We start from the raw sequence: 144,179 nt of genomic DNA on the forward strand, positions 1-144,179 counted from the left end.
AAGAAATTCAGATCATCAAATTCAATATTCTAAAATTCAGAACATCAAATTCAATATTCTAAAATTCAGATCATCAAATTCAATATTCTAAAATTCAGAACATCAAATTCAAGATTCTAAAACTCAGATCATCAAATTCAATATTCTAAAACTCAGAACATCAAATTCAAGATTCTAAAACTCAGATCATCAAATTCAAGATTCTAAAACTCAGATCATCAAATTCAAGATTCTAAAACTCAGATCATCAAATTCAAGATTCTAAAACTCAGATCATCAAATTCATTATTCTAAAACTCAGATCATCAAATTCAAGATTCTAAAACTCAGATCATCAAATTCATTATTCTAAAACTCAGATCATCAAATTCAAGATTCTAAAACTCAGATCATCAAATTCATTATTCTAAAACTCAGATCATCAAATTCATTATTCTAAAACTCAGATCATCAAATTCAAGATTCTAAAACTCAGATCATCAAATTCATTATTCTAAAACTCAGATCATCAAATTCAAGATTCTAAAACTCAGATCATCAAATTCAATATTCTAAAACTCAGAACATCAAATTCAAGATTCTAAAACTCAGATCATCAAATTCAAGATTCTAAAACTCAGATCATCAAATTCAAGATTCTAAAACTCAGCTCATCAAATTCAAGATTCTAAAACTCAGATCATCAAATTCATTATTCTAAAACTCAGATCATCAAATTCAAGATTCTAAAACTCAGATCATCAAATTCAAGATTCTAAAACTCAGATCATCAAATTCAAGATTCTAAAACTCAGATCATCAAATTCAAGATTCTAAAACTCAGATCATCAAATTCATTATTCTATAATTCAGATCATCAAATTCAAGATTCTAAAACTCAGAACATCAAATTCAAGATTCTAAAACTCAGATCATCAAATTCAAGATTCTATAATTCAGATCATCAAATTCAAGATTCTAAAACTCAGAACATCAAATTCAAGATTCTAAAACTCAGATCATCAAATTCATTATTCTATAATTCAGATCATCAAATTCAAGATTCTAAAACTCAGAACATCAAATTCAAGATTCTAAAACTCAGATCATCAAATTCAAGATTCTAAAACTCAGATCATCAAATTCATTATTCTATAATTCAGATCATCAAATTCAAGATTCTAAAACTCAGAACATCAAATTCAAGATAAATTCAAGATTCTAAAACTCAGATCATCAAATTCAAGATTCTAAAACTCAGATCATCAAATTCAAGATTCTAAAACTCAGATCATCAAATTCAAGATTCTAAAACTCAGATCATCAAATTCATTATTCTATAATTCAGATCATCAAATTCAAGATTCTATAATTCAGATCATCAAATTCAAGATTCTAAAGCTCAGATCATCAAATTCAAGATTCTAAAACTCAGATCATCAAATTCAAGATTCTATAATTCAGATCATCAAATTCAAGATTCTAAAACTCAGATCATCAAATTCAAGATTCTAAAACTCAGATCATCAAATTCATTATTCTATAATTCAGATCATCAAATTCAAGATTCTAAAACTCAGAACATCAAATTCAAGATTCTAAAACTCAGATCATCAAATTCAAGATTCTAAAACTCAGATCATCAAATTCATTATTCTATAATTCAGATCATCAAATTCAAGATTCTAAAACTCAGAACATCAAATTCAAGATTCTAAAACTCAGAACATCAAATTCAAGATTCTAAAACTCAGATCATCAAATTAAATATTCTAAAACTCAGATCATCAAATTCATTATTCTATAACTCAGAACATCAAATTCAAGATTCTAAAACTCAGAACATCAAATTAAATATTCTAAAACTCAGATCATCAAATTCATTATTCTATAATTCAGATCATCAAATTCATTATTCTATAATTCAGATCATCAAATTCAAGATTCTAAAACTCAGATCATCAAATTCAAGATTCTAAAACTCAGATCATCAAATTCATTATTCTATAATTCAGATCATCAAATTCATTATTCTATAATTCAGATCATCAAATTCAAGATTCTAAAACTCAGATCATCAAATTCAAGATTCTAAAACTCAGATCATCAAATTCAAGATTCTAAAACTCAGAACATCAAATTCAAGATTCTAAAACTCAGAACATCAAATTAAATATTCTAAAACTCAGATCATAAAATTCAAGATTCTAAAACTCAGATCATCAAATTCAAGATTCTAAAACTCAGATCATCAAATTCAAGATTCTAAAACTCAGATCATCAAATTCAAGATTCTATAACTCAGATCATCAAATTCAATATTCTAAAACTCAGAACATCAAATTCAAGATTCTAAAACTCAGATCATCAAATTCAAGATTCTAAATCTCAGATCATCAAATTCAAGATTCTAAAACTCAGATCATCAAATTCAAGATTCTAAAACTCAGAACATCAAATTCAAGATTCTAAAACTCAGATCATCAAATTCAAGATTCTAAAACTCAGATCATCAAATTCATTATTCTATAATTCAGATCATCAAATTCAAGATTCTAAAACTCAGATCATCAAATTCATTATTCTATAATTCAGATCATCAAATTCAAGATTCTAAAACTCAGATCATCAAATTCAAGATTCTAAAACTCAGAACATCAAATTCAAGATTCTAAAACTCAGATCATCAAATTCAAGATTCTAAATCTCAGATCATCAAATTCAAGATTCTTAAACTCAGATCATCAAATTCAAGATTCTAAAACTCAGATCATCAAATTCAAGATTCTAAAACTCAGATCATCAAATTCAAGATTCTAAAACTCAGAACATCAAATTCAAGATTCTAAAACTCAGATCATCAAATTAAATATTCTAAAACTCAGATCATCAAATTCATTATTCTATAACTCAGAACATCAAATTCAAGATTCTAAAACTCAGAACATCAAATTAAATATTCTAAAACTCAGATCATCAAATTCAAGATTCTAAAACTCAGATCATCAAATTCAAGATTCTAAAACTCAGATCATCAAATTCAAGATTCTAAAACTCAGATCATCAAATTCATTATTCTATAATTCAGATCATCAAATTCATTATTCTATAATTCAGATCATCAAATTCAAGATTCTAAAACTCAGATCATCAAATTCAAGATTCTAAAACTCAGATCATCAAATTCAAGATTCTAAAACTCAGATCATCAAATTCAAGATTCTAAAACTCAGATCATCAAATTCAAGATTCTAAAACTCAGATCATCAAATTCAAGATTCTAAAACTCAGATCATCAAATTCAAGATTCTAATAATGGGAAATGCTCTAATGTGGCGTGACCTATTTTTTAACAGTCTATGGCGTGACATTCACAGATCACTAGGGGTGTAACGATTCGTTTTAACTATGATTCGATTCGGTTGAAATAAAAGTCACACTGATTTAAATTTTTGGCTAAAAAGTTACTGAATTGATTTCAAGTTAATGAATCGTTTCGGATCATATCGCTCTAAATGAACCAATATCCTCCTTAAATCATATCAACAACCTCAAATCGTGATACGAATCGAATCGTTGTTAACCGAATCGTTACACCCCTACAGATCACTGTAGCCCTCAGATCAAGCAAACGGCAGTGCTCACGACATGAACCAATCAGCTCCGCTTTACAGCACGAGATAAATCATGAATGAACACCGGGCTTTCTGTAAGGGCTCCACCTTATCTTTTTCTGGGACAAATCAAAGAGGGTTTTACTTTCCCGACAGGACAAATCAAACATTAAAATAACCAGATAATAATTTATTTATTATTATATTCAATGTAAACAGCGACTGATAATGTGTATCTCTGGTAACAAAGTCGTGTTGAGGCTGGCGCTGCCTGTCTCTTTGTGAAAGACATTCGTGGAGAAATCAAAACAAGTGAGCAGCAATATAAACGGAGCGGTTTTGCTGAACATTATCACGATTGCAAATACACTGCAATCGTGAATTGTGTAGCATAATTAATTATTAGGTACTTACATTTTAGACTCAAAAAACTTTTTTTGTTCTATTTCAACTACGATTTTACTACGAAAATAGTTCCAAAGGAACAACACTCAGCGCTGTGTTTTGAACTGAACGATTCAGCGTTTTGAATGAATCATTTGAATGAACGACTCAATGACTCACTCATTAAGACGATCACTTGCTTGATTACTTAATTTGATTGGTAAAAGCCCCAGTGTCTTACTATTATAACTGCATTTATTTAGGGCTGTCCTCGACTAAGGATTTAGACAATCGAATCAGAATTGTCGAATCTCTCTATGGTCGACTGATAGTCGAATCATCTGTGTGTGAATGGGTTGGGAGGGGCACGACACTGTCAGCAGAAGGGTAAACAATTTTTATTTTCCTTTACACACTGCACACAGCAACAACTTTTAATAAAGCGACCAAAACTGCCTGCCAACTGACAGACGAACTGACAATGGCTTTCTTATTTAGGTTTAAATAGCCTAAAGGGTAATGTGGTGGATAAACATTAATAAACCATTTTCTCATAACATGTTAAAGCCGCGATCGAAATACAGAACATCACACAAATATATAAAAGAACATTTTGATAAATAAACCTAAAAAAATACCTGCCTAGAGAGGGAAAGAACACTTTGAGTGCGTTTACAAGCACGTTCTTCAGCCAATTGTGCCTAAAGTGGGTGAAGGACGCGAAGCTCAGCCCCGCGCGCCTCAGGATCTCACTCACACCGCCACCTGACGCGCACATTATACACACGCGAGCTCAATTTTAAATTGATTGACAGATGAGCTGCACGAAAGCGCTCTGTGGTGCTGCAGGATTTTAAACAACTTCCTGAGTGGCCGCGGACAGGCGCTGAATGCTGCCGCCGGTGTGTGTACACTCATTGAACGTGTTCTAATTTTAAAGGCGCGGTGCGAAGCTCAGCGCCCTTAAAGGGGTCGCACACCGTTGCTCAGCTCAGCGCCGCGACACGTCTTTAAAATATTGAGCACCCCCAAATTGCCAAAATGGTATGATCCTCGTTTCATAACACCCGCGAAGATTTGACCGTGAGATTGGTGGTCGAATCAGGCTCCGCATATCGATGCATCGAATCTTCGACTATTCGGGGTCACCCCTACATTTATTAATCAAATGTAAGAATTTAACATGAAATGCATACATTTAATAAGATTTAAAAAATGGCCTTTATAAAATGACATAAAGCCCTGGGGTAAATATCACAAATATGCAGATTTAAGTAGGCCTATGTAAAAGCTGATAGAACACTGATGAGAATATTACTACAGAATCAATATATTTATACCACCAAAAATCCCCCCAATAGCCCCCCACTGTACAGTACATACAATTTGCCATGTCCTCTACCTGATAGGCCGGAAGTTAATCACTATCAAATCAAATTTTGAAACTTGTGACAATGCCCAGCGCTACAGTGTAAATGTTTTTTACTTGAAGCAAATGCTACCTTTACCTTTATTTTCTTGTCAGAGTGCACCAAAATGCTTTGTTTACATATTAAAAACTACTGGGAGGCAATGCCCCAGAGAGCCCCCTAAATGTGTTTAATTCAGAAACGTGTCACCTTTTTTACCTCTTGTCAGTTTGCAGGTGTGTATTTGAGGGTATAGGGGGTGATTTCAGATTCAGCCCAGGTCTGTTCAATAGTAGTCTTATAGCAGTAGAAGACTACCGCTTCTTAAACTGTACAGGGCAGGTCCTAGATCAGGCAACTTTTTTGTGCAACTTAACACGTTTCACAGAAAAAAATGTTTATCTGATATATAAAATATTAATCAGCACCCGGCCTGTCTTATTTAATATTGCGGTAAACCACACGAAAAATGAGGAATCTACCCGAAATCTCTTTTTCCGTGCATTAATCTAAAATAAACAAAAAAGTATAAAAGGGCTGTTTGATCTTTTCTCTTTATTCTATTACAAATAGGAAATGAAATGATCAGATTGTGCTCCGTTGGATTTTTCTGACATCCTTTACTCGTCCCTGATGACCTCTGGCCTACTTTCGGTATGATCTGAATTTCTGCGATCTGAGTTTTAGAATCTTGAATTTGATGTTCTGAGTTTTAGAATCTTGAATTTGATGATCTGAGTTTTAGAATCTTGAATTTGATGATCTGAGTTTTAGAATCTTGAATTTGATGATCTGAGTTTTAGAATCTTGAATTTGATGTTCTGAGTTTTAGAATCTTGAATTTGATGATCTGAGTTTTAGAATCTTGAATTTGATGTTCTGAGTTTTAGAATCTTGAATTTGATGTTCTGAGTTTTAGAATCTTGAATTTGATGATCTGAGTTTTAGAATCTTGAATTTGATGTTCTGAGTTTTAGAATCTTGAATTTGATGTTCTGAGTTATAGAATCTTGAATTTGATGTTCTGAGTTTTAGAATCTTGAATTTGATGATCTGAGTTTTAGAATCTTGAATTTGATGATCTGAGTTTTAGAATCTTGAATTTGATGATCTGAGATTTAGAATCTTGAATTTGATGATCTGAGTTTTAGAATCTTGAATTTGATGTTCTGAGTTTTAGAATCTTGAATTTGATGATCTGAGTTTTAGAATCTTGAATTTGATGTTCTGAGTTTTAGAATCTTGAATTTGATGATCTGAGTTTTAGAATCTTGAATTTGATGATCTGAGTTTTAGAATCTTGAATTTGATGTTCTGAGTTTTAGAATCTTGAATTTGATGATCTGAGTTTTAGAATCTTGAATTTGATGATCTGAATTATAGAATAATGAATTTGATGATCTGAGTTTTAGAATCTTGAATTTGATGTTCTGAGTTTTAGAATCTTGAATTTGATGTTCTGAGTTATAGAATCTTGAATTTGATGATCTGAGTTTTAGAATCTTGAATTTGATGATCTGAGTTATAGAATCTTGAATTTGATGATCTGAGTTTTAGAATCTTGAATTTGATGATCTGAGTTTTAGAATCTTGAATTTGATGATCTGAGTTTTAGAATCTTGAATTTGATGATCTGAGTTTTAGAATCTTGAATTTAATGATCTGAGTTTTAGAATCTTGAATTTGATGATCTGAGTTTTAGAATCTTGAATTTGATGATCTGAATTTTAGAATCTTGAATTTGATGTTCTGAATTTTAGAATCTTGAATTTGATGTTCTGAATTTTAGAATATTGAATTTGATGTTCTGAATTTTAGAATATTGAATTTGATGTTCTGAATTTTAGAATCTTGAATTTGATGTTCTGAATTTTAGAATATTGAATTTGATGTTCTGAATTTTAGAATCTTGAATTTGATGTTCTGAATTTTAGAATCTTGAATTTGATGATCTGAATTTCTTCTTCATCTGAAATCTTGAATCTGTATTTTCAAAAACTGAATATTTACAGTCTATTGATTCAAAACAAACTATCTGCTGTTTGAAAATACATGGCTATACAATTTCGACATAAAAACATTTCAGATGTGTTCAATTTCAAAGGTTCTATATTCAACATTTAAAAAAATTCAAACTCAGTACTATGCAAAATGCAACATAACATCCAATTTTGTTAGATTACACTTGTCAATAATACAGATTTGTACAATTCAAATTCAGATCATTTTGTCATATTTCTAGCTCCATATATGTTAAGTCCCGCACACCGACTCTGAACACGATGTGATTGGCCCGACCAGAGTTTGTTTTCTATAGCTCAGAAGGGTATTGAGAGTTGCTAGACTACACTCGTGGCAGATTAGATTTGCTGCCGCTAGGGTGCGTCTAGATTTCTAGGCTAGGGTTAAATAGTGTTTAAAACAAAATCAGGGCAGCTAATTTATTCATCTTTTTATATTTAGACGCTAAATACGTTATACCTTGAATGGCAAATACTTCGTAGATATGCATTTGACAGAAAGATCTCAGAGACTCTAAAAACGACTTTAAATGACAGATAGTATCTGGATAAAGTAGCTGATGCAGTGCTGCTCATGTTATGTAACTAGATAATCTATTATATAACAAAATACATCAACTCTAACGTGCCTCAGAAAATACATTTTCTATCAATATTCCTAAGCGACCAATAATGCCATACAATTTCTAAATATGCAGTAATTTCATGAGTTTGCCAGCAAGTGTGCTTGAGATAGCCTACACTGAGATGAATGGGTTCAGTGCTGGAGCTATTAGTCGCTTCCTCAGTTCCTATGTTAGTCTATGGGAGTTTCGAAACTATGTTTTTAAACGCCTCTGCCCAAAACGTGATTGGTTGGAGCGAGAACGAGCTACGATTGGTCAGCACAATATTGCCATTATCTGATTGGCTTAAGTAGACGGTGGGTGGAGTCTACCTATTTGTGGATTTGTGTGAGTCTAGATGCTAGAAATGTTTCAAAATCCATGCGCTGTGCTGCGACTTACAAATGTGCAAGAAGAAGTCCACAAATGCAGAGGAAGCGATTCACAAATGAACGTAAGGAAGAGTTGTGTTTGTGACATAAAAACATTTTGTTATTCACAAATGTAATTGTATTTATTTGTGAGTCTAGTTCATTTTTGTGAAACTCTTGCATACAGTTGTGGATCTCATTCTATTTATTTGTGAATTTATTAAATTTTTGTGAATCTCTTTACATTTATTTGTGTATAATAATCTGTTTGTTTGGAATAACACAACAATTCTACCCCCATAAAATCCATCTCTTTATTTCATCCGCAACCCTCAATTCCTGACCCCTTTCCTAAACGGTGTCCCCTTCAAAAATGCAAAAGACACTTGATTCTGTCAACTGTGGCAAGCAGCTTTCAAGCTGGCTCCATTCGGTAGTCCTCATTCTTGAGGCCTGTATTGCCATCGTGGTTGTTTGTAAAGGGTTAGTTAAAGGAGTAAACAGACCAGCAGATACATGGTCATCATAGTTTCAGTTAGAATGTCCAGTAATTCAGAGTATTGTTTAATGAACTATTATTGATTTGATACACATTCACCACATCTCTGTATACCTGTATCTTGTAATAAACAAGTTGGGAATAAAACGAATCAGTCCTTCCTCTTACTTCAGTCAGATATTATTTGCACCTTAGTTTAAATACTAACATACTGTACAGTATTGGGAAGGTGTGTCCAATCTGGTAGACCAATAGTAGCAATTGTTCTACGATCAACTTAATATCAAATAGCCCTGCCAATTTTAGCTTCAACTTGCCTCAACATACCTGCCTAGACTAGAGGTTTCAAGTTTGACTAATAATACCTTGATTAGCAGGTTCAGGTTAGATCTAAACTTTGCTGTACAGAAGGATTGGTTACCCCTAGTATAAGGTCATCATCATGTTTGTAAAACTTCTGTTCTCAGTGTTGTAGTTCTAGTGTGGTAAAAGGACACTTTTTTTTTGCCCAGCAGAAGCAAGTCAGTGACATAAGATGGAGGCTATTAAAGTGCAGCTTCTGGAGACACTGAAGGATCTAAGCAGTGAAAAACTGAATAAGTTTAAATGGCATTTAAAGAATGGAGGTCTTGCTACAACTGCTGCTCCAACGAAGCCAAACATCGATGACACAGGGGCTCAGATGGTGGCGCGTCATGGACCAGATGGAGCTTTGAAGATTACACTTGACATCCTGAGAAAGATGAAAGAAAACCATCTGGCTGAACAGTTAGAGGACAAACTTAAAGGTAACTACTTTTGCCAGCCAAAGACAACAAATTACAATGCAAACAGTCACAGTACAACTTCTGGATTTGAACATGCAGGATGTTGACACACAACCTCTTAATTATCATCTTAGAATGACTGTCGCTTACAGGGTTAGCCTGTTTCACAAGAGTTTAGAGTTATTTTACAAGAAGACTTTCAAAACATCTAGTTGACACGTTTATAATGCTATGAAGCAATATCTCACTTAATATTTATCTTTAACTTCTGTTTATTTCTATCATTTTATAGTCATCTTTTCTTTCTCCTCACAGATCAACAAAAATGTTTGACGACAGCAGTAAAACCAGGTAAACCAGCATTAGCATAACAGTAACACTTAGGCCAGTGCTTTACGAACTGTGGGCCGTAGCAGTATTGCGGCTGTCAATCTTTCAAAATGTTGTTCGAAGAACATTTTCGCCCAACATTGTGAGAACACCAGATCTCTATTTTACAGTCCTGTTCACTTTGCACACACTATGTACTTAAAGTAATTACAATTACTGGGTAATAACTAAGTACTAACCCTGAACCTACCCCCAAACCTAAGCTTAACCCATGTAGTTACTGTCACAGAACAGAAAGCCGGCGGAGATAGGATCCAAAATGCAGGGAGAATTTAATAATGGACAAACAATACAGATCAAAAACCAGGAACAAAATAACAGGTGGAACAGAGAACACCTGCATAACAATAACCATGATATAAAACAACGACTGACAGAACAACTGAAGCACTGGGGTATATATACATAAGGGAATCAAGGTTAACCAGATAACAAGGGGGAGTGGCAAATCGGGAACACTAATCATTAAGAAAAACTACAAAGAACTACGAAATACCACAGGAACAGGACACAGGAACAATGCACAGATAAACTTCAACATAAAAGCCCCCTAGAGTTTTGTTTTTTTAACGCTGCACGATTTGGGAAAAATATCTAATTGCAATTGTCCTGGTTAAAATTGCGATTTAAAATGCGTATATTTTTTTGCAACCTGATGCATTTTTCCGAGTTGATGCAGTCGTTGACTATGTTCGCATGTCTATCCTCAGAATTTGCCATTGAATGCTGCACACTCTCCATGGGTGTGGCCGCATTAGCGAATAATGAGTAGGCTGGCAAACAACTGACATCTCTCTCTTTTTATCAAGCAGTAGTGCAGTTATTCAGCAAACACAATCGCAAATAGTCGAGCAATCCATGTTGTTTACAGTTTTTTTTTATTACAGTTCATCATTGAGAAGGTTTGATGGCAGATTTAGTTGCTAGATTGCAAATTGTAAGTAACACACAGTATATATGTTCTTTTAACAGTTTAACACTTTAAAGCTCTGGGGGATTTAAATGATTGAAATCTGGCAACCACAAGCATAAACACTCCGCTTTTTACCCCCGACAAAGACTTTTTCGTTTTTTCGTATTTAAAAAAAAAACACATTTTAGTCAATGATATTGCATGTTGATACACTCTCAAAAAAAAAAAAAGGTACAGAGGAGGTACAATTTTGTTCTTTGGGGAACAAAACATATAACTGTACCTTTAAAGGTACACAATTGGTCCTTAGGGTACAATTGTACCATTGTTTTCCTCAGTTCAGTCCTAGTGAGCTGTTGTCCTGCAGAGTTTGGCTCCAACCCTGATAGACATCTATAGAAGCTCTTATTTAGTTAACAGGTTTAGATGCTGGTGTTTTATTGAAAACGTTTTATCAAAAGTTGGGCAGTTTGACTTGGTTTTTGTTACAGTGTACAAAAGAAAACCAAAGAAGCCATAAACAAAATGTATCATGAAGAATAATGTTTGACTAAACTCATCACTGAATAAAAATAATAATAAACAATATTCAACAATAATTTCTTGCCACAGATCAGATGTTCTGAATTTAAATTTTTAAAACATTCTAAGGGGGGAACGTTTAGATGCACACCGATATCAAGAATCAGCATATGAATCTCAACAATGGTGACATACTTAATGCTGCAATGCATGCTGGGAGCCATGAATTTTATACTGTGGTGGCTTAGAAGGGTTGGAGCTAAACTTTGGAGGACATCAAATCTCTAGGACTGAACTTGCCTACCCCGATTTAGAAGTACAAAAATGTACCCTTAAGGGTACGACCCCAGTGACAGCCACTTGTACCTTAAAGGACAACTCCGGTGAGAGATGAACCTAGGTGTAATTAACAGATGGTTACCAAGTAGATCGTTCTGTGGGATGCGTTTTCATGAAAATCGAATATAAAGGATTTTATCTCTAAAAACAGATTAGCTTATAACGCTTGTCTATGGGGCACAGGGTAGTAAAATTAAATAGCTAGTTAATACCACTAACAAGGCTCAAAATAACCTCACACTAACACGGCAGCATAATGAGGGTCCCTACATGCAAACCGAAGCATTGAGAACTTTGTAAGTGTACAAACAGTTTAATAAGAAGATACTTTATAAACACAGTACACTACGCAATCAAAAAGGGTTAGTTCACCCAAAAATGAAAATTATTTAATTAATTACTCACCCTCATGTTGTTAGACAACCGTTACACCTTCGTTCATCTTCGGAACACAAATGAAGATATTTAGGTTGAAAGCTGATGGCTGAGAAAGGCTTCAGATAGGCCTCCATTGGCATTCCCACTCATAAGACCCATAAAAGGCACTAAAAATGTTGTTACAAAGTCCATCTCATTGCAGTGGCTGTACAAGAATTTTTCAAATCGACAATAATAGTTTTTGTGTGCAAAAAAATCAAAATAATGACTTTATCTGCCAAGTTATTGTCTTCCGTGTAGGTCTCGGACGTGAACTCACGCGATAGCGGCGCTCCTCCTCGCTTCTGGGTCATGTATCCGAGCATCGGATCTGCAACATATTTGCGCGCATTAGGGGTGTAACGATTCGTTTTAACAACGATTCGATTCGGTTGAAATAAAACAGTCACACTGATTTAAATTTTTGACTAAAAAATTACTGAATTGATTTCAAGTCACTGAATATCGTCCTTAAATCGTATCGACAACCTCAAATCGTGATACGAATCGAATCGTTGTTAAACGAATCGTTACACCCCTATCGAGTTCACGTCAATAACTTGGTGGATAAAGTTGTTATTTTGATTTTTGTGCGTACAATAACTATTTTCGTCGCATTGTAAAATTATTGTACAGCCACTGTAGTGAGATGGACTTTGTATCAATGTGTTTAGTGCCTTTATGGGTCTTGTGAGTGGGAATGCACTGAATGCCAATGGAGGCCTATCTGAAGCCTTTCTCAGCCATCAGCTTTCAACAAAAATATCTTAATTTGTGTTCTGAAGATGAACGAAGGTCTTACGGGTGTCCAGCAACATGAAGGTGAGTAATTAATTAAATAAATTTCATTTTTGGGTGAAATTTTATTTAAATTACCTCTAGGTTCATTTCTCATCGGAGTTGTCCTTTTTTTTATACAATTTTATACTTTTTTATACAGTGTATAGTCACACATTTATCATTTACGGCGGTTTGTATAATCTCATCTTCGTCTTGTCTTAGACATGGGGGAAAAAATGGTCAATTAACATTTTTCATCATATTTTCATTAACAAAATTAACACTAGTCAGTGAAGGGCGATGACATCTGTTGATCAGCATCATGACACACTAGATGAGCTGGAAGAAGACGAGCTGAAGCACAAGAAATCAAGAAACAAATATCAGAAATGTTAAAATTGTAATTTAGCAAATGTAATTAATCTCTGTCTCTGTTTCAGTCGAGATGAGCAGCAGCGTTCACACTGGAGTCTGTGTTGATATTAATGCTCAGACGGGAGCAACTGTAAATGCTCCAGTACTCACTGGAAACATCACATCAGTAATCTTCAACTACAACACTGCAGGAAACGGTACTGTCACTATAGCTGTGCTTCAGTGGTGTAATGTAACAAATAAATAAAACTCAGTTACTTGAGTATTTTTAAGAGAATCTGTACTTTAGATTTTACATTTCCATCAACTTTTACACCGCTACATTTCCTGAATAATATTAATACTTTTACTCCGATACATTTCCCCAAAGCATATTCCTTGATGCCCAGTTTACAATAAATCAATCAGGAAGCACAATAAACAGTACATCAAAACTTGTATTGCATATTGTGAAGTAATATGCATGTGCATTCGTACAATCTCTGTGTTAACTGTTACGGTACAGAAGCTACGGAGACAGAAGGTGAATAAAACAGGTTTTATTTGCTGGATCGTCGAAGGTCTGCCCAGGGCTCGCAGGAGTTGGTGTCTCGTCCCAAACCCTCTTGCTCTCCCGGAACCAGTAGTAGACCGCTGTCACATCCGACGGGTCCCCGGACCAGGGGAACGATGGGGGTTAGTAACCGAGTACGCACTGAAATGGAGTGAGTCCGGTGGTTGCTTGACAAAGAGAGTTCTGGGCGTATTCGGCCAAACCCAGGAACTGGTTCCAGGAGTTCTGGGCGTATTCGGCCAAACCCAGGAACTGGTTCCAGGAGTTCTGGTGGCCATGGCAGAAGGTACGGAGGAAGCGGCCGATATCTTGGATCTTCCTCTCCGTCAGGAGAGGCTGACGGTCACACCTAGGAGGGACAGGAAGGCCTTCCAGACCCAGGAGATTAACTGTGGCCCTCTGTCCGACACAATATCCTCTGAAATTCCGTAGTATCTGAAAATCACATTAAAAATTAATTCAGCAGTTTCCATGGCCTTAGGCAGAGGCCCTTCAGGGGAATTAAATGACAGGACTTGGAAAATCTATCAACAACGACTAGGATACAAGTGTAGCCATCGGACACTGGGAGATTTATTATGAAATCTACTCCTAGGTGTGACCATTGGCGAATAGGAATGTGCAGAGGATGGAGTTTGCCAGAGAGAAGATGCCTGGGATTTTTTGAAATGGCACGCTCCCTGCATCCTCTCATGTACCTTCTGACATTCTGCTGCCATTTTGGGCCACCAGACGTGATTGCGTAGCAGCGAGAGGGTTTCATTGACCCCTGGGTGGCCAGTGCCCAATGAAGTGTGAGCGGAGTGGATCAGTGGGGTGCGCCGTGTCCGTGGGATGTACTGAACCCCTGGTGGGCAACCCGGCGGGGTGTTGGTGGAGACATTGGAGGAGGGCAGAGTTTCCTCAGACCAGGTTATGGGACTCATGAAAATCTTGTCAGGCAGGATTGACTTGTATTTCTCAGGCTGTTCTTCAGAGGTGTTGAGGCGAGAGAGAGCGTCTGCCTTCACATTCTTGGATCCTGGACAGTAGAAGATAGAGAAGTTAAACCTTGTGAAGAAAAGCGCCCAACGGGCTTGGCGAGGGTTGAGTAGTTTAGCATCTCTCAGGTACTCGAGGTTCTTGTGGTCTGTTAGTGCCAGGAATGGATGCTGTGAACCCTCCAAGCAATGCTTCCACTCTTCCTGGGCTAGCTTGATGGCAAGAAGCTCCCTGTTCCCGATGTCGTAGTTCACCTCCGCCTGGTTGAACTTACGGGAGAAGACGGCACATGGATGGAGTTGACTTGGCGTCTGCTGGGACAACACCGCTCCCGCTCCTGTGGTGGTCGCGTCAACCTCAACAACGAAGGGCTTCGTGGGATCCGGGTGTACCAGGAGGGGAGCAGTGGTGAAGGCTCTCTTCAGATCTTTGAATACTTTCGTGGCCGCGGGGTTCCAGGACAGAGACTTGGGCTTACTGTGCAGGAGCTGGGTTAGTAGACAGGAGATGATACTGTAGTTGTAGATGAATCTTCTTTAGAAATTAACGAAACCTAGGAATATCTAGAGCTCTTTGATGGTTGAGGGGGTTGGCCAGGTCTTGATGGCTTCCACCTTCCCCCCATCCATCTGGATGCCACTCCTGTCGATGTTGTATCCAAGGAACTGCACTGAGGGCTTATGGAAGGAACATTTCTCAGCTTTGAGATAGAGCTGGTACTCCCTCAGGCATTGCAGGACCTCAGGTAGACGGATGGAGTACGAGTCGTCTTGAGCTTGAGCTGATGGCAGAGGGCACCTGAGATGAAGTTCCCAGCGGAACTGGAGTAGAGGAGGGCAGAGACTGGCAAAGAGACATGGGCAGTAATGAAGTTCACAACAGTGGTTAGCGGTTGACTCTTGTAGTTAAATGGATAGATCACACTCACCAGAGGACGAGGAGGACGTGTAGAACACTTGGCGATGTAGTGATCCGAAGCGCCACAATATAAACACAGGCCTTGACTAAGCCGTCTCTGCCGTTCCGCTGGGGTTAACCGAGTGTTCCCTTATTGAGGGAAACTAACACTGCGTCGAAACGCTGCGGGAACGCCACTGCGTGATTGCGTCATGAAGCACTCGTGAAATCAGTCCAATGGCGTGCACGAACGTCACGGGCGGATGACGTCATTGACCAGGAAACTAAATATAGCACCCCTGAACAAAACAGTGTCAGCTTCTGTGTCTTCACAAGCGCTCTATGAAATTGTTCACTCTATTTATTGTGTTTGTCTCTCTATATATATAAAAAATTGGAGAATCAGTTCAAGCAGTGTGTTACTCCTTGCCCTCGTTTCATGCTTTGTGTAATGTGCCTGGGACTGGAGCATGCCCAGGTAAAGCCCTGCATTTATGCCCGAGCCCGACGGGCCCCGACTTTTTTACGCCCCTAGGGCCGGGCTTCGGGCCAATTTTCACTTCATACCTAAAACGCGGGCCGGGCTTCGGGCCTTTTTTAGGCATCTCCTTCGTTTTATATTTATTTTATTAATTAAAAGGAACAATGAGATGTTCTGCTGGTGGAAACAACACGAGACCATAATAGCTAACGCGACTGTCAAGATATGGCTCGCACAGTGTTCAGAGCATATAGGTTCAGAGTCCGCGCCAGCCGCAGCAGCGCACGTTTCTTGTGAGCGTAGCGTTTCTATTGCGTGTCATCCGCGGGGCGTCTGCTGCTATTAATGTACAGGGAAGCCCTATACTTCATGTTAAATATAAATATATTGCCTATTGATACAGCAAAGACAACGTCGGCAGTAGCCGGCCCATACCATATCCATGGTATTGACGGCAAAAGGCTACAGAATATTTCGTTCTATATAGACAGGTTTAATATTTCAAAATCGATAATTATGTTGTTTTTTATTGTTACAATTAGGCCTATATCTGCATTTATGTTAACCTACAGACTTTCAAACATGAAAATGTCATTTTTATTAATATGTATTCGTGTCAAATTGGCATATAAACATCTTTTCCTATTATATTTCGCCTGGAAACGCTTCCAACACGCTCGTGTGTCGCGTGAAAATAGGTGTATCTTCTATTTGAAGCATGCACGCGTTTTCCGAGCGGCTCGGACCGACGCAGGCAGTATGCAAGCTCTAACCGGTTAACATGGGAGCCAAAATAAAAACGGACACGCCACGCAGCCGAGACGCTCACGACACGCTTGCAGTGTGTCCCCGGCGTTATGGCCTTTTCACAACTGGTTCCTTCATTCGTTTTCTCTGACCAGGTATTTATCTGATTGCGAAATGACTAAATTATCTTACCAGTGCACTTAGGTCACGCTCTCTCTTATGTGCTCTTTGAATTTGAAATGAGCTGGTGAATAAATTGCATCTAATCTTATGCTTTCGTTGCTGTAAACTCCGTTAAATGAGCATATACCACGGGAATTGAAGATCGGATTTATATTAATTTTGCTTGGTGTAAGGTAGGCTATAAGACAACCTGCATGTTCTTTTTTTATTTTTATTTGTTTAGCTCCGTTTGCGAGAGCCGCGAGCAGATGGATTTTATTACAGGCAAACTTAAAAAAATAAAACTTTAATTTAACAAAAAAAAAATGCTCTAAACATTTTTCTAAATTAACTTAATAAAGAAACGAAACAAAATATAACTACTTTGACATTAAAAACAAAACAGAACTATTTTAATGGCTGCAACAATATAAAAAAAAACAAAAAAACACGGGCTCCAGTCGGACTCGGGCCGAGAATTTTGATAAGCTGTCGGACACGGGCCGGGCTAGGGCCTAGATTTGAGGCCAGTGCAGGGCTCTAGCCCAGGCAGCTCTCAAGGGGGCTGCCTGTGTGCATTGTGAGAGAATGGCAATGAGAACTCTCCGGTCCCGCCGAGCACTCTTTAAGGAGGGTGCTTCAGCTCGCATTCCCCAGGGGGCGGGTCCCGCTGTTGCCGAGGCACAGTGAAGGCGTTCTTCCTGGGGTTCGCAGATGGATCTAGCTGATCTGACGCTTCAGTTCATGAGTCAGAAGTACGCGCTGCGGTTTCTTCTGCTTGCGCTGAAGCGCAGGTGCAGTGACACTCTTGTTCTGAGGAGCTGGATGTCGTGAGCCTGGGTGAAGAGATTGAGGATTTTTCGCCACCTCAGTTACAAAGTACACACGCACAGGAGGAGGTTATTGAGGTTGTTACTCACGCTGTGGCGAGATTAAATCTATATTATCGGCCAGCCGATGAGCAGGAAGCCCGTCAGGCTAAAAGCAAATTAGACGAGCGCTTTCTGCCATCAAGAGTGCAGCCTCAAAAGCGGGGGCTTAGCGTTTTTTCCCGACCTCGACACCTAAACCAGCATCATTTAGAGTTTATAACCCGATAACATTCCAATATTCAAATATTGTGGGTTTAAAGGAAAATGGTTATGCGGCGATTCCTCGGGTGGAAGAGACGCTCGCGAGCTATCTCTTGCCCGAGTCTGCATCGCCGCTTAAAGACCCGCAGCTGCCCACTAAGCCAGTAAAAACGACGTCTGTCTTAGTGGGTAGGGCGTACTTGGCAGCAGGTCTGATGGCCGCCAGTTTACACACTATGGCGGTCTTTTAGGCATATCAGGCTGACTTGCTGAAAGACATAGACGATGAATGAGAAGCGGGGAGAGAAACGATAGCAGAGATTAGGAGGGGAGCTGATTTATCTCTCTGGGCCACCAGGGAGACTGTAAAATCCATTGGCCGCTCTACGGTAGCACTGGTGGCCACGGAGAGGCACCTTTGGTTAAATCTGTTCGACATGAAAGACAGGGGAAAAAAGGTTTTATTAGATGCCCCCATCTCTGCTGCCGGCCTTTTCGGTGACTCGGTTAACTTGGTCATTGAGAAGTTTCAAGACGCAAAAGGCAGGCGGCAGCATTCCAAAAGTTTCTCTCCCGCAAAGTCTATGTTGCTGGGCGTGAGCAGCCCCAGACGAGTGCGTCCTCCTCTCATAGAGCCCAGCAGTGAGTGTGGCTTCCCGAGCTCCCCAACAGAGAGACTGGGGGTCAGGACAGCGCGCTCAGCCGAGGTCTTCCCGAGGCAGAGCAGATCTGAGGACTGTGATCGTCTCTAGGAAGGCCTCGGCGAAGAAGTCCTGACGCCAAAGGTGTCAGACTTCTGATGGCAGTCCCCCCTGTGGAGAGACGGTGTGCTGAGGCACTTGTCTCCTCTCGGTGACATCAGGGGGCCTTCTGCCAACCCCGCCACCGCTGGTGTTTCGGTGCACAGCGGTTCTCAGCGAACACAATTCTCCTTGTCCGCCCGAAAACGTAGCAGCGTGGGGAAGCTCGCAAGGGTTCTTTGTGGGTCAGTTCGGTTGCTTCCTGCCGGTTCGCCGTTTCAGGACACTGGGCTGGCCTAACAAATGACATCAGAGGCCAGCCTCAAGAGGCTGGTTCCCTTAGTAGATTTTCTGGCAGCGTAGAAGCTTCTGTCGAATATCTCAGATTGGGTCCTGCGTACAATAGAAAAAGGGTACAGAATTCAGTTCAGGTCACAACCGCCCAAATTCAACCAAGTTTTACACACAGTAGTGAGCTCCGAGCAGGCTCTGGTATTGGAAAAGGAAGTGCAGACGCTACTGCGAAAAGAGGCTATAGAGAGGGTCCCTCCCCATAGCAGAGAGTCAAGGTTTTACAGCCGGTACTTCATAGTTCCAAAGAAGGATGGAGGACTACGGCCCATTCTAGATCTGCGGCAGTTAAAAGATGATGCTCACACTGAAACAGATTGTGTGTCAGATCAAATCCGAGGACTGTTTTGTCACAATAGACCTAAAAGATGCGTACTTTCACGTCTCCATCCTTCCACAACACAGGAAGTTCCTCAGGGTTTGCTTTGCGTGCGGAATTATATAGACGATTGGCTTATCCTAGCACAATCGGAACAGATGGCGGTTCAGCATCGAGATGCTGTCCTCGCCCATGTGAGAAAGTTGGGGTTAAGGCTAAACGAGAAGAAAAGTGTGTTGTCACCCCTTCAGGTCACCACTTTGCTGGGTGTAGTATGGGATTCGAAAACCATAAGGGCTCGTCTGTCGCCCGCCAGGGTTGATTCGATCCACACGGCCGTAAACAAAGTGAAGCTAGGCCAGTCGCTCACTGTAAAGCAACTCCAGAAACTGCTGGGTTTAATGGCAGCAGCGTCCAACGTGATACCTTTTGGCCTGCTGTACATGATACCCTTACACTGGTGGCTCAAAACCAAGGGTTTTTCCCCGAGGGGGAATCCCTTTCGCACAATCAAGGTCACGCGGCGATGCCTTCGTGCCTTAATGGTGTGGAAGGACCGTTGGTTCCTGTCCCAAGGTCCGGTTTTGGGGGCTTCTTGTCGTCGCGTAACGCTAACGACAGATGCTTCCCTCACCGGTTGGGGGGCGACCATGAGTGCTCGCTCGGTCCGGGGTCTGTGCAGCGGTCACCAGCTTTCCTGGCATATAAACCAGTTAGAACTGATGGCTGTGTTCTTGGCACTCAGAAGCTTTCTTCGAGACCTCAGGAACCGCCATGTGTTGGTCCGTATGGACAACACGACAGTGGTGTCCTATATAAATCGCCAGGGGGGTTTGCGCTCCCGCCAGTTGTGGAAATTGGTACACCGGGTCCTGATATGGGCCCAGGGGAAGTTATTGTCAATTCGTGCAATATGCATTCTGGGGCATCTAAACAAGGCGGCAGACTTCCTGTCGAGGAAAGCTGACTTCCTATTCCTGTGTGAGTTTTCTCTGGGATCGCATTGGGCAAGCTCAGGTGGATCTGTTCGCATCTCGAGAGACGTCACACTGTCCATTGTTTTATTCTCTCACGCATCCAGCTCCCCTGGGGCTGGATGCCATGGTGCAGATGTGGCCGAGGCTGCGTCTGTACGCCTTCCCCCTCTTGCGTGTATTCCAAGAGTTCTAGAGAGAGTTCGCCAGGATGGGGTCAGGCTGTTGTTGTTGATAGCCTGTTGTGGCCGATATTGTGTGTCTCCTGGAGGGTCCTCCTTGGGAAATTCCGGTCAGGGAGGACCTCCTTTCTCAGGCATCGGGGTCAATCCTGCACCCGCGCTCGGAGTTGTGGAAGCTGTGGGCCTGGCCCCTGAGGGGGTTCAGTTCATAGACTCGGGTCTCTCTACTGAGGTAGTTGAGACCATGTTACATTCTAGAGCTCCTTCTATGAGGAGGCTTTATGCCTTAAAGTGGAGAATCTTTGTTGCATGGTGTACAAACCATTCGTTGAATTCTGCTTAACTCTCAAGTCAATTCAGTTCTTGAATTTCTCCTGGAAAAGTTCTCTTCATGGGTTATCCCCGTCCACTCTAAAAGTATATGTGGCGGCTATATCTGCTTACCATGTTCCTTTGGATGTGCGTCGGTGGGTAGACACCCATGGGTAACTCACTTGCTCCGTGGTACTTTGAGGTTGAGGCCATGTTCAAGGGTACTGACCTGGGACTTGGCCATAGTCCTAGAAGGCCTAGCGTTGGTTCCTTTTGAACCGATCGAAGAAGTGCCGGAGAACTTTCTTACACTAAAAACACTTTTTCTTCTGGCTATTTCCTCGTTAAAGAGAGTAGGGGATCTACAAGCATTGTCAGTTGCTCCCTCTTCCTTAGAATTTGCGCCTAGTATGGTGAAGGCGTTCCTTTTCCAGAGGGAAGGTTACGTCCCTAAGGTCCCCACTAATGTGTGATAGTGCTTCAGGCCTCTTCCCAACTTCCATTTCAAAACCTAGACCAGGAGAAACTAAATTTACTCTGTCCAGTAAGATCACTAGATGCTTATGTCCACAGAGCTGCACTGTGGCGCAAGTCTGATCAACTATTTGTCTATTTCGGCTCCTTGTCTATTATTTTGCTTTAAGTGATACAATTGCTCACCCATAGATGCATCCCAGGCAGGCTTTCCGAAGACATCCTTGAAATGAGCAATGACACTCGACATACAATGCACGATTGGATTATTCTGTGCATACAAGGTTTCCGCCCAACACAAAGCCTTGCCATTAAGTTGGGACACGATGAAAGCCACCCGTGAATGATCGTTTGGATATAGGTGTGGTTGCATCTCCAGGACCAGTGAGCACTGCAGAAGGAATCCGTTGCAGTCCTACGCCGAACCAGAGAAGGGCGTTGGCTTGGCCCTGGGACTGGCTTACACAGGTGATGTGGAAGAAGTGCTGGAGGATGCAGAAGTGATTGCTGGTGATAGTGGAGGTGAACTGGATGGTAGTGCTCGGCGGACTGCATCTACTAGTTCTTGGAATGGATCTGGATGACTCATGCTGATGCTAATCGGTTGTGGTCCGGTCTTCTGTTACAGTACAGAAGCTACGGAGACAGGAGGTAAGTGAAACAGGTTTTATTTGTGAGAACCAGCAGAGTGAACTGATGGGCAGGTGAGTGACTTGGCTGAAGTGCAGGTTTGCTGTTGAGGTTTTCCAGGTTGGCATTGTGTTTATACTTGCAGGTGGCTGTCGTAGAGAGCTGGCAGTTGGCAGTGGAGACACAGAACACACACACACACGCTGGACACAGGAAGACGCTGAAGATTAGGAAGCTTTCGCTGGAGACAGGTAAGTAACATCGAAGGAGTCCATGAAGTAAGCAGAAGGGTAAGTAACTTTCACAAAGGAGACCGGACAGAGACTGAGTGTGTGTGTGTGTGCTTTTTGTGATGCTGGTGATTGGGGTGATGATGACTTGTGGGTGTGCGTGATCAGTATTCAGGTGAGAGCATGCACTGTGAATCTGTAATGTGGGAGTCTGAGTAAAAATCAGGGAATAATGATTAAAATGGATGTATGAATGTTTTTGAGAATGAAATGAAGGAGAGGTGTTCTAATTAAGATGGTACATGTATGAAGGCTGTAAACTGTAGGATTTTTTATTTTTATTTCAGACCACTATTGTGGACACACACTGACATAAAAAAACAGCCACCCAGATTCTGAAGGAGAAAAAAAGGAAATTGAAGGAAACACAAACACTTAAATTGTTTAAAAACATTCATAAGGCCACACGTAAACCACATATAACACTTTTAAATCAATGAGAACCCCAAACCAGTCCAGCCCATCTGAGGTGCCGCGTCCGACAACCACCGTCAATTTATTGATGGACTGGAAGCAAAAACAACAAACTCCAAGGAGACGCTTACAAATTATAACCAAATAAACCACAATAAACAAGGAAATAAAGCAAACTAAATCTTCTTAAATCAAAAGAGTTGTTTACAATAGATGCTATGGGATATTTCTTCTCTCTCATACATAGACTATTCTCTTTGTCGACTGTAAATAATGAAGTGAATGGTGACTTATATTAGGGCTGTATGGGGCTGCTAAATCTCACTGTTCGTGTTATGGTCAAATTGTTCATATGCACCCATGCTTTAGCATCCGTATTTTCATATTTGTATCTGTATATTTTCCTTTTTTTTTCTCTCTCTCCTCACAGAGCCACAAAACATCCTAGAGACGTCAGAGAAACTCACAGAAGAGGAAGGTACAGTCTTAACAGTGTTGACCAATACCAATAGACATGAGCGGCAGGTTTTCTTCTGTTTATTTTTACCTACTGAACATGTCAATTAATAATAGAATGGAGTTTAACTCTGAGGGATGATGTACTGTATCACCAGAACTAATCAGATTGAGTGCTCCCAGTGCTCTTTTCAAAAGCCCCATACTCAGTCCTTTGTACTGGGTTGACAAATTAGGCTTTAAAACACCTGGATTAGGGCTGTGCGATATGAACAAAAAAAACTATCACGATTTCTTGATTTTTTTCTCCGATTTCGATTTCTGTGTGAATTTGAAACATATTTCCAAAGGAAACCAATTAGAGCTTTATCGAAAAGTTAACAGGTCTCTAGAACAGATATAGATATCTCATTTGAAACCACGTTTCTTGCATCTGTAAAACTGCATTCTACCATCTTAAAAATATATCTAAATTACGGCACATGCTTTCAATGCAAAATGCTGAACAGTTAGTACATGCGTTCATGAGCTCAAGGCTAGATTATTGTAATGCTCTACTGGGTGGTTGCCCTGCTCGCTTAATAAACAAACTCTATCGGAGTTATTGTGCCAGAGACAGGTTTTTTGAGCATGACGTGCCGGTGAGGCAAATTCGGAGGAGACACCAATTGACACGGCTCAGCAGACACTCCAGGATGCGTTGGTCATGTCCAGGCGCAGGTCCAGCATCCGATCCGGACACGCCCTGGATCTGGGATAAACCTCGGGATAAACAGAGAGACTAACATTAGTGTAGATGCCACTCTTTTTATGATGTAACGAGTACATCAGGTATTATGGGAAGTGTTCCCGGTTCCGGCTGACCTCGTTAATGCAGCCTAACAATCAGTCAATTGATTTGAATAATGAAAGTTAAAAATATTCTATGTGTATGCCATTGTAAAGAAATGCGTTTTTTGTGTCTGCTTCCCAACCAATGCTAGGAAGACTGTTCCAGAGTTTAGGTGCTAAATAGGAAACGGATCGACCGCCTGCAGTTGATTTAGATATTCTAGGTATTATTAACTGGCCAGAGTTTTGAGACCGCAATAGACGTGATGGAGTATAATGTGTTAAGAGCTTGCTTAAGTACTGGGGAGCTAAACCATTTAGTGCTTTGTAAGTAATAAGCAAGATTTTAAAATGTATGAGATGTTTAATAGGGAGCCAGTGAAGTGTTGACAGAACTGGACTAATATGATCATACTTCCTGGTTCTAGTAAGAACTCGAGCTGCTGCATTTTGGACCAGCTGGAGTTTGTTTATTAAGCGAGCAGGGCAACCACCCAGTAGAGCGTTACAATAATCTAGCCTTGAGCTCATGAACGCATGTACTAACTGTTCAGCATTTTGCATTGAAAGCATGTGCCGTCATTTTTATATATATTTTTAAGATGATAGAATGCGGTTTTACACATGCTAGAAACGTGGCTTTCAAATGGGAGATTGGTATCAAAGAACACACCCAGGTTCCTCACTGACGACGAGGGCTTGACAGAGCAGTCATCAAGTGTTAGACAGTATTCTCGGTTACTACTTGTGGAGCTTTTCTGTCCAATGATTAAAAATTCAGTTTTATCTGAATTAAGTTGCAGGAAATTACTATTCATCCAATTTTTTATATCAGCTATGCATTCCGTTAATCTTCTGAATTGGTAGGTTTCGTCAGGGCGTGAGGAAATATAGAGCTGAGTATCGTCAGCATAACAATGAAAACTAATGCCATGCTTCCTAATGATATCTCCCAGTGGTAGCATATACAGGGTAAAGAGCAGCGGTCCTAACCCTTCCTAATGATATCTCCCGGTGGTAGCATATACAGGGTGAAGAGCAACGGTCCTAACACTGAGCCTTGCGGTACTCCATACTGAACTTGTGATCGGTGTGACATCTCTTCATTTATTGCTACAAACTGATAACGGTCAGATAAGTACGATTTAAACCATGCCAATGCAGTTCCACTAACGCCAACATAATTTTCGGGTCTATTCAGAAGAATATTGTGATCGATAGTATCAAATGCAGCGCTAAGATCGGGTAACACTAATAGAGAGATACAACCACGATCAGATGATAAGAGTAAATCATTTGTAACTCTAATTAGAGCAGTCTCAGTACTATGATACAGTCTAAATCCTGACTGGAAATCCTCCCATATACCATTTCTTTCTAAAAAAGGAACATAATTGTGAAGACACGGCCTTTTCTAGTATTTTTGATAGAAACGGTAGATTCGAGATTGGCCTGTAATTGACTAATTCTTTAGGATCAAGTTGCGTTTTTTTAATAAGTGGTTTAATTATAGCCAACTTAAAAGTTTTTGGTACATATCCTAATGTCAAGGATGAATTAATAATATTAAGCAGAGGATCTATGACTCTGAAAGCATCTCTTTTAGTAGCCTAGTTGGTTTCGGGTCAAGCATACATGTTGTTGATTTTGATGATTTAACAGGTTTAGCCAATTCTTCTCCTCCTATAGTAGTGAATGAGTGTAATTTTTCCTCAGTGACACTACAATGCTCTGTCTGAAGTGATACTGTAGTAGACGGCTGCATGGTTATAATTTTATTCCTAATATTATCAATCTAAAGCTGGGCATACACTGTGCGATTTCTATGCGATTTCAGCAAGGTTACCTACTCACACTGTACGAGTAGATCGCATGCAATGTAAAGCCAAAGCTCACGATTGATGTGCTCACACTGTGCGGTCCGACCATCCGATTCCCGATCGTGAGAGGTTTGTCGCCTCTCGTTTCCCCCTGTACACTGCACGAACACCAACACAAATTGCCCCGACCCAAAAAAGAGTCGCACGAGTCAGAATTCGGCTCGAAATTAGACGAAAATCGCACAGTGTATGCCCAGCTTTACTAGTAAAGAAGTTCATAAAGTCATTACGGCTGTGCTGTTTACAAACGTCAGAAGTTGAAGCTTTATTTTTTGTTAATTTAGCCACTGTATCGAATAAATCGTTTAGACACCCTTCTTAATGTTAATTTTGGTGATCTCCGACTGGCGAAGTCGAACATCGTTAGTGCCGATGTGAATTATAATCCTAGAGAATTTAGGTCTAGCCAGCACTTTTAAATTTGCTTTGATGTCAGGTGCTCTGGCTTCCGGTAAATATGTCACCCAGCCCTGCTGCGCGGGCTCAGCCGGAATCAAACAATGAGTGTTCACTAAGCTAGTCGCATCCAAAGCAGTATCTAAAGCTGTTACATTCTCACTACTCTCACATAAAGCTTGGATGCGTGTCTCTAAATCTGAAATCTCCGTCAGCCTGATTAATTCCTTACATTTATCACATGTGAAGCCCTGTTCGCCAACGGAGATAGATATGCTAAACATGTAGCATGCAGTGCAAGTGACAATGACAGGAGAAGAAGACATGGCTTACCGTATTTGTTGATGAATCCCAAACTTACCACAGTTGTTTGATGGAGTCTATTTAATAATCAAACTCACCACAGTTGTCTAAAGAACTCAGAAAACAGGAGAGCCGGGTGTCAGGATGGAAAGCTACCAGGCTAGCGAAAAGCTAACGCGTGGTAGTGATTTAAATTAAAAGCTAGTGATGTCAAATTTAACTTGATAGGCTATATTAAACACTATATGGTGACGAGTAAGTTATATTTAGAAGTGTAGATAACAAAGAAAATATATCAAATAGAGATTCAAACACAGCTATACAGAGCTACAAACGCTGAGGCAGGCAGCAGCAGCAGGCAGACAGGAGCAATCGATCAGGAACAATCCGGAACCAAACTGACTCCACCGTCTCAAGGGCTGTGCCAAGTGTAAGACCGCACAGGGCCTCGGGCAAAGTAAAGTCACAGCTGACTTGATGTAAAAAGGCAATAGTTCAGGCAATGGAGTAGGTTGCAAGATTAGAGAGCTCTGCACAAACTTATATTTTTTATCCTTGTAAATGGTGCTTTAATTGACTGTGTGGTGCAAACAGGCTATCCAAGATTGTCCTGCATCTTTGAAGACAATTTGTTTCCTAATAAATGTAAATGGCGAGCAACTTGCGTAAATACAAATATACGGGCAAGGCCTCTGCTAACAAGACGAGCACCGACACACCTAGCGTTAACAACGGCGCTAACACGACACCTGAGATGGCTGAAAAAGCTCAACAAACTGTAGAAAGGATTGATATGATGACGGAGATGAAGGAAGAGTTATTGTCCTCTATTAAAACGGAGATGACCACGCTTTTCCAAACCGAGTTAAAGTCAATCATGGTTAAAGAGTTTGACGGAGTTAGATCAGAGTTACAAGCAGTTAGGCAGGAGATAGCCAACAAGTGATTAAAACAACTGTGTGGGACATGGAAAGAGGACTCTCAGGATGCTCGGATGACATCATGGAGTTACAAAACTCTGTGCGCAAGCTGGAGGATAATGTTCAAAATCTACAGGAGAAATGTTTGGACATGGAAGGTCGAATGCGGAGGTCAAATATCGTATTAGGAATGTACCTGAGGAAGATGGCTCCAACACTCCTGCTTCTGTTTTAAGGCTGATTAAAAAAGTCCTTAAAGGGGGGGTGAAATGCTGTTTCATGCATACTGATCTTTTTACACTGTTAAAGACTTGGAATCCCATACTAAACATGGACAAAGTTTCAAAAGTTAAGGTGGACGTTTGATGGGAGTATTTCTTTGTCAAAAATACTACTTCCGGTTAGTCATAAGTTTCGGCAAGTTTTTTGCGATCATGCGTCCCCATTGACGTTAGTGGGGGCGGAATTTCCTTGTATGGGCCTTACGGACAATTCTACCGGAAGAGCGTGAGAGAGAGAGAGGGAGAGAGAGAGAGGGAGAGAGAGAGAGGGAGAGAGCGAAAGCAACAGGCTATGCCCATCAAAGCGCTCGTAGGCTGCGCTGCACAGGTAATGTGCACAATTAACAATGACATCAAAAAGTGCGTTTTTTGGTTGCCAGACCAAGACAGTCCTGCACAGATTCCCCCAAAACCCCGCGGTAAGGCAACAGTGGATGTAATTTGCTTTTCCGGATCAGCAACTGAGTTGCGCGAATGTTTATATCTGTTCGCTGCATTTTGGTGCCGACTGTTTCATAAACAAGGCCCAGCATGACGCCGGATTTTCCAATAGCCTAATGCTGAAGGATGGAGCAGTCCCAACGTTAGAACCGCGGGCGGTGAGTTAGACTGCTTCAAATGTCTGTGTCTATGCTCATCAAGTAGCCCAAACATGATCACGTATAGTTACTATATATATTACTATGTATAGAAATTGATCAATGGAGCATGCGATGTGTAGTGCGTGTACATTTGTTTAGCTGGCCACTATATGTGTAACTTTATGTTTGTGTATTGTAAAAGCACTCAACAATACACAAAGAGGGGGGAAATATGTTGAACTAAATAAGCACGCTTCTTCATTCAAATGCGCTACTATTCCGTGTCTTTCTATGTAAACACTAACTTAACCTGTCTACACAAACCACGCGTAAACACACAAACACACGTGCACAACTGCACTTCCCACATGTACACCTTCAAAGACAAAAATACGACGATATAATTCAAGTATAAATATGTAAATAACACAAGTCGCTAAGCATATTATATAGTTAGTGTATATCGTACCACATAGAGACGTCCTGCTCTAGTCGTTTTTGCTGCTGCTCCTGTTCAACTGCAGCCTCTGGGTCTGATTCCGGATCATAGATGTATGGCTGTATCTGATTCAGTGGCGGCTTGTCAATAGAGGGCGCTGGGGCGCCGCCCCCATCACAATTCCAGAAATATACATGTATACAAAAATTATATAAAAATGAAATTAAAATAAAATAGTTTACTCATATGATGTATGAGTGGGTAATTAAGAGCCTCAGCATTTAATAAAAAAAAACTATTTTATATGTTTTTTAATGTTTCATGCGGTTTCATGGGCGAGGGACGCCGGACAAATGGATGTCTATCTCAGTCCATAAATCGTCGGGCAGCATGTGACCTGAAGCTGGTCTCTAATTGGTTTCTTAAAGATTCTCCTCCGGGCGCAGGTCGCTGCGTCCCTGGCGAATCAGAATTGCATACATGTTTTTTGATCCAATCTGATTGGTTCTCGTCAACTGTCATTCAATGTTACGCTCTTGGCCACTACTGCGAGAGAGCGTTGGTGACAACGTCACTCCGACCCCGCCCGCCTAAACATTCGTAGAGATGGCAGCAGTCAAACTAAATTCTGTGATTGATTTACAAAAAAATCCTTTCACAAGGCGTTCGCTGGAAGAAAAAATAAGAATTAAGGATCTCGGACCGGACCAGCCCGATTTACAAATTCAGCAGCAGTCCAGTGACAGAGGACGAAGCTACACTCGGAGCTTCACCTGCTCTCGTTATGAGAAAAGGAGGTGGCTGACTGGATGTGACGGTAGCATTGCCCTTTTTTTGCTTTCACTGTCTCTTATTTCAAAGTGAGTGAGAGGTGCTTTTCGACCTTGGAAAGAATAAAAACTTTTCTCAGAAACACCATGACCCAGGAGAGGCTGAATGCACTTGCATTGCTCTCCATGGAAAAGAGACTTGTCACTGAGATGACTGACTTTAATCAGAGAGTAATTGAGAAATTTACTGGCCAGAAAGAAAGGAGAGCAAAATTTATGTTCAAGTAGTCAACATGCCAGTCTGTTGTTGCTACTTTTGTTTTTTCCTTTCCTTGTTCAATTATATATGGGAAATAAATATGTAAAAAGATAAAAAGTGCAGACACTGTTTTCTCTTTAATGCTTGAATTTAGTCAACATGCTTCTTGGTACTGCTTTGTATTTATTTTACTTATTTGATTTATAAATAAGTAAAATAATTTATAAGTAATTATACTTATATATACATTATTATTATTATTATTATTATTATTATTATTATTATTATTATTATTATTATTATTATAATTTATAAGTAAATTATACTTAAATTAACAATTATACTTAAATATACGCAATTATTCTTAAATATACGTAAATCTCCCCCCCCCCAAAAAAAAAAACCCCCGCGCCCCCCCAAAAAAATATATCACCAGCCGCCACTGATCTGATTAAAAGCCATATTTTTATTTTGAATAAAGTTTTTTCCCCGCTGTTAGGGATGACAGCTTTACGACGCACTCGACGCACTTAACACAATAGCAGCGCGCTGGTGCACACGTCATTATTTAGCTCCGCTCACACGACACGCCCCCACCCGCTCGGCTTTTTTCGGAAAGACTCGGAACAGCGCATCTTTCTTATATAATTATAAAAAAAATAAAGACTTTTCGGAGATATGCAGGATGCAATGCTACTCTATAGGTACTCAAGATTGACATGACACTGACTGAAACTGAGTGTTTCACCCCCCCTTTAAAATGGATAACGACGTGCTGATTTACAGATCCCACCGCACTTTACAGGCGAAACGGATGGATGGCAAACCAAGAGCAATTATAGCAAAATTACACTATCATCAAGACTGTGTCGAAATCCTCCGCATCGCACGGGAATCTGGTGCTCTACAACACAACGGCTCAACCATTATCTTTCCTGATTATCCATAGAGTGTAGCCCGTGCGAGGTCGGCGTTTAACGAGGTCCGTAAACGACTTCGAGGACGAGAGGGGGTCCCCTATGGTCTTCTACAGCCAGCCCGATTTCGGATCACATATAGCGGGACGGATAAACTGTTTCAAGATGCAGCGGAGGCCATGGCTTACGTAAAGGGCAACAAGTATCGGCGTGAGGTGGTTTAGGCTCGCCTATTGATGTGGGACTACAGTTAAGTTAATTTCTTTTAAGGGCCTCAAAAAACAGTTACTGTTATGTTTATATGTGATGTTGTTATTCTTTTCTATTTTTCTTAATTTTTTATATACATGCTACCAGTCTTAAGGCCTGTTAGAAGATAAAAAAGCACTTTTATTTAGTCTTTTATTTTTCTATTTAATTTGGAATATTGGGGTTATTTTAAAATATGTTGGGAACATGTCTGTGCAGAGCAAGCCGCAGAGCTAGAGTTCCTTAAAAAAAGCACTTTATGTGTGTATTTGTTATTTGTGAGGGGTTATTTTTTCACCGTGTTCTAGTTGGTGACTGGGGAGGTTACTGTTACACTAAATTGATTGCTCCTATTTCTTGTTTTTCTAATTCTGGGTTAGTGGAGGGACTCTTCTGTTTACATGGCACAAATGTTACTTAGGCTGGATCCGTACCACTACAACTTATAAGTACTTAACACTAATATAAATGAACGCTCATATTGATGTATCAGGAACTTGCCAGATAAACTTTGTTAGTTGGAATGTTAAATCTCTTTATGCACGATGTTAAATGCACGACTGACCAATCAGAATCAAGTATTTCACAGAGTACACGGCTCTGTGAAATACTTGATTCTGATTGGTCAGTCGTGCATTCCAGCGGTATGTTATTCCCAAATAACAACCGCTCATCCGGGTACTACGAGTTATCTTGACCGGTACTACTTCTATGCTTAACGCTGGCGCCATCTTGTGGCTTAAACAGCCATGGGTTACAATGGAAGACTTCAAGGCAGGTTTCCTTTATAAAGTTTTAAATATAGATATTTTTCTTACACAAACGCATCGATTCGAATCAGAAGGCACTATTAACCCATCGGAGCCGTGTGGAGCACGTTATTTGACGGACAGCTGCATTTTTTAAGGACTTCCAACACAACTACAACTACGCTACTGCTTCGATTAAGGTTAGCCTGGACTTTTTAAATATAACTCCGATTGTATTTGTCTGAAAGAAGAATGTCATATACACCTATGATAACTTGAGGGTGAGTAAATCATAGGCTTGGTTTCATTTTTGGGTGAACTAACCCTTTCAGCATTCATTTTCAACATTTAGCAAGGGCATATGGCAAATCTTCAGCAATAGATCAAGGCTTAAAACAGTTTGGAACTGTTTTTCTTCGCGGAAAAATAAATTTTTTGTGTGTAATTTATTTGAGACTAGTAGCCGTGTATTAAGTGGAATAATGTACACCCAGCCTGTTGTTATCACAGAATAAACCCCTTCAGAGTGATGCAAGACCACTTCAGAGTGGTCCTGATCACTCTGGGTTTATTCTGCGAAAACAACCTGCTGGGTGTACATTATCCCTTACAAATCACCCAGTGAAACGCCGAAAAGTACTCTCACATCTTAAGGAACTGAAGGCAGATATTGCCTTCTTGCAAGAAACCCATTTGAACACACCCAACCACTTTAGACTTAAGCCCTATTCGGACTGAATTAGTTTAACATGGGGACGTGGGGGTAAAGTAATTATTACCAGAGGTTTTCGGTGATTTTAGTCCCGTCCGAATGTGCCATCTCGGTAATCATTACGGACAATGTAAGTAAAGATTACCGAGACTTTTACCTTCTGTAAAAAGGTCTGGAAAAATGACCTCGGGTAATACTAATCCCGTTCGAATATACCGTCTCTAAAAATGTACGGTAAAATTCCGTCATTTCCTGTTTAAAAGTTAAAAAAAGCGCATTTTGCGACCTTGGAGGCGCTTGAAGCATTCGGTTGCGTTGTAGGTGGTGGGACAAATCTGTGGAAAATGTCCAGTATTTTCCGCATATCATTTAAAGCAAAAAGAAGATCAAAAGCACTTATTAGAGGCACAAAACATTTTAGCTCTAGGAAAGTGTCTATTACCAACACAATCCAATCAGAATCGTTAGACTGGACCTAACTGTTTATTAAAACACGCATATATATTGGAGACGGAGTTCAGACTGGCGCTCAGGTTGTGTGTTTGCTCACGTTATAACGGTAACGTCATACGCACATGACGTCGGGGTGTGTAAAGCGAGTTACTCCTCCCACTTCTGCTAGTTTTACTGAGATGTCTTATCCCGTGCGAATTGGCCATTAATATTACAGACGTCCTGAGGTAAAATTACTTTACCCCATGTCCCCATGTTAATCTAATCCCGTCCGAATAGGGCTTTAGAGGAGGATGGGTAGGACAAATTTTTCACTCTATTTTTAATTTCAAATCTAGGGGAACAGCTATTTTGATCAAAAAGACTATCCCGTTTGTAGTGTCAAAAGTTGATGCTGACTCTGCTGGCCATTATATAATAGTAACGGGCAGACTAAATAGTACCCCAGTAGTTCTAGCGAATGTGTACACACCCAACTGGAATGATGTGCATTTTTTACCAGCATCTTTTCCAAAATACCTGATATAGATACACATCAAGTCATATTAGGCGGAGATATTAACTGTGTACTGTCGCCCTCACTGGATCGATGTTCACCCAAGGCCATGCAACTAGCTCGCTCAACGGTAGTACTCAATCAGCTTATTAAAACTTATGGATTGACTAATGTTTGGCGCTTTCAGAATCCTGGGCGCAGATGCTACTCTTTCTATTCACTGGTTCACAAAACATATTGTCGAATTGATTATTTTTTTGTTGATAATAGTTTACTTTCATTAGTCAGTAAATGTAAATACCAGGCAATAGTGATATCAGACCATGCACCGCTGTTAATAACTTTCAACTTGCCTAATGCAAGCAGGGGATATCGACCGTGGGGATTTAATACATTACTACTTTCAGATTCAGAATTTGTTAAATTTATTTATAAGGAAATAAATGAGTTTTTAGAGCATAACTGGACCCCAGGAGTGTCCTACTGTCTAATTTGGGAAACATTAAAAGCTTCTATCAGAGGCCAAATCATATCGTATAGTGCCCATGTAAAGAAAAAAACAACAGGAAAGGCTTAAAAACATAGAAAGTGATATCTTGCAAATTGATGGGATTCTCTCACACTCATCATCCATAGATTTATTTAAGGAACGATTGTCTCTTCAGACAGAATTCAATTTGTTATATACGAAACTTATTGAGAACCTTTTGAATAAATCCAGACATAAGTCTTATGAACAAGGCGAAAAAATAGGAAAAATCTTAGCTCATCAACTACGGCAACAAAGTGTCGACCAGTCTATGCTTGAAATTATTGATGAACACGACAAAAAATTAACTGATCCATTAGAGATTAATAATCGGTTTACGGAGTATTATTCGCAATTATACTCATCTGAATCTAGTAGAAATTAGGCAGTGTTTGACTAATTTTTTAGCAAATTTACTCTACCCACTGTTGATGAACAATATGCCTCAGATTTGGAAAGACCATTTTCAAAGGCTGAAATATTGAAAGCAATTGCCACCATGCAAAGTGGAAAATCGCCAGGGCCAGATGGTCTGTCCGAGTGAATTCTTCAAAAAATTCTCAGAACTTTCCCCTATCTTACTTGCTGTCTATGACGAGTCCTACATCTCAGGGTCATAACCAGAAACCATGAGACAAGCAGTTATTTCTTTAATTCATAAAAAGAGTAAAAGTAAATTAGATTGTAGCTCATATTGACCCATTTCATTGTTAAACGTTGATAGTAAAATATTTGCCAAACTTTTAGCTTGTCGATTAGAGATTGTTATACCTTCAATAGTGTCAGATGATCAGACTGGCTTTATCAAAAATCGATATTCATTCTACAATATACGCAGACTTTTGTATATTCTTCAGTATCCAACTCCACCTGATATAGTTGAGGTGCTTCTGTCACTTGATGCTGAAAAAGCATTTGATCGGGTGGAGTGGGACTACCTCTTCTATACCCTAAAGAAATTAGGAGGACTAGGCAGAGTTGCCCATTATCCCCCTCATTATTTGCACTGATGATTGAGCCCCTAGCAGTGGCAATACGGTCCGATAATACTATTAAAGGCATACTGAGGGGTGAATCTGAACATAAAGTGTCCCTTTATGCGGAAGATACTCTCTTGTATGTGTCTGATCCGCTTAAGACACTGCCTCGTCTACTGTCATTACTTGGTAGTTTTGGGAAAATATCAGGTTATAAAATAAGCATGCAAAATGTACTTATGCCGATTAACACTGCAGCCAGACTTATCACATTTAACTTCTTACCATTTAAATTAAGTAAAGATAAATTTAAGTATTTAGGTACATGGATTACTAATAATTACAAGAACCTCAATAAAACAAATTTTATTCCATTGATAGATTCTATAAAACAAGATTTTGAGCACTGGGGTACACCACAGCTATCACTAGGAGGCAGGATAAACACTGTCAAGATGAACATTCTACCCAGATTTATATATCTGTTCCAGTGTATCCCGATATTTTTAACTAAATCGTTTTCACTACTGATAGACAAGCTGGTATCAGCTTTTATATGGAATTGTAAAAATGCATGCATCATTACCCAATTTTCAATACTATTCCGTGGTGGAATGTAACGAAGTACAAATACTTCGTTACTTTGCTTAAGTAAATTTTTCACGTATCTGTACTTTACTTAAGTAGAATCAATAGTGCATACTTTTTACTTTTACTTCGCTACATTTTGCAGCAAATATTTTACTTTCCACTCCACTACTACTACGGTTTCATTACATTTTCATTACATTTTCTGATCAGTTTCAGGGCTCGAGATTAAGGTTTGTTCGGATAATTAATGGATAATACCTAATGTATGAACTGACGGTTGAGCTGTTGACAATCGTGCAGCCTCTCGAGGAGAAATGAAAAACAAACCAGCGCCGCTCGTACAGAGAAACTCAGTAACATACTGCCGTAAATATTCAAAATATGAAGGTTTTTATATATGATAACGTATAATACAGTTAAAAAACATCACATGACTCGACCAAGAGTGCTGTTTTCTTGAATACCATCATGACTGAAAATGTGACACTGATTTCATGACAGTTCCATAAACAATTAATTAAAATGAGTCACTTACATTTTAGATGCAATATGAACTTTTTTTTTCTATTACAGCAGCGGAAATATTTCCAAGATTAGATCATATTTCCACATCAGAACCACAACGCATCTCACAGCAATAGTGTGTTAATGAATGATTCAGCGTTTTAATGAATCGGTTGAATCAAAGATTCAATGACCTGTTCGTAAACGACTGCCTCATTCATGAACGCATCAGCCGTTTGAACGAACCGACTCAATGACTCCCTCACTAAGACCTGCCGCCACCTACTGGTAGTTTAGTTTCATGTTTAAACATTCTTTCCAACGTTTCTTATTGTATTAAAAATATATATTTAAAACAATCTCATAACATTATTTAGTGCAGTTGTAATTTGTCAGTGTAAATTATTTAATTTAACAACCATATAGGCTAGCGTTAATCTAATTTAATTTATTGATCAAATTTAAGAATATAAAAGGAAAGCTGAAGCATATCCTATATTTAATAGGGGTGTAACGATTCGTTTAACAACGATTCGATTTGTATCACGATTTGAGGTTGTCGATACGATTTAAGGACGATATTGGTTTATTTAGAACGATATGATCCAAAACGATTCAGTGACTTGAAATCAGTTCAGTAACTTTTTAGCCAAAAATTTAAATCAGTGTGAAAGTTTTATTTCAACCGAATCGAATCGTTGTTAAAACGAATAGTTACACCCCTAATATTTAAGATTAATCCTCATAAATATGAAGATTTAAATACATCAAAGCTGATGAAAATGTTCTTCTGAATATAGATGTTTAACTCTGCAGATCGCCCTGATATTGTGAGTCAGAATGTAAACTGGGCAACAGATGATACGCACAATTAGCCTACATTAACCCAAAACTAACTTAATTAAAACGCCACAGCCCATACTGTTTTCTTCTTTTTAATTATTAGAATATAGACATTAATAAAAAAAATGTTATAAAAGTACTTTTACTTTTAATGCTAAAAGTACATTTAAAATCAAGTAATTGTTTACTTTTACTTAAGTAGGGTTGTCGTTGTAGTACTTCTACTTTTACTTAAGTAAATATGGCTCTGGTTATTTGTACTTTTACTTAAGTACTGAGATTCAGTACTTCCTCCACCACTGGTACTATTATTGGGCAGCCAATGCTCGTTCTATGTTATATCGGTTTAAGTCACATGCTGATGGTCCTAAGTGGCTGTCCCTTGAAAATTTGTCATGCCTTCCTGCTTCTCTACATGCACTGCTGCTCATCATTGCCATCACCTCATCCAATATATAAATACTTTTTGAATCAGCTGGGGATATAATTTCCTTCTCTGTTCTCTCTCTCTCTCTCTATTATCATCTGTAACGTCTGATTGATTATTAAACAACTACCACATCGTTTAAAAAAGGGGATGCACCTGAATTTGGGGAAAATTGATGTTGTGACTCTGGGTCCAACACGGTCAGGTTTTGGAGGATGATGTTGTCGAAGGGGAATGCAGTCATCATCTTTGGGGTCACAGCTACATAGAAGTCTCTCACTGCTCTGACACATCATCACATAAAAAAGTATAGGCATTGTATGATGGGACGTCAGTTTGTTAGCTCTTAGGATGTAAGCTGATTTGGATAACACAATAATCATAATGTTTACTTTATCATCATTGGCACAGAAGAGGAAAGTTCATCCATGTTGTCCTCCAAGAAGATTTGTGCAGCTGCTCCAAGAAAGAGTTCTTTGTCTGGAAACTGTAGGCTGGCCTCCTTGAACTTGATGTTCTTCAGTGGGACATCAGCAATAAGGCTGGCAGGGAGAAATCTTCCCATGAATCTTCTCAACCAAGCTGGTCATCTCCTGGTGCAGCCTATGGATCATGACTCCTTCAGCCTACAAACACACGATGGATGATGGGACGTCAGTGGGACGTCAGCAATAAGGCTGGCAGGGAGAAATCTTCTTAAAGTTGAGAAAGGAAAAAAAAAAACACAGGAAAGAAATAGTTAAATAATGAAAAGCCAGGGAACCAAAATGACATCCAATTAATATCAAAATGTGGCACAGAGCCTCTCTTTTAACTTATGTGCAAGTGTAACGGCCGGGTGGAATATCAATATGCGTACCTTATGTCAACGTGAGCATATATGCTGCTGAGGATTTCTTCAATAGGCTGGTGTAGAGCCCTAATGCCAGGTTAAAAAATAATATATATATTTAGAGAGCAATTTTCACTGACAGCAGCCACAAATTACTTACAAGAGAAGTGTAAATACAAAATACATACTTTATCCGTGTTTCTGCTTGTGCTTTCATCACACATCAGACCAAAGGGTTGGTCAAGGCACAGTTTGATCACTTTCCTGTCCAATTCCGGGGCAATAATGGCACCTATAAAAGTACACAGTAATGAAAACAGTTTTTCTACTAACTGTGCTGTACTTGCTGCTTACTTAAGAAAAAAAGAAAGAAAGATTGAATACTCTTTAACAATTCATTCTTAAATACCGGACAAATCCATATTATGAATGGACAAGGTTCAACCCTAACTCTTAGAAAACAGTATTATTTTATGTACACTCACCTTTCACTATTTGAGTAGCCTTTGTTCTTCCGTTTGCGTACTGTTGAGCAATATCTGAATCCGGGAACATATTCTTCACGGATTTGTTGAAAACATCCGCAAATGTGAATGGGATGTTGCTTGTAGCTAACAGCATAGCCATCTTTGTCTCTGCATAAATAACACCATCGAGTCTACCTTTGGAAAGATGGCCCAAAATACTGGGCGGTGACCGGTGCTGCATTGCCACAGCCTTGTGCTTTTCTGACCCTATGTGTGTAATTAAATCCGTTCGGCCAACGTGTTCAATGGAGAAGTCTGATCTACAAAATTTGCAGGCACAATATCCTTTCCCCTTCGAGCTGTCCTGGATGAATGGGAATTCTTTTTTCCATTCAGTTAGGAATTTGCAGGCATATTTTCTCTTTTTATTCGCCATGTCTCATCTTTCTTCCTTTTCCCCTTCTTCTGCTTCTTTTTCCGTTCTGAATTTGCCACGCTTGACTTCGAGGTGTAACCTTTATTATTGTTCGGTCTGAAACAGCGCCCAGTCTGAAACGGCGCCCATCCGTATGGTGTAGCAACATTGTTGTCCGGGTGGAAATCGGGAGAAATTCGGGAGAAAGGTCGGCCTGGGAGATTTTTCGGGAGGGGCTTTGAAATTCGGGAGTCTCCCGGAAAAATCAGGATGGTTGGGATGTATGATAGTACAGCACCATCACGGTAAACATTTTTAGCTATGTCGATGTCTTTTAACTATTATAGTATTTTAAAGGACAAAAACAAACTTGAACTATTGCCTTTTTACATCAAGTCAGCTGTGACTTTACTTTGCGCGAGGACCTGTGCGGTCTTACACTTGGCACAGCCCTTGTGACGGTGGCGTCAGTTTTGATATTGTGGCGGATGCCACAAATAAATCAATATATGGGAAACACTGCAATTATTTAGGGCTGTGTAGAATACAATAGCACCACATACTGTAGTAGTCTGAACAAGGATTCTATTTCAATACCTTTATTACAATTTCACAAGCTATTACAATAACTAAAGATTTTTTTTTAATATTTTATGTTAATTAAATTTTTCACAAACGAAAACAAGCTGAATAAATTATCAGATGACTACTGATTTTCCATTAATACACTAAATTTCATATTTTAAGGGAACCCATATATGTAATGAAACATACCGATTGCAAGATGCAGTCTATGTCCAAAGCATTGTAATCTTGCCCAGTTGTTTAGAGCGACAGCCTTCACAACGTTCGATCCATTGTCAGAGGTGAATTACACTTGCTGCTCCTTGAAGGCTTCTTTAAAGTCCCCAGGAAGCCTTTTTGAACTTTTGTCGTATGGTGCGCAGCTCGCAAATGCCTGCATTATCGATTTTTGTTCCGAATGAGTTTGGGATGTACTTTGGTTCGTGTCCAGGTATTTTTTTGCCATGCATTGGTCATAAAGCTCTTTGTGGCGCTGCCTCAGGTGTGGAAATAGATTTGTTGTTACTCTGATTTGCCGCATTACCCTGTATTGCTGCAATGACAGATTATCAGGTCTTGCAAATCATCTCTCCTGTATCCAAAATAATCCCACACCACAGATGTTGATTTTTTTGGAGGGGAACCAAGTCCTTATCCTGTCCTGAACTCATCTTCCCTGTTTCTTTAGAATATCTGTCATTATGCCCAGTCTGTTCTGTTCTCGCGTTCGCGCTCAATTTAGGCACGCTGCATTCTGATTGGTTCGGATAGCATACTGGGAGGTTGGGGCCAGAAGCGCAGAAGAAATCGCACATGCTCAAAACGCGATTTTATTACAATTTTGATTAATCCCACAGCCCTAATCTGGATGCCTGGATGACAATTCTGATTTGAATGCTCACGGTTGTTCCCTTCCATGAGTGCAATATATTTATCAAGATGTAATTAATTAAATGCAAGATCTAAGGCCTGTAATATGGGACTGTAATAATTACAACAGGGGCTGCAATTTAATTACAATTTATTTATATTTATTATTTACTTACACTTATTTTTTTTTAAACAGAGGATTTGATTCTGAAAAAATTCTTGGGAACTCACAAAAACAATATGAAGAGGAAAGCAGAACGTATTTTTGAGTGCAAAAAAGAAAATGAAGCACATCTCAAGGCTGTTTACACAGAACTGTTCATCACAGAGGGAGATATGAAAGATGTCAATCAGGAACATGAGATTCTGAAGATTGATGATGCTTTCAAGATCAAACCAACACAGGACAAACCAATCAAATGCAATGATATATTTACATTATTAAGGGGAAAGAATGAAGAAAAGATTGTGCTGACCAAGGGAGTCGCTGGCATTGGAAAAACTGTCTCTGTGCACAAATTCATCTTGGACTGGGCAGAAAAAACAACCAATCAGGACATAGACTGCATGTTCCTGCTTCCATTTAGAGAGATTAACAGCATTAAAGACAGAGAATTCAATCTCCATGAGTTTCTGCTGAAAGTTTATCCTCAAATGAAGGACGTGGAAAAATCTGGAGTACTTGTAAAAAAGTTGTATAAGGAATGTAAACTTGCATTTATATTTGATGGACTTGATGAGAGTCGTCTGCCTTTAAATTTTGAAAGTGGGATATTGGACAATGTTGAGGAAAGAACATCTTTAAATGTGCTGTTCACAAGTCTGGTCAAAGGGAAGCTGCTTCCATCAGCTCTCGTCTGGGTGACCTCACGACCTGCAGCAGCCAATCAGATCCCTCCTCAGTATGTGGGTTTGTTCACAGAGGTGCGGGGATTCACTGACCAACAGAAGGAGGAGTACTTTAGAAAGAGATTCACAGATGAGACTCAGGCCTCCATAATCATCTCACACATTAAGATGTCTCGTAGTCTCTACATCATGTGCCACATCCCCGTGTTCTGCTGGATCACGGCCACAGTACTTCAGAATATTCTCATCAAGAACACTACAGAGACCATCAGCACAACTCTCACTGAAATGTACATGCACTTTCTGCTGATACAGATGAACGTGAAGAGCCAGAAGTATGATGGAAAAGAAGAAAGACAACGTACAAAGCTCTTACATTCAAACAGTGAAATGATATTGAAGTTAGCCAAGCTAGCGTTTGAGCAGCTAAAGAAGGAAAACATTGTGTTTTATGAGAAAGATCTGAAAGCATGTGGTATTGATGTGAGTGAAGACACTGAGTTCACAGGAATGATTGCTGAGATCTTTAAGAAGGAAGATGGACTTAATGAAGAAAAGGTCTTCTGCTTTGTGCATCTCAGTGCCCAAGAGTTCCTCGCTGCAGTGTATGTGTTCCTCTGCTACCTGAACAAGAACATGCAGGAGCTTCAGTTTTTCTTTGATGAGCCCAAAGAAAACATCAGATTGTATGAGCTACTACAGAAGGCTGTTGATAAAGCCATGAAGAGTAAGAGAGGACATCTGGACCTGTTCCTGCGGTTTCTGATGGGAATTTCACTGGAATCCAGTCAAAACCTTCTCAAAGGCTTCTTCACGTACACTGAAGATACCACAGAGTGCATCACAAAAACAACTGAATATATTAAACAAGTACAAGACACAAATATCTCAGATGAAGCTTCAGTCAACCTATTCTACTGCTTATTTGAGCTCAAGGATCATTCATTATATGAAGAAGTCCAGAGATATCTCAGTTTAGATGCACATCCAGGAAGGAAACTCTCCTCTTCTATGTGTTCAGTGCTGTCCTATGTACTGCTGATGTCAGAGAAGGTGCTTGATGAGTTCAACCCAGAGAGCTTCACATCATCACAAGCCGGCTACACAAAACTTGTTCCAGCTCTGAGATGCTGCAGAAAAGCTCAGTGAGTAATTTCACTGATAGCTGTTTAATAGGGGTGTAACGATTCGTTTAACAGCGATTCGATTCGTATCACGATTTGAGGTTGCACGTTACACCCCTACTGTTTAATCAAAGGTTTAACTATACATCGCTAAACAACTGAATGTCAAAATACTTAATGAAATATCTGGCTGTCCTGATAATGAAGGGCTATACTATATTATTGCAAAACACTGAACATCAGAAAATAATCTCATTAAATGTTCTATTTTGGCAGATTTAACGACTGTGGTCTTGATGCAACTGAATGCTGTGAAACTGTATCTTCCGTTCTACAATCACCAGACTCCAATCTGAGAGAGTTGGACCTGAGTACCAATCACCTGAAGGATCCAGGAGTGAAGCTGCTCTCTGATGGATTGAAGAGTTCACATTGTCAACTGAACATACTGAGGTTTGACATTCACTCATTTACTATGTCCAAGTATGTGAATGAATAGCTGTTTCATAACTTACATACATGTATTTTTTCAAGTCTATAATGTAGTATGGATGTATCTGTGGCGTTTTTTCCTAAGCACACAAGGCAGACAAGGCAATTTCAGTTTTCACAAAAAGAACATGCATGAATGAGAAAAAAAAAGTGTGGGATAAGCTTGATGTTAAGATCTCAATACATTACTCACACTGTCTGACACAATGCCGAAAACTCGCACAGAAAGATGCCTCTCAGACACCATGAAATCCAAAATGAACTTTAGCAAAATATTCAGCTCAAACGTTAGATCCAAACGCAGAGTGCGATTAGACTTGGTGCAATAGTGTGTTACCAGTGTCACCGGTTAGATCAGGGGTTTTCAAACTTTATGATGCCAAGGACCCCCAAATATGATGAAACTATTATGAGAGACCCCTTCCTAAAATCCAATCCAAGTGTGACATTATAAATACAACATATTGTTTCCAACCATAAATTGGCTATACTCAGTGTTAAACCTGAAGAACAACATTTTTCAATGATGAATAATTTGTACAAGCAACTTTCCCAATACATGTGTGTAAGCAGCTTACATACTGCATACGAATACTGCCTTACAACCCCAATGAGCGAGATAAAGGGGACTATTGTGAGAACAACTCACTAAAGATACAAAGCAAATGCATACAATTCTGGAAAGTATATATACGGTAAGAAATGAAACATTTAGAATGAAAACAGTTAGAATGTTTGGTAGACTTTAACCATTTTTCCTTTGTCTTTTTATTCTCTGAAAATTTCTGGGGACCCCTTAGAAACCTTCTGGAGGACCCCTGGGGGTCCCCGGACCCCAATTTGAAAACCCCTGGGTTAGATCACCCATATGGTCATTTTGTTTTTTATAGTAATAAAAATCATTTAGTGCATTTACAGAACAGACACTTTTTACAATTAAAAACTGAAACTCTGTTCAGTGCAGCATGAGTCAGAATTTACCTCGCTTCGCCCACTCTTCAAGACAATGAAAGCAAAATGTAAAAGCACCGATTTTTTCAATATTTAGGATTTAAACCCAATGCTAATAAGCAACCTGCAAATGATTCGCTTAGTTTTTCTAAATCTTGTGTTTTACATTAACAATAATAATAGATGTGTAACGATACACTCGTGTTACGATTCGATATGTATCTCAATACTGAACTCACGATACAATATGTATCCCAATATTTTGAGCCAAAATAAAGAGTTTTGTTTTATTTTGTACTTTTTTATTATTATATTAGGATATTATTATCAGGACTCAAAAATATTCCCCGATTGCATTATTATACGTTATATTCAACATTATGTATCGTCGTTGTATGATTCTATGTAACAAGATTATTAATATAATGTCACCGAAACCGTAAACTTAAATTTTTTTCCCTCACGCATTACTCGCGCTTTCAATGCAGGCATTCTCTCCCCATGCATGCATGCCCTGCCTCTCCCTCTATTAATGCAGTATGTAAGAATGAACCATCTAAATTGCTTTGAATAATCATACTACTAAAACTAAATGTGATCTGTTGATTTAAATAATGTTTGCAATGAATGTCCGTGTTTTCTACAATATGTGCGTTGTGTTAAATATATTCATCATATAAAGCAGTTGTGTCTCTTCGGAAGATTTGGATTAAACCACTCGATTAGTTATTTTTATAATGCCTTTATGACATATTTTTGCTTTTTTAAGTTTGAGAGGAATGGACTTTACAAATGGAGGAACAGAAATCCCTCAGGTTTCATAAAGAATATCTTCATTTGTGTTTGGAAGTTAAACAAAAAATGACATTATGCTGAGCAGCCTACATGATAACAGTTAACATTTGTGGTAGACTACATTTGTTCATTTGTGTTTGGGTGATTTATACCTTATAAATAGACCAACTACAGCAAGTTGAGCCTTGGATAAAACCACTATGTATCGCAAATCATATCATTTCTGTCAGGAAAACTCTCAGGATTCAAGTGTAAATACCAATCCTTTATTAAAAGTAATAATAGAGAACATTCAACAAGGGAAACACAGACAATGATATGGTGCAATGGTCCTTGGCAGCACAGGGACTACAATGGGCAGATCTTGAACGATGATTCAGATGAGATCTCCACGCTGATATAAACATCCACTTTAGCAGAAGACTGGAGCACAAGCAGGCAACATCCAGCCCAAGAACAACAGGAACTCAGGAAACGGAGGGTAAAAACTGCAAAGAGCAGAGCGTGAGCACCGCAGGACAACAGAACGATCCGACAAAGAATGAACAAACACAGAGACAATAAATACCGGGACCAGGGGTGAACGGGACGGGCGGATTAATGAGTGAACAAAAAACAGGCTTAATTTTGGATACATGACATACTGGAGGAATTCTCCTGTACGCTGGAGAAAGTTGAGGCGGACTGTCACTGGACTAAGCATCTTAGTGACAGTGAATGGGCCAATAAATTTAGGAGCCATTTTATTGCAGATGGTGCAGAGAGAAATGTTCAGAGTAGAAAGCCACACTTTGTCCAACAACGAATTCGGGAGTCTTAGTGTACTCTCGCGTTTGGAGGAGGGGACCGCGTGGGCGGAGGGGACCGCGACTTCGGATTCCAAGCTCGGTAAAACAGATGGCTGGTAACCTATACTACCCTTAAGCGAAGTAAGGCCCATGACCGATACTGGTAACAAGTTATGCACGTACTCAACCCAAGAGAGATCCTGGCTCCAGGAGGAAGGATTCTGAGACACCAAATATCGCAACACTCGTTCCAAATCTTGGTTGGCCCTCTCTGTTTGACAATTGCTCTGAGGATGATGACCAGAGGAAAGACTGACACTCGCCCCAGTAAGCGACAAAATTCCCTTCAAAATTTGGACACGAATTGGGGTCCTCTTTCAGAAACCACATCTTTCGGGAGGCCATGAATACAAAAGACATGATCAATGACAGTGACCGCTGTCTCCATGGCAGAGGGTAATCAGGGCAGGGGAATAAAATGAGCCGCCTTTTAGAACCGGTTCACCACGGTTAAAACCACCGTGTTGCCCTGGGAGGGTGGGAGGGCAGTAATAAAATCTAGCGCAATATGGGACCAGGGTCTCAAAGGGACAGACAGCGGCTGAAGGAGTCCCGCTGGGGGTCGATTTAAAGTCTTATCAACAGCGCAAACTGAGCAGGCCAAAACAAAACTGCGAATGTCTTGAGCCATAGAAGGCCACCAAAACCGTTGACCAAAAACCTGGTGTGATTAACCCCTGGATGACAAGCAATCTTGGAACAGTGACCCCAGCGGATGACGTCTGGCCGCAAGTTCTCAGGCACAAAAAGACGACTCGGTGGTTAACCGGGCGGAGGCGTTACCCCTTGTAAGGCGCTACAGACCTTCTACTCGATCTCCCAGACGACCACAGAAATGACCAGTCTCTCTGGTACGATGGAATCGGGAGAAAAAGGATGATCAGAACGATCAAAAATACGAGACAAGGCATCGTGCTTGATGTTTTTAGAGCCTAGACGGTACGAGATAGAAAAATCTAAACGGCCGAAAAAAAGAGCCCACCGAGCCTGCCTGGAGTTCAAACTTTTCACAGATCTAATGTACTCTAGGTTCTTGTGATCGGTCCAGACGATAAAAGGAACCCTCGAACCCTCTAACCAATGATGCCACTCTTCCGAGGCCAACTTGACTGCCAACAACTCTCTGTTACCAATATCGTAATGGCGTTCGGCGGGTGACAATCGTTGAGAAAAATACACGCAGGGGTTTGTTAGGGGTTACAGTTTTGTCCCATAGACCAGATATGCGAAATGAAGACCAGGAGTCAGGATGTTCAATCATCGGAGAGAATTTTACTGAAGAATAGTTTGCAGTTTCATCGGTAGAGTCAGCTTCAGAGTCTCTCAGGGCGGTGTCAGGCCAGACTCTACTCTACACAACCTTACACAAAATTACCACACCAGTTATACCAATTTCAAGGGCATGATTTACATCATTACAAACACGTGGAATATTTCTGATTGGCATAAAGTCTAAACAATGTGTCACGCGAGAATAGACAGATGTTGTTGTTGTTGTTGTTAATCAGGGATAATCCCAAGATTGGGGTAGTGTTGACTTCAGGGGAGTCCTAGAAAGATGCCAAGAGGTCTAGGGTGTGAGAAAAGCAGTCCAATCCATTCCATAGACCTGCACAGAACATGTAACACACATACACACAAGACTCTAGGGTACATCTCTCCTCCAAGGTTAGTGCAGCAGTGAGCTTATCAACAGAACAAGATATCAACACCACATGACAAACAAATTTCCAGAAAGAAAAGTATGACTAATATCATCTAAATATAAAGACAAAAATGTACTTCTATCAATGGGAAAAATCACACTATATAAATGGGAAGAAATCACAATTGGGAGACTCAAATCCTCCCACCCCTTCCTGTCCTACTAACAACAGGCAGGATTCACCTCTTGGAAGTTCTAACTTTCTCTCCAAGGCCCTGTTGGTCAGGACCCAGAGATAGAGGTCAGGCTATCTATGTCAGGGCATATAGATAGGGGTCAGACTGTCTTTGTCAGACCATCTCTGGAAAGCAACTTAGAAACCATACAGCAGACATAGAGTCAAAATCATATTAAATAATAGTTAAATGTATTAATGATCACATAAAATTGATTGTCAATAATTCATTATTTTAAAAGGATAATAACTGATTATTTAATTCATGAGGTTATTAAAAATCATTCAAGAGGATAAGATGCATATGATGAAGATGCATATGATGAAGAGGCAAGGGTGTCGGCCCACTCCCCCCTTCAGGTTCATCTTAGAGCGCTGGGAAAGAACCGCATAAGCCCCAACCTATGACGCGTCAGCAGGGGCGTGGGACTGGGGGGATAAAGGGTACTGAGTAACCAGGGCCCAAGGCAGGGGGGGGGCCTTAGAAGTCAGTTTTCTATACATACACATACATGGTACGGGGGCCAAGCAAGATGGTTTGTACCCAGGGCCCAAAATTTGGTGCTACGCCCCTGCGCGTCAACCTCCACCACGAACTGACCAGAGGTGTCAAGTAACGAAGTACACATACTTCGTTACCTTACTTAAGTAGAAATTTTGGGTATCTATACTTTACTGGAATAATTCTTTTTCTGCCTACTTTTTACTTACTCCTACTTACCTACTCCTTACATTTTCACGCAATTATCTTCACGCAAATATCTTATCTATTACTCCTTACTTTTTAAAAATAGCCTCGTTACTCCTCTTTTATTTCATCTTGTTTAAAAAAAAACTATGCAGATAAAACGCGTCATCCGGATAGTGTGAATTTGATTGTGGTTGGATGAGAACATATACCATTCCAACACCCTATTGGTTACTACGCGATCCGTCGCGCCTGCACATGACTCAAAGCACAAATCACACATGGTGTTGCCAGATTGGGCGGGTTCCAGCGGACGAGCACGCACTTTCAATCAGCAGCAGACTCGCTCATTCATGACAGCCAGGTTTTTAGTGCGATAACTCGTCGTAGATGTATTCAAGTGATCGCTATGCTAAAGTGGCATACATACAGTATATATATAAAAGCCGTTTCTACAGAAAACGTGGATTACACCTGTGACTCGAACACTCTTTATAAATATAATCATGATTCCTGTCCATCATAATATACACACTCAGGACATCTGCAACTAGCAACCCCAACAGCTGCTGAAAGAGGTTTGAATCAATGATGAATCAGTTTTGACTGGGCTAAGTGCATGTTCTATGAACTTCACAAGGGGTAGGCTACTGTAGTTTTGTCAGAGCAAAGCTAAGCGCAGTGTTGTTATTTTTTGTTGGCGGATTATTGTACAGTATCAATGAATTACGCATTTTGGCAGTGGCATGGGCGTAGATTACGGGGGGGACGTGTCCCCCTCACTTTTAATAAAATGTATTTTCGTCCCCCGCACTTTTATTGGGTCTCCGATTCTAGTCGACCCGCTCCGAGCGGGATTCGAACCAGCGTTACCCTGCGCGGCGACGGCCAAATTAACAAGGACGCTAAAGACAGCCTTCTCTAATCTCGGTTGATAGAGCGCTTTTTGAGGTCACGGGCAAGTGTATATACATAGAAACCAATGTGAATACATTAAGATTTAAAATCAGAGACAAAAAATAATCTATGCATGACCTGCTGTCATTTTATTCGCATCTAAATATGAGGAGGGCGCTCTCATAGAAAGTCCAAATTCCAAAAGCGGATTCGTAGAGGTAATACCCTGTCACGCTGGAGCTGCAGCTGAAGGAGAACAATCGTTATGAGTGATGAAACGTGACGAAGACAATCAGACGAGTGCGACAATATATGCTTTATGTGTGTTTTTCAAGCCATCTCAATGTAGCCTATTTATTGACAATAAAGTAGCCTACCATATGAATAATGCAGCTTTTTTAATGTTTAGTATCTTCTGCTCACCAAGGCTGCATTTATTTAATCAAAAATAGTTAAAACAGTAATATTGTGAAATATTATTACAAATTAAAACTGCTTTTTTCCTATGTGATCAAAGCTGAATTTATCATTCCTCCAGTCTTCAGTGTGACATGATCCTTCACTAATCATTCTTATATGATGATTTTATAATCAAGAAACATGATAATAATTATTATCAGTGTTGAAAACAGTTATGCTGCTTTAAAATGTTGTGGAAACCATGCTACATTTATTTTTCAGGATTCTTTGATGAATAGAAAGTTCAATGGACAGCATTTATTTGCATTTATTAAATAAATTATTATCTTGTAATATTAACAATATCACTTGTGATCAATTAAATGCATGTCTGATCAATACAAGTATTAATTTCTCTCTTGTTTTCATTTTACCACAAATGTTTAGATGGTTTCCACAAAAATTAAGCAGCACTATGAGCAGCACAACTGATAATAATCATAAATGTGTGTTGATCATCAGATCCTCATCTGAGAATGATTAGTGAAGGATCATGTGACACTGAAGACTGGAGTAATGATGATAAATTCAGCTTTGATCACAGGAATAAACTGCACTTTACTATATATTCACAGAGGAGGAAAGTGGGCTGGTTTTGTTGAGCTTTGAGCCCTGCAAAGGCCCGGCACAATCCTTTGACACACTCCTGCAGTCATTAAAATAGTTCAGCTTTGTTTGTAATGTCCAAGTAGTTATATTTCGTTTAGTTTCTTTATTAAAGTTAATTTAGAAAAATGTTTGGATAATTTGTTTGTTTGTTAATTTTTTTTAAAGTGACAACCAAGCAGTCGGCGGCCAACAGTGGGTATGAGGTTAGGGGTGTAAAAAAAAGTCAGGGTCCATAGGGCTCTAAAGCGTTGACCCAATCTGGCAACACTGATCACACATGTAGCCTACATTTACATTCCAATAAAGGTTATTGATAACATTACTGATAGGCAACTAGTCATCATATCTTCCGCTTCAGGAAACACATGTTAATGCGTAGCAGTACACAGATGGTGTATTTCCATTGTACTAAAATGCATTCATTTTCAATGTGTATATATGTGGCTGAAGCAGGTAGCCAGTGCCTCCCAAATTTTTCAACATTAACATTTTAATATAACATTATAGTCATTATGGCCTTTAGAAAAATGTTTTTGAGGAGGTGGGGTAGTGCACTATATGCCCCCGTGGTGTGGCCTTAGCTTTTGTCTTTAATGACATTTTTTTCCTTACATTACTTTCACTTTTATACTTTAAGTAGTTTTGTACTTTAAAACGTCTCGGTTACGTATGTAACCCTCGTTCCCTGAGGAGGGAACGGAGACGTAACGTCAGTGACTGACGAATGGGGGTTTCGCCTAGAAGCCAATCATCTTCGAGATCTTAGAAAGCGCCCAATGGCAGTGCCAATGCCATGGGCATGCGAAATTTGCATACGTAACTCCGCCTACCCACCTGGGTATATAAGGAAGTAGCTGGCATGAATCGCATTATGTTACCTGCTGAGGAGCCAAGACTGAACTCTCGGCCGTTCCAGCGGTACAGCGGAAGTGGCAGCGGGACGTTACGTCTCCGCTCCCTCCTCAGGGAACGAGGGTTACATACGTAACCGAGACGTTCCCTTTCGTTCAGTCATTCCGACGTAACGTCAGTGACTGACGAATGGGGGTCCCAATGCAATAACGCCACTCAGCTGTCTTCCAGTGCCCTGCGCAAGCGTGAGAACCCTGATGCCAGTTAGGACGGTCAAAGGCCTCTACTTAACGCAGGAATACCAAGGTACACTGGGAGGCATATTCCAGGAGGAGATATGCGCCAAGATGCCTACCCGTAGGCAGGACTTAGGAATACACGTATGACCCCGGAGGGGTGCATACAGAAGATCACTGGGGTACCAGCCGCAGGTGGATTTTTAACCCCAGGGGGTGGCAAGGTTGCCAAGGTAATACACCAGCTCAGGCTTACGGTGGAAATACACATGTGGGGGTCGCCGGAGGGGAACCATGCACATGGGGCACCTGGCCGGACACGAGTGTCTGGGCTAAGGGCAGACTTACTGGCGTCGGCGTCGTCAGTGCTGGAGGAGCTCAGGGCTCTCGGGGAACTCACCTGAGAAGAATATCGCACGTATCCAGTCCGTGGAGTGGAATGGCGAGCAAGCGAAGACACCTGAGCCAATCCATTACCGGCCACTTGTAGAGGCGAGTACATAGTCGGATACAGGCTCCACTCGGAGGTTAAAAAACCTGGCGAATGTGTTTGGTGTCGCCCAGCCTGCAGCTCTGCAGATGCCTGTCAGCGGAGCACCATGTGCTAAAGCACAAGAGGAGGCCACACTCCGGGTGGAATGGGCCCTGACCCCAAGGGGACATGGGCGTCCCTGCTGCTGGTAAGCCAAAACAATGGTGTCCACTATCCAGTGAGACAGCCTTTGCTTTGAGAGAGCCTTCCCTTTCAGCTTCCCACCATCACAGACAAAGAGCTGGTCTGAGGTCCTGAAACACTGCGTCCTGTCTACGTAAGCACGAAGGGCGCGTACTGGACAGAGCAATGCCAAGGCTGGGTCTGCCTCCTCCAAAGGCAGCGCTTGCAGGTTCACCACCTGGTCTCTGAACGGAGTGGTGGGAACCTTGGGCACATATCCAGGCCGGGGTCTCAGGATCACGTGAGAGTCAGCCGGCCCGAATTCCAGGCACGCTTCGTCAACCGAAAATGCCTGCAGGTCCCCTACTCTCTTGATGGAGGCCAATGCGGTCAGGAGCGCTGTCTTCATAGACAAGAACTTAACATCTACTGACCGCAAAGGCTCAAATCGGGCCCTCTGCAGAGCACTTAGAACTACTGAGAGGTACCAAGAGGGTACAAGAGGAGCACGAGGAGGATGTAGTCTCCTCGCACCCCTCAGGAACCTGATGACCAGGTCGTGCTTACTTACCGTTTTCCCGTCCAAGAGGTCATGGAAGGCGGCAATAGCGGCCACATAAACCTTCAGGGTGGATGGAGACAGCCTTCGATCCAACCCTTCCTGGAGGAAAGAGAGCACAGACCCGATCGGGCACTTCCAGGGGTCTTCTTGGCGAGAAGAGCACCAATTGACGAAGAGGTTCCACTTCAACGCATAGGCCCGTCTCGTGGACTCGGCCCGAGCGGAAGTGATGGTAGCCACCACCGGAGGTGGTAGGGTACTCAAACCTGCCGCGTCCCGTCCAGGAGCCACGCGTGGAGGTTCCAAAGATCGGGACGCGGGTGCCACAGGGTGCCCCGTCTCTGAGAGAGTAGATCCTGTCTCAGAGGAATCGGCCAGGGAGGGGCTGTCGCAAGGAGAACTAGTTCTGGGAACCAGGTCCGGCCGTGCCAGTATGGGGCGACCAAGATGACCTGCTCCTTGTCCTCCCTGACCTTGCACAGAACACGTGCAAGAAGGCTCACTGGGGGAAACGCATACTTGCGTAGGCCCTGCGGCCAGCTGTGCGCCGGTGCGTCCGTGCGGAGCGTGCCCTCGGTCAGGGAAAAGTACAGGCTGCAATGGGACGAGTCGTGGGAGGCAACAGATCTACCTGTGCGTCCCCGAACTGATCCCAGATCAGCTGGACCGACTGGGGATGGAGTCTCCACTCCCCAGGGATAGGCTGAACCCGTGAGAGCTCGTAGGCTGCACGGTTCAGGATCCCCGGGATATGGACAGCACGAAGGGACCTCAGGCGCTTCTGACTCCATAAGACGAGATGGCGGGCGAGTTGAGACATGCGGCGGGAGCGTAGACCGCCCTGGTGGTTGATGTACGCTACTACGGCCGTGTTGTCTGATCTGACCAGAACGTGTTGGCCCTTCAACAACGCTAGGAAGCGGTGCAAGGCGAACCGAACTGCCAGCAACTCGAGGCAATTGATATGCAGGCGGCTCTGGCTCTCTGACCAAGAGCCGGCGGCTGCATGTCCATTGCACATGGCACCCCAACCCGTGGTGGACGCATCTGTTGACACAACAACATGCCGGGAAACTCATTCTAAGGGCACACCTGCCCGTAGAAAGCTGAGGTTCGACCACTGGGTGAGTGTCTGTCTGCAGGTCTGAGTCACTGGAACCCGGAGCGTGCCAGACTGCCATGCCCATCTCGGGACTCGATCGCGAAGCCAGTGCTGAAGCGGTCTCATATGAAGCAATCCGAGCGGCGTCACCGCGGCTGCAGATGCCATATGCCCCAGGAGCCTCTGAAATAGTATCAGTGGAACCGCACTCTTGCTCTCTATCTGCCTGAGGCAAGTCAGCAGTGACTGCGCGCACAAGCCGGTAAGCTGCGCGCACATGGCGACCGAGTCGATCTCCATACCGAGAAAAGAGATCCTCTGCACTGGGCAGAGTTTGCTCTTCTCCCAGTTGACCCGAAGGCCCAATCGAGCTAAGTGGTGGAGAACCAGGTCTCTGTGTTCACACACCCGGTCCCGAGAGTGGCCCAGTATGAGCCAGTCGTCGAGATAGTTCAGGATGCGAACCCCTTGTTGCCTGAGTGGCGCAAGGGCTGCCTCGACAATCTTCGTGAAGACGCGAGGGGACAGAGCTAGCCCGAATGGTAGTACGGCATACTGATATGCCCGCCCTTCGAACGCAAACCGTAGGAACGGTCTGTGTCGCGGAAGGATGGGCACATGGAAGTACGCGTCCTTCAGGTCGATCGCTGCAAACCAATCGCATGGACGAACGCATTTCGAAAAGGCGTTTCGCAGTCAACATCCTGAACGGAAGCCCGTACAGGGATCGGTTCAGGACGCGAAGGTCCAGGATCGGTCGTAACCCACCGGATTTCTTCGGTACAATGAAGTAAGGGCTGTAGAAGCCGGACTTCATCTCGGCTGGAGGGACGAGCTCGACCGCACCCTTCGCCAGTAGGGTCGCGATCTCCGCACGCATGACTGGGGCATTGGACCCCACCATGGTGTACCGGACACCCCGGAACGGGGAGGAGCTCGCGCGAACTGAATCGCGTAGCCGAGCCGGATGGTCCGTGCGACCCAGCGGGACAGTCCCGGCAGCTGTAGCCACGCTCCCAGGGAGTGTACCAAAGGGGTCACGCGGAGCACCGGCGTACCCTCGGTGGGGCAGCGAGGCAGCGTTACTGGCCCGGAGTCGGGGCGGCGGTAACAGCTGCGCCCTGACAGAGGAGACCAGGGAAGGACTCGCGTTCCACTGGGGTCTGCTCTGAGAGGGGGCTGGCGACAGAGAGGGACGAGAGCGGCGTGGCCCGGGGGCGGCGCACACTGCCGTCACCGGTCTCTGGGTGCTCAGGGATGGGTTAATCAGTTCTTTCTTGCAAAGGTTGCTGCTGACCCGTGGGCCAGCAGCTGGAACAAGGATTCTCCCCCGGCCCTCCACCGGGGGAAGGGGCGGACCTGCCACCGTCCCATGAAAGACCTGCCCATCCCAGAGCTGTCCGCGTCCGGAGCGCCGCTGGCCTTATTTTCAGCAGGCTGCGGGGCTGGCGCGGACTGGGACGGCTTCCTGCAGCGCGCCCTGTGGCGTGGCCAGGGTGAAGGCTGCTGCTGTGGCCACGCGGGAGGGGGTCGCAGGAAGTCGCCCTGGCGGTGAGGAGGCTGAGGCAACTGTGCCGGCGGCGCTTAGGTGCAGCAGCGGGCCGCCGGGGCAGATGGCCTCAGTCTGCCTCTGGGGACAGCCAAGAACTGTTGGGCACAGTCCCTGACCGTGCCGCCGATAAGGCCGGCCTGGGATATGGGCGAGCTGAGGAGGCGGGCTCACTCAGCCATCCCACATCGACCAAGTAAGGCCAGTTGTCTTTCCCGGACCACAGCTGTGGACATCTCCTGACCCAGGGGGCGTGTGGTCACCAATGCCGCGCTGGGCGGGATCGGTGGCGGCACGCCTTTCTCGAGGCAGTGTTACCGGCCCGGACTCGGGTGGCATAGCGGCCCGGTGTCGAGGCACTGGTAACGACTGCGCCCTGACAGAGGAGACCAGGGAAGGACTCGCGTTCCACTGGGGTCTGCTCTGCGAGAGGGCTCGTAAGCCCTGGATCAGCTCTGTCCTCGTGCATACGCATCGGGCGGCAGCTTACCCCATAGCACTGCTGGACTACGCCACCGAAGTAGACGAGCCAGCAGGCTTGGGAGGGCGCTTAGGATAGCCTCACCGCGTCAAGTCAAAGCACTCAGTGGACACCGTAGTGCGCAACAGAGCACCTGACTGAGGGGGAGGGACCCCAGTGTACCCTTAGGCCGCGACCCCTCGAGGGCAGAGAAGGCGGAGGAGGCCACCAAACGGTAGCGGGAAGACCCGGAGATCTCCCGGACCGCGTTCACTCCTCATGCATCTCGGGAGCGAAATGGCATTGGGGGCGGGGCCCGCAGCTGTCGGGTGCCACCTCCAAGAACCAATCGCCCAACCGCGAGCACTCGTGACAGGGTGGAGATTCACACCAGCCCGAGGCTCGCGGCTGCCCGAGATAACATGGCTGTCAACTCTAGGTCAGATTCTACAGTGCTACCACACCCGGAGGCGGAGCATAGCCGAATCGTCATCCCCAAAGGACTCTAGCCCACCTTGAGATGCGGCAATCGACCTCTCGCCGCTATCTGGAGTATGAACGAAACGAACAGGGCGTCAGCAGACGGTCCCGCTGCTTCAGTCCAACACTCACTGGAAGCGATGTGCAAGAGGGCGGGAGTGGCCCGAGGAATGATCGTCGGGGTTCTTAATACCACAGCACCGCCCTCAGGTCACCCTGGCCACCAGCCAAAGTACCACCTCTCTCGGAGATGGTAGATCGGGGTGTGGCAGAGGGGACTCTCTCTCTTTACAGAGATCATTGAGTCTCGACCACAACATCGCGATGGTCATGTTCCCACAGAGGGAACACAGCACATCCACAAACACTGTCCGAACGTGCTGGGCCCAAACACGTCGAGCAGTGAATGCGTCCCAAAGACAGCAACAGATATCGACCGCACCCGGAAGTGCGCGGGCAACCCGTCTTGAAAAAGACGTGCCACACGCAAGCTCTTTTTGTGAGAGGAAGCTCTGCAGAGTGCCGAAGCGCCCAGGGAAAACACACACAGCTGTTGCAGATCACTGCACAGATCAGCAGGCAGGCAATGTGAGATCGCTGGAACGCGCCGTTACACCAACACCCTGGAGAACCGCTCGTCTCGAAGACTGAAGAGAGGACTTCAGAATTCAGGCTTGCCGGAGTGAAGAGATGCTCTTTGCTCCGAAGCAGAAACATAATGCGATTCATGCCAGCTACTTCCTTATATACCCATGTGGGTAGGCGGAGTTACGCATGCAAATTTCGCATGCCCATGGCATTGGCACTGCCATTGGGCGCTTTCTAAGATCTCGAAGATGATTGGCTTCTAGGCGAAACCCCCATTCGTCAGTCACTGACGTTACGTCGGAGTGCCTGAACGAAAGGGAACAGTAATATTGTGACAATGAACACAATTTAGTACTCAGTGAATACAAATAACTGAATAATTGGTAAGGATTAACATTAGGGGTGTAACGATACACCTATGCCACGGTTTGGTTCGGTTCTGTTCTGTTCTGTTTGCCGTGGAGTCAGGATTCATGGCCAGGCACCCGCAATAATAACACTAGATTCACTTATAACTTATTAATAACAACAGAAATCAACTAAAATTAAATAAATGCCTACACTTTAGACTAGTCAGAAATAATCTACTCATTTTACCATTTACCATAATGTAAAAAAAAAAAGTTATTTTATTTTATAAAAATAAGTCAATGTCCCACTTTAGCCTATACTTAAAAAAAAACATTGTATGAATTTGATTAATACTGATGAATAAATAGGCCTATACATTAAAGCTATTAAATAGCAGTTTTTGTTAATACAATAAAGTACACCACACTAATTTAAAAATAAACAAAATAAAATGAAAATAAAGTGGCATTTTGGGGTTATGGAAACAACAGTTACCATGGTGAAAACAATACTTCATGAACTGTTAATGAAACATGAAAACTGTTCCTGATGAGCAGAATGAACATCACACCTGCATGCCTTCCCAGCTCACACACGTCGAACCAGTTATGTGATTTATTGGTACTTTACTTTTATTTCACAAATTACAAATTGACATCGTAACGTTGCATGCTCGTAGTTTCTCTTGCGCTTTAAACATGGCACGTGCTCCTCATGTGGGCGTGTAACTAAAGAGTGTGTGCTACGAGCGCAGTGTAACAGCTGACAGGACAGGAAAGCGGTTTTCTGAGGTGAGAGAGATTTTATTTCATAAAAAGCTACGAAAATGACGATGTTGCTTGGACTCCAAACTAACATTTTGCCTACCTGGATAAATAGAGAAACTGGCTCTCTTTGCCCTTGCATACAGCTTGAGCGATCGCCCAAGTCATGTGATGATGAACAAAAGTTAGTGTATATTTAGTGAATAATATTAATATAATAATTGAGTCTATTAAATTGATGTAATATAAGAAAATCAAAGCACAATTTAATTGTTAAGTTATTTTGTTTCTTTCCTATATTGTATTTGTATTTGTTATCTCTTTCATAGATGACACGTTTAAAAGATTTAATATATTCAACGTTTTATTAAATTTATTCCGTTACTTTATATTTATGTAGCCTTTAGATTACGTTGCTCACGCAATGCAAGTGGCAAAACATTTAAACATGTTATAGTCAATGTTAAAATCACAAACAATAGATTAAAAAATAGTCTTCTATTTTTAATAATTTTTTTAATTTTCTTACAAGAAATCCAGCAGGTTATAAAGAACTGTTTTTCACCTCCAAGAAAGGAGGAAGGAGTGCTATAGCATATAGATATATCCATATAGATATATCCATAATGTCTTCTTATAAAATAGCCTCAGTGCGGAAACTATCGCCGCACTGCTGTATACGCACCGCTCCTGGAACGGTTCGCCGGACCGCGTCCGCATGCAGTGTGAAAGCTGTAATTCGATAACGTGGGTACAGATGTGTGAAACGGGCATCACTTGCAGCAGCGCTCCTTTCTAAATGCTCTGAAATCTGCCACAGTTTACACCAATGCAGCGAGACTGTTCGGTGCATCATCTTGATAGTGTAATGATAAACAGGACGGAAGCAATTGCAATGCAAAAGACAATGTTTATTGAACAGATACTCAGTAAGGTAATGGAAGATCGTTGCACAGATCCTTCTGTGATGAAGCGGTAGAGCGGGAACACAGACAGCAGGAGATCGTGACGCAGGGACTGAGATGGGATCCTGATGACTGTGTGCAAAGTGAGGGTAAGTCCGTGGTGAGTTCGACGATAGAAGAGTCCAGAGTCCGGTACACAGGAAACACGAGGAACATGGAACAGGCACGCGACACGGGGAACTCAAACAACGATCTGACAACATGGAGAGGGAGAGTCGAGAAGACATTAAGTAGGCTGTGATGATCATGAACAGCTGCCGCTGATCAGGCTAACCAGTGACCACGCCCCTCAGAACAAACAACGTAACGAGACACACCCACACAACATACACCTGCACCACATACACACACACACACACACACAACCACACAAGACTAGAATGAGACAGCGGATTTACCAACCGTGACAGATAGGACAACAACTCTTTGTACTTCTGTCCAACTTCTAACTTTTCGGCTATTTTTAATAGATGGATATATATATAATTTGTTGCGTCTAAATATGAATGAGGATACTGTTATTGATAAATCTAATTGTTATTGTTCTTTTTCATTTAGGGGGGCTTTTTGGCGAAGCTTCATCCCCCCTAAAATAAGCCTAACCACGTCCTTGGCTTAGAGTCAAGAGTACATCACTGATCATTATTTGCGTGAAAATGTTTTCTCAGAACACAAGTTCTACTATTTAGAGCACAATTTAAAGCAGAATTATCATGCACCAATCAATCATCTCTAGTTAAAACATTGAACTCTTTTCCTGTGGCATACTAAGTTTTGCCATGAATGAGTGTGACATATTTAATCTAGATGTGTATAAGATGTAAAACACAGTTTAAATCATTCAGTTTACTTCATTACTTTGCTCACTCCTGTAAAATACTGTGTACACAGTCTAGAGTGTCCGTAGGGTGTGCACAGATATACACCTAGTTTGTTTTTTATAAATCTCTATATCTTTTGTGTGTACTCAATGTTTATACACCCGGCCCCGGATTATAAACCCTACCTAATTTTTTTTTAATTATTTATCTATGAAAAGTGCTATACAAATACATTTTACTTACTTACCAAATAAACACATTGATATCACTGTTTGTTCTGTTCTCTACACAGGCTATGTGGATGTCATCTCACTGCTCAGTCTTGTGAGAGTTTGTCTTCAGCTCTACAATCCTCAAACTCTGTCCTGAGAGAACTGGACCTGAGTATGAATGACCTGCAGGATTCTGGAGTGAAGCTTCTTTCTGATGGACTGAAGAGAAACTGTAAACTGGAGATACTGAGGTTTGAGTTTCAAATGCTAGCAATGTTTTTTTTTTCCATTAAGTTAATGGAATACTTCACTGCTTTTCCATATTGTATCACACATATCACGAAATTTTATTTTATGTCACCACAAGTATGGTGACATAAAATAAAACGTGGCGCTTTTCTAAGGGAATTAAAAAGGAGAACTATAATGAGTGGCGGAATAGCACTTCTGAGAGTACTTCGACTCGGCACAGTAAAAAGTCCCGGCTGAAACATCTCCCACTATTGACAGAAATGAGAGAGGGAGGGGGAGATGTGAGGGAGGATGTTTCAGCCGGGACTTTTTACTGCGCCAAGTCAAAGTACTCTCAGAAGTGCTATTCCGTATAGTTCTGCTTTTTAATCTGCTTAGAAAAGCGGCACGTTTTATTTTATGTCGCTGACGACACCCAGCTCTACTTAGCACTGTCACCTAATGACTACAGCCCCATTGACTCCCTGTGCAAATGCATTGATGAAGTTAACAACTGGATGTGCCAAAACTATCTTCAGTTAAACAAAGACAAAACCGAAATCACTACATTTGGAAACAAAGATGAAATTCTCAAGGTGAACGCATATCTTGAGGCTAAAGGCCTGATAACAAAAAATCAAGTCAGGAATCTTGGAGTGATTTTACAGTCAGACCTGAGTTTCAGTAGTCATGTCAAAGCAATAACTAAATCAGCATACTATCATCTGAAAAATATTGCAAGGATTAGATGTTTTGTTTCCAGGCAAGACTTAGAGAAACTGGTTCACGCTTTCATCACCAGTAGGGTGGACTATTGTAATGGCCTTCTCACCGGCCTTCCCAAAAAGACCATTAGACAGCTGCAGCTCATACAGAACGCTGAGCAGAACCAGAAAATATGACCATATCACACCAGTCCTCAGGTCTTTACACTGGCTTCCAGTTACATTTAGGATCGATTTTAAAGTACTACTACTTGTTTATAAATCACTCAATGAGCTAGGACCTCAATACATCGCAGATATGCTGATTAAATACAAACCCAACAGATCACTCAGATCAGCAGGATCAAGTCAGTTAGAAATACCAATAGTTCACTCAAAGCAAGGAGAGTCTGCTTTTAGCTATTATGCCAGCTGTAGTTGGAACCAGCTTTCCTGAACAGATCAGATGTTCTCCAACAGTAGCCACATTCAAATCCAGACTCAAAAAACTCAGCTGAGCATTTACTGAATGAGCTCTGAGCACTGTATGTCCGACTGATCGCACCCTATCTTATCTCTTTATTCTTTTTATAATTGGTTTAGTTTACCTTTGTTCTTATCTTTGGTTATTGTTATTTTATATGTTCTTTTGAGTTAAATATGATGAGTGAAAACTGGGTTTGATGGAAATAGTAAGTTTGACAATAAGGTTTGAGTATGTGTAAATCTGTGGAGGGTATGATGAGTGAGAATGGGTTTAACAAGAAGGTTACTGAGTAAAAATCAGGGAAGATCGATTAAAATGGATGTTATGAACGTGTTTGAGAAAGAAATGAATGAGAGGTGTTCTAATAAAGATGGTACATGTATGTAGGCTGTAAACTGAAGAATGTTTTATTTTTATATCAGACCATTATTGTGGATCTGACCATTTTATTTTATCTTGTTATTATTATTTTTTATTATTATTATCTTTACAACTGTTTTAACTATGCTTGTTTTTAAATTTTTATTCCTCCATATGGTACTCTTTTTTCTCATGCATTTGTTACCACTGTTTTAATTAATTTCTATGTAAAGCACTTTGAATTTGCCATTGGGTATGAAATGTACTATACAAATAAACTTGCCTTGCCTTGCCTTATGTCACCATACTAGGTCATTCAACTATTCGTGTAACTGTATTTGAATAGGAAAATGTGGAGGTGTTTGGTCGCTTCTAACTTGATCTCTGTTTGGTACCATAGTGAATGAACTGGGCTTAGTGGGCTAAGCTAAATGCTATCAGAATGTCACCGTGCGTCAGAGAGATTAACAGCACACACTGAGATGAGAGAGGTGTGTGTCAACTCGTTTTAGTTAAGGGAATAACATAGTTTAATATGAAAAAGCGGTGAAGTATGCCTTGAATTAAATCACACAACTGAAATTATTAAATATGCAATTACTGTTTTTCTTGTTCAGATTTTCCATATGTAATCTCACTGCTCAGTCTTGTGAGAGTTTGTCATCAGTTTTACAATCCTCAAACTCTGTCCTGAGAGAACTGGACCTGAGTACCAATGACCTGCAGGATTCTGGAGTGAAGCTTCTTTCTGATGGACTGAAGAGAAACTGTAAGCTGAAAATTCTGAGGTAAATGGTTTTCCTTAAAATAATTTACAAAATGCTTCCACAATACAGGTTTTCTCAATCTATTTGACATTTCTCCAAACTCAGGTCACTGTTCTCCAAACAGTTAAAACAGTGATCTGAACCATTTGTAATCGTCCTAAAAAAATGTTTATGTTGTTTTTCATTTATTTCATACAAATTACACATAATATAAATAATTTTCTCAAAACTGTGCACAAAACTTTTAAATGTTTTCATAATAGTTCATACAGCCTAGGGCTGAACGATTAATTGCACTTTCAATAATGTTGCGATTATGACAAATTATTTATTGATTATGATAAAACAACATTTTGTAACTGCAAAGGCTGTGATTACAGTCTTGTCACGTGACATGCGAGACTAAAGCAGTCGGCAGAAGAAGCATCAACAGGCCTGGCTTAAAGGGGTGATGAACTGAGAAATCAACTATCCCTTGAGCCTTTGATATATAAATGATCATGGTAATATAAGAATATCATGTAAGTTTCAGAGTAGAAAACTCCTTGTTAGTAAGAAAAGCTTTTATAGACACCAGGGCTAGAAAACGAGGCTCTCAAATCAATGATGTATTAGAAGGGGGAAACTCCGCCTCTACAGATAAATGTGTACGCCCACTGTTTTTGTAGCCCCGCCCACATGCTAATGCTGTGCTTCTACATTGGATCCGACAGAAATGGTGCAACACACTTATGTAAGTAAAACATGTTTTTTTAACATGTTTTCTTTTTATATGTGATAGTATTGCATTGTTACAGATCGTATTAATTATGTGTACGTGTCTGGCAGAAAAATACCACACTGTCACAGGCTGGATAATCCTTTATTTTTGTTGGTTTATTGCGATTCAGGATCAGAACAGATCAGATTGGCTGTGTTTTCCAGACAAAAAACTTAAGCACATCGGCAGGCCGGTGAATCTTAACTGGTGAAATAACATTAATTTCATGATCTGCGTTGTTAATGTTCACTCTCTTGACTTGATATTTGAAGAGCGCTCGGACGGGTCAAAGTAATACAAAATTTAAAAAAATCGTGGGTGGATGCTGTGAGAGAATCATTCCGATTTTTGAATGTAAAAACCACACAAACATCATTAGTTGACCTTGGACAACAGTATAAGTAAATTTAAAAAGGCCAGTTCATGACACCTGTAAAGGAAAGAACAGTTTGTGTTTAATGGATCTAATATTGTGTTAGTCATACTATACAATAGATTTGGGAGAAAATATTATCTCTCCAATGATTCTGGACTGATTCGGTGCTTAGATTTAAACAGCAGGTGCATGATGGCACTGCATGTGTGTTTTAGAAACGGCCCTATTCCGCTTGCTTAAGTTACACACACACACACACACACACACACACACACACACACACACACACACACACACACACACACACACACAGACACACACACACACTCACTCTCTCTCACACACACACACACACACACGCACACACCACTCAAGCCATCAAATAGTATTTCAAGTTTGGAAAGGTTGAAGCGAATTACAATGAGAATTGCGGGCTTCATCGCACAGGATATATGCACTGTGAGAAACTTTGCATTATGTTATGCTTACAGTATGTTCTTGCCCGCTGGTATTTTCCTTAAAAATGCTCTACAAAGTCTTAATTTATGTCATAAGGGATTCAGTGTGCTTTATATATTAAAAATAGTAAACTCATTGATAGAAGGCTTTCGGTTTCAAATTCACACTTTGTGAATAGTGTATGCTCAAAATGCTTTTATGCCGCAAAATTTAGGCAAACAGTCAGTAATGAATTAAACAGACAGGGCACACCAGATCTTACATTTTAAAGGAGGTCTGTGCATTAGTGTGAATGCATATCTCCTGCTGTATGAACAAGCAACAGTAAAGCTGAGTTAGAGAAAAATCACTCACAGTTCAGATACTCTTAAAATCTGAAAGCGCTCTTTGTTCATTGCTTGTAATACGTTTTTTGTTCCTCTTTATTATTTACCAGCTTTTATGTTTTGCAGATAAATTATATATTTACATTTATAAACATGCAATTGTTTTCTTTTTTTGTCGTGTTGTTATTTTAAAAAGTACTTCTAATTGCATATATAATTAAACAAAATATTTAAAGTTTTATTAATATGATTTATTTACCCCAGACCCCCAGAATCGGATCGTGAGGTTTGTGCCTAAAGATTCCCACCATTAATATAACATGATTTATTGTTGAAAAATACAGACGATAAAGAGCTTTAAAAAAAGCAATTCGCAATTAGATTATTTTCCAAATCAATTAGCCCTAAAACCGCCAACCAAAACTTTAATATATCAGGAAAAACAATAGCAGCTCTTTAACTATAGAATGGAATGTATATAAAGAGCAAAACAAAGAATAAGAATAAGAATATTGCAAGAAATAGGGAAAGGAAAGAGGTGTAATTGTACAAGTAGTAGAGTTGGGTAAGACTGGGTCTTACCCAAGACATGGGTAAGACTGCCGACCTGACTGCTGTCCAGAAGGCCATCATTGACACCCTCAAGCTAGAGGGGAAGACACAGAAAGACATTTCTGAACGAATAGGCTGTTCCCAGAGTTCCCAGAGGAAATGGTGTAATGAGAGGGAGAAGAAAACAGTGGAACAGTTAGAAATAGATTAGGGGAGAAGAGGGTGTAAGAAAAGTGGAGGAGAGGGAGAAGTGATTCATAGAGTAGAAGAGGAGATGTAGATGGTACAGATACATTTCAAATGAAGTCAAAATTACCCTATTTTATATTATTAGAAACCATAACCTCTCCTTTAGAGAAGATGGGAAGCAGATTTAAAGAGTTAAATATGTTTGTTTGTAGTGCACATTTGTAGTACTCTTGAACAACTTCTGTTCTGTAAATTTCTTTAAAAAAATCTGAATTAAAGTTTATTCAGTTTATTTCCAATGGAACAGTGTTAATGCTCATGGTGGTCCAGAACAACACCACCAGTCACAAAGAAAGAAACCTGAAGAGATGTTGAGACAGAAGCTTGTCAAACATGGATTCAACATTCATAGATCCTCCCCATTTTTAAAATAAATATATATATTATACAGGTCCTTCTCAAAAATTAGCATATTGTGATAAAGTTAATTATTTTCCATAATGTAATGATAAAAATTAAACTTTCATATATTTTAGATTCATTGCACACCAGCTGAAATATTTCAGGTCTTTTATTGTTTTAATACTGATGATTTTGGCATACAGCTCATGAAAACCCCAAATTCCTATCTCAAAAAATTAGCATATCATGAAAAGGTTCTCTAAACGAGCTATTAACCTAATCATCTGAATCAACTAATTAACTCTAAACACCTGCAAAAGATTCCTGAGGCTTTTAAAAACTCCCAGCCTGGTTCATCACTCAAAACCGCAATCATGGATCAGACTGCCGACCTGACTGCTGTCCAGAAGGCCATCATTGACACCCTCAAGCGAGAGGGGAAGACACAGAAAGACATTTCTGAACGAATAGGCTGTTCCCAGAGTGCTGTATCAAGGCACCTCAGTGGGAAGTCTGTGGGAAGGAAAAAGTGTGGCAAAAAACGCTGCACAACGAGAAGAGGTGAGCGGACCCTGAGGAAGATTGTGGAGAAGGACCGATTCCAGACCTTGGGGGACCTGCGGAAGCAGTGGACTGAGTCTGGAGGAGAAACATCCAGAGCCACCGCGCACAGGCGTGAGCAGGAAATGAGCTACAGGTGCTGCATTCCCCAGGTCAAGACACATTTGGGCTACAGAGAAGCAGCACTGGACTGTTGCTCAGTGGTCCAAAGTACTTTTTTTCAGATGAAAGCAAATTTTGCATGTCATTGGGAAATCAAGGTGCCAGAGTCTGGAGGAAGACTGGGGAGAAGGAAATGCCCAAATGCCTGAAGTCCAGTGTCAAGTCCCCACAGTCAGTGATGGTCTGGGGTGCCATGTCAGCTGCTGGTGTTGGTCCACTGTGTTTTATCAAGGTATTACTGTGCTCAATTGGCCGCATTGAAGCAGTCATTTCTGCAAAAGGATTCCCAACCAAGTATTGGTCGGGAATAACTGAACTTAACTGAACATCAAATAATTATAATAACAACTGAACATCAAATAATTATGTTCAGTTATGCTGTAATTCCATAACTGAACATAATTATTTTAAGGTTGACTTTTTTTGAATTAAAAACACTTTTCTTTTATTGGTCGGATGAAATATGCTAAATTTTTTGAGAATTTTGGGTTTTCATGAGCTGTGTGCCAAAATCATCAGTATTAAAACAATAAAAGACCTGAAATATTTCAGTTGGTGTGCAATGAATCTGAAAGTTTAATTCTTATCATTACATTATGGAAAATAATGAACTTTATCACAATATGCTAATTTATTTAGAAGGACCTGTGTGTCTATATATATATATATATATATATATATATATATATATATATATATATTAGGGGTGTAACGATTCGTTTAACAACGATTCGATTCCTGTCACGATTTGAGGTTGTCGATACGATTAAAGGATGATATTGGTTCATTTTGAATGATATGATCCGAAACGATTCAGTGACTTGAAATCAATTCAGTAACTTTTTAGCCAAAAATTTAAATCAGTGTTTTATTTCAATCAAATCGAATCGTTGTTAAAACGAATCGTTACACCCCATATATATATATTGATTTGGGCCAAATGAATACTCACAAAGTTAGACATTTAGTTTTTAAATGGATGTTTTTATACTCTTTCTTTGACTGAATTTTCAGAAGCAGTTATGTGCCTCTGTTGTCTGTGTGAGATCAAATGCCTTATTTACTTTTCATTTAAATGCAGGATATTATGTAATAATAAGCAGTGATGCCAGTAACGCGTTACTCTAATCTGACTACTTTTTTCCAGTAACGAGTAATCTGATGCGTTACTATTTCCAAACCAGTAATCAGATTAAAGTTACTTATCCAAGTCACTGTGAGTTACTATTTTAGTCATTTTCCTTAGTAAAAACCCACAGCTTATCAAAATTCTCAGCCCGAGTTTTTTATTTATTTATTGTACTTTTTACATTGTTGCAGCCATTAAAATAGTTCAGTTTTGTTTTTAATTTTAAAGTAGTTATATTTCGTTTCTTTATTAACCTAATTTAGAAAAATGTTCAGAGCAATTTTTTGTTTGTTAAATTAAAGTTTATATAGGCAAGACAATTCAAGAGTTGGTTTGAGAGACTAGGCTATTAAACATGCGGTTAACTCACTGGGTCACATAAAAAAATTAAAACTTTAATTTAACAAACAGAAAATTGCTCTAAACATTTTTCTAAATGAACTTAATAAAGAAACGAAACGAAATATAACTCCTTTGACATTAAAAACAAAGTAGGCTAGTTTTTATACCACCACAAAGGCATTTCTGACGAGCTGAGGCAGGCTGATAGATTAGCCTACTGCTCGCAACGGCGCTCAAAAAAAACGAAACCGGCTACACAATCTAAAGAAGAAAAGAAAAAAAAAGAAAGTACATGCAGGTTGTCTTATAGCCTACCTTACACTTCAGCAAAAATAATATAAATCCGATCTTCAATTCCCGCGGTATATGCTCATTTAACGGAGTTCACATCAAAGCAAAAGATTCCAGCATTTTATTCAGCAGCTCATTTCAAATTCAAAGATCGCAATATGAGAGAGAGCGACCTAAGCACTGGTAAGATCATTAGTCTCATTAATTTATACTGAAGATGATTGTGTTTTGTGTGACTTATTTTAAAGTTTCATTTACGGCCATATGCGTTGGCTTGCTTTACTCATTTGCAGCGATGTTGCAGTAGCACCATCATATCTATCTGACTACAACATAACGCGCTCTCACACATTTATTTTTTAATTATTTCCCAGGAGTAAAATTTACACATGTGGTTTAAACAACCAGATACATTTACATTTGTCCAGTTTCGTCTGAAATGCTTTCATGCACCTTCTGAATTGGTTTGTTTGAGTGATCGGAATCAAATACGTCTGGAAAGACTCTCGGAAGGCATTTAGGCCTAACGTTACTCCTGGTCATTTCGCAATCAGATAGACTCCTGGTCAGAGAAAATGAATGAAGGAACCAGTTGTAAAAAGGCCATAACTCTAGCAGCTGCTGAAGAAACGGACTCTTTAACCCTGCGCGAGCCATATCTTGACAGTGGCGCAAGCTATCATGGTCTCATGTTGTTTCCACCAGCACATCTTATTGTTCATTTTAATTATTAAAATAAATATAAAACGAAGGAGAAGCCTAAAAAAAGGGGCGTAAAAAAGTCGGGGCCGTCAGGCTCGGGCATAAATGCAATAAAGTGTGTTGCTAAAAACGGTCGTCATTTCTATTTTGAGGCGGCAGGGGTGTTGTCGGCAACTGCTGAATGTAACTAATAAAGTAACGTGTAATCTAACTTAGTTACTTTTAAAATCAAGTAATCTGTAAAGTAACTAAGTTACTTTTTAAAGGAGTAATCAGTAATCAGATTACTTTTTCAAAGTAACTGTGGCAACACTGATAATATGTAATACAATATGTAATAATTTACTGGAGTATAAATGTTTCTGTTGGCTTCACCTTTGTTACTTTTGTGACTGAAACAACAGAAAATAATCGCTACCACCCAAATGACGTTAGTGATGTGTTAGTGAAGTCTGACTGGCAAACTAATGTGATGTGGACTGTGTTTGTAGGTTGTCTGGCTGTATGGTGACAGAGGAAGGATGTCGTTATGTGTCTTCTGCTCTGAGGTCAAACCCATCACACCTGAGCGAGCTGGATCTGAGCTATAATTACCCAGGAGATTTAGGAGTGAAGCTGCTCAAACATCCAAACTGCAGACTGGACAAACTCAAGTATGTTAAGCAGGAAGAGTGTACAAGTGAATGAGTTCTATTTTGTTGTAGTGTACTTCCATAACTTAAAATCAAATTAACATTTATGCATTATACTAATAATACTAAAAATAAATAAGAAACATGCATAGGTGTAAAAGAGCACAGTGAAATTCTCAGTTCAATTAACACTTGCTCTGAGTCCAATCTACAGAGAGTAAAAAAGTAACACTACAACAGTGTTGAAGCTAATATGATATTAAAGGGGTGAAATGTTGTTTTTGTGAAATGCATGTAAATGTAAATGTAAATGTTTCGTGCATACTGAGCTCTCCACTGTTAAAGACTTGGATTCCCATCCTAAACATAGACAAAGTTTCAAAAACTAATGTTGGACGTTTGATGGAGTATTTCTGTGTTAAAAATACTCCTTCCGGTTTCTCACAAGTTTCGGAGAGTTTTTTTCGAGTATGGGTCGGCTTGACGTTAATAGAGCGGAAGGTCCTTGTATGGGCCGTACGGGCTCTTCTCCCGGTAGGGTGCGCGCACGCGTGACTAGAGCGAGAGAGGAAATGCATGCCCATAAACACTCCGTGCCGCGCTTCACTTTATTCCTATGGGTGACGTGGAGCGACTTCAACGCTTCAGCACAGCATTCCGGGAAGGCAGCGCTGCATTTGAACGCAGAAATGACGGGAAGCTTCACAGCATCGCTTCAGTCATGTCGCAAAGTGGATTTCCACGGTCACTGCTGTCAGGACTTTACCAAATCATACCAAAGAAGTGTGTTTTTGAGAGAGCGGTCCCAGCGATAAAGGTTCGGTCCTGCTTTGGAAGCAGCCGGTGAGTAAAACGGCTTCAAATGTCTGTGCTGTCGGCTATCGTCGCGTGAGTAAACATCAGTAAACGATACGATCGCGTGCTTCGTCATTCAAATGCGCTAACGGACTCCATTGCTGCTCTCTGTATAACGTTACACTAGTCTGACGAGCAAAACCGTTTCGCTTGCTACTGCTAATGAAGAATTTATCTTTTCCATGGCATCAAAATAATGTTGATCATTATTGAATCGACATTGATTCAACATCTTTTTGCTCATCAAAGGCTTTGTTCAGACTATCAGTCCATATGCAATTTTTGTGCATATCCTTTAACTCTGATCAGACTTTGCCAGTATGAATGGCAAAAATCACATGAACTGCAAATCCGTTTCAAGCTACATTCATTTGTGGTTTGAAATCCTATTCAAACACATTTCTGGAAATCTGTTTCAATCTGACTACTCTGATTGGATTGTCCGTGGTTTATGTGACTTTCAAACGTTACGATACATGTAAACATCAGGCGTTGTTATAGGAAACATGCTGAAAGACGCAACAGAAGCAAAGTTGTGTTGTTGCAAAATGCCGGATGAGCAGAAAATGACAATATAACGGAGACATAAAGCCGCTCTACCAGTCTCCTAAGATTCTGCCGCTGCCTCAGAAGATGCAGTAGTTCAGATGTCTACACATTTTCATGTTGTAAATAAGACAACATCTTTGTAACAAATTAGCTTAAAGGGGAAATATCAATAATTAATCATAACTCGTTACAATTAATTATGAATATTTGGATCAGTTAACCAAATCAACTTAATGTAACTGAATTGTAACTAAAACCTGAGAGAACCACCAGTTAAGACAACAAGCACCTTTGTTTGAACAAAGAGGTTTACAGATTTAACTAACTACACAGCGAATTTGTATATTGTATTGTACGTTATTTTACTTGCATTTGCCTTGAAAGGCGTTCATAAATACAGTCGCAGGAGAAAGTCTTGGTAGTTCGGTCTGATCTCGATACAGTTGCGATCGGTTCCTTCCGTGTTTAGCGAAGGAACGGCAGTGAACTTGTAGAAGTCGAAGAAAGTCCACATGGCTTGGTGTGAGTGTTGCTGGCCAGCGGTCGGATTGGAATGTCAGTGAGTGCCCTGTTCAACTCTGTCTAATGGTTGAGGGAACTTTGTGTAGGCCCTTTGAGTTCCACAGACCACACCTTTTGACTTTTGGCTTGACTAATGAGGAAGGGCTGACTCATTCGCGTTGAAATTTTGTGTTCATATGTATTCTGATAAATAAAATGAACACTGCATTCTATAAGAAAGTGATGTCAACCAAAGTGTTTGTCATCAAAGGAGGAATATTTTGATAGTAGGCACCAGCTAGATGGGCTAACATTAACTAGTAATTATATCATCAAACATGCATAACATTATAAAATAAAAAACAAAACAATATACAGACAGTAAATGATACACAAAAATGTCCTGGGGAAATGCATGTTCATGCATTTAATAGATTGTCAATGAATTAGTGGATAGAATTCCATGTCAAAACGTGTTTGAGTTTACAATTATTGCAAGCACTGAGCATTTGAGCTCAAAAATAGGTGCCTATTTTGTGTAGTTGGAAAACTACAAATAGAAAATAAAATCACATTTTAACGTGTATAAAATTACTAATTTTACATTCTGGCATTAACAGTGTGTGTTGTGTCTACTGCACTTGTCATATTACTGATTAAATGTGTATTTGCTGACACTTGTCTATGTTTTTTATAGTGTGGATCATGGAGGAGAGTTCAGGATTACAGCAGGCCTGCAGAAATGTATGTCTACACACACACTTACAGTTTTGAGTGGTCTGTTATCAGAGTTGACTGTCCAAGTTTATGTATTTCAGACATGTATGCAGTTAGCTAACAGAGTATTGATTTAAACAACATATTAAATTAGGGCAGAAACAATGATCTCATTGAAGTAATGAATACATGTTATCAAATGATTAGGATATATAGGCTCTGTCGTTTCAAAGAATAGCACAACGGCGAGCGCGTCGAAGAACGGACGAGAGACAAGGCGCGCACTACTGAGCCAAACTATAGGCTTAATGCCTAAACAACACTTGGGTGAAGATGACAGAATAAGACTACTGCACACCGTCGTTTAGATTTTTTATAGTAATACAGTAATTTAGTTCAGCTAGAGAACAGGCCGTTCAAATAAAAACGGAAGGTGTCTGTTGCATGAGCCGAAAGTGTGATCTTGAGCTGACAGATGGTCGCGGAAGATTTGGTTTCAAAGTGAAATGTAAAAGCGCCTATTAAAGGGGGTTTGTCATTGTGTTGTGTATTTCATTAAGAATAATAGGCTACTTTTAAACCAAAACTAAAATCTGCTTGGCCGCACAGAGCGCGCATTTATAACGAGCTGTCATTCACGGTGTGCGCGCACTGCCGCGTTTTCAGTTCATATGGAAGCTTAACTTTTATAGGAATTCATTGAAAGCACTCGCTTTGCATCCGCTCCCGTTATTAATGCCCAAGCGGCGGTGCGCATGTTCCTTTCGGTTAGATAGAATAGTGATTTAGCCCAGATACCGGTGATGTCATCACACTTTGATTAACCGGTGGGAAAATGTCCCCACCGTACTCATCCCTACTGTACATTCGCGAGATGGATGCGCATTGCTTAGTTTATCAGAGATAAGGACAAGAACGTAGGCTAGTCAAATGCAAATGCAGTCAAATACAACCTTTTTCTAAAACCGAAATAAACTGTCGCAACTATGTCGCAACAATAAGAAAATAAAGTTATTGTCAAAACTTAGAGATCACACAGTTCTGTTGTGACAGACCTAAGCTATTCCCAGATATTACCAGATAATCACTTTACCTCGAGTTGGATCGTCATGATTTCTTGCATTGTCTTGAGCATTAACTTTTTTGCCAATTCTCTATTGTTAACCTGGATAGCCCATGTCATTATTCTTCATCATCATATCGCCTTCTACTGGATGTGAAATGCCCTCTTCCTACATTTGAGAATGTTAAGAGCTACTTCTGAAGTTATTTTGGTGAAAGTAACTCAAAAGTAATATAGGAGTAATGTAACGCATTACAGTTCTGAGACAGTAATATTGTAATGTAATGAATTACTTTTAAATAGCAGTAGTAAGTAATCTATAATATATTACAGTTTGGAAGTAACTTGCACAACACTGGTTGTGTAGTTAATGTCACCCGCGAATGAGCACTTTTTGTATAAAAAAAAACACAGATTTGAGCATTAAACAACAATATTATCGCCTGAAAAAGTCTTCAAACTACGTTTTGTCAAACATTAACAGTAGTATTTTTTACAGAAAAGAAGTCAAGTGACCCAGTCAAAATGACTAGCAGAACCCCTTCCCATGACTCGCGAATTTGCGTCTGTTGTGTAGTGAATGTCACACGCGAATGAAGCGAATTTGACGCGCGAATGAATTCAAAATGTTCACGCGTCTACTTTGCGCGAATAGCACGATTTATTTGCGTCATTCGCGTGCGGTGTGAACGCAGCATAAAGTTGTCTGTAGATCAGAATAACTCCTCTCGAAACTTAAAGAACCAGTTGTGTCAGCATCAGCACATTTACATTTTATAAGTTTAAAATGTTTTTGACTATGTAGTAGACTATGTAGACTATGTATTTTAGGTCGTGATGGTTTTTTGATTAGTGTTTTTCTAATATTGTATGTATTTGTTAGTGCTACTGTAAACATTGTAATGTAATGTTTTAATATTGTGTGCACCTGCCCAGGGACTGCAGATGGAAACTAGCATTAAATAATTCTGGTACAAAACATATTCTCGTAAGATTAATGTATGTTGTACATTATCCCTGATAAATAAACAAATAAAATAAAATAAATAAATAAATAAATAAAAAGCTGAGAAAAAACGCGTTTTTGACAAAGTCACGCTACATCCAGAACGGATACCGTCATTACGTTAAGCCCTGCTGCAGAGGGTGTACTTTTTTGTTAAGAACTGAAATGTGTATTTATTTTTTGCATTCATTATTTGTTTATGCATGTATTTCTGTTGTTTTCAGAAGTCCAGAAATGTTATGTTTTCAGGCACTGTACACTTTGCAAGGCAGGTTCATCAGTTTTTTAAACAGACATCACAATGTGAAATCAATACTAATACTATGAACAAACACTTTTTTGCCTCTTCTGTTACACATAGGTCTAGAAGAAGATATATTGCAGATCAAATTGTCTGGCAATTATTAGAGTAGACTATTTCAGAATCACTGTATCATAGGGCTGTAACGATTCACTCGTTTTCTCGATGCATCGATTACAAATCCTGACGAGGCAGAGGCATCAATCTTGCAACATGTATTTTGGATCGTAAATCGTTAATTTCAGCCGAAACTCGATTTTAAATGCTAAGAATGGGATGAATCTCGATTCAATAACGATTCAGTGCTTTAAAATAAACATTTGATTATATCTACTACATGCGTGAATTAATAGAGACGTTGTGTTGTGACAGCTACGTCATCCGCGCCCTCACAGCTGATCACCTTCACAGACATGCTTGCGCTCTTTGCCGCCTAAATTGGATTGCTCGCGATCCGTCCGTAGCTCATTTATATAAAATAAAATACTGAAGTTTTTGGGAAATGGGTCATACCTGAAATACAACATCAAGGATGCACATTTATTGCATGGACGGAACAAACACTTTTGTAAGTGTCTAAAATGCATACGCACAGTTATGCACAATAATACATGAAATGTAACAATGTTGTTTAACTGAATATATGAAGCAAACTGCTAAAGTACTACAACATTAACAACACTGAAATAAGATTGTGCGGTTTATCTATTAATCAGAGGCGCACTAAAGTTGCATCCGATGCTATAGCAACAGTAGACACCGGCGTGTTTACTTCAGATTTATCATTAGGAAAATGTTCAGAATAAAGAGAACAAAGAAGGCTTTTCTTTCTATTCCATGAAGAAAAGTTAGTTTAGGATTAGCTGGAAACGTGCCTGATGTTTCCTCTCCATTGAAGCATTGCTTAATGCCTGGAACACTTTAATAAGGTTGTGTAGCCATTAACACTATCATACACAATAGTTAGCACTAACTAACGATACTTTTACGGTCTTTTTAAAATTTGGCTCATGTACATTTCTACAAATGCCGTTTTATATAGACTATTAAGGTAAAGTGTGTTATAATAATAAAACAATAAAATAATAATAGGACCTAAAATTAACAATGGAAAAAAGTTTTTTTTGTTTTGTTTTGGTAACACTTTACAGAAAGGTTCATTAGTTCATTAGTTAACAACCAATAATGAACTGCAACTTATGAAGCATTTATTTTTCTTTGTTAATGTTAATTTCAACATTTACTAATACGTTATTCAAATCTTGTTAACATTAATTAATGCACTGTGAACTAGCGTTAATAGCTGTATTTTTATTAACTAACATTAACAAAGATTAACAAACACAGTAACACATGTACTGCTCATTGTTAGTTCATGTTGGTGAATAAATTAAATAATGGAAACGTCTCAGGTTACGTATGTAACCCTAGTTCCCTGAGGGAACGAGACGCTGCGTCGAAACGCTGTGAGAACGCCTCTGCGTTAATGCGTCGTGAAGCGCCTGTAGAACCATTCCATCGGAAAAAAGATCGATCGTCGGCGTGATGACGTCATCGACCGGAAGCTATAAAACGTCCGTGAAAACAAACAGGAACTAACTTCTGATAAAGCCTGAAGTAAGTGATCACGGACACGCCGGGAGTATGGCAAAGCGACGCAGCGTCTCGTTCCCTCAGGGAACTAGGGTTACATACGTAACCTGAGACGTTCCCTTTCGGGGAACTCGAGCTGCGTCGAAACGCTGTGAGAACGCTTATACCCACATCGCCATAGGACCAAGTGTCTCGTATGTGTGAAGCCGAAGCGCACACGGTTACGAGAGTACCTGTGCCCCTACTGTAGATGCCAGGTCTAGTTCGTAGAACCTGACGAAGGTAGAAGGAGACGACCATCCGGCCGCGTTGCAGATATCGTGGAGGGAAGCCCCCGACAAGAGTGCTTTAGAAGCAGCCATACCCCTGGTTGAGTGCGCCCGGACAGCCAGTGGAGATGGCTGCCCGGTAGCTTCATAAGCAAGTGAGATGGCCTCGACCACCCACTTGCTCATCCTCTGCTTGGATACTGGGGCCCCCTTCTTAGGGGGTCCAAAGCAAACAAACAATTGTTCCGATTTTCTCCACAGGGCAGCTCTGTGGACATAAGTATCCAGTGCCCTCACAGGACACAGCAGATTTAACCTTTCCTGGTCTGACGTCATAAACGGAGGAGGACAGAAGGCTTGTAGAGTGATGGGGCCCCGTGGGCTCGTAGGAACCTTGGGGACATAACCCGGCCTGGGATGCAGAAATGCTTTCACCATCCCTGGCGCAAACTCTAGACATGAGGGCCCTACTGACAGGGACTGAATATCTCCTATCCTTTTAAGAGATGAAATGGCCAAAAGGAAGATAGTTTTTAAGGTGAGGAACTTATCCGAAACCTCCTCCAGAGGTTCGAACGGAGGTCCGGACAAGCCCCTCAAAACAATGGCCAAGTCCCATGCTGGGACCCTCGAGTGCATAACTGGCCTCAACCTTAATGTGCCACGAAGGAAGCGTGTAATTAAGAGGGTGTCTTCCCAAAGACACTCCACTGCAAGGGACGTGGAAGGCACCCAAGGCCGCCACGTACACCTTAAGTGTGGAGGGGGTCAACCCTGCCGAGAACCTCTCCTGCAGGAACTCCAGCACTGTACCAACCGGGCAGTTAACTGGGTCCCACTGGCGTTCTCTGCACCATGCTGAGAAAAGTCTCCATTTCAAAGCGTACAGCTTCCTTGTGGACGGAGCTCTGGAGTGTAGGATGGTCTCCACGACCTCGGCCGAGAGACCTTCCTCTATGAGCCTAGCCCCCTCAGAGGCCAGGCCCACAGTTTCCACATCTCTGGGCGTGGGTGCAGGAATCTCCCGCCTGCCTGAGAGAGTAGATCCCTCCTGATCGGAATCTCCATCGGAGAGCCTTCCAGGAGAGATATTAGGTCCGAAAACCATACTCGGGTCGGCCAGTTCGGAGCCACTAGAAGTACCTGGGCCCCGTCCCGGCGTACCCTCTCCAGAACTCCTGGAAGCAAGACAATCGGGGGGAAGGCGTACAGAGGCAGCCTCGGCCACTCCTGTACCATGGCATCCAGCCCCAGCGGGGCCGGATGGGTCAGAGAAAACCACTGCGGGCAGTGAGAATTCTCCGCCGAAGCGAACAGGTCTATTTCCGCTTTCCCATAAACCTTCCAAAGGAGCTCCACCACCTCTGGGTGGAGTCTCCAGTCCCCGGGCCTCGGCCCCTGTCTCGACAGGCTGTCTGCTTCCTGATTCAGGGCCCCCGGGATATATACTGCCCTGATTGACAGCAATTTCCCTTGGGCCCACAGGAGGATCCGATGTGCCAATTTGTCCAACGGACGAGACCTCAGACCCCCCTGGTGATTTATATAGGCCACCACGGACGTGTTGTCTGTTCTGACTAGTACATGGTGGCCCCTGAGGTCGGGCAGGAACTGTTTCAATGCAAGAAACACTGCGAGCATCTCTAGCCGATTTATGTGCCAGTGCCGCTGATGTTCCTGCCATAGACCCTGGGATGAGCGACCACTCATGGTCGCCCCCCAGCCCGTGAGAGAGGCGTCTGTCGTTAGCGTTACGCGACGAACATGAGCCCCCAACACGGGACCCTGAGATAAAAACCCCGGGTTTTTCCACATGACCAGAGCACGTAGGCATTGCCGCGTGACTTTGATCGTGCGGAGCGGATTTCCCCTCGGGGAGAACCCTTTTGTTTTGAGCCACCACTGCAGTGGCCTCATGTACAGTAGGCCAAAAGGTATCACGTTGGACGCTGCTGCCATGAGACCTAACAGTTTCTGGAACCGTTTCACAGTGACGGCTCGGCCTAGCTTCTGTTCTTTGGCGGCTGCCAGGATCGATGCTATGCGTGTTGGCGATAATTGCGCCCGCATAATTACCGAGTCCCAGTTCACACCTAGAAAAGTGGTTCTCTGAGCCGGAGAAAGCACACTCTTCTTGGCGTTCAGCCTCAACCCCAGCTTCGACATATGGGCGAGAACAGCATCTCGATGCTGAACCGCCATCTGCTCTGTATTCGCTAGAATCAGCCAGTCGTCGATATAGTTCAGTATGCGGATGCCCTGTAGACGCAGCGGCGCCAGAGCTGCATCCACACACTTGGTGAACGTGCGGGGTGACAGTGCTAGACCGAAGGGAAGTACACGATATTGGTATGCCTCTCCCCCGAAGGCAAACCTCAGGAACTTCCTGTGATGTGGAAGGATGGAGACATGAAAATACGCATCTTTGAGGTCTATGGTGACAAACCAATCCTCCGATCTGACCTGCGCTACAATCTGTCTGAGTGTAAGCATCTTGAATTTGAGCTTGGCCACCGAGCGATTCAATAGCCGCAGATCTAATATCGGGCGTAAGCCCCCATCCTTCTTCGGCACGATGAAGTAACGGCTGTAAAAGCCAGACTCCCTGCTGGGAGGGGGAACCCTCTCTATAGCCCCTTTTTGCAGGAGTGTCTCTACTTCCTGTGCCATTTCCAGAGCCTGCTCCGGGCCCACCTCTGTAGGTAGGACACCGCAGAAAGGAGGTGGCCGACTTTTGAATTGAATGGCGTACCCCCTTTCTACTATCTGCAGGACCCAACGAGATATATTTGATAGACGTTTCCATTCGTCTAGAAAATCTACTAAGGGAACCAGCCTCTCGAGGCTGGCCTCTGGTGTATTTTGAGCAACAAATGCAGTGCCCTGAAGCGGCAGACCGGCAGGGAACGACTGACTTGACTGCTCGGGGACCCCCCGGAGGGGGTGCGGACCACCCTCGGGTGGCCCGCGGAGACCGACTGCGCCCCGGCATTGCGGCGGGGTTGGCAGCGCGGCCCCCCGAGGGTGCCGTAGGGAAGCGGGTACCGTTAGCAGGGGTAAACACCGCTTCCCTACGGGGGGAACCACCCTCAGCGTCCTGACGCTTCTGGCGTCAGGAACGCTTCGACGAGGCCTTCTTGGCGATCAGGACTGTCCGCAGATCAGCCCTGCCCCTCGAAGGCCTCGCCTGAGAGCGCCGCCCCTCGTCCCCGCGCTGAGGGGGAGCTCGAGCGGCGACGCTCTGTTTTTGTTGCGCCCTGTGAGCGGAGCTCGTACTCGGCTTAGGCTGCCTGATGTCAGCGGCAGCCCCAGGGACCTGGACCCGGAGAGGGAGAAACTGCTTTAGCGCCGCAGCTTGTTTCTTTGACTCCTGGAACCTCTCGGTGACAGTGTGTACTGCGTCACCGAAGAGGCCACCAGGAGACAGCGGCGCGTCGAGCAGGAAGCTCTCTCCCTCTCCTTGATTTCAGTGGGGTTGAGCCATAAATGTCTCTCCGTAGCCACCAATGCTGCCATAGAGCGGCCAACACATCTGGCCGTCTCTTTGGTGGCCCAGAGTCAGATCAGCTGCTGTTCTTAGCTCATTTATGACATCACCCCCCACTTCATCACGTCCATCTAAGTCCCTGAGCAGGTCAGCCTGATAAGCCTGCATTATAGCCATGGTATGCAGGCATGCAGCAGCCTGACCTGCCGCCGAGTACGCTTTGCCCACCAGTGCCGACGTTGTTTTTAATGGTCTGGTGGGCAAAGTCGGGGCCTTCAGGGACGATGCCGAGGAAGGCGAGAGATGGCTCGCGAGCGTCTCTTCTACCTTTGGCATCGCCCCATAACCGTAGTGCTTCAGCCCCATGATGTTGCTGTAGACCGAAGTCTGAGGGCTGAACACACGGTATGATGCCGGTCTCCTCCATGATGTTGCCACCTCGGTGTGCAAATCATGGAAGAATGGCAGGCCCCGCCGCTGAGGTTCTGAAGCGCGAGCGGGCAGGAATCTTTCATCTAATTTGCTAGATCTCTTTCTTCCTGCCTCAGATCTCTCTACGGGCCAGTCAATATTTAATCTGGCCACAGCTCGCGTTAGAACCTCAACGAGCTCCTCACTCGCAGGGGACTGAAGTGGCGAATCTTCAGTCGCGATGCTCTCAACGTCCACCTCCTCGGAGCTGGATAGTTGGAGCACCGGCGGCTCTCTCGGGGGGGAAGAAACCGCAATGCGTGCTTCCAAGCCCCGAGAAGAACCGCTGGATGGAGCAGGTGAGGGCAGAGATAAGGCAGCGCCCGTCTCAAACCCCTCTGCAACATCCAATTGTGAACCCCACGACTGCAGCCTCCGCTCTGCCTCGGCAGCAGCGGGACCAGAGCCGCGGGGAACACGAGCCGAGGCACCCTCCTCGAAGAGTGCCCGGCGGGAGCGCAGCGTTCTCAGTGGCATACGCTCACAGTGCTCGCAAGCAGCCCCCTCGAGGGCTGCCTGGGCATGCTGCGCTCCCAAGCAGGCAACACAAAGAGAGTGTGTATCCCCGCTCGTGATGTAGCGTGGGCAGGGATGTACACACCTCTTGAACTGACTGCTTTCACTCGCCATTTCTCTATCTATTTATTTTCTCTTTTTTGTAAATATAAGGAATATTTAACAAAGGTTGGAAAAACTCTTTCAATAGACAGACAAAAACACCAAATAGACAGACAGGTTCACACAGATCGCTTGCTGAAGGCTCAGAAGCTAGTTCCTGTTTGTTTTCACGGACGTTTTATAGCTTCCGGTCGATGACGTCATCACGCCGACGATCGATCTTTTTTCCGATGGAATGGTTCTACAGGCGCTTCACGACGCATTAACGCAGAGGCGTTCTCACAGCGTTTCGACGCAGCTCGAGTTCCCCGAAAGGGAACTAATGAAACATTGTAAAGTGTAACTGTTTTTTTTTTTTTTTTTTGGTAACACTTTACAATGTTTCATTAGTTAATGCATTAGTTAGCGAACAACACCTCTGTTAAGCATTAGTTCATCTTTATTAACATGAGTTATTAGTGTTAGTGCTAGCAGTTCATTATTAGTTCATGTTAACTAATGAAGCTTATTGTAAAGTGTCTCTGGGTTTGTTGTGCACTCTCTGACATCGGAAGGCCGCTGTGTAATTAACACACCGACTAAGGCCCCCGTTCACACTGCAGGTAAAAGTGGCCCAAATCTGAATCGAATCGTTCTGAATTGCCAAAAATCATTCTCGAATCGAAAACCTATGAATCGTGAGTTGAATCGATTCGCTGCCTACTAGGGCTGTCAACGAATATTCTAAATTCGAATATATATTCGAATAGTTTTTAAAAAACGAATTTCGAAGGTGAAAATTAATATTCAAATAAAAAATGTAAAAAACTCCCCCGCCGCGGTAGTAGAGGCGCGGATGTCTGCTTTGCGAGTGAGCACGCACATGGGGTTTCAGGGACCGGTCACAGGAGTCGCACTGTCACTGCTGAAAGTGGACGCGTCCTGCAGGGGAAGATGGCAGAAAGTGCAGAGCCCAACACGACCGCAGCAGAGAAAGAGATTTTCACTCCAAAATCTAAAAAGCCATGTCTGGAAGTACGTTGGATTTTGGTCGGTAGGAGGTAAAATTGTTGAGCCGCGAGATAAAGTTATATGCAAGCTATGTTATATGCAGTTAGCATACCATGCCTCATTTTATTTAACGTTAAACAGAAACATTACTAAAATGTAGGGCTACTGTACTGACTGAAGAGATGTTGCATGAATAAAGGATAAATGCACTGCTTTCACTGGTGAGATTATTTACCATGTCAAGGAAAAAGCTCTTTTGTGTAAGTAATACGTTGTCAAATATGTATAAACTTAAATAGACTACCTATACAAGTTGTTAATGTCTCTTTGTATTAATTTGTCCTGTTATTGAGGTAATGCGCGTCATTGACAAAATGCGCGGCCAGATGTTCGAATAGTCGTGTTTGTTTTAGAGGGAATATTCAAATGTCATTTTTGAGCAATTTTGACAGCCCTACTGCCTACCCAGATTCACAGCCCTACTGTATCATGATAGCATCGATATGATGGACAAAATTGTATTGTAGTTGCGAGTACACCAGAGTCCTATTTAACTATTCTTGCCTGATTAAATGCTGCAAAGTGTCCTCCTTTTGGTAAGTGACCATATTTTATACTATGAATTAGGACATGATTGGTTAGGTGTGACGTGAAAAGTGACAGAACATTGAATCTTTCTGGCAGAACTTACGCAAAGGTTTCATTTCTCCCAACATTCGGTTGTACCTTTTGACCCGTCTCGGCCGTAAGGTCATGACTAGGGGTGTAACGATTCGGTTAACAACGATTCGATTCGTATCACGATTTGAGGTTGTTGATATGATTTAAGGACGATATTGGTTCATTTAGAACGATATGATCTGAAACGATTCATTCACTTGAAATCAACTCAGTAACTTTTTAGCCAAAAATTTAAATCAGTGTGAAAGTTTTGATCCACAATAGTGGCCCTTATTTCATCAAAAAAATCTCTATCTCTTCCTCAGTTTTGCCTCTGTACCTTTCCACCACACATCCTCACTCCTCTTCTTCTTCTCCTTGTCTGTTGACCCTGTTTGTTTCATTGCTCTTTTATCGTCAGAGTGTGTAACACTGTGTTGTGCTCTGTCTATGCTTACTAACCGAAGCTTCATGAGATGTTGCTTCATGAGTTTAGCAACAAACTCAAGATTTCCTCAATACAGATCTTTTGTAAAACAGGTTAAGAATCATAAATCAAGTTCAGATTTGCTAATGTAAAATGAATTTGTGAAAATCATAAATGTCTCAGATCTGAAGTCAAGACTAATAACAGAAACTGAAAGTGATAGAAATCATTTTTACAGTGCACATTAACCCACTGTTGTTGGAAATTTTCTTCTTGCAAAAATAATTTCCCAAAGATCATTTGATTTCAGAAAGACTTTATTCACAAAAGCCGAGTCTCTCCTGCAGGAGACAACTCCAGTTTATTGGTTTACCTGGCATATATACACAGCTGCTTTCCCGAAATGGTAACAACCTTCAGCTAGTTTTCCAGTTGGCTTCCTGGCTCATACGTCACCACTAGGGGTGTAACGATTCGGTTTAACAACGATTCGATTCGGTTGAAATAAAACAGTCACACTGATTTAAATTTTTGGCTAAAAAGTTACTGAATTGATTTCAAGTCACTGAATCGTTTCAGATCATATCGTTCTAAATGAACCAATATCGTCCTTAAATCATATCAACAACCTCAAATCGTGATACGAATCGAATCTGTGCAAAAGGCTCAAGTGATGTGGATCGGGCCAGAGCATGTACAGCGAGTGTTCGCTCAGACCACGCCCCCTTTCAAACATGTTGCAACATGTCCTGGCTTGCAGAGAATGCGTCAGTTTAGTTTCACTTTATAAGTAAAGCTTCAGGTTGTGTTCGTGTGCGTCAGTGACAACAAGTAAGTTATAATTATATCACATATGTTAATATAAGTAATTTATAGTTGAGTTTTACAGTCAGTGACAGCCTTTATCTCTGTTGTACTGTATGTGTAGCTTGTATGCTATTTTGTATTGTAGTTTACATTTCAGGATATGTTTAGCACTGTTGATTTAAGTAGCTAGGGAGAGTTATTAGCCTCAATTGTGCTTATGATAGTAAATATCTATGTTTATTCCTTTCCTTTAGAACCATACTTACACTGTAAAGCACCAAAGAGAATAGTGCCTGTGCATCTGTATGTTAAATGATATATATTAAACCCTTCAATGAATATCCCTGCCTTCCGTGTCCTGACTAGACACCCCATATTGGTGACAAATTTCCATAACCAGTAGAGCCCCATTACAATTTATGGTCCTTCGAGCCGGATTAGAGTCAATGATATGGCAACCAGAAAAGAAGGAATCAGCCTACCTGTTTCACCTGTGCGCCCCAAACGCTCAGTGCAACGCCCAAGATATCTGGATGATTTTTTAGTTGAATATACAGATCAGAATAGCTTAGCACAGATGCACAGGCACGAAGAGGAGAGGGAGCTACTCAGTCCTGCTAAAAGCATATCTTCAATGCCACCAATGCAGAATGCAAATGAAGCCATTGTTCATCAGGTTTTGGAGACAGCGCGGCAACAGAGTGAAACGGCCAAGAAACAAACAGAGCTTTTGGAGCTTCTCCTGCAGCACCATTCCCCTCAGACCTCAGCTCAGTGGTCAAGGAGGTCATCACGGCATCAGACCCCAGTACGGCAACTCCATACAGACAGAGGAGGTGAGCCACAGCCTTTCCCAGTCCTTACTCCTCCTCACCACCATAGAACTGAGGATCACCCAAGTGTAGCTGCAGAGTTAACCCACCAGCTAGAACAAGTGACACTTCCTCCACCTCTCAGCCGAGTCATTCAGCCCCCTCCGCCCACGCTCGACCCACGCTATGATGTTCAAGCTATCAAGCAAGAAACTGAACATGAACCACCCAAAAGGCCATCCCAGGGCCTACAGCAGTCAGCAGGTGCCTCATCACATGGCTCACTCTTATCTTACCCCATATCAGGTAATTGTAAGCCCAATGCAGCCACACTCGGCAGCCAACATGAGAAAGTTAGGGAATCTCAGTTGGGAAATCCACATCTGGTGCCACCTGAGCCTCAAATCTATCTTCCACATGTTGCCCCTCCCAGATCGCTGCATGTGAATCCAGCTCTCGAACAGATTAGGCCTTCACCTGTGCACCAGTCGATACATCAGCCTCCTTATGTACCCCAATCCTTCTACCAAGGGAACCCAGCCATGTTGGCCCATTATCCCTCCTATGGGTATCAGTATGCACCCCCCAATATAGAAGGCCCAACATTTCCTGACTTCACCAAGGAGGATAGAGCTCAATATGTGGAGCTACGCCTTTCCCTTAGCACACTCCTTCATCCTTCTCAGTCCGAGCACTATAAGTATGCAATCTTGCTGAAGCATGTCAAGGTGCCACCTGCACATCGCCTTGTGCTAGCTCATGCAGAATCTAATATGCCCTACTCTGAAGCTCTGAAATCACTGGATGAACGCTATGGACGACCATATCAGTTTGTGCTGAAGGAGATAGAGGACATGGAACGCCTACCCCCCATCCGTGATGATAGAGCTCTTGATGAGTTCTCCATCAGAGTGCAGTCGCTTGTTGGGATGCTGAAAGCTCTCAGAGACGAAGGCCATGAGGAACTCCACTGCGGATCCAATGTGAAGCGCCTTCTAAGCAGGCTGCCCAAGCACCAGCAAGACAGATTTCGTCGTCAACAGTATAGGAAGGACCCGGATAAGCTGAAGCTAACGCTCACTGACTTTTCAGAGTGGCTGAAGGCAGAGGTCAGATGCCTGGACATTGAGCCTTCACTTCAAACTCACAGTGAGAAGGATAAGAGAGAATTCAAGCAGCAGAAATCCAAGGTTAAGATTACTACTGTTATGCATGGGACAGGTAACTCCAGTAACCATCCATTCGACACACCCTCCCAAGCAGCTCATTCTAACCGGATCCAAGGGAAGGGCAAGATATACTGCCCTTACTGCGAGGCAGAACACTACCTCAGCCAATGTGAGAGTTTCGCTAAGCTTACTAAAGCAGAGATGGTGGACTGGATTAAAGTCAAGAGAAGGTGCTGGAGATGCGGACGATCTCACCTAGCTTCTGCCTGTGACCTCAAGAAGCCGTGTCGCTTTTGTAAGTCGAAACACCTTTCCATTCTTCACGAGGTCAACCAGAGGAGTGAGAATGAGCCTACCATCACATCGACAGCAGAGACTCACTACCTGGATCAGCCAAATAGATATAGCCATGTGCTATTAAAGATTGTCAGAGTCAATTTGCAATACCAGGATAAAGTGCTGGACACGTATGCAGTTCTGGATGATGGCTCTGAGAGAACCATCCTGCTTTCGTCTGCAGCACGCCGTCTGGGAGTACAGGGTCAAGCAGAAGACCTCACACTCCGTACTATCCGACAAGACATCAAGATACTGTCAGGCTCACGTGTGTCTTTCACGATCACTCCAGCTTCCCAACCAACAAAGAGGTTCTCCATTCAAGGCGCATTCACAGGTGAACACCTAGGCCTCTCACAGTACAGCTACCCAGTTACCCAGCTCCAGAGAAGATATCGACATCTACGAGGTCTGGCAATCCCAGCTATCGATGGAGCGCAACCAACCCTCCTAATTGGATCGGATAATGCTGATCTGATCGTTCCGATTGAGCCAGTGCAGCTCGGTCCCCCTGGTGGTCCTGCAGCAGTCAAGACTAAGCTCGGATGGACACTTCAGGGTCCAGCAAAATACTTACAGAAACAGCTTCCCTCCACACGGTGCTTGTTCACCACAGTTTCCTCCCCTTCTGTTGAGCTGTTCAGTCAAGTTGAACGGTTGTGGCAGTTAGATACACTGCCTTTCAAAAGTGAGAGATTGGTGACTAGATCGAGGCAGGACAAGTACTCAGTGGACCTGTTAGAGTCTGAGACCATCCGTGTAGAGGTAAATGGAGTGCATCGGTATGCTACACCCCTTCTACGAGTCCCAAACATGCCCAAGATGCAAGTTTCAAAGGAAGTTGTGATGAAGAACCTGCGAAACACAGAGAAGAGGTTAGTACAAGACCCACTGCGTGCATCTACCTACCAGGAAGAGATCAAGAAACTGGAGATTGCTGGGTACGTCACCAAGATTGACTCCTGCGAGGCGGACTCATCAGAGGAGTCGTGGTTTCTGCCTCACCACATGGTCAGACATAATGGAAAGGAACGGATTGTCTTCAACTGCAGCTTTCAGCTGGGCAGACAAAGTCTGAATGATTACCTACTTCCTGGTCCAACCTTAGGTCCCTCACTCCTTGGAGTCCTCCTGCGCTTCAGAGAGCATCGAGTCGCAGTAAGTGGAGACATTAAAGGGATGTTTCACCAGGTCCGCCTGCTGGATAGAGACAAGCCCTTGTTGAGGTTCCTTTGGAGAGATCTAAAGACTGACAAACAACCATCAGTTTACCAGTGGGATGTCCTGCCATTCGGGACGACGTGCAGTCCCTGCTGCGCGATCTTCGCTCTTCAGAAACACGTCACTGAGACAAGTCAACCAGGGGAAAATGTCCACCACAGTGTAGAACAGTGTTTCTATGTCGATAATTGCCTGCAGAGTCTACCCACCGTAGTAGAAGCCAGGAACCTTGTGACGAGACTTAGGACCCTTCTAGTTGCAGGTGGCTTCGATATTCGTCAGTGGGCCAGTAACCAGCCAGAGGTGATTCGCAACCTTCCTAAGGAGGCCAAGTCTGACAGCAGCGAAAGATGGGTTTCTCAGACGCATGGTGAAGCTCAAGAGATGACTCTAGGACTCAGTTGGCACTTCATGCAGGACACACTCCATTACAGGCATCGCCCGGTTGCCCCAAGCAAGACGACCATGCGAAATATCTATAAGATATTAGCAAGCCAGTATGATCCCCTAGGTCATATCCTGCCCTTCACCACAAGGGCCAAAGTTTTGGTCCAGAGACTGTGGACCAAAGACCGCGACTGGGATGACCCAAACTTACCGGTCGACCTCCTGCAAGCTTGGACTACATGGGAAGAAGAGCTCCCTCAGCTCCCGATGGTCAGTCTCTCCCGGAGTTACTTCCCACTTGCTGTGGATGTAAGTGCCATCACCCTCGAACTTCACGTCTTTTGTGATGCGTCAGAGTCTGCTTATGGGTCAGTTGCTTACCTACGAGGTGAGGATCCTCATGGCCAAGTCCAAGTAGCTTTTGTGCTGGCACGCTCAAGAGTGGCACCGAAGAAACAACAGTCAATCCCACGCCTTGAGCTCTGTGCCGCCCTTACCGGAGCTCAGCTTGCCCAGATGATCCAGAGAGAGCTCACCCTTCAGTTGAGAGACACAGTGTTGTGGTCTGACTCCACCACAGTACTTACCTGGATACAGTCAGAGTCCTGCAGATACAAGGTGTTTGTAGGGACTCGTGTATCTGAGATTCAGGAGCTGACGGATCACCGGTCATGGAGGTATGTGGACACACAGAATAACCCTGCCGACGCTATCACCAGAGGGATGACACTCTCCAACCTAGCCAAGCCAAATCAATTCAGCCAAGGTCCTGCCTTCCTTCAGCTACCACGTGAGAGTTGGCCAGCCACAACTTCTTTCGTGGAGGTCCAAGATGAGACAGAAATGAAGAGGTCTGCGTTCTGTGGCATTATGTCAGTCATTACTGGATCAGAGATCCCAGCCGCTGAAGACCACTCTACCTTTGAAGATCTCCTTGAGGCAACGACTAGGTCACTGCATGGGGCGGCCTCCCAGTCAAGCGGCCTCAGTGCAGATGACTATGCAGAAGCAGAACTCCGAATCCTTCAGAGAGCACAGTATGATAGCTTTCCAGACGAAGTCAAGTGCTTAAAAACAGGGAAAGCACTTCCATCCAGCAGTCGGCTCTTGTCACTTGCTCCAGAGTACGACGTCTCTAGGGGCCTTATACGAGTAGGTGGTAGATTGCGCCGTTCTACCAGTCTGGAAGAAGATGTCGTACACCCAATTGTGCTAGAACCTAAGCACCATATTACCAAACTTATCATACGACAGTATGACAACAAGTTACTCCATTCTGGATCTGAGAGGGTCTTTGCAGAGCTCCGACGCAAGTTTTGGATCCTCCAAGGCCGCGAAGCTGTGCGTCGTCATCAGAGATCCTGCCCGGAGTGCCAGAAATGGAGAGCAAAGCCAGTTATTCCCAAGATGGCAGATTTGCCCCCTTGTCGTCTCCGCCTCCTGAAGCCCCCATTTTATTCAACAGGAGTAGATTGCTTTGGTCCGTTCCAGGTCAAGCGAGGTCGGAGTACCGAAAAGAGATGGGGAATAGTTTTTAAGTGTATGACCACCAGGTGTATTCACTTGGAGGTGCTGCCCAACATGGATACCGACTCGTTCCTTATGTCACTCAGAAGGTTCATCGCTAGACGGGGAACTCCCTTCGAGCTTCTCTCTGACTGTGGGACCAACTTCCGTGGAGGGGAGTGTGAGCTCAGAGCAAGTTTTGAGGTCATGTGCAAAGAGCTGCAGACCAAGTTGTCTAAGCACCAGATCCGTTTCCAGTTTAACCCCCCAAATGCACCTCACTTTGGTGGAGCCTGGGAGCGGGAAGTTAGATCCGTTAAGGCTGCGCTCTACGTTACTCTTGGAGCACAGACAGTGACCGAAGAAGTCTTGCAGACAGTTCTGATTGAGGTAGAGGGAATCCTCAACTCCAAGCCGCTGGGCTATGTGTCGACAGATGTAGCCGATGTGGATCCCGTAACCCCTAACTACCTCCTCATGGGGCGGCCTGACTCTTCACTTCCTCAAGTGGTGTACCCTGAGTCTGAGATTCTCAGTCGGAGAAGATGGCGGCACAGTCAGGTGTTAGCTGACCAGTTTTGGACCCATTTCATACGGAACTACTTACCTTTCTTGCAGTCAAGGCAGAAATGGGTAAAGGATACAGAGAACCTCACTGTTGGTACAGTGGTGATGGTAATTGACCAAAGGTTACCTCGTGCGTTGTGGCCTGTGGGAAGAGTCACCAAGACCATTAGGAGTGTTGATGGTAAAGTTAGGACTGCTGAGGTGCAGGTGGACAAGAGGACCTACACCAGACCAGTGGCCAAGCTCATTGAGCTGCCGGCCATCCCGGATGATGTCTCGACAACAGTTCCGGTGGAGAGTTGAGCCTTTCTAGAAGATAATTCACATCGTGAATTATGGGGCGGCTGTGCAAAAGGCTCAAGTGATGTGGATCGGGCCAGAGCATGTACAGCGAGTGTTCGCTCAGACCACGCCCCCTTTCAAACATGTTGCAACATGTCCTGGCTTGCAGAGAATGCGTCAGTTTAGTTTCACTTTATAAGTAAAGCTTCAGGTTGTGTTCGTGTGCGTCAGTGACAACAAGTAAGTTATAATTATATCACATATGTTAATATAAGTAATTTATAGTTGAGTTTTACAGTCAGTGACAGCCTTTATCTCTGTTGTACTGTATGTGTAGCTTGTATGCTATTTTGTATTGTAGTTTACATTTCAGGATATGTTTAGCACTGTTGATTTAAGTAGCTAGGGAGAGTTATTAGCCTCAATTGTGCTTATGATAGTAAATATCTATGTTTATTCCTTTCCTTTAGAACCATACTTACACTGTAAAGCACCAAAGAGAATAGTGCCTGTGCATCTGTATGTTAAATGATATATATTAAACCCTTCAATGAATATCCCTGCCTTCCGTGTCCTGACTAGACACCCCATATTGGTGACAAATTTCCATAACCAGTAGAGCCCCATTACAGAATCGTTGTTAACCGAATCGTTACACCCCTAGTCACCACATTCCATGATCTTTTTCTGTCCATCATGCATCTTCTACATGTCATTTTCAAGCACGTTGTCAACGTCCACACAAACTTAATACATGGCAAACACAACCTCAGCAAACAGCCAATATCTAATAGTGTCTTATATACAGCTTATTTTACATTAAATTCAATAATACAAATCTTCTACACTGTCTAAATCTTAAGGGGAAGGAGTGTATTAAATGTGCTTATTGCCTGTAATATTAAGCCACGTCCAGTTGTTATGTACGTGAGTTCTCCGTTTGTGTTTGAGCACTAAAACAGTAAAAGACAGTAAAATAAGTGAACATGCTGAGCATGTCTGTCGTTCATCTCTCCAATCCACCATCCGATCATAACATATTACACTTAGACTTGTTTATTTGCAATTTTAACCGCTTCTGAACTGTGTAAGAGAGATGTGGCTGCACACCTTGCCAGTGTTAATTGACATGTTTTACGAGCATGCATACACACAAAGCTCATGCACAGAAGCCAGCTGTCACAGTGTACTAAACAGAATTGGTAACACTTTACAATAAGTTTCATTTTTTTGCAATTAGTGAACATGAACTAACAATGAACTGCATATATAAAGCATTTATGTATCTTTGTTAATGTTAAAAGATAATTCCTGATTCTGGTGTGTTTTCTCTTCAACAGATTCCCACCGCCTCACTCCAGATATGAACACAGTGAATAAACTCCTCCATCTGTCTGAGAGAAACAGAGTGATTACTTTCCCTCGAAGCTTACAGCTTCAACCATATCCTGATCATCCAGACAGATTTGATTATTATACTCAGGTGTTGTGTAGAGAGAGTGTGTGTGGACGCTGTTTCTGGGAGATTGAGTGGAGTGGGGAATTATTTGTGTCTATATCAGTGTCATATGAGAGCATCATCAGGAAGGGAAACGGTAAAGAGTGTTTGTTTGGATACAATGATCAGTCTTGGAGTTTGTTCTGCTCTTCCACCAGTTGCTCATTCAGACACAACGACATATGGACTAAACTCCCTGTAAAGCCCATCTGTAGAATAGGTTACAGTAGAGTAGATCGCTGTGGAATACGAGTGTATGTGGATCACAGTGCAGGAACTTTGTCCTTTTACAGCATCTCTGACACAATAAGCCTTATCCGCACAGTCCAGACCACATTCACTCAACCACTCTATGCTGGGTTTGGCTTTGGTCGAGGATCATCAGTGAAACTGTGTTGATGAATCACAATAGATTGTCGAGAGATTCTGCCCATAATGCTTTGAGCTGAATGATAAACCAGTAACATTGATATGGTATAGGGTCTTATTTTCTCTTCATGATATCCTCATATAGACCGTCAGATCAGTGTGTGTGAGTGTGTGAGTCACGATGAGTGATGGTGTGTATCTGTACTTTTCTCAAACTCCGTCATTTAGTCTTTATGGTAGTGTCACATAAATCTTTTTATTATTACTATCAAACTTACCTTTCATTAAAATGTTTAATTCAATAAAAAAGTAATTTGTTGTAAAATCGATAAATGTAAATGTATTAATAAATGTAAAAATAAATAAAATCGAATCATCTGGGGCCAGTTGTTCTTCGGTTGTTCAAAAGGTAAAGAAGGAATCTGAAATCAGATTAGATCACATAATCCAATCCTAGTTTCAATCTGGATCAAACCTTCAGTTCGTGTTGTTCAAAACTTGTCAGTAGGATATGGATAAATTTGATTTAAAAAAAACAGGATTATCCTGATCCCAACAGGGGGTAGGATTTCAAGGTGGATTCCAGGAAGAAAATGTAGTAAACCTTTAAAACTGGTCAAAAAATACAACATTTGTGTCATATAATCCACAAATATTTTTACATTTAGTAATAATTTACATTTATCGATGTTACAACAAATGACTTTTTTCCGATCCGAAAACTAAAATCCGATCAGTTTACCTTTGAACAACTGGCCTCAGATGATTTAATTTTATACACATATTTTATTTAGCTCTTGATTAGTTAGGCTAATTGTTAAAGTAATAAATCAGAAGTAGACATTAGGCCACCTCTTATGCCTTTTGCAAAGATTTCGCTTCCATAATATAATCCCCAAACAGCATTTATCACTTATAAGACTTTTTACTTCTCATCAATTATAAGAGATGAACCAGTCAAAAGTTCTTTGCGAGCCAATGCTACGAAAAAACGTTTCTGAGAGAACGCAAAAGCATTTAAATTTCTTTTTTTTTCAACTCATATTTTTTCCATCAGTTTGTCCCTCCAGGGGCTCCATAGAGCACTAGTAATCCAGATTTGTTTATCTGAAAAAGTGTGTATCTGGATCAGGGTGATCCAATCCAATTTTGCTTTGAAAAACCAGCACAACAGTAAAATGGATTACCTGATCCTGGATAGCAAAACATGGGATTTCCAAATCCAGATAATTTTGATCCAGATTAAATGTTTTGAACAACTGACCCCAGATCATACTGTAAACTCTTGATCAGTGAAAGTATGAGGTTGTCTGGAGCTAGAAAGTCTCCTGACATGATGAAACCATGTTTTTCTACATGAACTGTGGTAATACCATGGTTTTGAATTCATAATGTAGTGTTTTTCTGAGAGTGTTGTGGTGAATAATGTTGGCGTTTTCTTTCTATATCTGTCATGCTCTCAGTCCTGTAGTCAGCACAAATAATTCAATATATTAATAAACTTCTCTTTAATCAGAGCACGGAGAGTAAATGATTGTGTAATGTAAAACACCCTCATTAGCTTCTTCTGCATCTAGGAGCAGTTCAGAAGACGAGTGACCCATGTGATCTATACGATTAACTTTGACCTTCCAATCCCACTTGATTATGATCTCTGCCAGTGTTTCTACATATTAAAGAAACCTGCTGTACCTGGAAAATCTCTTGATTACGCATGTAACCCTTGTTCCCTGAAGGAGGGAACAGCGAAGTACTTTGGACGTCACCAACGAAGTAGGATCACTTCTGGGAGCCCCTATGAGCTTCGAGTGTATAGAGAATGGGCCAATGGCCATTTCACAAGCTCACACTTGCATCAATTAAATAGAGTAAAGATTAAGTGTATTTGGCGTGCTGTCCGGGGAGGGCTCCTGGCTCTGAATTTTTGCCTGAACCCAGAGTTCTGGAATTTTTCACAGGCGAATTGGAATCACAATGGAAAATGCTACAACTGCTGCCACTTCCAGCGAACCGCGTAAGCCCTTCAGACCCTCGTCTCTTCCCACTCAGCAGAGTACTAGATAACGCTGAGAAAGCATGACCCAAAGGGATGCTGCAAAGACCTCATCCTACCAGTAAGGAGGTATTATGTGGAAAATACACATGTGGACTGGCCATCCAGGCAGTACAACATACAATATGTCTCTGGGTGGCCAAAGCCGACCTGGGCAGTAGACAATACCGGGCAGAGATGGCAGAGCGGACTGTGGAAGAATACACATGTGAGACCGCCGAAGGGGTCACAACTATGGCACCGAGCTCAGCGGGGGATGCAGCACTGGGGTGGTCTTACGCTTCTAGGCCAGGAGTCAGATACTCCGCCACATCTGACGGCTGCATTGTGGTGATGGAACTCAACAGGGTGTGCCAATCTGGTGAACTCTACTGGAGAATATAAGGGCACTTATCCATTGGGAGGGGAACGGCGTAGCAAGCTCACTTTAGAACGGGTACTTCGGTGTTACTGGGTGGTTGAAGCGAGCACACAGGAAGAAACTGGCCCTACACAGAGGCTATATAATCTAGCAAACTTGTGGGGTATTGCCCAACCGCAGCTCTACATATATCTGTCAGTGAGGTGCCATGTGGTTCACCACCTGGTCCAGGAAGGGAGTGGTGTGAACCTTGGGCACATATCCAGGCCAGGGTCCCAGGATTAAGTGAGAGCAAGGCATATTTAGTCTCCTCGCTCCCCTCAGGAACCTGACGATCAGATCGTGCTTCCCCACAGACTTACCATCAACTACATCATGATGTGCGGCGATGGCGGCAACATACACTTTGAGGGTGAAGGGAGACAGCCTTTGCTCCAACCTATCTTGTAGGAAGGAAAGCACAGAACTGATCAAACATCTTTCAGGGTCTTCTCATCAAGAAGAGCGCCACTCAACAAACAAGTTCCACTTAAAAGCATAGGGACGTCTTGATTACCTAGAATTACCTATGACCAATATATAGAGTTTCCAGAGGTCTGGACGCAGGTCTCTGAGTCAGAAGGTCCTTCCTCAGAGGAACACTAATTACGTTAACCAGGTCCGGTTGGGCCTGCTCTTTGTCCATCTTGACTTTGCAAAGAGTCTGTGCTAGAAGGCTCACTGGGGGAAATGCATAATTGTACCAGTGCATCCGTGCCAACGGTAGACTCATTGCAACATGTCCGGGACCTCATACATAAACACTTGTTCTAGGGGAAGACCTGGCCGTAGAAACGATGGGTCCGCCCACGAGCTGAAAGTTTGGCGGCAATTCTGTTATTGTTACAATGAATAAAGTAAGGGGACCACCTTCCCGATGTTAGGTGAGTCTCGACCTTAATGCCGAGATAGTCATATTCCCGCAGTGGGCACATAAACTATCCACAAACCCTGCATATATATATATATATATATATATATATATATATATATATATATATATATATATATATATATATATATATATATATATAAAATGGCCACGCTAATCGCCATTGGCCCAATCTCTATACATTCGAAGCTGATAGGGACTCCCAGAAGTGATCCCAAAGGGAACTTAAGTTTGTCTTTGATCTGTTTTATTTGTCTTATTTTGTGTAATTTGCTACTTTGTTGTTATTTTTAATAACAATTAATAAAATAAGGTAACAAAAATAACTATCATTATTGTAGTGTTATTATTATTAAATTGAAATGTCTTATATCTTGCAATCAGATTTGCATCATATCGCCCAACCCAAAATGACACAATATGAACTCTGCTTTATTAATTCATACACTGTTTTTACATGTATTTTTTAAATTGTAAATCACATTTGTAGCTATTTGCTTATTAATACTGTAATATCTGGTATAAATGTTTCTGCACCCAAACATTACAGTTTTGCTCATTGGACAGAATCTCGCAGTCTTTCAATGAATCAATCAATCAACTTTATTTATATAGCGCTTTTACAATCACGATTGTGTCAAAGCAGCTTCACAGTGTCAAACAGGATAATATTGCAACAAAATTAGATTTGGCTGTACAGTCGTTCTGGAGAAAAGTGATGTTATCAGCTTATTTTAATTTATCATATAGCGACAATGTTGGCAGATCAGTATTATAGTTTATAGAATTAAATAAAACCTAATTATTTATTTTTATTTGTATATTTAGTTGAATAACTTGGATCATAATTTTAGTGTCCCCAACTGAGCAAGCCAAGCCAAAGACGACAGTGGCAAGAAACCAAAACTCCATCAGGGCATGATGGAGAAAAATAAACTTGGGGTGCCAGTTCTCTTCTGGCCTATTAACACACAGTGTATGATTATTATTCTGGTAACCTTACAGGTCAGAAATCATATTAGATTGGAATATTCCAAATTTCAGGGTATCACGCAAGAGACAGGTTCACTTAGGATGGCGAGTCAATTACACAAGAGTATGAATACTTGAAAGATCTGAGTTATTGCACCGGAGACGGGTTTATTGAGCATGAGGTGCCGGTGAGAAAAATTCAGAGGCGACACCATCTGACACGGTCTCAGCAGACACTCCAGGATGCATTGGTCATGTCCAGGCGCAGGTCCACCATCCGATCCGGACACTGCCTGGATCTGGGATAAACCTCGGGATAAACAGAGAGACTAACTTTCGCGTAAATGCCACTCTTTTTATGATGTAACGAGTACATCAGGTGTTATTGGAAGTGTTTGCGGTTCCGGCTGACCTAATTAATGCAGCCTAACAATCAGTCAATTGATCTGAATAATGAAAGTTAAAAATGTTCTATGTGTATGCCATAGTAAAGAGATGTGTTTTTAGTCTAGATTTAAACTGACAGAGTGTGTCTGCTTCCCGAACAATGCTAGGAAGACTATTCCAGAGTTTAGGAGCTAAATAGGAAAAGGATTGACCGCCTGCAGTTGATTTAGATATTCTAGGTATGATCAACTGGCCAGAGTTTTGAGATCGCAATAGACGTGATGGAGTATAATGTGTTAAGAGCTCGCTTAAGTACCGGGGAGCTAAACTATTTAGTGCTTTGTAAGTAATAAGCAAGATTTTAAAATGTATGCGATGTTTAATAGGGAGCCAGTGCAGTGTTGACAGAACTGGACTAATATGATCATACTTCCTGGTTCTAGTAAGAACTCGAGCTGCTGCGTTTTGGACCAGCTGGAGATTGTTTATTAAGCGAAGAATTCAATAGTAATAGTTCAATTCAATAGTTCAATAGTAGTTCTTAGTATGATATACATTTGTACATTTATATGTACGTTTGTGATTTTAGACGCAACAACATGTGAATACCCAGATAGCAAAATTACATTGAAACATTGAAAGAACATAGATCGACAACAACCAGGATATCAATATATTTTTGTCTGAACTTGAGTTACCAAAAGTGATGGAGGAACAAAATAAAAAGTTATTAACTACAATAACTAAAGAAGAAATCCAATTAGCAATTAAAGGATTAAAGGGAGGGAAGATGGCAGGGGCAGATGGATTTGGTCCGGTTGCCGCTGCAGTGCTCCTATTTGATATTGCCACTGCAGTTCTCCTATTTGATGCTGCCGCTGCAGTGCTCCTCCTATTTTGATGCTACAATGCTCCGCCATTTTGACACTGCCGCTGCAGTGCTCCTCCTATTTGATGCAGCCGCTGCAGTGCTTCTCAATTTGATACTGCCACTGCAGTGCCACGCCAATTCGAGACTGCCGCTGCAGTGCCCCGCCATCTTGAGACTGCCGCTGCAGTGCCCTGCCATTTTGAGACTGCCGCTGCAGTGCCCCGCCATCTTGAGACTGCCGCTGCAGTGCCCTGCCATTTTGAGACTGCCGCTGCAGTGCCCCGCCATCTTGAGACTGCCGCTGCAGTGCCCTGCCAATTTGAGAATGCTGGAGGCTGCTGCAGTTACCCGCCAGTTTGAGCAGTGCTTTGCTTGATGCTGCTGCAGTGCCCCACCAATTCGAGAATGCTGCTGCAGTGCCCCGCCAATTCGAGAATGCTGGAGGCTGCTGCAGTTCCCCGCCAGTTTGAGCAGTGCTTTGCTTGATGCTGCTGCAGTGCCCCACTAATTCGAGACTGTTGCTGCAGTGCCCCGCCAATTCGAGAATGCTGGAGGCTGCTGCAGTGCCCCGCCAGTTTGAGACTGCCGCTGCAGTGCCCCGCCAATTCGAGAATGCTGGAGGCTGCTGCAGTGCCCCGCCAGTTTGAGACTGCCGCTGCAGTGCCCCGCCAATTCGAGAATGTTGCTGCAGTGCTTTGCTTGATGCTGCTGCAGTGCCCCGCCAATTCGAGAATGATGCTGCAGTGCTTTGCTTGATGCTGCTGCAGTGCCCAGCCAATTCGAGAATGATGCTGCAGTGCTTTGCTTGATGCTGCTGCAGTGCCCAGCCAATTCGAGAATGATGCTGCAGTGCTTTGCTTGATGCTGCTGCAGTGCCCCGCCAGTTTGCGAATGCTGCTGCAGTGCCCCGCTCAATGTCTGACTGCTGCTGCAACACCTCACTTGTAACCAGCAGCTTACCTCTTCCCCTTTTTAGTTCCTGAAGCATCCCTCCTCCTCCCCTGCTCCTCCTTTTGTACAATTTTGTACACCACCCTGGTGGTGGTTGAGGAGAGATCCCTGACACGAGTGTAAAGCGCTTTGGGTGTACAGTAGTACATATGAAAGCGCTATATAAATGATTCATTCATTATTTTATTCATTCAATTTGCCTGTTATAGGGGGGGGCAATCGGAGCTCGGGTAGAATATCCTCTCCGAGCCCCTCTATAGCAGACCGCAAGCCAAATCTGTTTACCACTTTCGGTAAGATTATATGGGCACACAATCTCGTGAAATATGTGACTGTTTCTGGTCCGTGTTAGAGGAGCTCAGCTTAGCCTGACAGTTAGCCTGCCCCAGCCCAGGATAGTTCCTCAGCATAAGTTGCCAGAGTTGAGTTTTGTTCCTGTTATCTTGTCTGTCTCCTGGCCGTTTATCTGAGTTCCTGTGGATTCCCTGTTAGATTTATGATCGCTCTGCCTGTCTTCACGAAGGATCATCTGGTGTTGTTTCCCTTCCTCGTTCGGCGGTGGACTAGTTTCTGTGATCGCTCCTATCTTCTCCACGGAGGATCTGGGTTTTCCATTGAGTCCCTGCGCTGCCAAGAGTTGACTGTTCCAGACACCATCTCTGCATCTGACCTGTTACACCACTCTCACCTGTGTCTACAATAAACATCAGTTTCTTATTCCCCATTACAGTAGAGTGCCGAAGTCATGACGTCACTTTGTAGGCCAAAACGCAGAAGTGAGTTAGCATTTTAGCACTTTCGGTTCCCTCGCTCTAAAGTCTATGGGTTTTTTGAATGGGTTTTTGCTAAATCGCCTGAAATAAGGTCTGTGGTTAACAAAGCCTCTAAATATTTTCACGTTTTGATCTATGACATAAAACACATTCGTTCTAACCTGCTTGTGATTTTTTTTTAAACTTTATTGTGTCTTAAAAACAGTGGTTGCTAAGTTGCTAAAAGGGACTACATCCTTTGGCCAGGACTTAAGACGTCATCGTGACAAACGGGAAATCTCATTACCAGTTCTTCATTTCTGTGGAGACTGAGACTGTAGTGTTTTGTTTTGTCCCGAGATGGAACCACAAGTCGTCGAATGAAAGCTGTGCTGTTCTAACTTTACATGTCCAGATTTATAGTGGTTCTCTCCTCGATATATGATCAATCGTCTAAGTAAAATGACACGATTGTAAATTGATACGTCTAGCTTACGTCGTTAGTGCTTCTGAGGTGGTAAAAACATGTTTTTTTTCTGGCAAATTAGCAAATGGTATGCAAACATACAATCAAACATAATACAGTGAAAGATAATCTTTAAAGTCTATTTGGGGCACGATGATCAGGCATAATAGCCTAATCTTAATCACAAAGAAAATAATATTAAGGTTTATATAAACTAACTAAATAATAAACAAATAAATAAAACATTAACAAACAAGAAAACAAATCTCAGAGAGGCATGCATAAAGCCAATTAGTTTCTAACATTTTTGGAAAAAACGATTGGGCAATATTTCTCATGAAAAAGTGGATAAGTGTTCATACACAGCGCAGATCATAATGAGCGAACGTGTTTTTTAAATAAAGTTTGAGGAAGCTTGATGAGGATGTGCATCGCGACTGTGTGCTATAGTCCGTTTATAGCCTACCGTTAGCATTTAATATCTGATGGCTTTATTTAGGCTTCAAACGGTATACATTTTGGATTCACTTGTAAAGATTATCTTGATAGACAAAACGTGTAAGGGTCATAACTCTTTGTTGAACACAGATCTTATTTTTTGTGATTGTCCAAAAGTCTATGGGGAAAATGCATAGGCTTTTGATCGAGGGAACACATTCGCCGCTAACTTCCAGGTTGGCCTACAAAGTGAAGTCATGATTTCGGCACTCTATAGTCTGCCCTGGTCTACAGATACTATTAGGCCTCCTGGACAAAATGCTGTGGAGGAGGAGATCCTCAGCAGGATACACACGTCATCTTTATGTGCTAGACATGCATTTATTCAGTGTTGTACTGTTGTATACGGGTGTTTCTCCTGCATGAGATGCTGTCAAACCCTATTAGACCTGATTCATATCTTCTGACCTTCACTATATAATTATTGGACGCAGATTTTTGATACCCTATCATTTATTTAGGGGTAGCATGAGAGGAATGATGTCAGAACCCTGAAGTTCCTGAAGTAGGGTCATTTACCACTGGTTTCATCCAGATTCTCCTCTGGGGTTTTCACATTTGTGAGTAAAATAAAGCCTGTGGTGAACATAACTTGACGGTACATTGATGTGTTGTTTCAAATGCAGAGGCAGCTGATTTTAACACATCACAGCCGCTGACGGGACACTCGAGTAACAGAGGACGATACTTCATTATGGACACATCACAGGTGAAATAATGTTCATAATCTCATCTACAAAAGGACAAACTACAGATTATTGTCTGTACAGTGTTTATTTGATACAGAAGTGAATCCAAACTCTAATTCAGGAAGATCAGCTGAGGATCTTTGCTCTCTGGCCTGGCTCTGCCTTTGACCTTCTCCACTGAGTTCAGATCAGCTGTTATTGGTCAAATAAGCTCAGACAGAAACAGATACAGGAGAACTGGGAGCTCTTTAATGATATTAATGAAGGAACAGAGAGAATACAGGACAGTCTCTGACTCGATACGCTACAGTGACCTATACGAAACACTTCTATAAAGACACAACAATATTACACACAACTCGTGGATAATATTTATAGAAACTGAGCACACTTCTAATACACTTCATGCACTTTAAATCAAGTCTTTTAGGGATAGTTCACCCAAAACTGTCCACGGACTTCCAATGTCAGGACAAAACATCTCAAAATATTGGGCCTCATTCAAGAAACACGAGCAGAGCGAATGTGTGTAAATCGCTCGTAAAGGCGCTCTGGCGTAAATTTTCGGATTCACGAAAATGTTCGTATTTTTAAAATGTTAGTTGGTACGAAAGAAATTTACACCTGCTGCCTACCACAAGTAAATGGTGCGTAAAACATTTGAACGTTCTGTGTTCTAATTTAGGCAAACTGATGACATTGCATTTTGATGCACTATGTAGGGCAGGCCTACCATAATCATATTTCAAGAGTTGATTTGCCCCGTCTTTTTTGTTTTGTTTTGTTTTTTGTTTGCACTGTTTAACGTTAGGCAGCGATCGCAAAAAATCCTTAAGGATTTTTAATGGAAATCTGTACAGGATTCCATTAAAAATTTCTATCATATTTTGGAACCGTTCCTATAGGATTCCGTTAGAAATAATCTTATAGGATAATTTATGTCTTGTCCTTTAAGATTCTTATCTGATTCCTGTAGGATTTTTTGGGAATTGTCTTATAAGATAATACATAAATATCCCGTAGGATAAATCCTAAAGGATTCCAATAAGATTCCAAATGTAATCTGATTCCTATTGGATTCTGTGAGAATTGTCTTATAAGACAATACATACATATTATGTAGGACAATTTCAACAGGATTTTATTGGATCCAATTGGGTCTTTCTCTCTCTCTCTCGCTCTCACACACACACGCACACACACACACAAACACACACACACACGGTTTTGCTATCTTTGCTTTTTACATGGTAGGGAAGGCATATTCGGACACAGCAAAGATAGCAAAGTGTACCAAGGCTACTATGTCTGAATACTTGGTACACTGTAAGAAAGAAAAAAAAAGTAGAATTAGACCCTTTTCACATTTCCGGGTTTCTCAGAGCGGAAGTCGTCATAGTTAGGTTAACTTCCCTTACGAAAAAGAACTATGGTTTTACTATAGTAAAACTGTAGTTTAACTATGACTGTAGTAACCGTGGTATTTTGGTGCGAAACCATGGTTTTTAAAAAACATGGTTTTACTACAGTTATATTGTAGTAATACTATAGTAAAACTGTAGTTTTAATTACTGTAGTAACTGGTATTTTTAACAACCATGGTTTTATTACCATGGTTTTACTAGTTATATTGGAGTAATACTACAGTAAAACCATTGTAACCATGACAGCAGTAACCATGGTTTTTGCAGTAAACATGGTTTTAAAAAACATGGATCATGTACCATAAATTGGTTGTATTACCACAGTGCAGCCATGGTTTTACTAAATTATCTTGAAGTACATTTAAGTAATTAAGTTACAACAAACATCTAAATAATAACAACAGAAAGAAGTTACCATTCTATGATACAAACTTTATTACAGAAATTACATAATCTGAACAAAAATATAAACTTTCATGTGTTCTCATGTGACATAAAAAAAAGTTGTAAATTATTGGTGATAAAGTGGTGCTGTGCAATGGTTAAAAAATTCAGTTGCTAATTTACAAATAAAAAAATAGCAATTTGTTCCACTGTAATAATGATTTATATACAAAAATAACATTGGACAAATAAAAATGACTTAAAGCACCTTTAAATACACAGCATCTTCCTCCTCTAAAATGTCTATAAGCTGTAAACATGTGCCCAAAACAAGCATACGTTTGCAATTTATACTGTACATAAATTAACAGCATTATAACAACATTACTTAACAATTCATTACTTTATTACTTAAAAACATTACTAAAATGTTATTTTCTTTTTACGAAAAAATACATATACTACACAATAAAAATTAGAAGAAATTAGTGTTTTTTTTTTTTTAAATAATGTTTAAAATGATATCCACTCCCAATAGATGAAGACATGAAGTCTCCTGGTGGGGGACGAATACATTCTAGGTGGAAAAGTGTTCAAAATCATGTGATGCAGCATCCATGCCAGCAGCTGTCAGTGTGAAGTCTGTCGTATAGGCCGGCATGTTACAGGCCAGCTTTGGTTTGGTTCTGTCTTGACCTTTAGCCCAAATGGATGTAGGAGCTAAAATGAGAAGAATACACACCACATTAACACACGGCTTGCTGGAATTCTTAACTGTACTATCGAGTAGCCATTTAATAATGTCCAAGTGCAATGATGTCTATTCAGTGTTTTCACAACCCATAAATTATTAGGGCTCCAAAAGTAAAGCAGAAAGAATGTACATTAAAGGATTAGTTCACCCCAAAATGATAATTCCTGATCTTTTACTCACCCCAATGCCATCCAAGATGTTCATGTCTTTCATTCTTCAGTAGAAAATAAATAAACATGTAACATATACTTTTTTACCTCAAATGCTCGACTTTGATGATGTAAGGCTTTGTGGCGTCATTACGTTGGAAAGGTCACGCGTGTGACGTATGTGGAAGTACCGTCCCAGTGTTAAAACAAACGTGCAAAGACTAAATCAAACACCCTTTACAAAAATAAAAGGTAAAACAACGATGTCGGACAATTTTAAAGTTAGAGGAGAACATGAGATGGAGTTTTTCGGCACTGGGTCAGCACTGACCTTTCCGGCGTAATACGCAGTGGGAAAACAACATCAAAGTCGTGCATTTGAGGTAAAAGGTATATAAATGCTTTTTTTTTTTTTTTTTTTTAGAAAATGACCGATGGAAATTATCAGGAGATTTTAATTTTGGGGTGAACTAATTATTTAACAATACAGAACACGATTTTAGATTCAAATTCAATTTCTATTTGTTATAAATCTGCCAGGTTCTCACACCAGCCAATCACAGCGCACTCCCTCTCCCGAATACTGATTACTCACACCTGAACCTCATCACACTCATCTCCACTATAGATAAAACCAGTAAAACTCAATAGTTTTATGACCTGTTTTAATATAAACAGGGTTTGTGTTTTTAGGTTTACTTGTTAATTTAATATTCCTCATACAGTGTCACTTATGTTTTGAATGTCAAAGCCTTCTTAATATGTATAATTTTGCTTAAGAAAATAACTAAAATCATGCTGATATTATGTCAATATTATGTGAAATACATGCATTAAAATGACCTTCCTCAGTTCACCCGTTTCTTACAGCTCTGTCAGCAGCTTCCTCCAGAAATGTTGGAATCTTCCCCTCTGTTGTAGATGGGTTATTTTGTCCCTCCTGAAATCACAGAACATTTTTACAATATTTGTTTACCAGTTTGCAGCTAATTTTCGCGCTCCATGTAACTGACATCATCGATGAACAGCAATGTTACAGTGTATACTTTTAGATTTTTGATACGTACCATTGACAAATCCCTTGTCAAAAAATCCTATTGGAATTTCACTTTGTCCTGTAGGATCTTATTGGATTCTTAGAATCCTATAGGACAATCTGATTTATTTTAATGGAATTTCACTTTGTCCTGTAGGATCTTATTGGATTCTTAGAATCCTATAGGACAATCTGATTTATTTTAATGGAATTTCACTTTGTCCTGTAGGATCTTATTGGATTCTTAGAATCCTATAGGACAATCTGATTTATTTTAATGGAATTTCACTTTGTCCTATAGGATCTTATTGGATTCTTAGAATCCTATAGGACAATCTGATTTATTTTAATGGAATTTCACTTTGTCCTGTAGGATCTTATTGGATTCTTAGAATCCTATAGGACAATCTGATTTATTTTAATGGAATTTCACTTTGTCCTGTAGGATCTTATTGGATTCTTAGAATCCTATAGGACAGTCTAATTTATTTTAATGGAATTTCACTTTGTCCTATAGGATCTTATTGGATTCTTAGAATCTTATAGGACATTCTGATTTATTTTAATGGAATTTCACTTTGTCCTGTAGGATCTAATTGGATTGTTAGAATCCTATAGGACAATCTGATTCATTTTAATGGAATTTCACTTTGTCCTATAGGATCTTATTGGATTGTTAGAATCCTATAGGACAATCTGATTTATTTTAATGGAATTTCACTTTGTCCTATAGGATCTTATTGGATTCTTAGAATCCTATAGGACAATCTGATTTATTTTAATGGAATTTCACTTTGTCCTGTAGGATCTTATTGGATTCTTAGAATCTTATAGGACATTCTGATTTATTTTAATGGAATTTCACTTTGTCCTGTAGGATCTTATTGGATTCTTAGAATCCTATAGGACAGTCTAATTTATTTTAATGGAATTTCACTTTGTCCTATAGGATCTTATTGGATTCTTAGAATCTTATAGGACATTCTGATTTATTTTAATGGAATTTCACTTTGTCCTGTAGGATCTAATTGGATTGTTAGAATCCTATAGGACAATCTGATTCATTTTAATGGAATTTCACTTTGTCCTATAGGATCTTATTGGATTGTTAGAATCCTATAGGACAATCTGATTTATTTTAATGGAATTTCACTTTGTCCTATAGGATCTTATTGGATTCTTAGAATCCTATAGGACAATCTGATTTATTTTAATGGAATTTCACTTTGTCCTGTAGGATCTTATTGGATTCTTAGAATCCTATAGGACAATCTGATTTATTTTAATGGAATTTCACTTTGTCCTGTAGGATCTTATTGGATTCTTAGAATCCTATAGGACAATCTGATTTATTTTAATGGAATTTCACTTTGTCCTATAGGATCTTATTGGATTCTTAGAATCCTATAGGACAATCTGATTTATTTTAATGGAATTTCACTTTGTCCTGTAGGATCTTATTGGATTCTTAGAATCCTATAGGACAATCTGATTTATTTTAATGGAATTTCACTTTGTCCTGTAGGATCTTATTGGATTCTTAGAATCCTATAGGACAGTCTAATTTATTTTAATGGAATTTCACTTTGTCCTATAGGATCTTATTGGATTCTTAGAATCTTATAGGACATTCTGATTTATTTTAATGGAATTTCACTTTGTCCTGTAGGATCTAATTGGATTGTTAGAATCCTATAGGACAATCTGATTCATTTTAATGGAATTTCACTTTGTCCTATAGGATCTTATTGGATTGTTAGAATCCTATAGGACAATCTGATTTATTTTAATGGAATTTCACTTTGTCCTATAGGATCTTATTGGATTCTTAGAATCCTATAGGACAATCTGATTTATTTTAATGGAATTTCACTTTGTCCTGTAGGATCTTATTGGATTCTTAGAATCTTATAGGACATTCTGATTTATTTTAATGGAATTTCACTTTGTCCTGTAGGATCTTATTGGATTCTTAGAATCCTATAGGACAATCTGATTTATTTTAATGGAATTTCACTTTGTCCTGTAGGATCTTATTGGATTCTTAGAATCCTATAGGACAATCTGATTTATTTTAATGGAATTTCACTTTGTCCTTTAGGATCTTCTTGGATTGTTAGAATCCTAGGACATTCTGATTTATTTTAATGGAATTTCACTTTGCAATGAAAAACAATTAGGTTGAGTGGTTCTATAATAATACAAAATACATTAATATAAAATATATATAAAAGTGCCATTTTGTCTCACTATCTAGTGCAGGGGTGGCATTTTGCACCTATGAATGGCTCATATGACTAAATTAATTTTAAATTCATGATTTAATATCAATGAGATTTTTATTTATGTAATGTTTCAAATCTAGATGGTTATTTATCATGTAAATAATGTGTGACTGTGGCGTTTTAATGCGCATGCGCGTTGGATATTCGCGTTCTTCAAACCACACGGAGCAGAGTTGCCATGGAAACGGGGACTCGGAGTCAAACGAGCAGCACTTCCTCAGATGTTTTCACTAGTTTCTGGTGAGTTTAGTCCCTAAAACCACACAAATTATACACACAACTGTTCCTGACACCTTTCTTACGTTAACTGACACACTTCTGTTGAATATTTACTTGATAGAAATGATTTAGTGTCTTCGTGAAAAGTGCAGCATCCGTTTTCACAAGAGGGTAACTTAAGCTAACGCTATAGATTTGATCGATTGAGCCCTTGTTTATGAAAGCTTGAGCTTTTAAATAAATCTTTATGTGAAACTTAAATGTTTTGATAGTTTTGTTAAGGTTTTGCTGCTAATTTGTCAATGGTATGTATCAAAAATCTAAAAGTAAACACTGTAACATTGCTGTTCATCGATGATGTCAGTTACATGGAGCGCGAAAATTAGCTGCAAACTGGTAAACAAATATTGTAAAAATGTTCTGTGATTTCAGGAGGGACAAAATAACCCATCTACAACAGAGGGGAAGATTCCCACATTTCTGGAGGAAGCTGCTGACAGAGCTGTAAGAAACGGGTGAACTGAGGAAGGTCATTTTAATGCATGTATTTCACATAATATTGACATAATATCAGCATGATTTTAGTTATTTTCTTTAGCAAAATTATACATATTAAGAAGGCTTTGACATTCAAAACATTAGTGACACTGTATGAGGAATATTAAATTAACAAGTAAACCTAAAAACACAAACCCTGTTTATATTAAAACAGGTCATAAAACTATTGAGTTTTACTGGTATTATCTATAGTGGAGATGAGTGTGATGAGGTTCAGGTGTGAGTAATCAGTATTCGGGAGAGGGAGCGCGCTGTGATTGGCTGGTGTGAGAACCTGGCAGATTTATAACAAATAGAAATTGAATTTGAATCTAAAATCGTGTTCTGTATTGTTAAATAATTAGTTCACCCCAAAATTAAAATCTCCTGATAATTTCCATCGGTCATTTTCTAAAAAAAAAAAAAAAAAAAGCATTTATATACCTTTTACCTCAAATGCATGACTTTGATGTTGTTTTCCCACTGCGTATTACGCCGGAAAGGTCAGTGCTGACCCAGTGCCGAAAAACTCCATCTCATGTTCTCCTCTAACTTTAAAATTGTCCGACATCGTTGTTTTACCTTTTATTTTTGTAAAGGGTGTTTGATTTAGTCTTTGCACGTTTGTTTCAACACTGGGACGGTACTTCCACATACGTCACACGCGTGACCTTTCTAACGTAATGACGCCACAAAGCCTTACATCATCAAAGTCGAGCATTTGAGGTTAAAAAGTATATGTTACATGTTTATTTATTTTCTACTGAAGAATGAAAGACATGAACATCTTGGATGGCATTGGGGTGAGTAAAAGATCAGGAATTATCATTTTGGGGTGAACTAATCCTTTAATGTACATTCTTTCTGCTTTACTTTTGGAGCCCTAATAATTTATGGGTTGTGAAAACACTGAATAGACATCATTGCACTTGGACATTATTAAATGGCTACTCGATAGTACAGTTAAGAATTCCAGCAAGCCGTGTGTTAATGTGGTGTGTATTCTTCTCATTTTAGATCCTACATCCATTTGGGCTAAAGGTCAAGACAGAACCAAACCAAAGCTGGCCTGTAACCTGCCGGCCTATACGACAGACTTCACACTGACAGCTGCTGGCATGGATGCTGCATCACATGATTTTGAACACTTTTCCACCTAGAATGTATTCGTCCCCCACCAGGAGACTTCATGTCTTCATCTATTGTGAGTGGATATCATTTTAAACATTATTTTTTTTAAAAACACTAATTTCTTCTCATTTTTATTGTGTAGTATATGTATTTTTTCGTAAAAAGAAAATAAAATTTTAGTAATGTCTTTAAGTAATAAAGTAATGAATTGTTAAGTAATGTTGTTATAATGCTGTTAATTTATGTACAGTATAAATTGCAAACGTATGCTTGTTTTGGGCACATGTTTACAGCTTATAGACATTTTAGAGGAGGAAGATGCTGTGTATTTAAAGGTGCTTTAAGTCATTTTTATTTATCCAATGTTATTTTTGTATATAAATCATTATTACAGTGGAACAAATTGCTATTTTTTTATTTGTAAATTAGCAACTGAATTTTTTAACCATTGCACAGCACCACTTTATCACCAATAATTTACAACTTTTTTTTATGTCACATGAGAACACATGAAAGTTTATATTTTTGTTCAGATTATGTAATTTCTGTAATAAAGTTTGTATCATAGAATGGTAACTTCTTTCTGTTGTTATTATTTAGATGTTTGTCGTAACTTAATTACTTAAATGTACTTCAAGATAATTTAGTAAATCCATGGCTGCACTGTGGTAATACAACCAATTTATGGCACATGATCCATGTTTTTTAAAACCATGTTTACTGCAAAAACCATGGTTACTGCTGTCATAGTTACAATGGTTTTACTGTAGTATTACTACAATATAGCTGTATTAAAACCATGGTTGTTAAAAATACCAGTTACTACAGTAATTAAAACTACCGTTTTACTATAGTATTACTACAATATAACTGTAGTAAAACCATGTTTTTTAAAAACCATGGTTTCGCACCAAAATACCACGGTTACTACAGTCATAGTTAAACTACAGTTTTACTATAGTAAAACCATAGTTCTTTTTCGTAAGGGAAGTTAACCTAACTATGACGACTTCCGCTCTGAGAAACCCGGAAATATGAAAAGGGTCTAATTCTACTTTTTTTCTTTCTTACAGTGTACCAAGTATTCAGACATAGTAGCCTTGGTACACTTTGCTATCTTTGCTGTGTCCGAATATGCCTTCCATACCATGTAAAAAGCAAAGATAGCAAAACCGTGTGTGTGTGTGTGTGTGTGTGTGTGTGTTTGTGTGTGTGTGTGTGAGAGCGAGAGAGAGAGAGAAAGACCCAATTGGATCCAATAAAATCCTGTTGAAATTGTCCTACAGAATATGTATTGTCTTATAAAACAATTCTCACAGAATCCAATAGGAATTAGATTACATTTGGAATCTTATTGGAATCCTTTAGGATTTATCCTACGGGATATTTATGTATTATCTTATAAGACAATACCCAAAAAATCCTATAGGAATCAGATAAGAATCTTAAAGGACAAGACATAAATTATCCTATAAGATTATTTCTAACGGAATCCTATAGGAACGGTTCCAAAATATGATAGAAATTTTTAATGGAATCCTGTACAGATTTCCATTAAAAATCCTTAAGGATTTTTTGACATGGGAATTAGCAGCAAAACCTTAACAAAACTATCAAAACATTTAAGTTTCACATAAAGATTTATTTAAAAGCTCAAGTTCTCATAAACAAGGGCTCAATCGATCAAATCGATAGCGTTAGCTTAAGTTACCCTCTTGTGAAAACGGTTGAGATGCTGACTTTTCCCGAAGACACTAAACCATTTCTATCAAGTAAATATTCAACAGATGTGTGTCAGTTAACGTAAGAAAGGTGTCAGGAACAGTTGTGTGTATTATTTGTGTGGTTTTAGGGACTAAACTCACCAGAAACTAGTGAAAACAGCGCCTGAGGAAGTGCTGCTCGCGAGTCCCCGTTTCCATGGCAACTCTTCTCCAGTGTGGTTTGAAGAACGCGAATCGAATGTCCAACGCGCATGCGCATTAAAACGCCACAGTCACACATCATTTACATAAATAACCATCTAGATTTAAAACATTAAATAAAAATCTCATTGATATTAAATCATGAATTTAAAATTAATTTAGTCATATATGAGCCATTCATAGGTGCAAAATGCCACCCCTGCACTAGATAGTGAGTCAAAATGGCACTTTTATATATATTTTATATTAATGTATTTTGTATTATTATAGGAACACACAACCTAATTATTTCATTTGAAAGTGTGATTGTTTTTCTATGCAAACGCTTTGCTTTGGTTATATAACAATATTAAGCCAATCTCAGTGTTTTTTCATTGAAAAGTGAAATTCCATTAAAATAAATCAGAATGTCCAATAGGATTCTAAGAATCCAATAATATCCTACAGGACAAAGTGAAAATCCAATAGGATTTTTTGACAAGGGCTGTTAAAAAGCACTCCAGAGGTTAATACTTGCATGAGAGACAATCAGAGAAAACCAAAGACAAAATGCATGAAAACTGGTGTCCCATCAAGTAAGCCTATTACCTGGACTGGTCAGCATCAAAGCACTCTCGAACAGCTAATTGACTGTTTGCTTCAGCCCCCTGTATTAGCATTCCCTGACTTTTCACAGCCATTTGTCCTGCATACGGATACGTCAGCTCAAGGCTTGGGTGCCGTATTGTACCAGCATCAAAATGGAAAACTTTGTGTGATTGCCTACGGATCTCGTACTTTATCTGCTGCGGAGAAAAACTACCACCTGCACTCAGGCAAGCTCGAATTTCTTGCTCTGAAGTGGTCACCAAAAAATTCCGGGATTACTTGTACTATGCTCCAACTTTTACCGTATATAGTGATAACAATCCCCTGACATATGTTCTGTCAACTGCCAAACTGAATGCTACAAGTTGCAGATGGGTGGCCGAATTGTCAGATTTCCACTTCACAATCAGATATCTCCCTGGCCGAGAAAACATCGACGCTGATGCACTATCCAGATTGCCACATGACATAGGAACAGTGATGAATGATTGTTCTGAGGAGCTGTCTTCAGATGTAATATGCGCAACGATTCAGACAGTAGAAGCTAAGCAAGGACCCAGCATCCCATGGTCAGTCTCGACAAACTGTTCATCTGTTGAAGCCTGTCCAGCAATTCCATCCATAACCCCACTGTCTGGAAACAAGATCAGAGAAGCTCAAATGAATGACCAGGAAATTAGACCAGTATATCAATGGAAGCTGTCTGAAACAAAACCACCAGTGAAACAGCTCAAGACATGTAACCTAAAAACAAAATGCCTGTTTAGAGAATGGGGAACGCTTACCATTAGTAAGATGGTATCCTCTGCCGATCCACGTCCACCCGCACACAGTTGGTCCTGCCCGAAACATATAAAGGAACAGTCTTGCAAGAGCATCATGATAAAATGGGCCATCAAGGTACAGACCGCACTCTCACACTCATCCGTGAGCGTTTCTTTTGGCCAAATAGGTAGGCAGACGTTGAGCACAAAAACATGCAGATGCCTAAAACAGAAGAAGCCCTGTTATGAGACAAAAGCTCCGTTAACAAACATTGTCACAACCCAGCCCTTTGAATTATCTCTATTGACTTTCTCCACTTAGACCGTTGTAAAGGTTAGGCTACCACTTGAATATTGTATGAATAAAAAAACAGACTCAAATTATTTTATTTTATGCTACACAGAAATAAATTCATTTCGGTTTGGAATGACATTAGGGTGAGTAAATGATCACATTTTTGGGTTGAACAATCATATTTTTCAAGAGTTAACACATCATTTAAGTAAGACACTGATATCTATCTTTCACAAGGCTATCATTGAAATATAATTTAATTAAATTTCATTAGATCTATTAAAAAAGTTAATACAAATTTTAAAGAGGAAAAAAAAGCTTTGTCTTTAATTCATGGGATCCAGACTTTAAAACTGTTGGCCCCACTTTATATTAGGTGGCCTTAACTACTATGTACTTACATCAGAAAATAAGTACAATGTACTTACTGTGTTCAAATTGTATTGCAAAGCACTTTTGCTGATATTGAGGTGGGCTAGGGGTAGTGTTAGGGACAGGTGTGGTGGTGTGGGTCAGTTTAAGGGTAGAGTTAGGGACAAGTGTGGTGGTATGGGTCAGTTTAAGGGTAGGGTTAGGTGTAAGGGAAGTGCCAACTGTGTAATTACAAATGTAACTACAGAAATTATTTACAGACGTAATTACATGCAGGTGTTTTTAAAATGTAAGTACAATGTAAAAACATGTATGTACACAATAAGTGCATTGTATCAAATAATTAATTACAATGTTAGTACATAGTAGTTAAAGCCACCTAATATAAAGTGGGTCCAAACTGTTTTATAGACTATAGTTTAACTGTAGGCCAGTTTCATTTAAATGTAAGATCATGGTAGTCACAGGGTAAAAAACATAGACTGGAAAAACCTTGCTCCTCATTATATGGATATGTGGTTTCTAAAATATATAAACATAAATATTAAACTATTATATTTGAAAATACAAAAACAGCCTCTATAAAAATGATTTATATTCTGCAATATTAATTTAAGTAATAATTGCAAAAAAATAATAAATGTTTCTTCCAAAACACCATCTTTTCAAAACACCAGGCAGAGCAGGGCGCTTCAGTGGCGCAGGCAGAACAGGACGCCTTGATGGCGCAGGCAGAGCAGGGCGCTTCAGTGGCGCAGGCAGAGCAGGGCGCCTCAGTGGCGCAGGCAGAGCAGGACGCTTCAGTGGCGCAGGCAGAGCAGGGCGCCTCAGTGGCGCAGGCAGAGCAGGACGCCTCAGTGGCGCAGGCAGAGCAGGACGCCTTGATGGCGCAGGCAGAGCAGGGCGCTTCAGTGGCGCAGGCAGAACAGGACGCCTTGATGGCGCAGGCAGAGCAGGACGCCTTAGTGGCGCAGGCAGAGCAGGGCGCCTCAGTGGCGCAGGCAGAGCAGGACGCCTCAGTGGCGCAGGCAGAGCAGGACGCTTCAGTGGCGCAGGCAGAGCAGGGCGCCTCAGTGGCGCAGGCAGAGCAGGACGCCTCAGTGGCGCAGGCAGAGCAGGACGCCTTGATGGCGCAGGCAGAGCAGGGCGCTTCAGTGGCGCAGGCAGAACAGGACGCCTTGATGGCGCAGGCAGAGCAGGACGCCTTAGTGGCGCAGGCAGAGCAGGACGCTTCAGTGGCGCAGGCAGAGCAGGGCGCCTCAGTGGCGCAGGCAGAGCAGGACGCTTCAGTGGCGCAGGCAGAGCAGGGCGCCTCAGTGGCGCAGGCAGAGCAGGACGCCTCAGTGGCGCAGGCAGAGCAGGACGCCTTGATGGCGCAGGCAGAGCAGGGCGCTTCAGTGGCGCAGGCAGAACAGGACGCCTTGATGGCGCAGGCAGAGCAGGACGCCTTAGTGGCGCAGGCAGAGCAGGGCGCCTCAGTGGCGCAGGCAGAGCAGGACGCCTCAGTGGCGCAGGCAGAGCAGGACGCTTCAGTGGCGCAGGCAGAGCAGGGCGCCTCAGTGGCGCAGGCAGAGCAGGACGCCTCAGTGGCGCAGGCAGAGCAGGACGCCTTGATGGCGCAGGCAGAGCAGGGCGCTTCAGTGGCGCAGGCAGAACAGGACGCCTTGATGGCGCAGGCAGAGCAGGACGCCTTGATGGCGCAGGCAGAGCAGGGCGCTTCAGTGGCGCAGGCAGAACAGGACGCCTTGATGGCGCAGGCAGAGCAGGACGCCTTAGTGGCGCAGGCAGAGCAGGGCGCCTCAGTGGCGCAGGCAGAGCAGGACGCCTCAGTGGCGCAGGCAGAGCAGGACGCCTCAGTGGCGCAGGCAGAGCAGGACGCCTCAGTGGCGCAGGCAGAGCAGGACGCCTCAGTGGCGCAGGCAGAGCAGGACGCCTCAGTGGCGCAGGCAGAGCAGGACGCCTCAGTGGCGAAGGCAGAGCAGGACGCCTCAGTGGCGCAGGCAGAGCAGGGCACCGGGGAAACTTCTCCGGTCCAGCAGTGTCCAAAGGCACTGGGACCACTGGAATACGATCCACCGGCATCGGGACCACTCGAACATGATCCACCGGCAATGGGACCACCGGAACACGATCCACCGGCATCAGGACCACCGGAACACGATCCACCGGCACAGGGACCACCCGAACAGGATCCACCGGCAATGGGACCACCGGAACATGATCCACCAGCATCAGGACCACCGGAACACGATCCACCGGCACAGGGACCACCCGAATGTGATCCACCGGCACAGGGACCACCGGAACACGAACCACCGGCACACGATCCACTGGCACAAGGATACAACCCAGACTGATAAACACAAGGAGCTTATAAAGGGAAGAAATCAAGAGGAAACAGGTGGGAGAAATCAAACACTAATCAGATAACAAGGGGGGAGGGATCAGACAATGACAGGAGCACATGCTCAGAATGACAAAACCAACATGTGCACACAAGACAGGACAGGCATGTGACAGTCGCTGCATGTTGTCAGAGGCACAAAAAAAAAAAAACTTTCGGCCCCAAAGTGTCGGCCCACTGGGAAAATGCCCGGAATGCCAGATTACCAGTCCAGCCCTGCATACAGGTTTGAAATGACACGACCAATTCTCAAAACGTCCACAAGATGGCGCCATTTATCAGGAAATCCAATATTACAAAACCGATACCCGATTATGGGAAAATCCTAAAATATCGGGAATCCGATATATCGGTCGGTCACTAATTAAGACGACATCTAGAGACCACACACCCCAGTCACGTCAATAAGCCACTTGATTTCTTTCAAAGAAAACTTGAAGAATACCGTCACCAGGAGACTCACATGGTAAAAGCTGCCTCAGTAAACAGCAAAGCACAGATGGCGTCATATAGAGTGGCATACAGAGTTGCACAATCCAAAAAACCACACACAATTGCAGAACATTCTCCCCGCTGCGCTAGACATGGTGTCAATTATGCTTGACGAGACAAACGCAGCAAAATTAAAAGCTATTCCCCTGTCAAATGACACAGTTGCAAGACGTATATGCAACATTTCAAGTGATCTTGAGGAACAACTCAGAGAAAAATTACAAGACAGTCGTTTTGCATTACAAGTGGACGAAGCTACTGACAGAATAAAGACTGCTTGTTCATCTCGTACGTCCGCTTTGTGAATGGCGAGTCACTGTGCGAGGATTTGCTGTTTTGCAAATAAATAAAAAAGAGAGCCACAGCTGATGAGCTGTTTAAGATCATGGACAATAACCTCAAAGAACACGGCCTTAAATGGGAAAACTGTGTGGGATTTTGCTCTGATGGCGCACAGACCATGGCAGGGTCAAGAAATGGCCAGCAGGCACTAATAAAGAGGGTTGCTCCAGATGTCATTCACAGGGAAGCGCTCGCTTCAATAGTGAGCGTGGTAAATTTTATCAAAACCCAACCCCTGAAAGCACGACTGTTCTCCACACTTTGTGAGGAAATGGGAGCTGATCACACATCTGTGCTGTTTCACAGTGAAGCAAAGTGCTGTCGCGCGTCTTTCAGCTCAGGGCAGAGATTCGGATGTTCTTGGAGGAGGAGCGCATGTATGAGGCTGCAAGCAAGTTCAGTGATGAAGAATTTCTGTTTAAACTGGCCTACCTCAGCGATATGTTTGGCAAGCTGAATGAATTAAATCTTCAGCTTCAAGGCAAAGACAAGCACATACCTCACCTGGCAGATAAGATCAATGCATTCAGCCGAAAGCTCGAGGTATGGGGCAGGCGCCTCAATCAGCAAAACATAGATGTCTTTGAGAAACAGAGTGAAGTTACTGAAAACACTGATTCTGGAGCCACCACAGTTATCTCTTGTATTAAGCAGCACTTCTCTTTCCTCAAAGAATTGTTTCAAAAATACTCCCTGAACAACAGGGCTCAGTATGCCTGTGTTATGGATCCATTCAATGCAGCAGGTTGATATTTTGACATTTTATTGAATATTATACTCATACAGTCTTGTTCAAAATAATAGCAGTACAATGTGACTAACCAGAATAATCAAGGTTTTTCGTATATTTTTTATTGCTACGTGGCAAACAAGTTACCAGTAGGTTCAGTAGATTCTCAGAAAACAAATGAGACCCAGCATTCATGATATGCACGCTCTTAAGGCTGTGCAATTGGGCAATTAGTTGAATTAGTTGAAAGGGGTGTGTTCAAAAAAATAGCAGTGTGGCATTCAATCACTGAGGTCATCAATTTTGTGAAGAAACAGGTGTGAATCAGGTGGCCCCTATTTAAGGATGAAGCCAACACTTGTTGAACATGCATTTGAAAGCTGAGGAAAATGGGTCGTTCAAGACATTGTTCAGAAGAACAGCGTACTTTGATTATAAAGTTGATTAGAGAGGGGAAAACCTATAAAGAGGTGCAAAAAATGATAGGCTGTTCAGCTAAAATGATCTCCAATGCCTTAAAATGGAGAGGAAAACCAGAGAGACGTGGAAGAAAACGGAAGACAACCATCAAAATGGATAGAAGAATAACCAGAATGGCAAAGGCTCAGCCAATGATCACCTCCAGGATGATCAAAGACAGTCTGGAGTTACCTGTAAGTACTGTGACAGTTAGAAGACGTCTGTGTGAAGCTAATCTATTTTCAAGAATCCCCCGCAAAGTCCCTCTGTTAAAAAAAAGGCATGTGCAGAAGAGGTTACAATTTGCCAAAGAACACATCAACTGGCCTAAAGAGAAATGGAGGAACATTTTGTGGACTGATGAGAGTAAAATTGTTCTTTTTGGGTCCAAAGGCCACAGGCAGTTTGTGAGACGACCCCCAAACTCTGAATTCAAGCCACAGTACACAGTGAAGACAGTGAAGCATGGAGGTGCAAGCATCATGATATGGGCATGTTTCTCCTACTATGGTGTTGGGCCTATTTATCGCATACCAGGGATCATGGATCAGTTTGCATATGTTAAAATACTTGAAGAGGTCATGTTGCCCTATGCCAGGGTTGCCAACTCTCACGCATCTGGGGTGATACTCACGCTTTCAGGCTCTGTCACGCTCTCTCACGCCAAATTGCCAAACCTGCTTTTGATATTAAACAAAGCTATAAGCTTTAATTTTTTTAAATGTGTATTAATGAAATTCAAACAATAAATAGCGTTTTGGCGCTAATGTGGCATAATGTTAAACCCAGAGGCGTTGAAAAGCGGAGTTGCATGCTCTCGTCTCCCTGCGGCGCGCGCTGGTCACGTGGCCCTTGAGCGCTCAATACTTCTAGCGCTGTGCCAATGCATTTAAATGGCTTAAGCGGATACACAACAGTTTCACCATATAGATGTTTGCTGCAAGTTTTGGTAAACAGTACAGCATAGTGTTAGTGTTTATTGATTATTAAGTCAGCCATATTCACAGGATCGTTTTATTATGGAGAGTGATAGAGATTCAACATTGTTAACATTAATGTTATTCTTGTATTTAGCCCTCAGGTATTCCTTACTAATAGGTCACACTCATACTCATTAAATTATATTTATTGAATATTTTGAGGAGATCTTTTGGTACTAAATACTATTTGTGCAACAATTATTTTCAATAAATGACCACTTAAAATTTTTTCTTCTAATATTTGTATTTCTTCTAAAATTTATATTACAATTAGTGTAGTAATTAATATTAAAATAGAGAATTCCAATTCAAAGAGGCAAATTAGAGTCATTTTGTGGCTAAAAAATATTAATGTTTATTTGTAATGCCATTAGGTGCCTTATGGCTCTTTAATAAATATACATGTATCTAATCTAGTTGCTCAAAAATATATTGCAGTCTTTGCATTCTAATAAATATTTAGATATGATGATCAAACACTAGATTTCTTTAAATGTGAAATTTCAAAACTTAAATAACTTGCATCCTAATCTTTTTAATGAATAATGATACTTATATAATCACTCACAAGTGAATATTAAGGAATGGCACATATCATTTGACCCAAGAAATCTTTAAACTAGTGCCAAAACAAACATATTATTATGTACAGTATATATACTAGATATAAACTGATACTGAATCAAGATCAAAAGCATTACCCCCCCCCCCCCCCCCCCCCGGCCCCCAAAAAATCTCACTCCAACCTGAACTTAAAAGTTGGCAACCCTGCCTATGCTGAAGAGGACATGCCCTTGAAACGGTTGTTTCAACAAGACAATGACCCAAAACACACTAGTAAACGGGCAAAGTCTTGGTTCCAAACCAACAAAATTAATGTTATGGAGTGGCCAGCCCAATCTCCAGACCTTAATCCAATTGAGAACTTGTGGGGTGATATCAAAAATGCTGTTTCTGAAGCAAAACCAAGAAATGTGAATGAATTGTGGAATGTTGTTAAAGAATCATGGAGTGGAATAACAGCTGAGAGGTGCCACAAGTTGGTTGACTCCATGCCACACAGATGTCAAGCAGTTTTAAAAAACTGTGGTCATACAACTAAATATTAGTTTAGTGATTCACAGGATTGCTAAATCCCAGGAAAAAAAAAAATGTTTGTACAAAATAGTTTTGAGTTTGTACAGTCAAAGGTAGACACTGCTATTTTTTTGAACACACCCCTTTCAACCAATTGCCCAATTGCACAGCCTTAAGAGCGTGCATATCATGAATGCTGGGTCTTGTTTGTTTTCTGACAATCTACTGAACCTACTGGTAACTTGTTTGCCACGTAGCAATAAAAAATATACTAAAAACCTTGATTATTATGGTTAGTCACATTGTACTGCTATTATTTTGAACAAGACTGTATATTATACATGCATTTTATTTATGGTATGCTACTTACTTACTAACTGGAATAGACTGTTGTCAAACATATTTCTTTGTTTTTATTATGCAATGACAAATAAAGTAAGCCTATATATTTATATTCTGTCTGCAGCACCTGCTGACTTTGGGTCTGCTGAGGAGGACCGGTTTATTGATCTGACATCTGACTCCACCCTGAGGCTCAGGTTTAAAGCTCAGAATCTTAGTGAATTCTGGTTTGGAGTGGAGAGGGAGTATCCCCTCATCGGGCCGAGAGCTGTGTGCATTCTTCTTTCCTTTGCCACATCATATCTCTGTGAGATGGGGTTTTCAGCTGTTGCTTCACTGAAAACGAAGTACAGATCTCAGCTGACCATTGAGCATGACTTGAGTGGCAGTATCAAGCCTGCAATCCCGCTTTGAGAAATTGTGCAATGCAAAACAGGCCCATTGCAGCCACTAATGCAGGGATAACCTGCCAAATGGATTTCTCTTCTTTTCTTTTTTTTATTTTACAGATTGCAAAGTGGCACTTTTATATCTTATCTATTTTTGAAATAAGTTACAAATTTGACAGCTGCACTTTTATTTATTTTTAAATTTCATGCAAGTTATGATGACAGCTGCCCTTTTATTTTCTTTATTTTTGAACATTCTGTTATGTTATGTATATAGTTTGTATTTTAGATACAACCTGTTACTCTGATAATACTTGTTAGTTCAATAAATTGGAACATGTTAAGCTTGTTGCGCATTTCTTTAGCATTGTGTTGGGGCGATGGGGGTAGGTGGGGCTTTAAAACTCCCCCTTGTCTAAAGTGGCGAATGACCAAATAAGTTTGAGAACCACTGGTCTACAGGAACATCAGTTACTGATTGGATAGCTACATCTGTTTCAGACTAAGCTTGTAAATCAGGATAAGTGTTATCAGGCTGACTAACTTCATTCACATCAGTTTTCTCTGCAGATTTGTTGCGGTTCAATTTCTTCAAAAGATACATTGTAATTCCTTTCTCAGTTGTGGGGATCAGTCTAGCATTCTTTCTAAACATGTTTCTTTGTAACCACACAATCAATACACAAACTCTCTGGTCAACAGAGTATACTTGTTAACACAGATCAACTGCTGTTAACCTTCCTTGGCAAAACAGAGGATAACACTAAATATTAGCACATGATGCTACACAACAATACTTCCCTGCCAAAAACCGAGGCTGAACAGCTATTAGATCCTGATGCTGATCTGCCTGAAACAGAGGCAAAACACTTCTTCCCTGCTGAAAACAGTGGCTGAAAAACGTATTAGCTTGTGAGTAATCTTCCCTGCTTGAAAACAGAGGGTAACTTTCATCTCTAAAGCACATTTTTAGAGGATAACTTAGTTAACCAAACCCTACAGCTGTCTGCCCTTACGAAACAAAAATATCTTGCAATATATTTGAAAATATCATGCAATATATTCACATATATGGGATTTAATATTTATATTTTCCAATATATTGCAATTTATTGAAAGCGGCAATCATTTGTATATTTTGCAATATATTGCAAATAATATATTTTATAATACCATCAATATATTATTCCATATATTAAAATATATTTCAAGAAAATATATTGGTAAATATATTTTCCTTTCGTAAGGGTGAACTCTTCTCTGGCAGCACAGAAGGAAACAAATTTGTACTGGTCTTTAAAGTTCTTTTAGATAGACACTCACCAACCCTTGGTTATTCAGAAAAATTCAGCCTGAAACATAGTCAGATCTTTAAGCTTGAAGTTTCAATCTGGATTCGGTTTTGATTCAGGTGAGGCGGTCAATCCGGGTCACGGCACTAAAACTGTTGGAAACTCAGAAGTGAAGATCAGGAGAACTTGTATAGATCTTTCAAGCAGACATTACTCTTTATTGAGAACCCATGCTGTCGGTAGCTGCAGTAATCAAGTCTTATTCAAAAGAATATAAATTGTTATTTATTCACATTTCAGTGTGCAGAGTAGTTAAAAGTCCTATTCTTTGCGATTCCATCTTTCAAACTTTAGTTAGTGTGTAATGTTGCTGTTAGAGCATAAATAATACCTGTAAAATTATGAAGCTCAAAGTTCAATGCCAAGCAAGATATTTTATTTAACAGAAGTTCCCTTTCAAAGCCTACAGCGAACGGCTGGTTTGGACTACACCGCTGCACTTCCTGCTTTAATGACACAACTAAAACCGTTTGTTGACGAACCCTCCGCCCACAAGAACACGCAAATTCGGGGGCGTTGTCCTTTTGCTCTCGTTGTTTTTGTAGAGTGTGTTTGTCGTCATGCCATTGAAACGCTGTTATTTTCATTCCGGAGTCAAATCACCTTTGTTTGGCCTTCCCACGGACGCTGTACGTAGAGATCAATGGCTACAGTTTATGGTTAACTCGGTTCCGGAAAATTATAATCACAATTTAAAACTATGTGCAGCACAGTTTGCTGAGGACTGCTTCCTCAATCTCAATCAGTTTAATGCCGGATTCGCAGAAAGATTATTCTTAAAAGATGACGCAGTTCCCTCTTTGTCTGGAGAAGGCGTTGTTTATGCAACGTTACCACAACCGGTAAGTGTATTTTATTATTTAAGTCGGTCCGTTTAACAGTTTATGTAACTCATTACACAAAGTGCAACGCTGTTTAGCTTTGTTAACTAACGTTAGATGGTAATGAAACTAATCCGAAAAACTTAGCATATAAAAGTGTAGTAATTCATTCAGACACCATCGATTGTTGGTGTTTGTTATGATCAGTTTAAACTACTGAATAGACAGCTTACCATTCTGAAACATCCAGCAAAAGTCTTTCCTGAGCAGGTTGTAATCGATCCTCTTCGATATTCTCCGGGTCTGATTCCGGCTCAAATTGATAAGGCAATATAGACATTTTTGCAATAACATTGAGCGCGTTATGGTAAGAGGCGGGACCTTTCCGGGCAAAGTGTGCTAAGCTGCTGTCCAATCACAGCGTGGGAAGTGCTGGCCCAATCAGAACTCGTTACGTGTTTCTGAAGGAGGGACTTCATAGAACAAGGAAATCATCAGGCCGTTTTTAGGACAGAGGAAACAGCACTGTACAGATAAGTCAATTGTGTGAGAAATACTGTTTTTTTACACGCGAAACATGAACTCATGTTATATTGCACACTGTAAACATAATCAAAGCTTCGAAAACACGCGAAGAACGGGACCTTTAAAATTGCTAGTGCAATTGTAGGACAACCACAAAGACAATTAAATGAAATTTATCAAACTAGAGTCAAACAAAAAGCACAGGTTATTTTTGAAGATTGTTCTCATCCCTTGAATATGAATTTTCAGTTTTTAGCATCAAAAAGATGGTTTAGGTAACCTCAAGCAAGGACAAGGGTGTATCAAATGTCATTTGTGCCCACTGCAGTCAGAAATTGAAATACTGGGATCTGAGTGTGAGGGGGACTGTGTTACTTGCTGGCTTTTTATGTGATTCATATGATGGTATTGAATGTGTTTCTTTCTGGTGAAGCCAAAGAAAAAATTCCACTTGTGGACAATAAAGTGACCAACTAATTAAAGTTCCCGATTAATTTAATGAACCACAACCATTGCATCTAACCCATCTAGCCAGCTGCTCAGAATCGAGAAACCATGTTAAAGAGATGGAAATACAGTCAGAGGCTGTTTAATGAATTTTGGACTCTTTGGCGCAGGGACTACTTGATGAATCTGCTCACCATTGTGTAAATACCACAACAGAGGTACTGAAGGTGGGAGATGTTGTTCTTGTGGGAGAGGATAATAGACAGATATGGAAGACAAGAAAGATTAAAGATGTTTTCCTGGGTAGAGATGGATTAATAAATGCATGTTCTGTGCGCACTTCCTTTGGAACAGTGTTGAGAAGACCAGTACAGTTACTGTAGCCTTTGGAAATTAATGATACGTAGTGATGAGAATATAGAGTGAAGAACTATAGTTCATCAGGAGGAAGATGTCGCAATTTATTATTTGCAGTTTATCAATATTGAATAATGCTAAATATAAAGTTAAAAGTGATTGCCATTACTTTATTGTTTGATAGTTTTATTTGGTTCCCTTCATATCTTCAAACAAACTACATTTCCCATGAGAAGCCGGCCAAGAGATGGTCGGCAGAGAATGCTGGGAACGGTCGGCGCCCTCTATATTTTTTTAAGTCAGTTGTTTTGTTACAGATCAAAGTTTGAGGAGAAAAGTTCCCACAAAGATTATATGTTTCCAGTCTCATTCACTCCATTCTAAATCAGGTTTCTCTCCAGAATGAATTTTTAAGTGTTTTTTAAGATGTCCTTTCAGATTGAAACTCTTTCCACACTGAGGGCATGTGTGGGGTTTCTCTCCTGAGTGAACTGCCAAGTGGTCTTCAAAGTTTCCTTTAAAACTGAAACTCTTTCCACATTGAAGGCATGTGTAGGGACCCTCTCCAGAGTGAATTCTCAAGTGGTTTTCAAGATGTATTTTCTGATCAAAACTCTTTCCACACTGTGTGCATGTGTAGAATTTCTTTCCGGAGTGAATTGCCAAGTGGTCTTTAAAATGTCCATTATGATTGAAACTCTTTCCACACTGTTGGCAGATGTAAGGCTTCTCTCCAGAGTGGATTCTCATGTGGGCTTTAAGGTTTCCTTTTCTATTGAAACTTGTTCCACACTGTTGGCAGGTGCAAGGATTCCTCCCAGAGTGAATTACATTGTGCTTTTCAAGATGTATTTTCTGATTGAAACTCTTTCCACACAGTTGGCAGATGTAAGGCTTCTCTCCAGAGTGGATTCTCATGTGGCATTTAAGGTTTCCTTCTCTATTGAAACTCGTTCCACACTGAGGGCAGGTGTAAGGATTCTCTTCAGAGTGAATTCTCTTGTGGTTTTCAAGATGTACTTTCTGATTGTAACTCTTTCCACACTGATGGCAGGTGTAAGGCTTCTCTCCAGAGTGGATTCTCATGTGTCTGTTTAGGTTTCCTTCTCTATTGAAACTCTTTCCACACTGATGGCAGGTGTAAGGCTTCTCTCCACTATGAATTATCATGTGACTGATAAGGCTTCCTTTACAAGTGAAACTCTTTCCACACTGTTGGCAGATAAAATTACTTCCAGTTCCAGGCATTTGAGCTATTTTTCGCGAAGAAGTGTTTTCAGTCTGCGAGCGACTAAACGTTTTTTCTCCAGTAATGAAATCATGATTGTTATATTGATCTTCATTGATCAGTCCTTGTATATTGACTTTACTCTCCTCTTTCAGTGCCATCAAGTCTAAAGCAAAAAAAGAAAGAAAGAAGTTAATGCCAAATACATGTTAAGCATCAAAACCAACTGCAAGCAAAAAAGCACAGCAGAACAAAATAAAAATGATATATATAAAAAAACTTGACAATTTTGATTCATTTTATAATTTTCCAGAGAAACAGTATTTGTGAAGAATTCCCAGCATTGTATAGAAATGGTGTGTTGAAGTTTCAAATTACCTATTTTTGCCATGTGATTGTGTAACAACGTAAAACAATGACAAATGTCTCTGAAACCCAAAATTATGTGGAATTGCACAAAAATGCATTTTTGAAGGCTGCAATTCTATGTAGTTTTGTATTTAAGCTATGAATATTTCTACAGGAAGTACATATAGTGGGTTCATGGGAAAAATCCCATTCAAATGAATTGCCATTGTACGCATACTGCCCCAGATGGACCGTAGGGTGAATTTGGATCCACTTTGCCCTTTAGTTAATGGGGTATTGGGATGTTTCTGCTTACCCCACCTTCCGTGCCTCTCAAACTGCTGACCCCAGAATAAGGGGGTAATGGACACCTGTAGGGGGCTGACACTTGTCTGCTGACCTCCACCCTCATCCCTGGGACCTTTTATTTGTCCATTTCAGATAATTTTTTGGGGGTCAAACGGGGTAGTTTCTCCCAGCAATGCACTACTTGTCCATTTTTCCTTTGAGTGAATTGGTGGGCCTCTTACTTGAGGGCCTTTACTGCCATGTACCATCTATTTGTCCATCTCTCTACTGGGCACATGGGGCCACGGGCCCCTTCCCACAAACCCACTATTTGTCCGCTTCCCTACTATTTTGGCGGAATGACCCATCGACCCCCAATGACCGTTCGCCCCACTTCCACGCCTTCCGGGACCGCCCCCCCTGAGTACTGCAAAATCATCATTTGTCCACTTCCCTACTATAGTGATGGAATGGATCTTTGACCCCAATGTTCAGTCCCCCAACCTACCGGGACCCCGCCCCAGTCCCACTAACCCACTATTTGTCCGCTTACCTACTAAGTTTACAAAAAGCTTTTCTTCATGTTCTGAGGGCAAATGGCAGTTTGGGTGGACCTACGGATGCACACCGACACACCCAACCCGGCCGTTTTACGACATCCAGTGTAAAGTCGCTCAGAGTGACTGACAGTGTATTGTGAATTGTTTCATCTCTCTTAAAGGAAGAAGGAAAAAATGAGAACGTCGGCGCTTTTATCAGCCGTGGGTTAAAGAAAACATAGCCTAACTACGAAACTAAATAGGCCTAAGTACGTTTAGGCCTAAACATTAGTCTGTAATATTATTATTTTAATTTATATGTTGATTATGAAAAGTGAGCAGCATGAGTAAGAATCGCAATATGTTTGAGACCTGGGGAGTCACATGATTTTGATCACTTCAAGTTTTATTTTCTAGAAAATCTTAATTTTTTTTTTAGTTTTGTATAAATTGTATTTTTATTTTGATAGATGTTTCATCAATTAATTGCCTGTTTATTAGATAAGGATTGACGTGCGTAGCTGGCCTGTTTCCTCTGCCATTGAGTAAGGCTGAAACTATAGGCTAGCTCTTTCTGCTTTAATACATTTCTTGAAAATATGTCTTAATTACAGTATATATAGCCTGTAGTCCTTATTAGGAGAAAATATGTCCTTTTAACTACATGATCTTGTTATTACGACACAGTTGAGTGGAAAATATAATATATAGGCCCTATGTTGCAGCAATGCGTCACCGCAACAGGTGACCTGTAAATGCGAAAAAAACGTTTCCATTGCAGTTTTGCGAAAATGTCCTTTTTCGAATTGCCTGAAAAACCATCTCATGAGAGCGTAAAAACTTTTTGCGATATATGGGAGTTTTAGCGAAATTGCCACGTTTCCATTGGGCGTATTTTCAATTCGCAATTTCAATTTGCGCAATTTGAAGGGTAATGGAAACGTGGCTACAGATGATGGAATGTGAGGAGAAATCAAGCTGCAGCACTGACGTGGAGCCCAATGTTACCAGTGCAACCCAGGCAAAGAAAGCAAAGAAGTCATTGGGAAGCTTCTTTAAACAGAGTGAAACTGCAGCAAAGTGTGATTCCTCTCGGAACCTAAAGGATGTTTTGGAAGCAGAGTTAAACACCTACCTGCTAACACCTCCAATAGACAAAGAGGAGGATACACTTGCATGGTGGAAAGTACAAACTAAGCTTTCCTCGTCTCACCAGACTTGCCCGCAAGTACCTGTGTATTCCTGCGACAAGCTCGCCGTCAGAGAGAATTTTCAGTACTAGTGGCAACATCGTCACTTGCCAACGAACCTGTCTCAAGCCTGCAAGGGTTGATAGACTTGTGTTCTTAGCTAAAAACCTTGAGTAAGCAAAGCATACAGCATACATGATCATAATCATGCTAAAGAATACTCAGTTTAGAACTTTTATTTCATTTTGTTTAGCCATGATTATGATGATGACCAACACTGTTTTACACATTTGCTAAGAAAAGTTGACTTGTTTTATAAAAAAAATATATTTTAAGTTATGTCATGAACCAGTCAGGGGGTTGGTGTTGTAAAGATGCTGTTTAAATTTGTTGGTCTTTTCTGTTTACAGGAATATGTTCTCTTAACGGTTTAGAATATTTAATACAAAATATATCAAAGTTTTATTTCATTTTGTTTATTTCATATATTTAGCCATGATTATGATGACCAACAGTGACTACGTTTACATGGACAACAATACGCCGATATTAATCTGATTAAGACAATACTCTGATTAAGAGGCTACCATGTAGACAGCGATTTCTAATTACCTTGATCTGATTAAAGTAATAATCTAACTACACATAAATCGGATTAAGACACGTGGAGTATGCCTATTTTAGTCGCATTATCAGAGACATGTACACACCTTAATCTAACTATTAATGTCGTGTCGGAGATTTCGCCACATTTTGTGACAGGACACATAACGTTACGCACACCAGGGAAGTGCAGAGGGGAGGCTTTGTGGGTTGGAGCCTCTGCCCTTTTTGAAAATTAATCAAAAGTGCCCCTTTCAACAATCATTAATAATTGAGTGGTCAATAAAACAGAATTGGAATTATACTTCAAAACAGTAACAAATGGTGGAAAAGTCGCGTTTTTCTTTTACGTATCTGTCAGTCTGAAATGTCGTTGCCATAACGCGTTGCTATGGGCGGTGTGTGTTTTACTTGACTGTTCACTCTGAACACTGCATCCTCTCTCTATATTTTTATTGTATTATGCTCATTGTAAAAGTAAAATACAATAAGTTTGTATCTGTAATCGCAGACCAGATGGGTCATTCAGTGAACGCCTGTGGCTCGACGGCAGGAAAAACAATCCAAAGAGTCACGATTTTTAAACCTTTTTCATCATTAATCAAAGCTATTATTCTAAATGTAGGCTGTCAATAAGGAGGAAAGAGGGGTAGCGTCTCTTCAAAAAAACAGAGAGACAATACATAATATTACAAAAATAAATTACTGTAAATGTATATAAAACAATATAAAAACACATGTTTTTTATACTTCTTAATGTAAAGTAACACTGTCCAACAGCGACACCCGCAGGTGAAGTTAGCAGGTTACCTGAGCCATCATTTCAAATGTTGTGGATCACAATCATTGCATCGCACCCCAGTAACCAGGTGGATTTGAAACTCATTGCATCATCACTTCAGCTCAAGGAAAGACTAAGCATTTCAAATGATAAGTTCACTTCATCCATTTGACTCATTTAAGAGACAAAGACTTTTGGGGGTTGATTCCTGGTATACGTTGTGTGTTTTGCATTGGGATATAAGCACTGGTGAAGCAAATAAAAAGAGTTAAAGATCATTTGGTTTGTGAAGAGGTTTATTTATCAGTACACGTCAGAATGAATTCTGTTGAACCCCTCAGAGGAACATCTAACAAACAAAAAGAGATGTTACAAGTTATATTGTTGTAAACCAATCAGGAAGGTTGGTGTAAAGCTGCTGTTTTATTTAAAAATGTGTTCTGCTTTTGTGTTTACAGAAATGTTCTAATTTTGGAATAAAATATTAAGTGACTTTTTATTACTTGTAATGAAGCTTGCTTATTACTGAAATTATTAATATTATGGAATTGTAATTATTGACTTTAGCCTGGATTGATGGCTCTCAATATCGCAATATATATCGTTGGGGGGAAAAATATCGCAATGTAATTTTTTTTCAATATCGTGCAGGCCTAGTCAAAATGTATTCAATAATAAACTACATTTTGACAGTATCTAGGCTCTATGCACTAGCAGTCCTGATGAGCCCTATTTGAAATGTATTATTAATCTTTGGCGGATGGAGTCGACGTTCTGATCGCTTTTGGGGACTTTGTTCACACAAATCAATCGTTTGGCCTCGGAACACTTGGAGTATTTGTACTTTCTGAATAAATTGTGCCTGCAGTCGTATCTGCCTGTTATCCTGTGTTTTATAATACACACATGGGTAGGTTTAGGAAAGAGTTTGAGTTACGCGTTCAAAATGTGTCTGAATATGTGTGTGTGTCCACAAGGTAAATGGATTTATAAACATACTAAATTATGTTTTTTTGAAAATGTAAAAATGCAGAATGTGTCATGTGATGGGTAGCTTTAGGGGCTGTGTGTGTGTTTGATGGGTAGGTTTAGGGGCTGTGTGTGTGTGATGGGTAGCTTTAGGGGCTGTGTGTGTGTTTGATGGGTAGGTTTAGGGGCTGTGTGTGTGTGTGATGGGTAGGTTTAGGGGCTGTGTGTGTGTGTGTGTGTGATGGGTAGGTTTAGGGGCTGTGTGTGTGTGTGATGGGTAGGTTTAGGGGCTGTGTGTGTGTGTGATGGGTAGGTTTAGGGGCTGTGTGTGTGTGTGATGGGTAGGTTTAGGGGCTGTGTGTGTGTGATGGGTAGGTTTAGGGGCTGTGTGTGTGTGTGTGTGATGGGTAGGTTTAGGGGCTGTGTGTGTGTGATGGGTAGCTTTAGGGGCTGTGTGTGTGTGATGGGTAGGTTTAGGGGCTGTGTGTGTGTGTGTGATGGGTAGGTTTAGGGGCTGTGTGTGTGTGTGATGGGTAGGTTTAGGGGCTGTGTGTGTGTGTGATGGGTAGGTTTAGGGGCTGTGTGTGTGTGTGATGGGTAGGTTTAGGGGCTGTGTGTGTGTGATGGGTAGGTTTAGGGGCTGTGTGTGTGTGTGTGTGATGGGTAGGTTTAGGGGCTGTGTGTGTGTGATGGGTAGCTTTAGGGGCTGTGTGTGTGTGATGGGTAGGTTTAGGGGCTGTGTGTGTGTGTGTGTGATGGGTAGGTTTAGGGGCTGTGTGTGTGTGATGGGTAGGTTTAGGGGCTGTGTGTGTGTGATGGGTAGGTTTAGGGGCTGTGTGTGTGTGATGGGTAGGTTTAGGGGCAGTGTGTGTGTGATGGGTAGGTTTAGCGGCTGTGTGTGTGATGGGTAGGTTTAGGGGCAGTGTGTGTGTGATGGGTAGGTTTAGGGGCTGTGTGTGTGTGATGGGTAGGTTAAGGGGCTGTGTGTGTGTGATGGGTAGGTTTAGGGGCTGTGTGTGTGTGATGGGTAGGTTTAGGGGCTGTGTGTGTGTGATGGGTAGGTTTAGGGGCAGTGTGTGTGTGATGGGTAGGTTTAGCGGCTGTGTGTGTGATGGGTAGGTTTAGGGGCAGTGTGTGTGTGTGATGGGTAGGTTTAGGGGCAGTGTGTGTGTGATGGGTAGGTTTAGGGGCAGTGTGTGTGTGATGGGTAGGTTTAGCGGCTGTGTGTGTGATGGGTAGGTTTAGGGGCAGTGTGTGTGTGTGATGGGTAGGTTTAGGGGCAGTGTGTGTGTGATGGGTAGGTTTAGGGGCAGTGTGTGTGTGTGATGGGTAGGTTTAGGGGCAGTGTGTGTGTGATGGGTAGGTTTAGGGGCTGTGTGTGTGTGATGGGTAGGTTAAGGGGCTGTGTGTGTGTGATGGGTAGGTTTAGGGGCTGTGTGTGTGTGATGGGTAGGTTTAGGGGCTGTGTGTGTGTGATGGGTAGGTTTAGGGGCTGTGTGTGTGTGATGGGTAGGTTTAGCGGCTGTGTGTGTGATGGGTAGGTTTAGGGGCAGTGTGTGTGTGATGGGTAGGTTTAGGGGCTGTGTGTGTGTGATGGGTAGGTTAAGGGGCTGTGTGTGTGTGATGGGTAGGTTTAGGGGCTGTGTGTGTGTGATGGGTAGGTTTAGGGGCTGTGTGTGTGTGATGGGTAGGTTTAGGGGCAGTGTGTGTGTGATGGGTAGGTTTAGCGGCTGTGTGTGTGATGGGTAGGTTTAGGGGCAGTGTGTGTGTGTGTGATGGGTAGGTTTAGGGGCAGTGTGTGTGTGATGGGTAGGTTTAGGGGCAGTGTGTGTGTGATGGGTAGGTTTAGCGGCTGTGTGTGTGATGGGTAGGTTTAGGGGCAGTGTGTGTGTGTGATGGGTAGGTTTAGGGGCAGTGTGTGTGTGATGGGTAGGTTTAGGGGCTGTGTGTGTGTGATGGGTAGGTTAAGGGGCTGTGTGTGTGTGATGGGTAGGTTTAGGGGCTGTGTGTGTGTGATGGGTAGGTTTAGGGGCTGTGTGTGTGTGATGGGTAGGTTTAGGGGCTGTGTGTGTGTGATGGGTAGGTTTAGCGGCTGTGTGTGTGATGGGTAGGTTTAGGGGCTGTGTGTGTGTGTGTGTGTGTGTGTGTGTGTGTGATGGGTAGGTTTAGGGGCTGTGTGTGTGTGATGGGTAGGTTTAGGGGTAGGGGGTCAGTGTAGGGGGGTAGAATGAAACGGCGTTGATAAACACGCTAAAAAGAGATTATGCGTCTTTATAGCACGGCAAAATGGCATACGAATTGCGACTACGCCATTTCATGAAATCAGTCTGGGTCATGTGATCTCAACACGTCTGACCCGTTCATGTCAAATAAAAGCAATTTTATTCTGATTCTTCAAAAATATCCTTCATTTCTGTAGAGCTGGAGATTTTAACAAAGAGTTCAGCTTTGAGAATGAAACCAACCTGTGTGTTCCTCAGTTTCTTCATCTTTCACTCTCAATGTTTCTTCAATCTTCACGTCTTCACTCTCCTCCTTAATAAACTCCATCTTTATAATAGTGTGTCTCAGTCGCTTCGCCGAGAGTTTTTCAGTGTGTTTGTCCTGTTTAAGATGAGAATAATTCACAGAAAGAAAAACACATCAAAACTACATCTCTAAGTGTCTCAATCAACTGTACTTCAGAAGTTCAGTCTCTGGTAAGAGTAAGAGTCAGAGAGAGGGTTAAAGCTGCCCTAGAATGAGTTGAAACAATATGTTAAATTGTTCTCTGATATCTACATAGAGGGTGTGTGGCTTATTTAAGGGCAATAATTGTCCAGATTCAGTTTTACAGGTCCATTTACAACCCTATAAATTGTCCCTAGGATGTAATGCTCTGTTTCTGCCTTATTTGGAAGAGTCATGAATATTAATGTTGAGCTCTGCTCTGATTGGCTTATTTCAGCAGCTCACAGCAGTTCAGTGAAGCGGCTCGTGAGTCCTGAGAGAACACAGACCGACTGAACGACACTTTAAGCAGAACATCTCAAATGGAGATTGATCAAATGCAGACTACTTGTTTACTGGTGTTTTCAGATCATCACCTGCATATGGTTGCCAGATTCCAGTGATTTAAATCCCCCAAACAGAGCTTTTCTGTGAAAAGAACACATATCAAGTACTATCTGGTATTTTATCTAAACATGTACAATCTGGCAACCATACGCACGCGCGCGGATGATCTGAAAACACCAATAAACAAGTAAGCTGCATTTTAGCAATCTCCATTTGAGATGTTCTGCTTAAAGTTTGGTAGAAGGATCAAGTGAACGGCCTGTAAGCAACGTATGGAGTTTTCTATTGTTACTGTACTAGCATCTAGCGTTATCTAGACAATGCTGTCTCTCTAAGAAACTTTCAATTTAATCAGAAATTGTTTAAACAGCTAGTCAATAAGTGGATAAATCACGACTTACTGCTTGCAGGAATATAGTCGCCCTTTTCTTCAGTTTAAGACGCTGAGCGAAACTTGCTTGAAATGGGCCGAACAAACAAACGATTTTGAATTAAATTGTTGTGGTATCTGATTATGATAAACCTCACGTGAGGAATGTCCTCGTGTCTCCTGCACAGCCTGGATCATAATGTGTGTTCGAGCTGCCGTTTTTACCATGAACATGTTTGCCGGACAATGAACATGTTCGGACAGATGCAAACGTTGGGGGGCGTGCATATAAATGATCCCCAGCGCTTGTGTCACGGTTGGGTTTATGTTGAGAAGCACTTTTTTCCCGTGGTGTTTTTGATTAATGAGATTTACATACGAAGTAGGAGGCAATGATGTTTGAGACTCAGTATGTGATGTCCATGAACTGAACTCTTATTATTTCACCATGGCAAGGTTAATACCATTTTCATTCTAGGGCACCTTTAATGTGACATCCTTCTTTCAGACTAATACAATCAGAGTTATATTTAAAAAAGTCTTTATAATGATAGTGAATGTTGGGTCACTTTTGAAGTGCATAAAAGTACATCAATCCATCATATAATGCATTAATAGAATAAACTGCAGTGCTTCATTATGCAGTGAATACTGAACAGTTTTGCCAACATAAGAGTGTGTTTAGTTTGCCGTGTTAATAGTTTTGAGAGAAACTACATTAATTTGGAGAAATGTGTCAAATTGATTGAGAAAAACTGTAATAAAGGCCTTCTGAAGCGAATTGATGCGTTTGTGTAAGAATAATAGAATAAAAATATTCATATTTAAAACTTACGTAAATTATCTAGCTACCAGCGAATCACCTTCTGTATTCAACTTACAGGGGAAAAATGTCTGAAAGAAGAATATCATTCACTCCTAGGATGGCTTGAGAGTGATTAAATCATGGGCTAATTATCATTTTTGGGTCAACTGTTCCTGTAATGAATTAAAGATACAGATACTATATATAAACATCGTGGCATTTTATACTTTGATGAAAACATTAGCAGTTTTGTTAAAAGTTGTCAGGACACATGTTAGCATTTGTAGTTCTCGCTCATTTACACCGTTTCAGCAGCACGAGTCGTGAATCGAATCACTGAATCATTTAGCAAAGTATTTGATTCAGTGACTCGGAGTGTCGAACAGTTCTCTAGTGACTGAACTCTTGTTTATGATGAACTGATTCGCGATAGAGGGAGAGAAATAGGACGCAGCTTTTCTGTGAATTAGATTTACTCACACAAAATATCATTCATTAAAGTTAGATAAAGCATTACAATGCTACATTCAATATTGAATAACATCTTGCTTGTAAAACTATGAAACATTGAACGGCTTATAACGATTTAAACAGATTAAACGCTTAAAACAAACCTTCCATCAGCCGAACCATAACAGACGCAGGAGCGCAGCGCAGTCTTATGACGTCACATCACCGCACCAAAATAAAAGTCCCGTTCACACCCAGCTGAGTCTACTGAGCTGCAGAGAAATGACAGCCGTCTATTATTACCAGATAATCCTTATATTGCACGGAAGCTTATTGCATTCACTTGAGACAAAAAAATCTACTCTGTTTTTCTGAATTAACGAGTTGATTATCTCAGAATTACGAGATAATTTTTCATGAATAAAAAGTTTTTGCTCTGTTTTTCTGAATTAAAGGCAGTGTGTGACGTAGGTAAGTATTGTTTAAAAAAAAATCCAAATTTGTTTAAACTTTCTTTATATTTCAATACATGAAAAAACACAGTATATGTTATGAATCTTACACGGAATTAATCTTCATCACAGTATAACTGATGTTATTGGAAAAACATGTATCGATGCTTCCCGTTTTCTTTGCCTTCTAAATATAACTAGCTCGTTACCGAATCAAAAATACATTTTAAACATAACCAGTATCAGTAGTCTAGCATGATAGTGAGCACTAAAAGACATCTTACTTGTTTATATTCATACTGATAAAGTTAGATGTTTTATTACATGTGATTCTGACATGATGACACTACATGCACTCAGCTCATCTCAGGTCAATAATGCGTCTGATTGGTCGGTGAGGCGCGTTCATGTGTTTTGGGGGCGTGGCTGTGGAAAGAGCCCAGAAAGGTGAAGGTGGAGTGAATGGAAATAATGAGCTGTTTTTAAAACAGTCCTGAGGTCTACAGACACTCAAATTTTATACTTTCTTTTTTAGAGTACTTACATTTTAATTATATATTGATATATAAAGAGCGTTTAAACAAATTTGGAAAAAAATGTTTTTTTTTAACCAATTTTACCTTTAACTCTAAGTGTGAACTGTATTATTAATTTACAATTGTGATATTAAAATGCATTTCACCATTACAATAAACTCTAAATTTTGACTTTAAAAAAACATCTGATTCTTTCTAAGTAAATGTCTATTCGCTTATTTTTAAACTGTAAATAAACGGGTCTTTTATTTTGGTGTTATGGTGTGACGTCATAAGGACGCGTCGCGTTCCTGCATCTGTTGAGATTCGGCTGGAGAAAGGTTTGTGTTTTAAGCGTTCAAAGCGAAGTATGATGTATTATTAAATGTAACACTGTATTGCTTTATCTAACATTTATCCGCGTTGTGTCAGTAAAGTAACAGAATATAACAGAAAGAGCGTCTATTTTCGCTCTTTATCGCGAATCAGCACAAACCCTGTTCACTGCTCTCTAATCCCAGTGTTGCCAACTCTCGCGAGACAAATAAGCAAAACAAGCCCAATATCTTTATCATCATCAATATAATTTATGATCAATCATGTTTTTATCAGTAAATGAGCCTGCAGCATATTAAACTGAAACCTCTCAGAGTTTGAAAAGCAAAAACAGATTTTACAAGACATCTTCAAAGTGCAATAAAAGGCAGGCAATATCCTCCGATCAGCTGTGAACAGAAGAGGTCTAAAGATGATGGAAAAAGTGACCCATAGTCGGAGTTAGTGCACATTATCAGGAGCAGTGGTGAACACACACACACACACACACACACACACACACACACTGCAAACTGAAAAGACCTGCATCTCAATTTGCAATCTGCCCTAAACAGTATTGCTTAATGTCACATACTATTTAGGATTATATGGACATTTTTCCCTATGATTCGGTCTATGATTGGGACACAGGTAAGCACTTAAGGGAATGCCACATATTTTTAATATAAAAATAAAATAAAAATCGAACCATACCTAATGTCATTATTAGTATACTAGTTTTTATTTTATTTTTATAATAGCCTGTAATGATAAATGCATTATAAATATATATTTTTAAAAATTAAATTAGGTGTCTTTCCATCTCTGCTGGTTGCATATTGTTTGTAAAAATGTATATGTACATCTACTAACTATCATTATGTGCATTTATAACATCTCATGCCTGCACGTTGAATGTGTTTTTCTTCACTGAAAGATACGATATGAGGACGGATTACTACAGCACTTGTGTCGCTGCACTGAATGGCCATTAGCGGTGAGAAGACGGCGTCAGTCAATGGATTGGACAAATCGCGACCATGTAAAGAAACAAAGTTCCTAATCATATTTTCTTAACAAGCAACCACATTTTTTAAAATAAGCCTAAAAACTGCAACCAGCGACTCGAGATTAATGTGACGTGCCAAAAAGCAGCCCAAAGTCACGTGTAATGCCTACTATATGCCTACTCTCTGAGCACTTCATGGACAGTGGTCTTCTCTGACAATAATCACTCATTTGGCATGCACTATAGTTCAATTCACTTTTTAGTACCTTCTACTCGGAATATAATCAGGTAAAAGCACATTTTAAACAGGTAGCACATATTCACACACCATCGTTCTCTGTAATGCATTCACACAGTGTTTATCTGCTTAGAGTTATCTGTATCTGATTTTGAATAAGCAGAAATCTGTAATGTATAGTGACCCGTAGATAAAATAACTGATAAAAACATACTTTTTCATCTTTCCAAACAACATTTGCTCTGCAAAAAGCAGCAATGACATTTAGCTTTTAATGCTGATAAAGCCTAATAAGCTTGGCATGTTAAGTGTTCCAATAAACCACACTGAAACGTTTTAATTTAAGGTAGGCCTATGTTATAAAGCAAACTTCTGTGATATTTCAGAGCTTAGTTAAATACTTCAGCGTTTATCTGCAAATTTCCTCGGAGCGGTGTTTCTGATGTCAGTGCGTGGGGAATAGTGAACCCGGAGCGTTTTTTTACTACGCTTGATATAGTTTGACCTCGCTCGCCAGAAGTGTTGTTCAAGGCTGGTGGACATAGTGTGGTATTTGAGGTAAAAAAGGATATAAATACTGTTGTTTCTGGCAGCAAGCGATCGTTTCGTGTCTTAAAGGGTTACTTCAGCGATTAGCATATGGCTTTGTATCAGTAGAAACCCCGGAGTATAATCAAATGATTGTCGTCGTTTTTGTCGTCGATTGTCGAGATTTATGCATTTATTTCTGGAAAAATTCCTCCTATGATGCAAATTGACGATATTTGCCTCATCTTTGGAATGTTTGGCCAAAGGTTAAAGACTACAGCCAGCAGAGGGAGCCATTTCCGCATGTTTTCAATCCGTACATGGGGAATGGAGATTACACTCACAGCTCAGCTCGCCGCTGCAGGCACTCATTTAAATGGATGCTAAGCAATGTAAGTCTTTTTCCCCAAACCATCACTGACTGTAGAAACTTTACACTGGACCTAAAACAACGTGGAGTGTGTGCCTCTACTCTCTTCCTCCAGACTCTGGGACCCTGATTTCCAAAGGAAATGCCAAATTGACTTAATACCTTTGGACCACTCAGCAGTCCTTTTTGTCTTTAGCCCAGTCAAGACACTTCTGACGCTGTCTGTTGTTCAAGAGTGGGTTGACACAAGGAATCTGACAGCTGAAACTCGTGTCTTGCATACGTCTGTGCGTAGTGGTTATTGAAGCACTGACTCCAGCTGCAGTCCACTCTGTGAATCTCCCCAACATTTTTGAATGGGTTTTGTTTCACAATCTTCTCCAGGGTGCGGTTATCTCTATTGCTTGTGCACTTTTTTTCTACCACATCCTTTTCTATTAATGTACTTGGACACAGAGAACTGTAAAGATCCAGCCTCTTTTGCAATGACCTGTTGTGTCTTGCCCTCCTTGTGCAAGGTGTCAATGGTCATCTTTTGGACAACTGTCACGTCAGCAGTCTTCCCCATGATTGTGTAGCCTACAGAACTAGACTGAGAGACCATTTAAAGGCCTTTGCAGGTGTTTGAGTTAATTAGCTGATTAGAGTGTGGCCCCTGGTGTCTTCAATATTGAACCTTCTCACAATATTATAATTTTCTGATATACTGAATTTGGGATTTTCCTTAATTGTCGGTTATAATCATCAAAAGTAAAAGAAATAAACATTTGAAATATATCAGTCTGTGTGTAATGAAAGAATATAATACTCACGTTTCACTTTTTGAATGGAATTATTGAAATAAATCAACTTTTTGATGATATTCTAATTATATGACCAGCATCTGGTTGAGGTTAATATGTTTCCCTCATTTGAGTGGGAATATTTTGGGAGTTTTCTTTGTCGGTATTGTGTAACAAATAAAACCAAACAAGTGTAATTTAACATTGCTCACAGAATATACAGTATCCTGAGAAAGACACATTAGATGACTCAATATCTAAGTGTTAAAATGAACATTCTCTTGCCAGTGCACTGACTACTCAACTAGGAGAGATTTTGGATTTATTTTTCTTTCTGTTAATTATTCTCATCTTAAACAGGACAAAAATCTCGGAGAAGCAACTGAGATCCACGTGACACTATTATGAAGAGGGCGTTTATTAAAGAGGAGACTGAAGACGTGAAGATTGAAGAAACATTCAGATTGAAACATGAAGAAACTGAGGAACACACAGAGAAAGAGGAGAGTGACCACGTGATGATTGAAGAAACATTCAGATTGAAACATGAAGAAACTGAGGAACAAACAGGTTGGTTTCATTCTCAAAGCTGAATTATGACCTAATATTGTGTTGGTCCCCATTGAAGTGTGATGTGGTAAAGTATTGCAAGACTTGTCATGTTTGCCAGTATATGTTGGGAAAACACACCAGGTGATTCCACCAGCCCCTTTAATCCCAGTTTAGCCATAGGTAAATCTTTTAAGGGGGGGATAGTGGATTGTGTTGGTCCTTTATGTGTTTTGGCGTTTTTTTTGTTTTTTTTTACTTTTTATACATAAAAACAAATCACAAACAATGAACTAACCATTCCTTGACAACAGCATAAGTAAAAATTATGCAAAAGTACATAAGTAATAAGATAATTAAGAAAACATGTGAAAATCAATCAATACAACAGCAAATACGTAAAAAGTTCTATATTGATCAATTTGTTTTAATGCATCCAGATATATACTAACAGGTGTCCACCTTTAGCCTAGAAATCTTGACGCACCCTAGCGGCAGCAAATCTAATCTGCCACGAGTGTCGTCTAGCAACTTTCAATACCCTTCTGAGCTGTAAAAAACAAACTGGTCAGGCCAATCACATCATGTATAGAGTCGGTGGGCGGGGCTTAACATAATGACAGCTGAGTTGCGCTTGCGTGCTACTAGTAAACACAGGAGCTGGCGAACGGTGGTCTTTCGAATCAGCTTTGACTGCAACTCTGGAAGACTTGGGAGTCAAGCTTTTCTGTGAGAAAAGAACAAAAAACGGCACTGAAGTCATTCTTAAGAAGGGAAGATGTATGCGGATGTTTGCCGACCGGATACGGCGAAAGTTTAATCCTTCAACAAGCTCTGCTTCCCCTTCGTTTGCTCTGGTTGGTGTAGCGCTATCCTATCGCGTGAGGGAGTTTGAAAGACAACCGTTTATCCCGCCCCTTGGATTGAGCCGTCAATGGTGAGTTTCCAGAACAAACATCTTGATGTGGGTCTGGCTTGTCAGGCTAGTCTACCTTTTGTAAGATGATGTCTACTTTCAGTTGGAGTTGGGCAGTCAAATATTCAATTTTATAAATAGATTGAAGCTTTTCTATCCACTGGGCCATTGTTGGAGAATGTGGCTTCATCCAATTATAGTTTTTCATGCACTTAATGAGAGTACATGCAAAACATCTTTTGTTTTTACTACACCAATCCCTTAAATTAAGAAAAACAGGAGGGTAAAAGACACATCTATGGATGCAGTTATGCAGCGTTTTTGACTGAACCTCTTCTACTTCTGCTGCTTGAGATGAGAACACATCTTATAATTTTCTGGGTCTTAAAAGTGTTCGTGTTTGTGACATATGTCAATATTTCAGGAAAAATGCTAGCTTGCACTGTTTGTATGCATTTAAATCTGCTCTAAGTATGCGTTTGTCACATATCATACATGCGCACTTCAATAACCCGACAGAAGGCAGGTTAATGCGTTACATCCCGCACGAAATCGGGGGGGAAATCAAAAACTACCTGTCCCGACCGGTAAATGCTTATGCCGTTTATGACCTTATTCTGAAACCGGTAGCACGTTTACTTGACCATGTTCAATGTCAGCTAAACAACATGCATGTAAATGCACTAGGGGTGTAACGATTCGTTTTAACAACGATTCGATTCGACTGAAATAAAACCTGATTAAACATTTTTGGCTAAAAAGTAACTGAATTGATTTCAAGTCACTGAATCGTTTCGGATCATATCGTTCTAAATGAACCAATATCGTCCTTAAATCGTATCGACAACCTCAAATCGTGATACGAATCGAATCGTTGTTAAAACGAATCGTTACAGCCTGTAGTGATTTTTACTCAGTTCACCGATGACGTAGTGATTTTTACTCAGTTCACCAATGACGTAGTGATTTTTAGATCACGTGTCACTTAAGGTGTGGTTATGAGTGTATCAGATGACCCCTCCCTCTTTGATACGGGGCACCAGCTAAGAATACTATCTTAACAATATAAGAACACTCGCAAAAGAGCTGTTCAGTAATTCAGAATTAATGTAAATTAGAGGGAGTTGGTCAGCTGATTTATCTGAGTCTTTGATCATCAACACAATGAAGACACAGTGTAATAAAATGAATGAAATTTATTAACAATAGATATGCAAAAGTAAATACTTCAATGATTAATAATGCTAGTAATGGATATATATATTTCTAAAGGATAGTAAACTAATAACCAAAAAGTAATGATCGAAACAATAAAACCAATAAATGATGTGAGCACAGAATGGATAAATGCAATGCTGTTGAACAGAATGTAGCAATAGAAGAGAATTGTATGGGAATGCTTCTTATGGGAACCACCTAATGGTTCTGGCATATGGTGATAAATAAATGCATATTTATCATTAAACAAATAATAAACCTATTATTTGTAACTGACCTCAAGTAACTGTTATCTAAACAGGTTAGAAAACATATGCGGCATGTATAAACTAATGCCAAGGTCTCTAGAAAGAGGTTTGGTAAGTTTATATTTACGTTCCACACAGTCGGGTGATCAGTCCTGGCAGTAGATACGTCTTCCACTGGTTATGCAGGTAGCATGCAGTGGGAAGGGCGCAGAGTTGCGAGTAGCAGTTGCTGCGCTGGGCTGAAGGATGCAGAACTCTGGTTGCGCCAAGAGGGTCCTTAAACGTGGACCGGATGTGCTGCCGTAAAGGCAGTTAAGATCTTACGATGTGAGTCGTAAAGGTCAGATAAGATCTCTCAAGGAGAGAGCCCTTTTCCAGCTAGAGTTTGCCGAAAGCAATATAAAGGTTTTGCTCGCAAAAGCTTAACCTCCACTGTCTTGTAGTCTCTTTCCTCGTCAGGTCAGAAGCTCAGGACGTGGTGTGTCTGTTAGTGTCTCCTTCCCCGTCGGGTTAGAAACGCAGAACGTGGTGTGTCTGTTAGTGTCTCCTTCCCCATCGGGTTAGAAACGCAGAACGAGGGTGTGTCTACCCGGGGGACATATTTATCCCTTTCCGATGAGGAGGAGATTGAAATCCGGCGCCTTTCCAGTCCTGGAGTATGATTGGCCACTGGGTTCTGAAGTAGGCACGGTGTTGCCCACCCTAGTGTGGAACTCATTTGCATAGCATAAAGTGGCATGTTAAAGCAATGTCTTAAATGTTTTACCTATGGATTATTTCTTTACCAAACCTCTTTTAAAATATAAAAGGCATCGTATGGAACAGATAGAGACCAAACATGATAAGAAACGGCAAAGTCATCGTCCACGCATTCGTTTATCTGTTAATGTACCTGTCCCATGGACTGTTGTTTTTACAGTCAATAACCATTAACATAAACTGCACTTTGTGTGAAGATGAGGTGGATGAGTTGCAGTTCATATACATTTAAGACCTCCAAACATGTGTATGAATGGATTTAGATAGACCTCTGTGGCCTCTCTTTTGCTGCTGCCTTCAGGAGGTCCTGGAGGAATTTTTATGGCAGCACTTGCCTAAACCTTAGGAATGAGTTTGGTGGTTAAAATCCACTTGTAGACCAATGAGAAGTCCTCTCTTTGGTGGTGGTGGGTGCAGAAGGTCCCCCCTTCCTGCCATGTAAGAGGTGTCTGGCAGTTGTCTTGGCATCTTATCTGATGTTGCTGAACATTTGTTTATGTTCATTCACCAAGGGTCCAATCATAGTGTGGCACATCATCTTCCACACCGGTAGTTAGGGAGGGGCCTTGCCATAAACTGGTCTCTGGAATGCCACCCTAACTGATGTTCACTACAACCCCTACTAATAAGGTATGTGACTGACTAAAGAACCAATTCAGATGAGATCTGAACTCGTTGAAGGACATCAATCATGTGTCACAGCTGGCAATTCACTCTCCGTTCATATCTAATTGTCCTCACTAAGCTAAGTTTCTTTTTAACATTGTTTTAAAGCTATCATGTCATCGGCAACGTATGACATCGCCATCCACGTCGCTTAAGCGTCTAGTCATTTTCATTTAAATTATAGGCTTATGGATATTATATTGTTCTTAAAGCTATACGTAAGGCACCTGTTTTTAACTATAGGCGCTAATTTGAAACGAGCTTGCACTTAACTTTTTTTGAGTTTGGGAATGCTTTTTCTTAGAGCTAGTAGGCTACTATAACTATAGTATGTTGCGATTGGTAACAGGCTCGTATTAAATATATTTATTAGCTTGTCTTAAAGTGGAATTGGAAAATTAAAAATGATCTTGCTCTTAATGCTGTAGTTGATATGAAAAAATGTCTTGTTTTTAAAGCTGTTGTTGGTTATCAGAACATTGGAAATATTAGAAATGAACCTTTTCTTAAAGCTGTAAACACTTGAATTAAAGCTATTTTAGCTTGTCTTTAAGTTAAGTCTTATAGTTTATATTGAAAATATTAGAAAGCTCTTGTTAAAGCGGTAGTTTATATATTGGAAACGTGCTGGTTCTTAAAGATGTTAATCTTTTAAACATGCTTGTTCTTAAGTTGTGTTCGCCATTGGAAACATGCTTGTATTAAAGCTAAGGATGTCGGAAACTCATTTTCTTAAAGCTACAGTATATGACCGTCCAGTGAATAATAGTTTCTGTTCCTCTCAATTCTGATTTCGTTTTAACTCCTACGGTGGCCGATGTAGTCCAAGATTAACATGGCAATCCCCCTCTTCACATTCAACACCGTGCCATCGAGTGTTAAAACGCGAAAGGCGAAGCTTGAATTTATGGGTATGTCCCTCTTTGGCTAATGTACTTTCAAGATGGAGGGACAACATGGCGGCCGGCATTCGAACCCCTCACCCGTATCTTCAATGGCATATTATAAACTTACGAGAATACTTTATTACTTGAAAGAAGTAAATATACATTAATGAGCACATATATTTTAGAAAGAACTAAGTGTTTTTAGCTAAGAATAAACTAAAAAAAAGTTACACAGTGTAGCTTTAAAGCTGTAATTGAGATTGAAAACTAGCTGGTCTTAAAAGGTATAGATGAGATTGGAAACATGCTTGTTCTTAAAGCTGTAGTGCAGTTTTGAACCACACTTGTCTTAAAGTGTTAGGCGTGGAAATGTGTTCGTTTTTAAGCTGTAGTTGTCGATATTGGAAATGCTGTTTCTTAAAGTCATGTGCCATTTGAAAACACGCTTGCCTTAACATTGGAAACTTAAGACTATAGGCACTATTGGAAACTTGCTTGTCTCAAAGCTATAGCTAGTGGTTATTGGATATTCAAAATCGCTGCGAACTAAGAGGAGCAACTGAGTTCAAGTAAAACGGAATATGGAAGATGGCCAAGGTTTACTCAGTACTCTTCTTTATCTCTCGCTCACAGCAGACTAACGGGGGGAGGGGAGCGATTAAGGATTTAAACCCAAGCGTCAAATTGACGACATCTGGAAGAACTGCATTTCAGACCGGGAGTATCTGTTCACATTTTATTAAAGATTACATGGCAACAATTTATTTTTCCTTACATCAACTTGCACAGATTAATTGCTCACCTCAAGACCTGTCATGTGTGCTAGAAAT

The 144,179-nt window shown here is 41.0% G+C and overlaps 4 protein-coding genes across 7 annotated transcripts in view; 3 read left to right on the forward strand and 1 right to left on the reverse strand.

Annotated features, from left to right (window-relative positions):
• The first annotated feature begins 18,716 nt into the window (after positions 1 to 18,716).
• LOC137049537 (uncharacterized) lies at positions 18,717 to 91,788 on the forward strand. Its single transcript, XM_067428088.1, has 14 exons — positions 18,717 to 19,017; positions 19,142 to 19,264; positions 19,405 to 21,091; positions 22,011 to 22,153; positions 22,260 to 22,282; positions 22,407 to 22,512; positions 23,396 to 23,443; positions 40,873 to 42,670; positions 42,926 to 43,102; positions 59,946 to 60,116; positions 62,265 to 62,435; positions 69,157 to 69,318; positions 71,900 to 71,946; positions 91,232 to 91,788. The coding sequence occupies exons 1-14, from the start codon at positions 18,717 to 18,719 to the stop codon at positions 91,786 to 91,788; spliced, it is 5,514 nt and encodes a 1,837-aa protein (XP_067284189.1).
• LOC137089659 (uncharacterized) lies at positions 83,578 to 89,912 on the forward strand. The gene is made up of 2 exons (XM_067453229.1): positions 83,578 to 83,635; positions 83,866 to 89,912. Exon 2 carries the CDS (start codon positions 84,063 to 84,065, stop codon positions 89,910 to 89,912), a length of 5,850 nt encoding a protein of 1,949 aa, XP_067309330.1. The 5' UTR covers positions 83,578 to 83,635; positions 83,866 to 84,062.
• Positions 91,789 to 123,575: 31,787 nt separating the features above from the next.
• LOC137047901 (gastrula zinc finger protein XlCGF57.1-like) lies at positions 123,576 to 134,077 on the reverse strand. Its single transcript, XM_067425826.1, has 4 exons — positions 134,062 to 134,077; positions 132,302 to 132,353; positions 131,681 to 131,819; positions 123,576 to 124,663 (listed from the first exon to the last, which is right to left on the reverse strand). Exons 2-4 carry the CDS (start codon positions 132,305 to 132,307, stop codon positions 123,636 to 123,638), a joined length of 1,173 nt encoding a protein of 390 aa, XP_067281927.1. The 5' UTR covers positions 132,308 to 132,353; positions 134,062 to 134,077; the 3' UTR covers positions 123,576 to 123,635.
• A 1,078-nt stretch (positions 134,078 to 135,155) lies between these two features.
• Positions 135,156 to 144,179, forward strand: part of LOC137047881 (zinc finger protein 431-like) — a 17,532-nt gene continuing 8,508 nt past the window's right edge. The window contains exons 1-3 of one of the 4 annotated variants that reach the window (XM_067425801.1): positions 135,180 to 135,205; positions 136,117 to 136,221; positions 138,467 to 138,676. In XM_067425801.1, coding sequence (XP_067281902.1) covers positions 138,511 to 138,676 — 166 coding nt within the window. In that variant the 5' untranslated portion in view covers positions 135,180 to 135,205; positions 136,117 to 136,221; positions 138,467 to 138,510. Of the gene's footprint in view, positions 135,206 to 135,743; positions 135,831 to 136,116; positions 136,222 to 137,249; positions 137,347 to 138,466; positions 138,677 to 144,179 lie in introns of those variants that run through there. The other 3 variants (XM_067425791.1, XM_067425809.1, XM_067425818.1) reach the window with 3 other exon arrangements.

The sequence above is a fragment of the Pseudorasbora parva genome, chromosome 2 (assembly GCF_024679245.1).
Source record: "Pseudorasbora parva isolate DD20220531a chromosome 2, ASM2467924v1, whole genome shotgun sequence".
Classification (NCBI taxonomy): Eukaryota; Metazoa; Chordata; class Actinopteri; order Cypriniformes; family Gobionidae; genus Pseudorasbora; species Pseudorasbora parva.

Excerpts from the sequence above, each read along its gene's own strand:
- LOC137049537 (XM_067428088.1), top strand. The coding sequence starts at position 18,717 with ATGAAAGACAGGGGAAAAAAGGTTTTATTAGATGCCCCCATCTCTGCT. Across the intron at positions 19,018-19,141 it reads GCAGAGCAGATCTGAGGACT|GGGGCCTTCTGCCAACCCCG; the intron begins GTGATCGTCTCT and ends CGGTGACATCAG. Across the intron at positions 23,444-40,872 it reads GAAACTCACAGAAGAGGAAG|AGGATTTGATTCTGAAAAAA; the intron begins GTACAGTCTTAA and ends TTTTTTAAACAG.
- LOC137089659 (XM_067453229.1), top strand. The coding sequence starts at position 84,063 with ATGGCAACCAGAAAAGAAGGAATCAGCCTACCTGTTTCACCTGTGCGC.
- LOC137047901 (XM_067425826.1), bottom strand. Across the intron at positions 124,664-131,680 it reads AGAAACTGAGGAACACACAG|ACTTGATGGCACTGAAAGAG; the intron begins GTTGGTTTCATT and ends TTTTTGCTTTAG.